At 37.4% G+C, this 144,179-nt stretch overlaps 1 protein-coding gene across 1 annotated transcript; it reads left to right on the top strand.

Moving 5' to 3' along the window:
• Window positions 1-25,801: 25,801 nt before the first annotated feature.
• On the top strand, window positions 25,802-136,920 carry LOC135738491 (MAM domain-containing glycosylphosphatidylinositol anchor protein 2-like). Its single transcript, XM_065256576.1, has 17 exons — window positions 25,802-26,535; window positions 70,346-70,485; window positions 85,729-85,903; window positions 95,601-95,797; window positions 98,466-98,604; window positions 98,865-99,134; window positions 101,277-101,606; window positions 107,602-107,895; window positions 110,615-110,884; window positions 118,928-119,076; window positions 122,760-122,937; window positions 127,436-127,456; window positions 128,032-128,187; window positions 129,826-129,987; window positions 130,518-130,651; window positions 130,918-131,017; window positions 132,591-136,920. The coding sequence occupies exons 1-17, from the start codon at window positions 26,463-26,465 to the stop codon at window positions 132,680-132,682; spliced, it is 2,880 nt and encodes a 959-aa protein (XP_065112648.1). The 5' UTR covers window positions 25,802-26,462; the 3' UTR covers window positions 132,683-136,920.
• The last annotated feature ends 7,259 nt before the right edge of the window (window positions 136,921-144,179 follow it).

Raw genomic sequence — 144,179 nt, 5'->3', positions numbered from 1 at the left:
AATGCAGAAATAAACTGTGTTTCCTTTACTTTACAGTATGTTCCTCAGGAGACAATGGTTTTTTTCCAAGGACAGATTGTTTGACTTTGTCTTTATATTCTGTGCACACATCAGTTTCTAATGTAGCATGAAGGACGAGCAGCTTTATCAATGTCATCTTTTCTCTCGCTAGTTTCTGGTCTGATTGTTGTTAGATTTACAGCTAAAGAGGTCATGCAAAATCTTGCACCTTTTAAAATAATGTAGTCATGAAAGAAATGTTGTTGACACTTATATGAACTTTCATTGTTCATGTTTATTATTCATCATTCATTGACCTCTGGGTTTAGTTGAGTTCCTGACAGTATAATCCTGACAGTAACCTTAATGATTAATGTTGCTTTAAATTCTGACCCTTTTAGTTTTCATGCTTGGAAAACATCTATGTGTGTGTGGGTTGGTCTATGTGGTTTACGAGGACATGAATAGTGTATAATGACATGTTTATTATGCTATTAAGGTGGTTTACGGGGACACAGACAGTGTCCCCATAAACGGAAAAGCTAAAAAAACATACTGAATGGTAGTTTTTCATAGATTAAAGACTGGCAACAGGTTTTTGTGACATTGGGGTTAGGGATTGGGGTAGGTTAGGGGAATAGAATATAACAGTTTGGACAGTATAAAATGCATTGGGTCTATGGAGATGTCCCCGTAAACCGCATACACCAACATGTGTGTGTGTGTGTGTGTGTGTGTGTGTGTGTTGAATGTGTGTCTCAGCTGTGTTGGTTTAATTTAAACAGACTGTGACACGTGAAGGTTAAAGGTGATGTGATGTGATGTGTTGAGATGTGTGTTATCAGTCACACACAGTTTATCATCTGACAGTGTTTGTCTGTAACCGTTAATGATGTTAATGTCTGTTCATTTACAGTATGACAGATTTAGACACGCGTTGATGTTGTAAATCATACGAGCTGCAGAGAAAAACAAATAAAGGCAATAATCATTCAATATTTCATAATACAATAGAATCTGAGGTTTGTTTATGTCACAGCTTTATTTAAAAAAAAATCAAGAGCACTGCTCATTTTTATTTATGTACTTAATATAAATATTTCAACAAAAACTATCATTTTGTAAAATCAACATATTTTATGATAAAAAATTAAATTAATCAACTATTTTTTATAAGTTATGTCAACTATTCGGTCAAAACCTAAAATAGTAAGCTGAATCGAAATTTGCAAAACCAAGTTGTTTAAACTTTATGCTGCATTTTTTCAAAGGCGGACACTACTTAAGTATTTTTACTTTCTACCTAAAAGTACATTTTAAAGTATTCATATTTTATTAGGGTTTTTCTTTGGAAAACATACATTCCAAAGCATTTTATCATAATTTTTACTTCAAGTTTTTTGTTTATATTTAATATTTAAGTACATTAAACATCTATAGATTTTTTTTACTCTTACTTAAGTAAAAAGTACTTTTGTGCTTTTACTCAAGAAAAGTAAAAGTACACATTTTTATGTAATTAGGTATTAAATAAATTTTAATATGTAATATAAAGCAATACACAGTGTGATTCTATGCTTTAAAATGTAGTGAACATTTTAAAGTAAAGTAAAAAAAAAATCCCCAAGACAAACACTGATGCTTGGAAAATGTACTTAAAATACTCAAGTAGTGTCCGCCTCTGCATTTTTTTACAGTGTAGTAAAACCGCATTAGAGAAAAGTTCATAGCATAATGATATTTCTGAAAAAAAAAAACACTTGCTTCAGGAAATATCTTTATTATTTATTACCGTTAAGTTATTAGATATTTTATGCAGATGATTTAATTGTTTGCTTTTAAATTAGCATAATACAAAGATTAGAATGCAAAAAAAATGTAATGACATAAAACAAGACTTTATTTTTCTCAATACAGCCTTTTCATCATTTCGGTAAATCTAATTTTGTCACTCACATGTGAATGAGTTAATAAGATAAGATGAGATGAATGTGAATCTGTATAGTTTATATGCTGTATCATCAAACAAAAAAACATAAATCTCTTCTTTTCTCTCTATGAAATGATCCAGATTTTCATCTAAATGCTTTAATCCTGTTTCACATTTAAGTGTGTTGGCTGATGTTTTAAAGAAAATCTCACACACAAATGAAAGAAATAAACTGAATAAATACTGTAGTGTAAGACATGCAGCTGATATCTCCTAATACTCATTGTTTCAAAGAAAATCTGCCTGTTTCTTTTCTAAAACAAATTACATGGCACTTTAATCTCTATGTTTAATAATCAACCATGATATAACGCAGAAACACACCCACACACACACCCACACACACACCACACACACACACACACACACACACACACACACACACACACACACACACACACACACACACACACACACACACACACACACACACACACACACACACACACACACACACACACACACACACGCAACAGTGGGCAGCTATCACTGCAGCAGCTGAGGAGCAATGGGGGACAAGTGTCTTACCCAAGGGCAACCTAGCAGCTGAGACTCAAACCAGCAAGCAACCTTTGGGTTACAAGCCTGACTTTCTAATAGGCTATGACTGCCCTAAAAGTTCTGTGTTTGTGTGTGTGTGTGTGTGTGTGCGTACATACGTGCTTGTGTGTGTGTGTGTGTGTTCAAGGCCAGTTCCAGACATCTTTAGCATACAGATGTGATTATTGTATTCTGGTTTTGGTAAATGGACTTCAGTTGTCTCCCAGCACACCACAGGAGTCACTTAGAAGTTGCTATCCTTGAAAAATCAAATTATAAAGCCATTAATTTGTCAAGGTAATCCAGGCTGTCAGGCACACTGGAGAATCAATCTCACCGGCTTGCGTTCATCAAGTACGTGACAGCCGCTGAAGTGAAGCATTATCTTATTAACAAGAGAGACGGAGATTTACACAAAACTCTTCATAATCAACAACATTCTGCACTCTCACAGCCTTTATAACAACAACAACCAGATGTAACTGAACTAAGTTCAGGGTCGCTGTAAAATCAAGCAGTAAGGTTTTGTGAGCCGTATGTTAAAGTGATTTGATGATTGTGATGTGTAAGGACCGTTTGTAAGCATCGAGTAAAGTGCACACTTTGCAGAAGTCTTATAGTCCATATGGAGAGAATCCAGTTGAAGCCAAGTGTTTAAGCGGTTTGTTTTAAGATATCACATGTAAGATGTTGCTGTAAGATATCACAGAGGTGGAGATATTTGCATGAATATAGACTAGAATGACAATGAAAGAAGTTGTGTTAAAGTTTGATGAGGTGTTGTGTGATTGTCTCTGATGATCAGTTTCCATCATTGATCTGTTAAACTCTCTCCGGTCTTCATTGACATCTCATCACACGCAGGCCAAATTCAGGACTGCAAGAGATGCAATTAACGAATCCCTGGAGCTCAAGAGACTGACAACCAATTGGCTGCCCGGCCTGCTGTCATTACATTGTGAAGTCATAATACCTCATCCATTCAGCGTCCAATCAGATTCTTCCTGTTTAATTGGCTGTTTGCTCAGGCATGTTAGTGTTGACGTTGATGGAGCGCTCACTGGGGACCACGGGTGATGTGAATTTGTGCACTGAAGCAGAAAGATGCAACTTTTGTTTGGTAAGCACAAAGATTTTAAATACTTTTGCAACAACACACAACACACTTTGTGAGAGGCATTATTTTGACTCATGTGTAACTGCTTGATTTTAAAACTGATCCAGCTGTTTCTACACCAACAAACGTATAATACTGTATGTAAAAATAATATGTAAGAACAGAAGCCACTTTAAAATAATAATGCCTGCAGGCCAAATGCAGCCCTTCAATCACCTTTATCAGGCCTGCCGATCATCTTTGTCTGATTTAAAATCAGTGTGGTTACTTTAAAGCCGCGTGGAGTGCAAACCATATGTGGGTGCATAATTATCTAATCCAATTTGAGTTATGATGCATTAAAAAAATAAACTTGTTCGACTACACCGCATGTGACACACTGACTTGAAGTGATGTATTTCAGTGTGATCCAATCAAAACACTGTGTGCAAAGTGAAAATTATAAATCATTTTTTGTTTAACTTTATCAGTAATAGTTTAAAACGATTGATTACTAATCAGTCAGTTCTTAAGTATAAATATATTTATAGATAAAGACTCTTGTGCTGGAATGAGCTTCTCTCCTTGGCACAAATTTATGACTAAACTGAAATTTCATTACGGCTGCCACTAGGGGGTGAACTCTTGACAGTCGTGTCCGAATGTAGTGTACAATGGATAGGCAGTTTAGCTTATATTTCTTTGAAATATTAAAAAAGAAAACCTGAAGTGCAATTTTAGTCATTTGAAGAAGACTGACTATATGTTGTGAATACTTGAAAGTTAACAAAAGAAGTTTAAGAGCTCTACATGTGTTGATTATTTACACTTGCAATTGTTCATAGTTGAACTTTTAACATTTAGCTCATGCACTGTTAAATTGCAATTGTTTTAAAAAATATTAAAAAAGAAAATACGAGTTTTCAGTAATTAAAAGGCAAAATACTTTATACAAGATGTGTGCATCATTTTTGAAAATGCATGTTTTTTAATATGCATGTTTGGCCGTCATCATATTTACAATTTTAAAATCTGGCCCTAGAAGAAGAGTAGTTGAAGACCCCTGCCGTATAGCCTTACATGACTTTACTGATAGATGTGTTGTTGTGCCGTCCAATCTAAAAGAAACAAACCCTGAGGAAGCAGCAGAAAAAAGTGTTGCTTCTGTCAATATGAGTAAGAGGATTTTGAATGCAAATGTCAGTCATGTGGCTTTGCTTGATTCTCCTTGAAATCCATCCTGAAAGCTTGTTTGGTTATTTTGCAAGTGTAAGTGAATGAAATCAATCCAGCAGACTAAAGGAAAACAAAACTGTCAGGATTTGTCTTTATACTGTATCTTGACACCTGAAAAATGTCTTACTGAGGGAGGATAAGCTGTGTCTCCTTCCTTAAAAGTACAAACATACTGTAGATCTTAAAGGTTGCTCAATGTTTAAATAGTTTTCTTGTTGTTCAGTTGTCAGCTAGAGTAAAGATCACCATATACTGTAGGAGTGAATGTTTTTAATCATCTAGATTGGTTGCATTTTGGTCTACAGTCAAATGTTATTTCACTGCAGCTCATAAATGTACTGATTACAATATTTTAAGTCTCATTAATGTACCAGCCGGCTGACTCAGGAACAGCTGTCTCAATAGCCGTACTGTATTGATGTCCATGCAATATCAAGACCGGGCTCTACTGGTAGCACACAGTAAATCTTTGTTATGTGAAAGGTTTATTATGATATGGCTGAAGTGTTTTTCGAAGAGATTAGCTTTTTTAATATTGTTTATTAAAAGTCTAAATGTAGCCTGTAACTACTGTGACACGTACTGGAGGACAGTTTGGTTTCATAAAGTGACAGAATCGGTCCAGAAAGAAAATAATGACTGGACACAAGCATTTAGAAAAGAGATGAATTTAAAGCACCGCAGTGAGATACAGACAGAGCTGTTAACAGATTGTAAGCAGAGCCGTTCACACAGTTAAATGAAAAAAACATCTTCATGTGTAACTACATCATTACATTTATTCTTCTCTTATCAACACGTGCAGACTTGGCAAACATTTTCTGCATAATTTCGAGGAAGAAATCTGCAGATGACTTTAATGATGAGATAATGTGTTAGACAGAGCTGAGAGTCATGAACACATTTTCATCATGAGTTGGACTTTATGAATGAAGAAGATGCATTTACATTTACATACGATGCTCTTGTTCAGAGTTAAAATAATACTGCAGGTCTCCAACGAGAAAAAATGTCAAATAATCAACGTCAAATCTGGACGCCAGCAGTGGTCTTTACCGTCCTCGTGTATTGAGATGCTGCGCTGCATGAAATCAGACGAAATTCTGCTCGTATACATGCATGCAAAGTTCACACATATACACAAACACTGACTGGCATACGTGCATTATTGATGCCCTCCGCTTAGAAAGAAAGAAATGAATAAATCATCTGAAAACAGCACTGCAAAATCTTGCTCAACTTCCTACTTAGACGGCATTCAGGACATCACAGAGTATCTGACTCCATGCAAACTGTACAGTAAGTAAGCACATTGTTGGATTATTTACTGAGAAAGCAATCCCAGAATGCACTGTAGTGAGTTTAGTGAGAGAGAAGTGTTTAAAAGTATTGAAGTTTATTTGTGAGTATATCGGGATGGAAATCATTTACCTTCGCTCCAGCTCAATCATCCTCTCGTGCAACCTTACAAACTTTTCTCTGAAGGACAAACATGAATTTTAACAAAGGAGCTAAATGATGTTTCTGTATAGATGTGAATGCAAATGATTCGCCGGCGGTGGGAAATGTTTGGCTGTAATGATTCTTTGATTGAGCTCCACCTGATGAATGAGAGAAGTTCCTCATCAGTTTCTCTTATGTTGAAGCAGATGATTTTAGATTTGTATTGTTTTGTGCTTTGATCTCATGATGTTTTTGAATGGAGCTGATGTTTTGCATGTTGGATTACAAACTGTGTTATGTGATCTGATTGTCCAATCAAAACTCTTTTCTGGGCTGATGTCCTTCTCCGTGATTATATTCTGAACTCAGTGTGTGGACATCTGAGCTAAACTTCTTCATGTGTGGATCACTTTTCAGCAGTACCTTGACAGCATCTGTCTTTCATGTGATTCTGAACACAAACACAAGTCTGACATCTTTCTGAAGAACATTTATCCAGAACTAAGTCTAATCAGATCATCTAAGGTTAATAATCACTTGGTCTTTGTCTATTTTTTAGGGCATATATTATGGCATTATTACTATGTAATAAAGTCTCAGATGTACCCAGAATGTGTCTGTAAAGTTTCAGCTCAAAATACCCCACAGATCATTTATTATGTCATGTTCAAAATGTCCCTATTTGGTTGGGAACAAAACCATGCTGTTTTAATGTCTGTACCTTTAAATGCAAATGACCTACAGGTCCTCACTTCGTGTTTCCAGTTCAAATAGATCTGATTAATACAGTCTGACACAATAATATCTTGGGGACAGAGTACAACTCACTGAGGGTGGAAACTATGGTAATGCAGGACTGTAAGTGGGCGGGACTTTATCAATGTGACCAGTGGCGTGTTTACCATTTTGGGGGCCCTATGCAAAGTCCAAGCACCAAGGCCCCCCATGTCCCAGCATTGCCCAAGGTTTTTCAATTGAATTGCACAACAATAATATTCAGTATATAGAATTAAGTGAGATGTATATATATATATATGTGACCCGTCACGGAAACCAGGGACACAAGTCGGCAGCACAAGTTTCGAGAAAATTAGAATCAAAGTTTTTTTTTTCAAAATTTGTGATTTTCGTTTTATTGCAGAATCTGTTAGTTGAGATCACGAAGAAGTCTCTCCATGTTTGAGATAGCAGTTTATGTATATTTAAAAGCGTACATTTTGCGGTTGAAATAGGCTTGTTTTTCCGGAGATTCTAGCGTGCAGCGGGGGGCGTCATTGTCTGTGTGTATATTTACATACTGGATAAGCTTGTGTTTTCGCCTCCGCCCCCACAGGGGAACGGCGTGACTACTGAATAAGGATAGTTCGCCCAAAACTGAAAATAATGTCATTAATGACTTACCCCTATGTTGTTCTAAACTCGGAAGACCTCCGTTCATCTTCGGAACACAGTTTAAGATGTTTTAACTTTAGATTTAGTCCGAGAGCTTTCTGTTTCCTCCATTGAAAATTTATGTACAGTTTCCATGTCCAGAAAGGTAATAAAAACATCATCAAAGTAGTCCATGTGACATCAGTGGGTTAGTAAGAATGTGTTTGGTCCAAAAATAGCAAGAATTACGACTTTATTCAGCATTGTCTTCTCTTCCGGCTCGAGCGTGAAGTCACGTGACTTGTAGTGACGCGCTGCCCTGTTCCTCAGACATGTTTGCTTAGTTTTATTTATTTTTTTCAAACTTATAGCGTGCGTCTCCCCAGACTGTAAATGAAGCTCGGGCGCACAAAACAAAAGAAAGATAAAAGAAGCTGGGGCGGAACAAATAACAGTCAGCCGCATCGTACGTCAGCCGCGTCACTGACTTTATGGGGCGCCGCAGTCGGATGACGTCAAAGTACCGCGAGAGCTCTTCAAAAAATCTTACGAAGTAGTTTAATTTCGACTTGCTCTCGCGGTACTTTGACATCTTGCAGCGCAGCATGAAGTCAAACTCATAAGTTACACAGAGACCCTATTTTAACACTCTGGGGTCGGCTGCGGCGCGGGCGCCACAAACTCTTTATTTTTCGATCACTCCCCAAAGAGACTTAGATAACTCTGCTGATTTTTGACATACAGATATGATTTATACATCATTTAAAACGTTAAATTGTCTAGTTTTTTTCTGTCCACTCCCAATAAAAACAGCATGTTGTGCTTTTCGCAAAATTAAGAAAATAAACATGATGCGCGTTTTGTTCTCTCTCCCTCAGTGAAGTCCTTTCAGAAACACGTCAGAAAAATGAACTGTAACTTAACGAATATTTGTCATATAAACAAAAGATAAATGTCTACATAATGCTTGGAATGCCTGCTTTTGGAAGATGTAAGTGAAATCGAAAACAAATATTGTAATTCGTTGTTAACTGTATTAGAAGAGAGAGATGTACCGTCTTTCTTCTGTTGCTTCATTATCTATAATGAGCCACGCCCCGCTCCATTGAAGAGAAGAGCAGAGATCATCCATATTCATTAGTCAACCCCACAGTCAATGGACATTCCATTCCGTCTCTGCAGCCATTCACTGCTGTGTTTAGTTTTAATCCGAGTGCTAGAAACATGACATCTACTTGTTTACTCGTGACTGTAACTAAAGTTATCTCCAGACGAGAGTGTGACTCGATCGACGTCCAAACGCACACAAAAACACACAATACCTCATATTTGAAGCGCTTTGTGGTATCATTATAAAAGATGCGATTGCACACATCACATACTTGTTTACTCGCGCCTAAATCTCCAGACAGACGCGAGTGTGTGTGCATCGTCAGTGTGACGGGATCGATGTCCGACATATAAATCCTTATTTACTTGCGGATGTGTGTCAGTATCTCCAGACGCGAGCGTTTTCTTTGTCTTCCGTCAAACAGCTGAGGCGACGGGAACGCACATACACAAACACGCGAGTCAGGAAACTCGACGCGCTTTTTGGTATTCTTATAAAATACGCGATTGCAAACAGTACAATCCTTATTTAGTTGCGTCATATCTCTGCACAGCAAGTTTATTAAACACAGGATCACTTGCATGTGCACTCATTCACTGCTTTCATGATCAACACGTGAGGTAATGGCGGCGGCTGTAAACAAACATTGATAAGTTCATCACGCGTGTCCCTGGTTGTGTTTCTACTATAATGATTACAAAAACACAAATAGGAGTCCAGACAACGATAGGCAGTTGTTCTTTTGAGCTTTTTACTGCACAAAAGTAAACCTCTCGCTGGCCAACCAAACACAAACCCTGTGTTCACTTTATGATGGCCAAACAGTACCTTTACCATGATTAGGCTACTATGGTTTTTAAAAGGTAACTTATACTTGTGATATTAATAGAAAATATTTCAATATATATATATAGATATATAGATACACACACACACACACGCACGCACGCACGCACACACACATTATATATATATATATATATATATATATAATGTGTGTGTGTGTGTGTGTGTGTTTACATTATATTGAAAAGTAAACCTTATCATGGTTTTACTACAGAGAAAGTTGCATTCCTGTTGAACATCCCCACAAGGCTTATTGTGTGGCTCATTATTCAACTCTTTTGTCTCTCAGCTGTCAATCACTGATTATTCAGGAGCTTTCCCGCCTCCACGCATACAGCCTTTCCCAAGCAAAAGTGTCTTAGAAATTGTAAATCAATGTATTGCTTTATGTGATTGAGTAGGCCATATGATTTTCACATCATTTTGAAGAAAAAACTCTAGACTACTAGATCCAGTTTGGAAAGTCTTGGGAAAACATGTTTAGAATGAGTTTTGTGGTGTTATATCAGTGACTTAAAAATTTTGCTTTTTCAAAAACCACGCATAAACATTTTTCTCTCAAAAATACAAACATGTACATACATGTTGATTATATGATATTGTAGCCCAGTTTGTGATGAACAGAGTGTTATGAGACTTTTGCCATTAATATGTTTTCAAGCAACTGAAAAAAGCACAAATGTCAGTGCATGTCAAAACTTCCCCAGGGCCCTAAAAACCCCTTAGACCCCAGAGGGTTAAATACAAAATTTGAAGGCGGGTTCATGTGTTTAACGGAACGCAAATACCGGACTGTAATCTGATATACCCTTACATGTTACGATGTAAATAGTCCTCAAATTGTATATTATATTGTATTACCAGAAGTTCATGCGAAATCTGATGTAAACAATAGACTATATATATCTATATTTTACGGATTATACGCATTTGTGGACAAAAATCATTGGATGATTCACACATCTGAAACAGACTGGATTCGACTTGTGATCCCCACAAAGGTAAAAGTCCTGTTTATATTTGCATGTTGTTCATTCGGACTTCTGTAATAAAATACTACATATGATTCTAGAATATCTGTATGTCTTAGCTAAATGAGATGTAAATGAGCCCTATTGTCTCTCCAGCCAGGGAAAAGGGAAAGTGTTAACTTTTTTCTTTCTCAAATTTCTCAGCATTCTCTTTCTTGAATGTGTTACATTCAAATGGCCACAACTTCTCCAAATCTTATCAGATTTCCATGTGTTACACATCGTTAGAAAGCTTAGAAACAGCACTTTCAGAATCTGTGAATAACTCAAAATGCCCAGATCCGACTTGTGTCACTACTTTCCGTGACTGGTCACATATATAAACCGGGTTTATTTTGTTTTACACTGCTTAAAATAACACTTAATTGTTACAGTTTGGTATGACAAAATTATTGGTTTAAAAAAAATGTTTTGCGCCCCTCTCAGATATATATTTTGCTTACAAATGTATTATAGGATGTATTTAAAACAATGTCATTAATACTGCAACTACAGTGTCTTACATCTTACTAAAAAAACTAAATGAGGAAAAAGAGGAAGCATTAGATTATTATTCAGACTGATCTAACAAACTGAACCAACAAACACCAGCAAACAATATTGTAAGTTGGTTATTGCTTGAATTTATGAATGGGAATCACATAACTCTCATGTTCATATTGTAAAAACAAACTTACTGTGAGATACAACAAGCATATAGACTAGAAATACACTAAAGATGTGATTTTAATGACAATGATGAGATACAGAATATGATTTATGCATTTTAGACATGATTTAAACCCCTGCGTGGTGTCTTTATCATGTTTATACCTGTATGAGTGTGGAACAAAAGATGCGTGTCATCAAACCAAACCACCAATCACAAGTGTGAAGCCCAAAGTCTTTAAAGTAAACTTGACCATCGAGTGAATGTTGTGCAGTTACGAGAGCACACAGAGAGTCGAGCGAGCGCTCATTCCAGCACTTGTGTGGCTGCTTTTGTGCGTGCTGTGCAGAGGTCCGTTGTCCCGTGGAGTTCGCTCATCTGCGCGCTCGCAAGGACGCTTGTCCATGCGCGAATAGTGTTTTGCGCACTCGTATCTCTCGCTCGCGCGTGGTTTTTGTGTGCGCGACTTTTGGGTCTGATTAAACGCCATAGCCGCACATATAATTGGTTCGTGCAGCGCAGATCACTTGAGTGGCGCAGTTTCGTCCTTCTTTTGATGAGTTCGGCTTCCCATACTATATGTGCCCTTGCAAGGATGCGCGCATATATTATAATGCGCATATATTATTCTGCGTGTATACTTGCACATCTCTCGCTCGCGCGTGCTTTATTCGTGCCTTAGATTTGGGTCTGAATAAACGTAACATACTTTCGCACACCTTGTGGTCAGTAGGGGGCCCCCAAGCCCGCGAGGCCCTACGCAATTGCATGGTTTGCGTGATGGGTAAACACGCCACTGAATGTGACCTCACATTGATAAGAGAATCAAAACAGCATGTCTAATGACTAATGAGACTGTTTTGATTTAATGGGGATTAAAAAACAAGGAGCGGTGCCAACACACATTCAAAAGTGGATATGGCATAATATGTGCCCTTTAAAGATTCTTTTACTAATCCCCACAGAAGACAAACTTATAAGAATTTACACAGATAATATTGTTTAAAAGTTTGCGTCCACTCAGTTTCCACTTAGTTTAAAAAGTTTGCATCAGTTTTCCAGGGTTTTCTAAACATAAGGGTTTAGATTAAACCAGGACTAGGTCTTCGGTTTATTAAAACGTTTAATTTTTACAAACATACCTTTCAAAACACTGTAAAAAATCCAACTTCAAAATGTTCTTTCAACAAAGATAAATAAGTAACTTGAACAAAGGTGGTCAATTTATTATTTTGTGTTCACTAAATGAAATAAGCATAATCCTCCAGCTAACAAATATTATTTTGTTGACTGGACTTAGATATGTAAGTTTTTGTCCACCTCGTTTACCCAACTTGCCAAATTGAGTAATCTGAAAGCAATTAAAAAACAATGGTCTGAATGGATCCCATCATGACTTGCGACATGTTCACTTTTTTGGTTAATATTTACTTAAAAAGGTGACTGTTTTAATGTTTGCTGGCTTAATTTATGTTGTTAATGTTAGTTATATGCTGTATTTAGAGTTATTTTGAAAGAATGATGTTTGTTCATTGTTACCATGATTGAAAACTACATAATCCAAGAGTTGAGTAAACTCAAAGAAGCTGTGCAGCAAGTTGCCTTGAAAATGTAAGTCAACTTTTTTTTACAGTAAAAAATACCTTACTGGTGTACACCTTAAGACAAAACAATGGCATTGATTTATTTTAAGAGATATAAATGCAAGATGTTTTTAGTAAAAGGTCCGCTAACCTGGGTGTTTTCAACAATATAAAAATAATCTCTGGTATCCCCAGAATGTGTCTGTAAAGTTTCCGCTCAAAATACACCACAGATCTTTTATTATATAATGTTGAAGATGACCATTTGTGGCTGTAATGAAAAACTGTTTTTGTGTGTGTCTCTTTAAATATAAAGAAAGCTTTTGTTTCCCTCCTCATATGTAAAGGAGGAGATGGCGTGCTTACACACCGTGTGCTTTAAACTACATTAAAACATGTGTCTCTGACAGAAGATTGCACTACACCACTGGTCTCAAAAATATAACATAATCTGGCCCGCAGAAAGATTTTTATTCACTTTGTTTTATTTTCGTTTTATTTTCGTTTTATTTTTGATTTAAACATTTAAGGGTTTGTTAACATGTCGCGTCTTACAACGCGTTAAAACGAGTCAAAGCGTAACTTTCCAAAGTGCGCAAAGTTGCGCTCCGTGGCGTGGGTCGCGTCACCCGTTGCTACGCAGCCGTGACTCGTGAGCCACGCGCTCCGTGAATGCGAGGATACCGGAATGCGTGATCGGATTTTAATTCCTCAACTGAACCTCGCGTCAATCATATCATTGTAACCATGCGATCAGTTCTGGTCGGGACTTTGCAGCGTTTTGTCCAGAGAAGATTTGTTACTTCCGGGTGGATATCAGCTGTTACTCAGAGTTGCGGTGGGGTTAGTTCTCCTCAAGTCACAGCATCTTATGGAGACACCGCATAGAGAGGCAGAGGGGTAGATGTAATGCAACACATTTTAAACTACAGATAAGAAAAAGATCCATCAAAGTGCTCAGGTTAAGAAAAGAGAAAAGATGAGGAGAAATGTAGGCTACAGAAGATAAAAGTATGTATATTGCTATATATAATGAAGTATATAGGGCTTGGGCGCCGCGTTGCATTCTGGGACGTCGCGGCCATGTTGGTGGCCTCGCGAATGTAAACATACAGCAAGTTGAACGAGGAGAAGCGGCGGAGTTGGGAGAATTAAAAGAAAGAAAAAAGATGTTAAAATCCGGAAAAGGATGTGGAATTTACTGGGATACGTTAAACAGGGAAGCAGGGACCGGTATGTGGACAAAATCGGAACTATTAACGGTTAGGATCCATATGAAAAAAGAGTTAATAAAGAGCCTTTTAAGATAACAGCGTGGTTGTTGTGAGAGCACGATTTCACGCCAATCTGTAAGCAAAGTCACGTATGACCTAGCTTCACAAGTAGCTTAGTTAATGCAGCAGTTTTTGCTGTCAGCAGAGGTATAGCAACAGAAAGATGAATGTTGAAATTTTCCCGTATTTTGGGCGAGTAAACCGGGACAGTTCCCTTATGTTCAATGTTGACTTAAGCTATATAAATTAATATTCAGATGTTATACTTCACTGTCGTATATATAAATGTCATTTATATGTCATGTATACACATTACTGAGGGGTTGAGGTTAATGTTTGGTTTCCGATATTGAATAAAACATAATGAAGTTTTCTGTAATCTGTCATTTTTAATGTAAATTACTTTTAATGTGTTACTTTATTATTAATACAGCAACGGTTTACCATGGTTGAAAAATAACAACAAATTAATTAAATTAAGACACACATTTGAGAGAAAGTATGTCTATAAACAGAGCGCAGCATGGAGCGCAGCAGTAAAGGAGGCAACCAACATGGCCGCCACGACAAGTAATGACGTCACGACGCCCAAGCCCTATTATGTAGCTTACTTTTCAATTACACATAGAGTAGTATTATTCTTTTTTTCTGTCCAACTAGCTTATGTAACATTGACTAGTCATTCAAAAGTTTTAGGATCACTTTCACTTATTCACATTTTTCCACATATAATAGAAAATTAATTAAAACTGAAATAACAAAGAACATAATGAAGTCAATATTATGACTGAAAACAATCCAAAATAAATCAAAACAGAAACACTTACTGGTGGTAATTTTTTTATAATAGTTTATAAATGTATACAGGAATTAAATTTATTAGTATAGTGCAAGGTTTTAATAGGTCTTTGTTATTTAAGATAAGGTTAAGATAAGATTTACTTACTTTTATAAAATAATGTAAATTAAAAAGATAAAACCACTGCTTATATATTTTCAAGTATTATTATACATTAAATAATAGAAAATAAACATGACATTTACAGAAATATATGACTTTTTTAACATTAAAATAGCTTTGCGGCCCCCCGATGAAATGTCTGTCTTAGAAATGGCCCCAAGCCAGTTTGAGTTTGAGACCCCTGCACTACACGCTCATAAGGCAGAGTCTGTGAGTAGTTATGGGTGGGGCGTAATCATTGTGACATCACATTGATAGGGGATCCCCAACAGCCTGTTTTGTGGTTAAAAGGAGATTACATATAGAAGAATAGATGGATTTGTATAATAACAGGAGGTTTCTGCACACACACGGGGCACTCATTTTCTGATAGAAACACATTTAAAAGTGATTTTTCTAGGTTGGGGGCTTTAAGGCAGCTCAAACAGGCATTTTAGTCTTGGACTAAACTTAAGCCCTTACCATCAGTGAATGTTTGTATCTTTTATCATAGTTGTGTATGAGTTTTTCAGTTGTGCTCTGTATGAAAAGATGAATCTCAGCATCATACAGTCAAAGTTTAACTGCGAGGAATCAAAATGATAAACTTTAATAACAAATAGTAATGAACAGGCACAGAGAAACATTAGCAGACCAAGAGGGGAATATATACACAAGGACTAATGATAACTAAACAAGAAACAGATGAGGATGATTCATTAACACTGATGAATAACAAACCAATGAGGGAGACAAGCAACGGAAACAAACATGAAAGTTAAGACACAAATAAACGACTACTGTGACAGGGATGAATGGATGATTTACAAGATTAAAGTCTTTGAGTCATAAACACTGAGAGAGAAGAGCACACGCTGGAGTTTATGATGGACATCACATCTTTACCTTCACTACACGACACGACACAACACAGATCAATATGAATTATATTTCAGTAAGACTGTCCTTTAAACTTTCATCTCAGTTTTCTTTATTGAACTTCATACGCAGTGTTTTAAAGTATCACCACAAAAACATAAGTCACATGGGTACATACATCAGAAATGTTTTATTTACATATAATTTTTTGTTTATTTATATATTATATAGAATATATAAAATAGAAAGAAATATGTATACAGTTTTTATAAATATGGGCTTTGCAATGGATTTTTGCATACGCACACTTTACAATCAAATCTTTAGAAATGAGACCACATGTTACACACTCTTATTACACGGCTCTCTGGAATGCTTGATTCTGATTGGTCAGTTGAGACATTTGCAGGTTCGTTCTTTTCAAATAATAACCGCTCCAAAATAATAACGCATAGCCGGACTACTTGCACGAGTAAAATCCAGTTTTTTTTCTTATGTGGCAAGTAGCCGTGTAAGTAGCTTCGCGTCGGGTCCTGATCACACTGTCGGGGCTTATTTCCCAATAACTACCGGCTGCCTCTACATTATCCCTTACTTAGAACGAATGTGTTAAAAACAACACATTAGATTTTGTGTTAAAATTACACATACTGTGTTAAAAGCTTAACGCACAAAGATGTGTAAATCTTTTCTAAGAGTGCATGAAGATATTTTGTACATTTTCTTCATATAAAAATCATCAGTGTAAAGTTTATTTATTCAGCTCAGATGATGTATAAATCTTTAAAAAATGACACTTGACTGTTTTTTTCTTTGGTATTTAATATTTTCTGATTCTACTTTATTGTTACAGGAGCTGCAGTACAGTGGAAAATCTCTGTGAATTCATCGATTGACGTGCTGTGTGAATTTCATGCTTCTACATTGAGAGATGGATATCACACACTGCTACTGGATCAGGTAAAACACTTGATAATAGATAATCTTAGATATCTAAGGTAATGTGTACTATAGATGAGTTATAGTAAAGCATGAAGAGAAAGAAGCTCAAATCTATTCCAGCTCCATCCATGATTAGATTGAGTGTAGTCGTCCTGTACTGTTCTGTATGTGTGGCTTTACCACAGAAAATCATTTTGATGCTTTCTCTCTTGGTTTTAAGAAGAACATGATTCAGTAAGACACTTTCACAGATAAATCATTAGACACCATTAAATTAAGATTTGAATGCTATCAGCGTGCGGTGAATGTAAACAGCCAATATTATGAGGGCATCTGTGGGTTTAATTGAAAGATGATTTAAAGAATTTCACAGTGAATTTAACAGAACGTTCAAAACAAACATCTGTAACTAAATGAAGACTTTTAAACAAACATCTGGTGAATCTGTAGTGCATGTAATGCATTCATACACTGTAAAAAGATTCCGTAGAATTTACAGTATTACTGGCAGCTGGATGCCAGTAACTTACTGTAGATTTAAATTTATGTTAATTACCTGCAACAGTTTGTTCAAAGTTAAATGAAAATTAAACATTAGCAAGTCTGTATCTTTACAGAATAAAACTAAAATAACAGCCTCAAGCAAAGCATTCTGGGAAACAAAATCTGAAGGAAAAACCCAGAAAAAGGTTGATAAGGATTTTTGGTTCCCAGAATGCTTTGCATGAGGCTGTTATTTTATATTTTTATTCTGTAAGACAACGACTTGTTAATGTTTAATGTTCATTTTACTTTGAACAAACTGTTGTCAGTAAATAACATAAATTTAAATTTACAGTAAGTTACTGGCATCCAGCTGCCAGTAATACTGTAATTTCTACGGAATCTTTTTACAGTGTATGTTTCAAAAATACCTGTTGATTAAATTTATCGTTTTGCACCTCTAGATTAAATATTGAAAGAATTTTATCAACAGCCGACATATAAAGTTTTTTATTTAGACAAATATCTAAGCGCAACATAAACACAGTTGTTTGTATTTTTCCTCATGCATAAATCCACACATTTCCAAACTTATCTGAATGCCATCTTTACACAAACAATCAAAACTTCAGCTTCTCCATTTTATTTTTTTAAATCTGTTATTTAAAGTCAACACAATTTCTCATTGGTATTTTCATATAAAGAGAAAATATTTCATCAAATGCAAGTTCCTTAGCTTCTGAAACCGGTTTTGAAGGATCATGAAGGAAAAGAACGTGAGATGACATGTGCGTGATAGGAATAACATCTCATTCAGAACATACTGTATAGCTGTTGCTGTGAAGAGTTATTGATATGTGTCACGATTGTTGCCATGGAGACAGCTGCTATACTCACTGTACGTTAGATATGAAGCAGTGCATGTGTGCGTGCATGTGTACATGTGTGTGTGTGTGTGTGTCTGTCATCATGACTGTGTATGACTGCTGTGTATGACATTCATATATTCTAGAGATAACCTGAGGTAAACATATAGAAACAGCAGTGACCATTCACTTTCACTATATCACTGTCAGACTAGCTCATTGTTTGACAATAAGACTTGGATAGATTGCTGTTCTGCACATTATTTTAAACCCAATCTGACTATATTTAGTCTCAGTTGAGATCCAGTGTCCTTCTGCTCTCATTTACTGTTTGTATGTTTGTTCATTTACAGAAAAACACAGATTCTGAGTTTCTTTATGTTTATTAGGTCATCAGAATCGAACAGAAAGAATAAGATGAAGGTTAGCACACCTCTTCCTCCTCCTCGTGTTTTTCTGCTGTTCTTCTGTGAGACTTAAGCAGTGAATTATTGATTATTTATAAACTGAAATTCTTTCTCAAAAATAAAGGAAACTCTTTCAAGTTAAGTTGATATGGAAATGTAAGGAAATGATTACATTTTTGACTTGTAAGGAGAGATTTTCATGGACACATGAAGACCTTGAGTAACCTTGAGTTTTGGTCTTAGTTTAAGGTTGTAACAGAATTTACATCAGGTGCACAACATTCAGTGAATGTAATGATTTTCTTCAAGGATGTTATGATAATTTACTGCTGAAGTTTACATAAATTAACTTTCATTACAAGAAAATAAGCAACAGCCTTTATCAGTCCAGAGTTTTAATATCGTTGCTTTTTCTCCTAAAATGTGTTTGTTGAATAAGTGTAGTCTCATTGTCTAGGAGATATTACAGATCTCTGTTGGGATTTCTTTTAATGAGTTTGTTTTGAGTATGCAAATACAACAACTGCAAAAATGGTTACAGTAGATGCTTTTCGACTGATACTGGAGAAGACCTCCTCTTCAGATATTTCTATAAAACAATGAAATCACTGAAATGAAATTGAGTCTGTAAATCTCCCAGCACTCATAGTTTGTTGTGACTTCCAGAATGTCTTTGTAAAGTAAAACCTCAACAACTGTTAAGCTCTGGATGTGGTGATCTATTTATTACACCCATGTGTGTGTGTGTGTGTGTGTGTGTGTGTGTGCCCGTGTGCGTGCCCGTGTCTGTGCCCGTGTGCCCGTGTGTATAGTGCTGAGAGCAGCAGTGTTGCGTTGTAATTAGGATTCATTCGGTCGAGTGCTTCTCTCATGAGACTCAGTTGTCAGATGTGTTCTGTTATGTTGGATCAGGACAGGAGTCTGTGTGTTTCCTGCTGTGCCAGTAGGATTGGGAAACGCTTTTCCTCTGAGGACACAACACAAACGTCAATGAGTGCTAATGCAACCCAAAACTTTAATTGTGTGTTCCTGTTGCTGAGTGGTGCATGGAGCATTTGAGCGTTAGCAAGCTCAAAAGGTTGTGGGTTTAATCCCATGTAAAAAAAATTTTACACCTTGTACATTTTATAAAACGTTATAAGACATTTTATAAAACATAAGATAAAAGAAAACTTTTGCATGATGTATTATGCAGTTTATCTTGAACTCTCTTTAATAATGTATGTGCACAGTTAAACTTTATGACCGGTCATAAGACGCAGGAGAATTGTCCACATGTCAGATTAAAGATGCAGTGGTGAATAAGTTTTCACCTAAAATTTGAAGTTTATTCAAAATGTAACTTTATTGACTAGTGATGAGTTGCTGTAACTTATAATATTTTACATAACTAATGCCAATTCAACTTCAAAATTCAACTCATCCCTTGTCAGGATAGTTGAAATGACTAAGTTGATTAAACTTAAAAATTTAAGTGCAAAAAGATCTTTTTTCATAGTGTGTGTGAAGACAACTTTATATATTGAACGTGTCCATAGCTTTTGCTTCTCATTGGATTATCTTCTGTCTTGTCTACAGAGCAGGGGTGTCACCTTCACATGCTCCTGTATGTTTATTAACCAGCTGAGTTCTTCTTTATCTGATCCTCAATATATCGGAGATCTGAACAGACGCAGTAAAACCGTACAGCCTGAATAATAGTGAATGTTCTGGATGCTGGAGCTGTAATCTCTAGAGAGTCTGAAGAGAAGCGATATGTAAAGATCAGACCTCTGCTCCGCCGCTATTGGCTCATTTTATACGTTCTCCCTCTTTAAAGTAGCAGCGATTAGATCTTAGAAGATATTAGCACACCGCAAGAGCGCATCATTAATCTTTCACTATAATGAGATGGATGACATGTTTACTGCCAGCCAGCTTATGAAATCAAAGAGGAGTCGCCACGTAAATGCGAAATGAACGCTGACTCCACATTGCAAACAAGGTTTTTATGACGCTCGTAAGATGATGCTCACCTACGGTAGATTCAGGTGGAGAAGCAGTCGCATGTATAATATTCGAGCTTACTGCATTGCTGTACTTCATTTAGTGTTTTTGCTGATGGGAGGTTTATGCTGGCGCTGCTGCTGCTGCTTTAGATGGAAAACACACATACTATTACTCATATTATTAAAGTATATGAATGTAAATGAATCTAGATGGAGTCTCATCTCATCAGAGTCTGGAGTATTACAGAAGGAGATGTGGTTAAAGATGCTGGTGCTGTTTTCTGCGGTCACTTCTCTCTTACAGGTCAAGCTACTGTAACATAAATCTTGCTGGGTTAGTTAAAGTACTTAACAGGCTGTTATTGTGTTTATAGCTTCAGTAGCTGCTTTACTGCCACACATTAAGTATCTTCAATAAAATGTGTGACTAAACACATGTCTCTGAGTTTCCATAATGATTTTTTTGCTTTATTATTTCTTTCTTTACTAATCGCATGAGACAGAGATTGAGCAGCAGCTGCAGCTGTATTTCCAGCCAAAGCTTTCTGTTTTAGTGAGTCAGTAGTTTTGGCCATGTCTGTTTGAAACACAAAACTGCAGTTATTTACACAGTAGTTTTCTGTATGTGTGTTGTGCTTCACTGCGCTGTAGATGAATCTGATGTCTGTGATCACCGCAGAGGAAAAAGCATTCACTGTTAACTCTCATTTTGTTTTAAACCAAATAAATAAGTAGTTGCAGTTGCAGTTGTTTTTGTTATCATTGTTGTTTATTATTTTTTTTTGCAAAGATAAATGACAAATATGTTCGCAGTTACATATTATGACAATGTTTTAGTTCCACCTAGAAAAAAAAATAAATACAATTATAAGAATACATTTTTTGAGAATAAAGTCAAAATTACGAGAATAACGTTGAAACATTTCAAGAATAAAGTCACACTTTTAGTCAATGTTTACGCATTCGGGAAAATGAATAGTGATGCGTTGCCTCTGAAAATGATGACTTATTCCCGAAACATTTTGACTTTATTCTCGTAATTATGACTTTATTCTCAAAATGTTTTGACTTTATTCTCGTAATTATGAATTTAATATTGAAACGTTTATTCTTAAAATTCTATTTATAATTTTTTTCTAGGTGCCACTAAGATGCCATCGTAACATATTAACAAGGTCACAGTCATATATATTTAATAAAAACAAGTGTAACACAAAAATGTATCTTGTTCTGTTGTGTTACTTTTATCCCAGCTGACAGGGTCAAGAGAAACAAAGCTCTTCTTATGTTCACAGTGAAATTATACTGAAGCCATTTCACCTGGTATTGAAAGACCACACTTGTGAGTAATTGACTAATCTCTGTCTAAAACATTATCTTTAAAATGATGTTTTTCTGAAAAAAGAAGAAGCCGGCTCTTCTTTTATCTGTTAAGTAATGTAATCACACAAACATAACTTTTTAAAACTTTTTTCTGCAAAAACAGACTCTGCCTCTCATTATTATAAGCTTACCATTGTGAATCAGGGTAAGGTCAAGAGTTTTGAACACAGATTTTTTTTCTCATCAATACCTGATTTTTTTTATTGAAATATGTTACAGATTGTAGCTTTAAACATGTCTTATTGTAACCCTGCAGACTCACATCAGAGACGCTGTATTGATCATGTTGATGTTTAATGATGATTAATAAGAATCCTGACTGTGATTCTGTTCACTTAATATGTATAAGACAAAGTCTGAGTATATAAGAAAGCATTTCCAGTGCATAAAAGACTATTGGAGACAAATAACGATCAGGAGAAAGTCTGTTTCAATCTGTCTCATTTGCATCAAATGATTTCCTGAGTGCTGTTTGTCGTGCATTTCTGTTGCAAATAGCAGCAAATTTTGGTGCAACATCAAAAAGAGCAAAAGCACTCGAGTAGAGATAAAAAGATGCCGGATCAGACGTATTGAGTGCTGTACGAAACAGAAGAACTGATTCTCTGTGCTCTACAGTATTTACAAGCATTATAAATGGTTTATAGTTTGACAATGATATAGAGCCAGAAGAGAAATAAAATAAAAACACACAATCTTAATAGAGATTCAGCCTCAGGTAAGAAACATCCCATATAGTCCTAATAAATAAAACTCAGTCTGGTCAAATTGATTCCCAAGATGACATCTGAATGTGGATCTGAAATGCTTTTAACAGCAATAGAAACTCAAAGATGAGCTGTCAGTTTAGATGATGGTTGGGAGAAGATGTTTTAATGCATCTACGGTTCTTGTAAATATGTCTGATTCTCATTTCTGTTTCACTCGTATGATGAAATGGCAGTCGTGTGTCAGAAATACATTACGCTCGTCCCTCGTGTCTAATGCAATATGACAGAGGTCTTCTAAATGAAAAATATGCAAAGTGGAAAATTCATTTTATGGTTTTTTAATAAATGGCATTCAAACCAACCTGCTGGCAAATCCATCTTACCAGCTGGTAGATAGATGATAACGGCTTTAAACTGATTTAAATTAACTGATCACGGTTGATAACCCATCACTTAACAAACAGTTTGATGTGATGATTTCAGCTGTGAAAAAAAATAATGAAAATTCTGTCATCATTTAGTCACTAGATTTAGTCTCAAAGCTGTATAAATGTCTTTGTTCTGCTGAAGAAAAGTGAAGATATTTGTAATAATGCAGACAGCAGCGCTAGGGAAGGGAATAAAATAATTTGAATAAAATACTAAAATAACAAACAGTGGTCAAAATATCTTCCTTCAGCAGAACAAAAACATTTAGACAGGTTTGAAAGAACTTGATGGTGACTTAATGATGACAGAATTAAATGTTTTGGGTGAACTATTCCTTTATAACAAACAGTAACATGAAATGCTTGTGTTTGAAGGTTCATAGTCAATGCATTTAAAATATTTCTAAAATCAAATCTAATCAGGATAAAAAACAATCATAATATTCACATTACATTTTTTTTTTTTAAATTTGTGCTCTCTCTGAATGTGTTGGTAAAATATCACTAAGACGACCCTGGACCTAACACATACATCTCATTTCTTCTCCCAGCTCCATTTAAATAAATGACAACACAGCATGTGACAGTCCAAAGTGATTACAATGTAAATGAATTCAGATGATTAAAAATATTTCTCTGAAAGAGACATTGATTAACTCTCTAATACTATGATCAACCTGGTTTATAGTCACTACAATATAATGCAGATTATAGTTATATATTACACTAAATGAATATACATGAACTCTGGATAGTTGTTGTTAATGTGATCTGAATATTTGAAAGCTCTTGTCTGGTTTGTATGTTGTCAGTATATATTCAGTGCTTCACACAAGACCTCTGTGGTCGCTGTCAGTACTCGGGTTCTCTCGGGTGTCTTTAGCTTGATTAAAATCTATCACCTCATTCCCTGGATCAGCGGCTTCATTTACGGCTTCTTCCTGGAACTTTGGCAGGACGTCGTTCCCCAGCCGGTGGCTTTTCTTTAGCCATCAAATGATCAGTTAAAAGCTAAATCCCAATAGTCTGATGAACTGCTGGACCTATTTTCACATTTATAACATGTTTCTCGTAAAGCTCTACGTGTGAATTTCTGATGGCTTTAAGCTCCGTTTGAAGAGATCAAATGAATCTTTAAAGTGAGACAGACAGACTTTAATGCTCGTGATCTGAAGTTTTAAGTTTAAGTGTTTTTATTGTTCTGTGTGATTGTTAAGTTGTTCTGAGCAGTTACTACAGGTTTGTGCTTGTTGTTAACTAGTCCAGGTCAAAAAAGCCTTCATTGGCTAATTCATATGAATTTGGTGACCAGTGACATTAGGTTTAGGGGTTGCTCTTCAAATAGCTTTTTTCTAATAATGATACAATTTTGTATAGTTTGCATCATACAAATTCCAAAAAAATAGCCACCTTGTAAAATAGCTATGGATTCCTGTGATGATAATGATGGGTGAAAAAGCTATAGACCTAGTCTTCAAAACCCACCAAGTCCTGAATTTCTTGTGCAAGCCTGCTAACATGATAGCAAAAATGCTGGGTTATCTTCAAGCAAGCACTAGTTTAGAAACGGACAAGCTCAGCCGTTGGGTTAACTCAACCCAAAAACTGTTTATTTTTGACCAAACAATGGTTTAAAACAACCCAGCATAAGTAAATTACAATCCAAGTGGATGGGCTCATGTGTTTTTTGACCCACGCTGACTTGTAAATAACCCAACATTTTTTCAGTGTAACTCTGTCAGTCGAGTCACTTGTGGATCAGGTGCTTGTACAGATTGTTCCACCATCATCACCTTTGTTGTTTTAGTCAAGTTTTGTCCATCTATATTTATTTTTCACTATTTTTATTAAGATACAAACAGAAAATACAGGAAATATGTACACATACTTCACACTTCAGCTTATACTTTAATAATACTACATACACATTTAATTTCCTGTTTTTTTTTGCTTGTATTCAGAGACTGAGAAAATATGATCACTATACAATTGCAAAAACAATAAATCTAATGGTATGGTGGCCTAAGACTTTTGCACAGTAGGCTACTGTATAATGTGGTTCATGTGTGTGTGTGTGTGTGTGTGTGTGTGTCTATATGACTCCAAAAAACATCAACAAAAGATTGTGAGGTCATCACTAAATTATTAAGACTAGTTAGAGTGAATCCTAACCACAAGCATTGAACATTACTGTTATGTGTTATGGTTTGGGGATGATTTTAGTGTGTGTTTTTTATAGTTTTATTGGGTTTTGGGTATGAACCTGTGCCAGTGTGACTGTCTAATCTATGGGCTACTGTGGGCGTGCGTGCGTGTGCGTGAACAGGCAACATGTTAGGCTGTGATATTTTTGGTGGTGTTCACTATAACAGAAGTATTTATTTTGGCCATTTATAATAAATTTTTTATCTAATGTTGTCAACAGGTTTCTGTAATGGTTTGCTATTAAATATATATTTGGTCTGTATAACGCAGAACGTCTTTATTTATTATAAATACTAAAACAATTACTGCGCGTGCGTGTGCGCGCCCGCACAGTGTGTGTGTGTGTAGTACTTCAGACAGATGAGGGTGGGAGTCACGCTGTCTTTGACGTAGACTCAAACCGGCTCGGTTTCCATTGCGCGCGTTATTGCGCAACGCGACGGATAATTCGCTCTGTTCGGCCTTGGTGCGAACCAACTCGACTCCGTTCGGTTCAGTTCGGCTACGACAAAAGTCTTCGGTACTTCCTCCCACACGCGGGAGAGATCACATGCGGACAGGTGCATGCGCATTCCTTGTTCCCGGGCAGTTCGGGATGCTGCTGGTCCTGATGCTGCGGGCGGACGCGCATCATCAACACCACTAAAAGCGATACGGACTTCGCGAGCTCTCGAACGCGGATCGGATGGACTCCCAGCTTCAGGGAACATCAGATCCCCGATGAATCGATGACAGCCGTCAAAAGAGCATTTTCGTGCCAATGGCGATTAACATGCAGTGAAGATCATGCGTGATTTGTCATCTGTAATGTGTCTGAATCCCAGCAGTCAGTGAATGGACACAGACACGCGCACACACATACAGAGACACAGACAGCTGTTTATCCAGAACACTCCGTCATTAGCCCAATGCTTTGTATGGATGCCGTTTTGACAATTAAGCTGACGTTTTGCTTTAAATTCATCATACAGTCCGCCTAAAATCTGGTGATGCACATCTTTTTCACCATCCTGGAAAGTAGTCCGATTTTTTAATCTGGATATGTTAAAAGGCACGTGAAGATGGACGGGATTATTAATATTCTGGGGCTCCTGGTGCTGATATTTGAAGGCATCTCGTGCCAGGGAGTGTATGGTAAGTGTCTGATAACTCGCACGCATTGATATGCCAGACAACCTTCATGTGTGGATGTGAACAGGTGCCATTTCACAAACCATTTTAACAGCATGATTTTAAACTCACTGGCTTCATAGATAATCTGGTATGTTATATATCATTTCAAATATATTATTAAATAATACACACTTCACCTGTTGGTTTACAGCTTTACTCCCATTTTTGATGATTATTATTTGAAAAAGATATGAATAATTTTTGATTCTAGAAATGCTATTTTCTTATGGTATGCATGCATATGGTTTGGGTTCAATGTGCAAGATGTAGTTAGTCCTTTCAAGACTGCACCAATGTTTAAAGACTTCATACAAACAGTCAGAATGATTATAGATATCACTGCATCAATGCCATTTTCATTCAGGCTTAAAAAAATGTTCACATATCTATTGGCATGCAGATAGTGAAGCCATCAGTTGTTTAGAAAGACATGTGTGCATGCATAATAATTCGCTTTAAAGAGACATGGTCAGTATCAAATGTTAATCGTACAACCATCTCTTATCAGTACTGTATATAATGGCTTTTGCTTACCCCCTCCAATTCTCATTGCGTATTATATGCAACTAGTGTCATTTAGTAATGCTGTGTGTGTTAACTAGAGTCTGCATGGCCATGACTCATAAATGTCATTAGAGAAAACATCGAAGCTTTATTTACGGTGGGCTGCTGTTGCTCTGGGGCGATATATCCCACCGGTGGGTCATGCTTGAGATGGTGGGCGTAATATCAAATAGATGGCTTGTGTTTTTGGAGTCAGTTCACATCGAGAGGAGCAGACTGGTGTGTGTGTGTGTGTGTGTGTGTGTGTGTGTGCGTGCGTGCGCGCGTGCATGTGTGTGTGTATCAGTGTGTGTTTAATTAGATAATAGAACTTCAGCTGAGCTCAATCCATGAGGATGTTTGTCAAAATCAATGAGTTCAGAGATGTCATTTTCATTCAACTCAAATACTTCAAATTATTGAAATGTAATTAATCTACAGTTTCCTATGAATAATAATTATTTAGATTATAGTTTTAATTCACATCGTTTGGTATAGATCAGAGATCTTAAGATTCCTATGTAGTGTTCACTGCTCCCTAAACACTTAGCAAGCTTTAAAGTGCATATTTACAGTTTACTTGACCAAATCATTTCTGTATAACAGCAGACATCAGTCACACAGTGTATGATGAACATGTACTCATGTGAATAAACAACATTATATATTACACACTACACACACACACACACACACACACACACACAGTAACATAATTATATACGGTTTCAGCAGCAACAGCATAAACAAACAGCTTTTGTCGACCGAACTTAACTTCTGCATAAAACCAATAACGACAGAGTCCCTCTAGTAGATTATTTTTGATAAGAAGCAAAATAAATGATCTTAAAGCATAAACTATTACACTCAGTGTTCGAATCATATCAGAGATTATGTGGGTCCCCTAGCTAAACAATACCAGAATCCCCCGGCCAAGACCCCCATCATTATAGGGTTCCTGTGATTTTACGAAGTAAAATGTGATCCTGAAGTCAATACCTAAAGTCAAAACCTTTTTCAATCCTCAAATTAGTGTGAAATATTTTTTTTAAAGAAAAGGCCCTAACCCAAATCCTATTTTCAAAAATCTGTCATTTCTTTCTCAAAACAGCGTGAGGCGCACTTTAGAGCTTACATTTATAAAAAAAATCTTTTGGATTAGTTTATTGGGAAATTGGGACAAATAACGCACAGTAGCGCTTTATGGCAGCATAGCACGAGAATTTTACATTCATTATATTCAATTTGAATTTTAATTAAAAACCAGGGGACCTCCCTAATTTATATTTTTGTGCTTTATAAGGGGGCCCTTAATGCTTATAGGTGGTCTGGGACCACCACAGCCCCCCCTCAATTCAAACACTGTATACACTGAGCTAACATCGCTGTGTAAAATTAATGTGTACAATACAAATCCTTAAATTCATGCGTGGCTGCCAAACCTCTCCGCACATTTGTGATTCATGCTCGTCGTCATCTCCTTTTGTCTTTAGGAAATGTTTTTATTTTCCACAATGTATTTATTCCAGTGGTCAGGTCGATAAACAAGTTAATTTCAGGCCAGTCACGTAATCGCAGCAGCACGCATGCGTAGCTGTAATGCAACAGATTGAAGAGTGAAGCATAGACACAAGTAGGGGTGGGCGATAAAATGGTAGAAATTTGTCAACCGTTAGAGATTTTGGACTATCATCTCTATCGAGGTTACGCGCCCACATCACGTTACTGTGTGCATGGTCACGAAAACATAATGGTGTCTTCAAGAGAGACTGATGGGGAATAGTTTAGTCACTTTAATATCTTCTCACTAATGCTTCAGATGTCACATCCTTGAGTTATTGAAGCATTTTGGGTGGTGTTATGTGTATTCATCTCATTAATGTTTTAAAATAACCTACAGGCAACATTTGACTGTCATGCAAATGAATAATGATTGTAAATAATGACGAGAGTTTTGTGCTCTATAGAAACAGTAAGAATGTAAATCACGCTCCTTATGTAAGATTGTTTTATGTGATGCTTAAGGACTTTAAAGTGCCAAGATCAAAACAAGACTACAATTCTTCATTTCATCCTTTCTTCTGGTTGCTAGTGAAGTCTCTTGAGTCTTGTTTTCACATAAGTCTTCAGTTGTAGCCCATCTAAGCTATGCAAACACAGTTCACCGGTATAACTTAAGCTCTCCGTGTTGCTTCTCCATTATCAATTCACTTGGAGCACACGACTCTTACATCTCTACTGTAATGAGACTTCCTAGTAAAACACTGAAGTGAACGTGCAGGATTATTTGATGTGGTGACGTCCGGTAACCTGTGTCGCCCCCACAACGCCCCCCCCCACCCCTAAAAAGACACTGGCCCCCAACTAGAAAGAGTGATTTTTTTTTAGAATAATAACTTTGGTTTATAAATTAACATGGACATTGACGAAAGTCTATTGTAAAAAAAAAAATGTAATAAATTGCATGATGTGCACTGTAGAATACGCTCTCAATCCATCTTGACCCGCACTGTGGCAATTACACGCCCACAAGCGCATATTCACTTAAGATACAAGCCTGACTAAGATAATCACGGCATTTTGAGTTCATATGCGCTATCTTTACTGTTTCCGTGCATTGTTTCAGGTGCACACACAAACCTTATACCATGGGGTCTGTTGAATGCTTAATTCTGATTGGCTGATAAATGTGCCATGGGTATTGATTATTTTTCTGTAAACTGCACGCCTAACCTGTCAAAAGTTTCAAAAGTAGGCACCAGACAAATTTTTGTGGTAACTGTGGTATAAGTGGAATAATTTTTCTCCGCTTCCTTCATATCATGCCGCATTACCACCTTAGGTTTGCATTATTTTCTTATAATTCAACGGCATATCATCAATTATTCCTTACTTATAAAACGCGTGAGGAAGGTGTCTTCGCTCAAGTCTTTCAGCTGGCCAGAGCATCAGGCTTCGCTTATTGTGGAACCCTGCAAATGAAGTTAGTTTTTGTATGTTATATAAAACATTGTTTATTGTATCACACTCACATAATACACAACTGTTTGGCTTTTAACTTTATGTATATGTGATATACGTCTATACCTAGGGCAATCACAGTTGTGACGATATAGACCTACAGTATATCACACGACTCCGAGAGCGATATTGCTTTTATACAACAGTTCAACGGTTATTGATGCTAAAATTGCGATGTGCGATTGCGATTATACTAAATGGTATCATGAGTCAACTTGATGGGTTTTAAAGAAAATCCACACACAGTTTAGCTAAAATTTGTATTTGTAAAACTAGAAATGTTTTCGTATTGCCACGTGATGTAGCAACTGCTCAGTGTCAGTAATCCTAAATCCAAAATACCGCCATACAACAGACATAGAGGTTTTTTTTAGCTACCAGATCACTGTCAACCTCCTCTGCATCCATCTTCGCTCTGGTATAAGTGACGAAGCACACCACACACGTGCATGCCACACGTGCACTGCCGTTTTTGTTCATTTTTCTTTCTTTTTTTTAAACAGCAAGGAAAATCATCAAACTGTTATCAGAAAGTTTGTGTTAACAAGTCCACACATTTATTTATTTAATATAATTGCAACATTTTGCTGTCATATAATTGCACAGGCTGACATCGCGATTGCGATTACGATGCGATTAATTGTGCAGCACTAATATGTATTATATTCAAATCTGCAGTCGATTAGTAAAGATAGCGCCTGTTTGAATGTTTGCTTAGAAAGATTCGGTACGCGAGAGAACCAGAGCCCTAAGCGGACGTCAGTGTTCACTCGTCTCGCTGACCACCACCCTCTCTGGGCTACATTTCTGACGGGGTTTACCTGGCTCTGATGTTGACCCTGTGGTCAAAAATGAGATCAGATCAGCAGTATTTGGTGTCATGATGAAACTGTTACTTGTTTTTATTCATATTTAGTGTCTTTTGTGTTGTTATTGTTTTGGTGCGGGGTAAAAGTTAATAAAACTAAATTTATATACTGTTTTCCATCTTTCTGTATGAGCACTCACTTTATTACTGGACTTTGTTCTTGTCAGTATAAAACAGTTTTTTATAAGGGTCAGAGAGATGTTTTTTACATGCTGCTTATAAATATATCAGTGGCAAAATCTCACAATGTGTTTTAATAGTCACGCGAAAATAAATGATCAAGTGTCCAGATGTAAAAGCTGCAGCGCTTACAGTACCTGCAGTTCCACAGTGTTTTTGCCTACTATTAATGGGAGGAGAGAGATCGCTCCAGAGAAAATGATTGTTTTCATAGCTTTATTCCAAGAGTATGTTACTCATCCACACATTTTCTGGGGGCGCCACTGCCTGTTACAGGAAGTCAAAATGGATCTCTCCAGAAGACCCTCCCCCTTTTCTTAAATAACCAATAGCGTTTTGTTTATGCCACAGTTGTTTTAAATAAAGTATAATAGGCAAACTGTTATTACAGAATAAAAACATTGATGCACAATATTTAACCTCACTCACACAGCACTTTGGTCACAGAAAATCTCCATAAAATTGTGAACACACACATGTCCAGTAAATGTTCTGGGATCGCTCCTGTAAAGAGTATCTACGGTAGTAACATTGCCGTAACATTCACGTAAAGCATTCTGTGTGAACAAGAGTCAGAACAAGAGTCGTAAGGGGCGTGCCGTAGTGAGGATGCGTGTGTCATTGCAACAAGAAGTTCTGGTTCATCTGTTTGACACAGGGATTTAAACGCAGATCAACATTCATGATGAGAAATGTCATCAAACTGTACTGAAGCAGAGATTATTGAGCTCCTCACTATCAGCACTGAAGCTGAGATCATTCACCAGCATGACAGAACAGAGCATCACACGCTCATTATGATCTTATCATAAACTATAATGCACACGCGTGTGGTTTCTCCAGAGAGAAATCATGGATAATTAGCAAACTTCAGACGCTGTGGAGAAAACGACGAAGTGCAGGACTTTAAATACGTCACTTGTCTTCAATGGTTCTTTATGATATGTGTGTGAATGCAAGCACAGATTTCAGAAAATCATTGGCAGTGTGAAGGAACCAAAAACCAAACAATCCCAGACAAATCCCAGACGCCATGTTTTTTCCATAATCTCTCTGTGTGAAAAGGGCTTATGTTTGTGTATGCACTGGTGTTTGTCTTCTTCTCATCAGTGATGTTTATAATGTTGAGGCTGTCCAATCGTTTGTGATGTTTGACCTCCTGTTTTTGGCACAGATTCACAAATATGATCCTCTCTGAGTCTGTGCTATCATGTTGGACTGGAGCACCCTGTACAGTATGTGTGCGTGTGTGTGTGTGTGTGTGTGTGTGTGCGTGCGTGTGTGTGTGTGTGTGTGTGTGTGTGTGCGCGTGTGTGTGTGTGTGTGCACGTTGTAGCGGCTAGCGTGACCCTGACACAATATCAGACTTCATTCGCCCCAATAGAAAGCATATTTACAGTCTTAATTGTTTATTATCACACTGTGATAATACACACTGTTAATTCGTAGGCTGTGATGGCTGCGACACACGTTAGCCCAACGTCATCAGCATGCAAATACTGGTAAACAAATACTAGTATGCACAGGTCGTAGCAGCAAACATCATGCTGAATTTTTGACACTATCAGAAAACTATCATAGGCTATCTATGGTAGGAAGACCGGGAAAACGAATGTCTTTAAACCTCTTTTCAAAGACGTCCAGTGGCTCAGTGGTTCATGTAGGTTGTCTACAAACCAGAAGGTTGGTGGTTCAATCCCCGGCTTCACCTGACCAAATGTCGATGTGTTCTTGATCAAGAAACATAACCCCAGCTGTGTGATGAGCTGGATGGCGCCTTGCATGGCTGACACCGCTGTCGTGTGAGTGAATGAGTGAATGTAAGGCAACTTGTAAAGCGCTTTGGATGGCCATGGGTCTGTTAAAAGCACTATATAAATGCAGTCCATTTACCATTTTCATTGTATGGGAAAACAAACGTCTTGGAATGTTTCTCATTGTATGACATAGGACCACCAATAAAGAGCCAGGATCACAGAAATCGCTACAATTGTTTCACGATGACAATCTTTCATCTGGGACAGACAAAAATTGTGCAGTGCTTTTACTTATAAAACTTATAAAAACAGTAAGAAAATGCAGCATTTTTGTCAAATCAACATATTTTATGTTGCTTAAACTTAAACAATTAAGTTAAACAACTTAACTTGTAAGTTTTTTAAAGTGCATGTTATATAAGCTCAGAATTAACAGTATCTGTTGTTTCATCAAATCTTTTCAATTTAGCAAATATAATTCATCTCAGTATTGTTAGAAGCTTCAGTCCTGCATGATTCAAAAAGGGTTTTCTTGTTTGAACTTAGCTTTATTAAATTTTTTTCAGAAGAGGCGATGTGAGCACAAGAAGACACAAAAAAACACTAAACTGATTGAGTTTTTTTAACCACGGAACTGATTGAGTTTTCTCTGACTGAGAGTATATCATCATCAAATTGGTGTCACAAAAAAATCTGTGATTATCACAGCAGTCTACTGCTAAAAACAATGATATTTTAAATGTATACTGTAGTTCATTTTGAAGTAGCCTTTCATTCAGATAGAAATAAATCTGTCTCAGTTCAGATCACCATCTTACAGACTTCTGTGCAATCACTTTTATTATTCTATCAGTATAGCATTACAAGGTAAGATATTGTGCTATTTTGAACTATACCCCTCTAATGTGAGAATACATGTGTATTCAGTGTGGTTGTAGCATACGTACATTTGCTTACGTTTAAAACACACTGAAACGTATAATATTGACGTTTTGACAGGATTGATACGTAAATTATTAACGTATTTACAGCTTTACAAACGTCAAATTTGTCATAATATTTAATGACATGTTTTCAGTCATATTTTCTGATTTATTTATTTAAGACAGTTTACCCATTTACCGTATGAAATGATTATGATATTCAGAGAATTTCACAATATTGAACATTTTAAAACTTTAAAATGAATAACATTTTTGTATTTATTTAATTAATTTATTTATTTAATATTTAGTTTGTTTGCCATGACACACAAAAATGCGTTTTCTCCTATGCTGTCTTCTATGCAATACGTTATTATTACTATTAAGCAATAATTTTAACAAAATACAACAAAAGATGTTCCTTTTATTCATTTGCTGTAATCCACATCTTTAAAATGCATACGATTGTGAGGAACAGATCCAAATTCAGCTCTTTATCCAGCGATCTTGATTCAAGTTCTCATCAGCAACTGCAAAAAAAATTTTGTGTGTGTGTGTGTTGTAATTTACTTTTTCTCAGTTCAAAATAAATAAATAAATAAATAAATAAAAAGTCAGATCACGCATTCGTTATAAATTCAAATATTACGCCTCAAGATGCTTTACAAAACATTGCTTTACAGCAGTGATAGCAAAAGCTCATCGGCTCTTTGTGTGCCACGTGACATATTTGCGTCATTTCCGTTGGTGTATGTTTGAAATTTTTAAAAACTGCGGGAAGCGGGATCAACATCCTCTTTGTTTAATAACTTTAATACTTCTCTTTACTTTACTTCATATACTCCAGAGAGGACCGCAGCTGCAGCACATCATCATTTTAACTATTGATTTTAATATTCATAATAAATAAGTTGTTGTGATTACACTTGTCTGTCCGTTATGCTTTTTGTAACAGTAATGTTAAATGATTTTAATAAACTGGTTTGCGTAGGATTGTGGCACCTTAAAATATGTTTTAAATGCTATATTGTTACTAATATGTTCCTAAACATATCTGTCCGTTATGTTGCATAATATACAAAGAATACATTACGTATTTAAACATTTTGTATAAAAAAGGTTTGAGTTTAGGGTAAGGTTTGGGTTTAGGATAAGGTTTAGGGTAGGGTTAAGGTGGTAACATATCACTAAAATGGTTAAAGGGAAATTATACAGCAATCTTTATGGAATGAAAGATACGTAAATGTTTTACGTTTTATAGCTGTAAAAACGTAATAATGCTACGTTTAAATGTTGTAAATACGTCTACATTTTACATTTTAGCATCTATTTAAATGTACAAAAATACTTTTGAAAGTTACGTGTTAATTCTACGTATAAAAAAATAATACTTCGTATTAACAGTGAGACCAGGCTTCAATGTCATATATTCAAAAATGCCATCATTAAAAACTTTACCCACTGTTCAAGCATATCAAGCATGTGTCATAAATACTGAGACTCATTGATCACCATTATCAACCCTGTGCACGAGCGACTAAACGTTTGCTGTCAGACTCGTCATCGGCTTATCTTTCCATGTGTATCTTTACCCAGACACGTCCATTTCAAGTGCTGCTCCTATGTAAAGTGATGTGTGTTGTCATGGTGACAACATCCGCTGAACACTTCTCACATCCTGACTCTGCGTCTTCTGTCCTCTCGTGTGCCAGAGAATCAATCTCTGAAACAAATGTGAAGTGATTGCGACCTGCGAGAGCACTACTGACACACAAAGTGTCTCACAATCCACTGGAAAAGAATCACTATTCTCTCTCTCACAGGCTGTTTATCTGTGTTGTGTGTGTGAGATTTAAGTTACTGTGATGGGTTAGGGAGAGGGTCACAGTAAACATGTTGACACGGTCAGTAGTCGTTCACATCAGAGAGCAGCAGGCTGTAAATGCTCACCGCTCATGAGTCACACAGAAACACTAAAGCAGCTTCATCTGTCAGTATGCTGATCTGAGATCTGTGTTTGTGTGTCTCATGTGTCATACAGTCATAAGCAGATCGCTCATGATAACATCTTGATGTAACATCACAGAGTATTCATGAGAAACATCACTGGGTTCAGCTATGCGTGTGTGCGTTTGCATGTGTATCAGTTCTTAGTTTATGTTTTTCAAAATGCCGGGAATAAAGAGTAATAAGGAGCAGTCCCGGTAGTAGGCTTTGCTGGACTGGGTGGACAGGCAGGAATTGTGAGCGTGCAGCCATAACACTCAATGTAAAATAAATATAAACCAGACCTGAAGGTTTTACTTGATTTGTCTCCCTCAGAATACATCATTCATCTTCTGTGTCTTATCAATGTCAGCATACACAGAGTAGAGGTCTACACGGAAGACCAAAGGACCCGGGACCACAGGTTCGGGTCTATATTTTAAATGATCAGTCGGGTCCAGGTTGGGTTTCAAAAAGAGCAACAAAAACTTAGATGAACTGTCCCATACATGTTTTCAATGACGCTCAAATTGCGTTAAAAAGTTTATTTTTGGTTGCTCCTACCAGACAGCTAAGGCGCATGTGCTCTTGTAATGTTTCTCTGGCTACCAGTCAGGAGCTTCTGCAGTGAGACACAGGGACTTATTTCGCCATACCGCACGTTTTCCACTGACTTCTACAATTTTTATAATAAAATTATAAATTGACCATCTTGCTGTTATATCTAAAGTGCAGACTGCGCTCAAAGAGCACAGATATGATAGCAAAGAAGTAAAGCTAATGAAAGCAGCCATGGCACTTAACCAGCAATTGTTATTAAAATCCAAATGGGCAAACAGTATCAATTATTATGCAAGTTGACCCGATAAACAACAAATGTAAAACTGCGTTATTCATCACCTTGACTGTAAATTGGACTTTTAAAGCTGTAGTAAGCATTAAGCATTTCAATCTTCATTACATGGATGGAACTTTCTTGGCAATGAGGATTGTGCATCACAGTCAGTAGAGGGAGGGGCAAAAACTTTCATTTTCGCTACTTGTTTATTGATCTATTAATAACATTTACCTTAAGAATATTTGCCGGTCGGACACGGGTCTGTGTCTTCCCGGACGGGTCCGGGTCCAGCTTTCAAAATAACAGACGGGTCCGGGTTGGTTTAGTGTAGCACATTTACGGGTCTCTTCGGGTTCAGGTAGGAATTTTTGGACCTGTGTAGACCTCTAACACAGAGGAAATGAAAGGCTACAGGATCATTTTTTTCCTAAAGATATTTTGCAGAGTACCAGCTGACCCGACCGAATTATGCAAATGTTTAATGTCAACATTGTAAAGATAATGAGGTAACAAAAGTTTTTCTAAGCGGATAAAAAATGAGAACTATACTGTATGGCAGCACTTAGTTTCAGTGTTGGGAAAGTTACTTCCAAATTACTGTCATTTGAAAGTAATTAGTTACTTTACAATATTACTGTCTCTGAACTGTGATGAGTTACACTACTGTTGTGTTACTTTTGAGTTACTTCCTCAAAATAACAGAAGTATGACTAGACATTATAAAATGTTAAAATGTAGTTTATTGCTGATTTAAATGTAGTTTATTGGTCTTTTTTTGAAATGTAAAGACTGTAAAATATTACCAAAATGTTGTTAGTAATGCGTTATATTACTGTGTTACAGCAAAAACTAATATACTACTGTAATATATTATATTTTGTAATGTGTTACCCCAACACTGCTTAATTTGCGGCACTTCGACCTGGGGCGCAGTAATATTGACGTAAGTTTGAGCGAGAGGGGGAGGAGTCAGGAGTGATGATGTTACTGTGCGCCGAGGTAGAAGTGCTGCAAACTAAGTGCTATTCTGTCATACAATAGGCCTATAGTTCCTTATTTTTATCCGCTTAGAAAATTGCTACATTTTATTTTGTACCACCATACTTACCGGTGTAACTACTCTCTTTAAAAAGAGAAAACATGGAAGTGTTTGGTGGCTTCTAAATTCTTTCCTGTTTGGATCCTAAGGAATGAATGGGGCTAGGCTAAATGCTAACCCATTCATAACGTGCTGTACAAAGATTAAACGCACGCATTGAAAAAATATAGTTATGTATTAATTTGTCTAAGTTGAGGTAAGAACATGGTAAAATATTGAAAACGGTGGTGTTTTCCTTTAAAACTGCACACGGTGTGCAGCTGTGATAATACTGTATACTTACTGTTTAACCATCTTATATCATTTATATCCACTATATATTATGCTACAACCAAACTATATATTTAATGTTTAATAAACAGAAGTACGTCTAAAATAAACACATTGAAACTTGCCATTGGCTATTGTATTTGATTAAATAATGATGTGAGTCTAGGAAAGGATTAGGGGCTATTTTGGGGATGTTTTACTATAAATATAATAAACGAATATGTGTTGTGTTATTACATTTATGTAATTGTGAATTGCATATATATTTCAAAGATGCATTTTCTTTAAGTTAGCTTCACAGAGAATAGTAATACTTTTCTGCTTTCTGCAGGAAAACCAGACATTGGTAGGCGGGAGCTAATAGCGTTTGCCAACAAGGCTTGCTACTCTACTTGTGTAAAGAGTCACTTTTATAGTTGGCTGGACATTTTTGGGGGGCAGAGGGAAAATCTAGGGGGGGGCAATGCCCCCTAGCCCCCCGTAGACCCGGCCTTGATAAGGAATGTGTGATAGTAAAGATGTAAGCAGTAATGTTTGTGTGTATTTATGTGGTATCAGTTGAGCGACTGATCATGGTCTACTCATGTAAAGCTGCTTTGCTACAATTAACAATTGTGAAAAGCGCTATATAAATAAAATTGAATTGAATTGAATCATGGTGAAACTCATGTCATGTGTTTTCATTATTATTTGATATCAGTGATGTTTAGATGTGTGTATGTGGACAGGAATGAGATTTACCTTCTGGAGCTTCAGCTTGTTTAGGAGTAAAGTCCTGACTGTCAGTGAGGAGATCAAAGCTGAAGCAGTTTGCCCTCAACCAAAACCTTCTTCATATATGGGTGGTCTCTCTCTCTCTCTCTCTCTCTCTCTCTCTCTCTCTCTCTCTCTCTCTCTCTCTCTCTCTCTCTCTCTCTCTCTCTCTCTCTCTCTCTCTCTCTCTCTCTCTCTCTCTCTCTCTCTCTCTCTCTCACCTCATAGCGTGTCTGTGTAGAGTTAGACGTCAGCAGTTGTCAGAATCTCTGTTGTACTCCAGCATCACACAAACAGCAGACCTGACAGTTTGAGAGGAGATGAGATTTTCCTGCTTTTCTTGTCTTCACCGCTGCATTTGTTTTCTCACATGCATGAATGTTCCAGTCAGCTTGCTCTTGTTAGACATACTGATGAAACATTCAACACCTGACGGACCGAGTCAAACTCACGTTTCAAGGTCTTTTGACAGGACTATTTTTGTTGGTCATATGTGAGGTACACAATAATACATATTTAAAGGTGCAGTGTGTAAATTTAGAAGGATATTTTGACAGCAATCCTATATATTATAAATAACTATCTTATCAGTGGTGTATAAAGACCTTTTATAATAAACCGTTATGTTTTTATTACCTTAGAATGAGCCATATTTATCTACATACATGCGGGTCCCCCTACATGTAAGCCGCCATTTTGTGCCGCCATGTTTCCACAGTATAGAGCGAGTTTGTCACTACGTTGTCTCAGATGATGGCATGTCTTTCCTGTAAAGGCTATCGTAGCTTCTCTATGTGCTTCGAAAGGGAAGGGTGCAATTCGCAACCTCACCACTAGATGCCCGCTAAAATCTACACACTGCACCTTTAAGTACTGTATAGTTTCCTATGTTTTAAATCCTAAACGCTGTTTTCTTTCAATATAATATTTTATGTTTTTTAGTACCACCACAACTCCTCTTTCTTTTTGATGCTGTGAGGATTTAAGCCGAGAGTCTCCATACAGGACAGAAGCAAGTCATTATGTCATCAAACTTAAGGGTGAATAAATATGATCAGGGGATATTTCTCTTAAAATTAACACTTATAATAAAATGTTTTCTGTCAGGATTGGAATATAAAATAAGTATCAGGTTATTATTAGGAGAGGACACCTGTTAGGTCATGTAATGAACTGCTCGTCTACAACCTTAACACAAACTAATATCAGCAAATAAATTCAACTGCATAATATATTAAGGCAGGATGTTAGATAACGTATTAAAGTTCATTTTGTCTTGTTCTTTAAAGTGAAATGCTTCAGATTGTGAAAGAGCACAGGATATTAAATGCACAGGTTACAGCTACTTTATCAGCAAACCCAACACCGAAGGGAAAAGTGACGCAATGCAAAGACTTCAGACCAGTGCGGCTCTACATTCTGAAATGATTTTGAAGTTTTGCTTGTCTGTGTTTTGTGTATTTTCTGTCTTCTGCTGCTATACAAATACACTTGAATTGAATTGAAAACAGCCTTTATATCTCAGATGTTTCATCATCTAGTGAATCTTTAAGGTGATGGAAGGCATGATTATCACGCAGCTGCATGCACTGATCTGTTGTAGTTTTGCATGGCATTATTGTCTGCAATTCTGTAGATTCATTCAAGGTCTTATTCATGACTGATATTATTTATGAATGGATGATTTTGGAAGTGTTTTCTGTGGATGACACATCAGATGTGTGTGTGCATGAGTGTTTTATTCTGCTTTGATCAAAATACGGAGTGATTTCTCTCTGCCTGAAATAACTCGATGAGCCTCAGGAGAGACTTTATAACCACACACACACACACACACACACACACACACACACACACACACACACACACACACACACACGCATGCATGTGCTCACGGCCTCTGACATCACATCATGACATCACAACACTTTTTATGTGAAGTAATGAAAAATAGCCCCAGCCATAGGCGTGTGTGTGCGTGTGTGCGTGTGTGTGTGTGTGTGTGTGTGTGTGTGTGTGTGCATGCGCATGTGTGTGTGCGTGTGTGTGTGTGTGTGTGTGTGTGTGTGTGTGTGTGTGTGTGTGTGTGTGTGTGTGTGTGTGTGCATGTTCTGGTATATTTGGTTTATGATGATTTTTTAAATGTAGCCTTTATTCTCTAGAAGTTATCTGGGATCATTTATTATTAAACAGATGCATATCCCTTTAATTATACATCAACTTTGTGCTTTAGATTTTTTCTCTTTTTAAAGTGTTGAACTTTTATCATAAATCATCCATAAACTCTCAGAGGAGAAACCATGTTTTAAGCATATTTGTAAAGTAAACATCGAGCACTTAAATGTTGTTATTTTCTTTCCAAGAAGCGTTTTTTAGTATATAATTACATTAAAACATCAATCATCATTAAGAACTTTAGCTTTAGACGGCACAGTTTGAATACATGATTTTTCTGATGTAATATTAAACATTAAAATGACACAGGTGTTTTGTGTTAGACTTTCTCCATCAGTTGTTGTTTGGTGTTTGTTTGTGGGTCTCTCTGGATGAAGGTGGTTTTTGACAGAAGATGGTAATGATATGTCAGCAGGTTCTTTACTCTTACACAAATATTTGCTTGTGCTGGTTTACATGAACACAACACTGAGATCCTGCAGTCAGTGAGACAGCAGCAGACCTACACGAGTTAACAGACACCTCAGTCAGTTCTTTTATTGTGCCAAGTGTGTGAATCACATCCACATGAAAGCCGCTTATCACGGTGGGTTATGACGGCAGATAATCTCTGGAGGTAGAACATGCGTTTGTGGTAATGATTGTCTGATGTTCTGGCAGATCTATAGCTGAACCTTCAAGATGCACATAAACTAGTTTTATAGTTAGAAGTTTAATAGTATTTTCTGCTCTCTAAAGAGCCGTTTCTCTTCTGAGAGCCAAGTGATGTGTGAAGTACCTTCACATGGTGAAACACATTTATTTGTGATCGTCAGACATGCTGTGGGTCGGTGAGAGACTCTCACATCTCAACTTTCAAATACACCAACATAAACGGATAATGGACTCGTGTGGCTTCGGTAAATATATGATATATGGATGCAATACAAACTTTCCATACTACACATGCTTATAATTACAAGATGAATGCTGGTGCTTCCTGAATTTAACTTTGGCAGAAGCTAGTGTGTAGGGCACTTCAAACCGGATTTCACAGACAGGATCACACACATAAACCCAATTCACACTGAAACCTCCGTAAAATTCTCAGAGATGCTTCTGTGTGAACAAAAAAACAGGTCCTGTAAATGTTCTGGGATCACTCCCATAAAAAGGATGACGGAAAGCATTCTGTGTGAACAAGCGGCAAAAGTTATGGTTAAGCTCTTTGACACAGGGAATAAAACACAGATCAACATTCATGATGAGAAATATCTTCAAGCTAGACTGAAGCAGAGATCAGCGAGCTCCTCACTATCAGTGCTGAAGCTGAGATCATTCACCAGCATGACGGAACAGAGAATCACACGCTCATTATGATCTTATCATAAACTATAATCCTCAAGAGAGAAATAACGGATAATTAGTAAACTTAACACACGCTGTGGAAAAAAACTACCAAGTTTAAGACTTTAAATTTGGCACATGTCTTTATTGGATCTTTACATATGTGTGTGAATGCACAGATTCTGGAAAATCTTTGGCTGTGTGAATGAACCAAAAATCAAACCATCCCGGACAAATGTTCCGTATATTTTCCGTAATATCTGTTTGAAAAGGGTACACATAGCACCCAGCTGTGGGAAAGATGCTTTGCTCAAGGGCACCAGCTCAGTCATTGCTTGCCAGTCATGGGAATCAAACCGGCAACCCACAGTTTACAATCCACACGTTTAAGTTGAGGAAACTTCACCAAGAAACTAATGAATAAGCACTATATCTATTGTAATAAGTAGCCTGAAAAGTTTGTCATGTCATAGCTTTCAGAAAGAGAGTCTCAGTTTAGTATTGGTGGAGTATGAAGAAGATGAAATGATTTTTCTGTGAAGGTCTTCTGTCGTCTTCATTGGACTGAGGCCATTATTAATATTCAGTGACACTTGCATATAACTGAAATGATCCAGGATGTCTCGTCATGGACCATAAAATTCCCCAAGGTGCCTTTTGCCCGTCTGATATTGAGAACTACCTGTACCTGCATTATAAATCACAGCATTTCCATTATTACATAGCTGAAAGCACAACTACTATACATTGAAGTCAAGAAACGTTCCTGTGAGATGTGTGTGTGCGTGCGTGCGTCCGTGCATGTGTGTGTGTGACCGTGCATGCTTGTGCGTGGTCCTGTTTAAAGGTTATGGTAGAAACTGACCTGATTACTATAAATAGATGTGTGAGATGGTGTAGGTTTATACTCATCATACACTTTATATAACTCCAGCAGCAATGTTCATCTGATACACCTCACTAACAAACATCTTCAAGTAACATCATACTGAATATAAAATAGTTCAATTCTTTATTATGCTCAATCTGACACAGTTAGTAACGACTATAGTAACTTATAAGTTCATATTTTATGCGTACTTATACATTACTTTATACATTTAATACAAACTTTTATATTTGGCCAAGAAAAATAATAATTTATCACAGTACACATTTACAGGAGAAATTCATGTGAACAGTGATACTGTGGTGTAAAGGGTTTATGTTTTAGGGATCTGGTGTTATTGATTGATTATTATTTGGGATGTAGTGAGTCTTTGTTTAGTGTTGATATGGACACATTGGTGGAAGGGAAACTTGAGATCTCCAATCACCTTACCTGCATGTTTTTGGACTGTGAGAAGTAAACCCACACTGACATACAGTATTCATACACTCCACCCAGGCCTTCTTGCTGCTGCGAGGCAACAATGCTACCTAATGAGCCACCGTGCCGCAGATCTTTTAATAAAACAAAATATATTTCCTGCAGCGGTCTGATGTTATCTTCATTGACGCAGTGTCCATCTCTGATGCAGATCTCATTAGAAACATGAATGAGGTTAAAGTTGTCCCTGTATGATTACCGCTATTTATTCACTTATTGTTCCCTCTCCTGATCTAACTGAATCATCATCCATAATTGATTTTCACATTTTCAAGGATACACGTTCTTTAATAGTTGTGTGTGTTTTAAGGTCTGTAGTGTAGGTGTGTGTTTAAGATCACATTGTCTCTTTTATCTCATCTGCTGCTGTTAACACTTTATATAACTACAGCAGCAATGTTTATCTGTTACACGTCCCTAACAAACATCTCCAAGAAACATCATACTGAATATAACATTTTAAACAATTCTTAATGATGCTTAATCTGACACAGTTAGTAACAGTTACATCCCAATTCATTTGCCAATTTTTTGGCCCCTAATGTAAACGACGCAGACATGTGTGCAATCTGCAGCCCTGTAGCACACAGGCACATGGAGATCCGCTCGGATCTCGGGTAGGACCTCAGGTTTTCAGATCTAAATGGACCCATAAAGACCTCTAATAAGAAGACAGTTAGTATAAAAAACAAGTCACTGGCCAGACCAAAAGATCAAATTTATTGGCAACTCAAAAGGTTGGAGAAATATAAAAACAAGCAAGGAAAGATGAAAAAACCCTTACGAAAATTCTAAATGTTTTTTTTTTTTTTTGGGGGGGGGGGGTTATTGATTACTATTAGCAAAACCATAGTTTATTTCTTAAGGGGTTGTACAGTTAAAGACATAAAACATGGTTAAGTACTTACATAAGGTCAGGACCGGTGAGCTAACTAGTCTAAACTACAACTCTCCAGAGTAAAAATAAATAAAAGAAAGTTTCCTAAAGAAAATAAATAAACAAGCACAGGTCAGCCCACATTTCCTCTGTGTTAGTTTAACTAGACAAGAATCATCTTACCATCCTGAACAAAAAATCCCAACAAACAAAGGCTAACTCACTGTGAACTGGCATAGACAGCTCAGGTGCCACCCACACGTCAAAATATATATATACTTTCAAGTTATTTAAAAAATATTTAAAAATGTACAAAAAATATATCTACTTAAATATTTTTTTGAAATATTTTACAAACATATTTTATTATTATATTTTAACCAATATTAAACCAATATTTTTGGCGTTTTTTGTATATTTTGAAATATATTTATATATATATATATATATATATATATATATATATATATATATATATATATATATATATATATATATATATATATATATATATATATATCTATCTCGTGATCTCGACATAACAAAAGTTGTTTTCTCGTTATCCTGACCTGATAATCCAAATTTCATACTGTAGTTTTCTGTCCATAATATTTAGTGTATTTTGAAGTGGACTGCTGATGCATATGAGTTAGGGGAATTGGAAAACCAAACAAAGTCGTTTTGCAAGGAAACACAGCGTCTGCTCAACATGGCAGAAACAACAATACTACAGCGTGAGTGAAAGTTACAGCCTCTGTGTTTGCATGAACATTAGGGCGGTGTTATGAAAATGTTCACACCAGTATGACGTCTAACTGCACGGGCGTGTTTGAACGAACCGTTTTAGTTAGGCGTGGATGAAGCTTCATGTTTAAAAAGATCTATTTGGATTTGAAACTTTAACTTTACAGATCGTGTAGCTAAAGTATAGCCAATAGACTTAATAAATAAATAAAGTTGGACGGTTCATGTTTGTGAATTTATGGACCATCTCTAAAATAATACTGTACACGTTTCTATCATCAATAGTATTTAACATTTTATTTAAATAAATATCAACAATCTAAAAAGTGTGCATTATAGCTGACAACCACATAAACACGTTGGTTTTTTGACTGTTTGTTGACTTTCAGTCATTCTGCTGTTAAAAGTAGAAACATATATATATGTTGATATAATATTGAGTAACTTAAAGACGTCCCTAAATTCACCACTGTGAAATTGTAAATATTGACAAATCTATTTCAGCTTGAGCGAATCTCTGATCCAAGTAAAACCTCAGTTGTTCATCCATGCTAATTTAGCAAATTATGCTTTTGCTGTTTACAAACAAAACAACACGTTCTATCGAGTACACGTAAGCTTTAATCACATCTCAAGAATGCAACTTTTGTTATCTTGAGATAACGAGAAATTAAGTCGTGATCACGAGAAAACAAGCAAGCAAAAATAATAATAGTGCATGGCCTCTCTCGACTTCCGTAGATATGACCCGATATCATAATTTCCTTTGTTTTTAAAGTGTTAAATAATGTGTGTGCACATAAAAGATCTGTAAAGTTTAAGGTTCAAATCCAAATAGATCTTTTTAAAAGAGAAGTTTCATCCACACCTAACTAAAACGGCTCGTTCAAACACACCTGTGCAGTTAGACGTCATACTGGTGTGAACATTTTCATAACACCGCCCTAATGTTCATGCAAACACAGAGGCTGTAACTTTCAATCACGCTGTAGTATTGTTGTTTCTGCCATGTTGAGCAGACGCTGTTTTTCCTTGCAAAACGACTTTGTTTGGTTTTCCAATAGAGTAAACATTAAGAAAGCAGGGGTTAGGTTTTATTTACAACACAGTTTCAGAACAGTACAGCCCAAATGTTCAATTGTGTGCTGCATGTTTTACGAAAGGACTACTTTATAGACACAGGGGAGTTACAAGGCTGGATGTACACAAAGACTTCATCTAAAAAGGGGAGAAATTCCAACTTTTCATCTACTCTCTGGTTATGTTGACTGACATTCTGTAAGTAGCCGATGTTTTCATATTTAATACATTTCCTACTGCTGAGTATCACAGAGGTCAATGTTATGCACATGAAATCAAAGGTTACTGGACTGACATCACCTGAGCTCTCGGCAATATTTAAATTCAGTTGATTTTACTGGGACCTCACATTTACATAATGGATTGATATGTAGAGGACGCTACTCATAAAATCCCACATGTGGTTTAATTTTATATTTCCAACATCCCACCACCAAATAACCTTGACAGTAAAGCCCCTGTGATGTCATTAGACTCTTTCTCTATGGCCGTTTGTGGTAAAAATTAATTTCTCTATGGACCGATGGGTTGATATAATTCAATTCTATCTGTCACGACTGGTGTCTGATCTGAGAATGTCTGGTGTCGTTCAGAGAGCTTCTGGAGGTTTAGCGGATTATCGTCCAGTCGTCCAGTGAGAAAGAGCTCATTGATAAACACACCGGCACATTCACAGCATCTGTAAACAAAGAGCTTCTCTGAATCTCTCTCGAGCCGCTGCCGTCGTGTGCTTGCTAAACGCTTGTGGAGATGCAACTTAGTAAAAATACTATTGCCTGTCTTTATGTTTCAAAGGAGAGAGAGAATAGTATGAAGGTAAATGACGGCTAAAAGATTTGCATGTGGAAGATACAATTTGTGAGAGTGTTTGTGACACTGCAAGTGTAAAATGCATTTTCACGGGCAAAAAGGTAAAGGTATAAAAGTTTTGTAAAGGTTTAAATCAAGTTGCAAGCGTAAGAAAACAAGTTTTGCAACAGTGTACTGTTAATCGTAAGTGTAATTCATGCCTTGTAAACATGAAACTTCATATTTATTTTTCTGCGTTACACTTTTGGCACATTTATTGTGCTACGTATACTACCAAAACATTGCAAGTCTGCAAACAGTGGTGTGCAATCAAAAAAACAGTTTTATGAACGGCAAATATGAATTAATCGCACAGAATCTCTCTGTGTGTAAAATAAACCAGTGGTTTATGACTTGTTGCATACGGAGGGGAAAAAATCCTGAAGTAACCCAACATCTACTGATCTCTTTCACTTATTTGACTTTGCAAGCGCGGGTGAGAAGGCGGGGCTATTAAATGAGGCTACTGATGACTCAATGTTTTCTCTTTTCTGATTGGTTCAATAACACCTCTAGTTTTTTATTTTTTATTTTAACACCTGTAGTTGTCTCAGTATCATCCACAAGGCTACAGGAATGCTACTATAATGCATGCACACAGAGCAACGTAGAGACTTATAGACCTGTTTCTTGATGTAAATGTGAGCTTTCCTGTTTATGACTTCCGGTGAGCCACTAAAGCTAATGATAGTCTATTGCAAAGAACGCAAGTGTGCCGTTTTGACTGGCTGTTTATTATGAAATCCAAGAAGACGGACATAACTTGTGCAGTTAGGGGTTGCCATAATAGCAAATATAAACACAGTAAATCTCTACAAAACATTTGTTTTAACCACATTAACAAGAACTAAATGTGTATGTGGCGCACATGCACTCATGATCTGTATTAACAAACCATCAGTAAAAACTTTCATAGAAACTACAAGTAAACAATAAATACAATAATTGTTTAAAAACAACTAATATTATGCTGATAAAAATGCTGATTTATCTGATTTATTTATTCTGCTACTATACTGTATATTATTACAAAAAATGTGATTACAGTACAGAATATATACGACATAAACCGCTTAGTTAATGTTTATAATAGTTTGTAATGTGTTTGTTATGTTTTAAATGAAAAAGCAAATACTTTAAAAAGTAAGCAAATAATTTCATAAGCTCATGTCTCTATCTAGTGCGAAAGAAGTGATGTAATAATATTTTCATAAAACGAAAACAATACTCAATACATGTAGTAGTTTAATATGTTTATTATGGTTTGTTTAAAAAACTTACAATGTGTTTAATGAGAAAGATGATGACTGTGTCAGACCGCGTGAAGCTTGACGTGTTGCCATAAACAAGTCCATTAAAAATTGCCTTTTAACAAATCCTCACACCAGAGGGACAGTTGTGACATAAACCATCCCCTGAAAAGTTAAAAACACGAAGTCTTGGCAAAATCCATGCACAAACACTTGACTGACTTTCCCATTGTGAAGATACTGGTATGTCTCTGTGCTTTTATATTTGCTCAAGACCCGTCACCTCCGATCAACAACACGAAATGATTGAATATATCTTCATATAATATATTAGGCCATTTCTTAATTTCATCCTCACACTGGTTCATACATGGCAGGTGTAGTAAATATTAACTCTTTAAATCATGTTTTATGCGGGCTATTGAAACAGAAGTCATGGACCGGAAAGGAAATACGTCACATCACTTACTTCCGCGTTCGAGAAAGGTAATGGAAAAAGGAAACATAATATACATAATAAAGGTAATGGTAGATACTGTTCACACTGTTGTTTTATATACTGTAAAAGCTTTTATCTTGCGCCTGTTTGGACAGGATAAGTTTTCAAGGGGGAGCTCTGAGAAAATCATGCTTCTCAGAGGTCCTCTGTGTTTTTAATCCCTTCTGAATCGGTCATGTCTGTGTTTTTCTTTAAGGACCAGCAATTTACCTACTGTTTTTCCCTGAACTCAGAGGTCCTCTAAGAGATTTAATCCCGTCTGGATGTGAATGTCTGTGTTTGCCAGTAATATCTTTTGAAAACGCAGTTCTTTTATTGTTTTGGCCAACGGGATCTGCTGTAAGGTCTTACTAACGCACATATATTGTACTTCATGAGTCCCATTTATTCAGATATGGGTGTTTTTTTCCATTTCCATTTTTTAAAAACTAATAAGTCATTCAGAGAACTTCAAATGTTATTATTTATTATGAAAAATTTACCAAGGTCTGGACCTTGGTGACCTCAGCTGGCTACGGCCATGAGTATGAGGTAAGACTTCATTGACTTGTGTAAGTGGTCCTTTTTGGACATAAATGCATCTAAGACCAAGAGATTGTTGTGGATTTTAGGAAAAACCCTACAGCCATCTCTTCGGTGGGCATTCAGGATCAGATTAAATTTGTACACCTTGGCACTTTTATTGATGACAAGTCGACTTCTGAGGCACACGTGGATGTTGTGGTTAAAAACCTGATAGCCTGCGCGAGGACGTGGATGTACTGAAGAGCTATTTATTTACATAATTTAAATTACTGTTAGTTTAAATGTACTTACATTAAACAACTATACATCATTAAAAAGTGTTTTGATATAAGATTTAGTTTTTGACCTTTATTTTAATCTGAGAATCCTAGTAACAGTATATTTCTTCATTTTTGTCAGGCGTTATGAAAATGAAAAACGGTACATACCATTAATTTGAAATATAACCCTCAGCCGCACTTATTGATAAAAATACTCCTCTGTGATCGTCATGAAAGCACTCGATAAAACAACATCCATCGGGGCTTTTAATTCAAAGTATGCATATTTGGAGAAATATTACTTCAATTTTATATGTTTATTTCAAATTTCTGCAGGGGGGGGTAATATTTCACCCATTTTTATTCCAAACATGGCGATATGAGCAAGCTGGAGTCTGCAGTCATTCACACTCAGTTTGTTTCATTCATACGTGAAGCCGGAGGGCGCTAAAGTCTGAAACTCTCAATATGAAAACTTTCATAGAATAAGACGTCAGAGCTCAGCTCAGCTGTCAGACGTGAACTTGAACAGTGACGTGCAACGACCGATCGCTGTTTTTATAATAACATGCAAATAAAGATGTTTTGATGTTTTAAAACCATGGAGACAATAAACACGATTAAGATTATATATGGTTTGTCTGTATTTTTAACGCTATGTCTGTTATTTTCATAACAGTACTGTATATTATAATGCTATGCTAATTGAGCAAAGCTAACAGCATAAATAACATAAAATTGTTTATTTTCGGTCTTATTTTATGATTCAAAGCCTAATCAGATCACGCATGATTGTTTAAGCACTCGACTTTTGATGTTATAATGTGAGTTTTATTATAAATGCTTTTATTTGTAGTGTTTTGATGGTATGCTAAGCTAACGTACTAGCTGTTCTGTAAAAATCTGCTGTCTGGAGATATGAGATATGTGTTTCTAGGAATAATTTTGACTGGTAAAGCTTCTTTAAGGTAAGTTTCTTTTTGTAAGAAAGGACTTTAATAAAAAGAAAGTGAATTGAGACAAAAGGAGGAAATAAAACACTAAATAGAAATTATGAGCAATTATTAATAATAATAATAAAATAAACATCTAGACAGCCATATCCCGGATTAAAAGTTGTTAATGACTCATCCGGATGCTTATTTAATGAGTCTGTTTAAAACCCGGAGCAATAGGACAATAAACTGAAAGGATGTTGTAAGATATAAATAAACAAACATTAGCTTAGCATTTTTGCTGTTTTCTCTAAATAAATTTACATGACATGGGTCTAAAAAACATTTCATAAAATACAGAGTTTTAGAGGTATCATCTTCAGATTTAAAACAGAACATGGTCAGACCTGTGGCTTTATCTGCAGAGCATTTCTAGATTGCTCCAAGGCCAATTTCATTTAGATTTTCATAACAATATTTCATATATGTTTGGTGGAGTTAATAAAAAAGTATAATTTAAGCTCTCTATAACAACTTTTTTCATTTTAACAGTAACTAATGCTCACCTCTTAATAAACTTCCAAGTGTCTGCTTTCAAATGAGACCAAACTTATGCTTTTAGTGCAAAGACTTCATAAACTGTATCTATTTTAGTTTGGCTATGACAGTTTTTGTGGGGGGGTTCGGAAAATGGAAAGAGGGCTAGCATTAAGAAAGTCCACCAGCATTTTTATGGAAACTTTTTATTATTTTATTCTTGTTTTGTTGAGTCAGTTATTACTTTCTCATTTATGTGCTGGTATGGGTCTCTTAAAGGGACTGTAAGTAGGATTTACCCCATCTAGGGGTGAAATTGTATTTTGCATTCAAATGAATAGTGCTCTCTATCGCCTCGCTTTTCAGCTGGTTTATGTGTTCTGAATGAAAACGCGTTGTTGACACGCATTGGTAGGCAAGTGCTTTTTGTCCCTCTCTGCTATTATAGTTTATCAATACGGCGAAACGACATGGAAGCCTCCTTGGACTTACCCGTTCAATGTAAATAAAGAGAAGAAATTTTAAGCTTACACAGAAAATTCAGATCACTGGCAGAGGTCATTTGACACCAATGAGGACATATTTATGAATAAAGACATTGATTTTGATTTATAAAACACTTAAAATCCTACTTACTGTCCCTTTAATGTGAGAGGTAAAAACAGATTGCTGGGTATTTTTAAAATGTGTTGAAGGATTGTTGGTTCTCCTTTGAACAACTTAAATGATTTGATGATGCCACCCTCTGTAGAATGGGTTTAAATTATTACCTTCTGCCATTATGTCGTACAAGTAGATATAAACAGTCTTTAGTACTCACTGTTATTAAGTATCTGAATGCTGAGAGGGTAGTTGGCTGTCTACTTTATATTTTTATTATTTTTTACTGTTTATTCTATTGTGTATATGTTCACGTCTATTTTTTTTTTGTTGTTGTTGTAATATGTTCTGCTAGCTGTGTAATAATTTGCCCCTCAGGGACAATAAAGTACCACCACCTACCTACCTACCTACCTACCTACCTATCTAAACTCAACCTTATTTTGTTCCACTCTGGAATGGTAATGTTAATTAATGAAGATTATAAATTGTTATTTATCGGGTTTATTATAAGCAGACAGTTATATCAAACACATAGGCTACTTTAGTAAGTTATTTTGATTTGTTAAAGTTAAATTTATTAATTAAATGTTCTCTAATCAAATTAAATTTAAAGCAAAATTTCAAACATTACAAATACGCGTATCCAGAGCACGTGATTTTCTGCAACGCCCAAACGCATGAAACGGACACTCCCATCTCTGCAATAGCCTGAGTATTTTAATCCCATCTGAATCAGTACATAAAATCACAGACGTCGTGGGGAACATGTTGAAACTTAAACATCATTTGGAAAACTAATCTCGTCCGAATAATCCTTAAAGGGACACTCTGCTTTTTTTTAAATATGCTCATTTTTCAGCTCTCCTAGAGTTAAACATTTGAGTTTTACCGTTTTGGAATCCATTCAGCTGATCTCCGGGTCTGGCGCTAGCACTTTTAGCATAGCTTAGCACAATCCATTGAATCTGATTAGACCATTAACATTGCGCTAAAAAGAGTTTCAATATTTTTCCTATTTAAAACTTGACTCTTCTGTAGTTACATCGTGTACTATGACAGATGGAAAATTAAAAGTTGTGATTTTCTAGGCTGATATGGCTATGAACTATACTCTCATTCTGGCATAATAATCAAGGACTTTGCTGATGTAACATGACTGCAGGAAGCGTAGTGATATTACGCACTGCCCGAAAATACTCCCCTTGGTATTTTTCAATAGCAGGGGACTATTCACTGGTGCTGCGTAAATGAGCATATTTTCAAAAAAAGTGTAGTGTCCCTTTAAGATGGTCTCCACAGGTAAACAAGGTCATGTTTGTTATAAATATATACTGTAAGTTTAAAGATTCTGTTTTCATGTTAACAGTAAACGTCATGAATAAACATGAGCTGATATGAATCTTACATTGAAGATGTTTTCTCATTAGCATAGTATCGCTCATCTGTAAGTTTTGGGTTTGTGCAGCGTCAGTTAAACTGGAGTCAGATGTTTGTGCTGAGTTGTTGGCCTGAAGATTTATGTGCCAATTAAGCATCGCCTCATTTTTGTGTCCTGCATTGTTAAGATTTTCAGCAGAGACATGAAAGATGTCTTTAATTAGAGTGACCGTGAGGTGTGTGGCCAGCGTTTAACCTTCATTCCCTACACAACATTCCCTCTGTTTGCCATTAGAAAGTGTTGCGCTAACTCCTAGCTTGCATGAATAATTGTTGCTGAACATGTCAAGTCTATAGACTACACGCTTGTGTCCCTCCAGACAAGCGGCACATTGTTAATCATTCTGAAGAGAGCGTTGGGAATTGTTAGCGGATGTTTCGCTTGTGTCAGGTCTGATGAAGCTCACAATTAAAGCCTCTATTAAGTGTCCTGAAGGTATAGCGCTCTTTACCTCAGCATCATGATCATCAACTAAACACAAACAGGGTCAACTCGCAACCTTACTCCGCTATTTACTGCTATCTTAAAGTCAAGTATCAACAGTAATGCTGCTTTAAATAGAACTAATAGTTGGAAAATTGTTTCTTTGAAGAAAAGGTTAGTGGTGTTTGTCTGTGCAAAACTCAGTTATGAACACAACTAACAAGACAATTTTCATAATGAATTATCGTACATTTGATCAAATTAAACTTTAATGTCATATAAAGACATTTCTATCTCAGTAAATTACAAAATGTGGTTTTGTTACCTAGGGATGGGCTGATTTCTGTGCCGATATTCAATTACTTAGAACCATAGCCGATCCCAGACTTCTGGGGGTCCCAAGAAAACAAGTTATTTAGAAAACAATTTAGAAAACAAGCTCTGCTGCCAGATCAATTCTTTAAGAGATCATCAAGGAAGAAAATAGAAAATTATGAATAAAATAAAACAAAATAGCTATCAGAAAAACTATAATTGTTTTGAAATGCTTACAGGAGCCACACAACATCTTTTATGAATGAATGTATTTATTTCTTCAGCTTGTATAAAAATGTTGATTATTGATGCGTACAAGTAGCCTGGTTAGCCAGACCTACATCAAGATGTAAGGTCTGGCAACTCTTCACACAAACGGCTCAATGCAAGGGGCGGGATATAAGGTTGTCCCTCAAAATGCCTCTGCACGCAATAGGATAGCGCTATGACCAATCAGAGCAACGAAGAAGGTGACGTAGTTACCGTAACCAGTCGTCAAAACTCCAAACACATCTTTCTTGCTTAAAAAGGACTTCAGTAGGGTTATTTGCTCTTCTCTCAAAGAAAAACATAAGTCTAAGTCCTCCAGAATCGCGGCCAAAGCCGCTTCAAAAGAAAGCTGTTCGCCAGCAGCAGCAGCCATTCTTTGTTTTCAAGTAGGAATTGTTGCAGCTCTGTCGTCATCATGTTAAGCCCGCCCCACAGACGCTACACACGATGTGATTGGCCTGACCAAATTTTGGTTTTTGGAACTGTTAAGTGTATTGTGAGTGCCTAGACTAAACCCTGGCAGCAAATATATTTTGCGGCCGCTAGGGTGCGTCTAGATTTCTAGGCTAGCGTACAAGCATTTCTAACCAAACACACAGGACTAATATTGAATCTGAACATTTGGACTATAGAGTGTTTGTAATAAATTCATTGCATGATTAGTCAAGACTAAATAGGAATTTAAAACATTAATGTGTTCTTAACCTTTATGGCGCTTTTTGTCTTTTCTGCTCTGGGTGGATAGCTTTAATTCATATCTATATATTGATTGGCACATTGACTGCATGCAGAACTGTACAGACTGTCTGACAACTGGAATTAAAGATCCCATAACACACACTGTTTCTGCTCATCTCATGTTAATCTTAAGTATCTATAGAGTAGAATTACATCCTTCATAGCTCAGAAGAGTCTTTAGTTTCATCAGATTTATAAAAAACAAATCAGCTCCAGCGATTGTTTCTAATAAGATTCGGGTACATTCGGAAGGAAGAGTCACGAGCTGCGGGAGGAGCGAGCAACATGCAACACTGTATACAACACTGAATAACTTATGATTCACTACATGTTTGTGTCATTTACATTATATGCACATACGTGCCGATTTATAACATAACACCCGTTTAAAAAAAAAAATTCTGAAACTTTTACGAACCCTGGCGAAGTGTAGCCTGGCTCCGCCCTCCTACGTGCTTCCGCTTAATTTTCATTTCGCTTCAGCAGTACGTCTTGGATTTCTCTATAGAGTTTCGTTTTCTCCTGCAAAAATCTGCAGGACCAATCAGCGAACAGATGGGGGTGGCTAAGAACGATGACGTTGAGGTTGTGCGTCAGTTTGAGTTGTAGTTCAGTAATGGCAGTGGAGAAAGACGTGAGAAAAGCTATTCGGTCCGTTGTTGCAAAACTGCCGAGTATACAGAAGTTAAAGCCGGAGCAAGAACCAGGTTTGCTAAGTTTTGTTTGTCTGATTATTCTGACTTGTTGTTTCCGTCCGGTTTCGGTGCATGATATACGTCACGACCACATGTTAGCGTTAGGCTTTGGCAGATCCTGAGTGACTCTGGGCAGATCCAATAGTTTTAAACTTCAACAATGGACCCTCCTTAACGGAAGTAACGCTTTGCAATGGAGTGTGGCCAGACTCTCTGTACAAATGAAATGAATGTACGAGAGTCTGGTTGGACCAGGCTAGGCAAAGTGCATTCGACACAGAACTACTCTGTAACACGTCCAACTGCTTTTTTACAACTGCAGAATGCATGTAATACCTTTTAACACACCCTTTAAAGTATCGTGAGATCAGACTGCTTGTAATGCCTTCACATGGCTCTCACGACACAATGATGTCACTCGCTAACTGGTCTGTGCTAGGCAAGTTAAGAGCAAGGGGCCCTATGCAGTTTGCGTACCCTGCGTATAGGGAGGATCGGCTCTGCTTAGAATGACACACCGACAGTGCCATGCACAGATCTCCTCAGGGGCAGGATGGACTGACTAAAAAGGACATAAAAAATATAACATCGAATAACAATAAATTAGATTTTTTACAAAATTTAAATGCAATTATTTACAGTATTAAATAAATCACCCGTATTTAACTCTTTCCCCAATTGATAAATTATCTTTTCAATTAAGAGAAAACGCTTCCCTGCCAATGATGAGTTTTTACGCTAATACATATTTCCACTATTATCCACTAGGTGGTGCTCTTACCCAACTTATAAAACACTGAAGCATTCACTCAACAGTAAAATCTCTGTGTGTTTTGATCAACGCTATGAATCTGATCTCTAACAAAAGTCCTTAACAAAAATTCAATTGTCCTTTAGTCATTTAAGCGTTTCCTGCACATTGCTTTTGGAGAAGAAGTCTGATGCATGAAACACTTTAAGTTCTATGAAGATCTTTCCCCGCCCATGATCTATGATCAGTAAGAGGTTAGCTACATTTACCGTGAACCTAAAAATAAAAAAGCACTTATGAATATTCTCACAGCATATTTTCAAACATTAGGAGCTGTTGTATAATGATGCTGATGATGATTGCTACTCTACTGTACATCTTCTGTGAGTTTGCTTTCCTCTAAAGTTTAATAATAAAATCTTGGTTTAAGTTCGAACGCTTTGATGTGCACAGTGTAGTTTCTTACAGTTCTGATCTATCTTAAAAATAAATGACCCGTGAATCCATATCCTTTCTGTCATATTGAACCGGATGAAAAGGCTTTTTGAAAGATTACCCGGCTACTTTCTTTCATTGGTGTTCCTGAGCTGTGGAGGAACTTCTCAAGGGTCAGATAAGCTTCAGCAGAAAAGCATTAGTGGTTTTATCATACTGACAGGTATCTGTAGATGCTGTTGACTTTCAATTAAAGTGGGATGTATCGTAATCAATCATACATGTGTACGCCGGACCAGAGAGCGAGGCTGTGATACATTGACCTGCTTCTCTCAGCTGTGTGCACAGTCAAAGCTGAAATTAACCAAACATCAAGAAAACTTTACAACAGATAAAAACTCGCTCTTATTCTTCTCAAGACCCCCAAAATATAACGGCAGGCCAGGTCTGGTTTCACAGACAGGGTTTTGATTAAGCCAGGATTAGGTCACAGTTTAATGATGACATTTATAAATGAGCCTTAGTAGAAAACCACACTGGTGTGCAAAACAATAGCAGTTGAGTAGTTTTAAGTAGTTTTTACAAACAAACCTTACAAAAAAAAAAAAACCAATACTGGTGTGCATCTTGAGACAAAACAATGGCAGCTATATATGTTAAGATGCATCAATACAAAAGGTGTTTTTCAATTTGGGCAGCTCAAACAAGCTTTTTAGTCTGGGACTTGGATAAACCCTGTCCCTTAAAGTTGTGTTAGGGAGAGTTGTTTCAGTCAAACGTGTTTTAGTCTGGGACTAAACTTAAGCTTCGCAAAACCAACAGAAAAAATCCCACTGATTGAGGTTTGGAATCTGACAATTGATTCATATACAGCAAAATAAAGATGCACATCTCACCATTTCTCCAGCATCTTTCATCATCGTTTAAGATGATATGTTGTAATTTGACACGTGTAATGGGGCTTTGACCATAACTAGGTAAACTGTTCAGGGCATCGTAAGTAATAAGGAGTGAATTAAAGTGTCTTTGTAACCGGTCCGTCCATCACATCTTCACCCACATCCACCTTTGACCTTGTGTGGGGTTTTGTCATCATCAGTATGAATAAATCATGCAGTATATTTCTGTATCATTGCTGTAGATTTACTATAGTATACAAACAACGTCACAGTTCTGTCCCTGTTCATCTTTAGTTTTCTGCTCTCATGAGAGTAAATCAACACACTTCATGTGGAGTCATTTATACAAACTGATTCAATCACATTTGTAAATCAGGACATTTATCAGTCTCTCATCCAAACATTTCAGAAAGAGATAGAAATTCAATTTCTCTTCCCGACTGCTGTGTTTTACTCTTCTGAATGATTTCTACTTTCAGCTGTTGTGAAGTGAAGCTTTCGGTTGTCAATATCTCTATGTGAAACCTACACTTATAAAATCATGATGCCATAGAAGGTCTAAATGGTTCTTTAACATCTAAAGAACCTTTCTGTTTCAAAAAAGTTCTTTGAGGAACCAAAAATGGTTCTTCTACTGTATGGCATCCCTGTGAGAAACCTTTCAAGCTCCTTTATGTTTAACATGTATATCTACAGAGATAAGAATGTTTTCCTAAAAACGGTAATGCTTTATAAATGAATGTAATATGATGTCATATATATTATGATATATAATATATTATATTAAAGCATTACTGTTGTTTACTTTTGTTATCAGATAATGCGTCACACTGACCTAACATTACATTTATTTTCATTTATATTATATTACATTTATTTTTAGAAATAATGAGTTCTTTAACACCCATGAAGGCATTCTTTAAAAACCATATCATGTATGCTTATATTATGTTTATTTAAAAAATGTAGTTTTAATTAGAAACATATTATAGATGTGGCATTTAGAAAGCAGTCATACACAGAATATATTTTCATTTCTTTTTTATTATAAGTGAATCACAGCGCCCACATACTTAAGTCCATTGTTCAATATTTCCAGTAGTAGGATTATATTCAGGTTTGTACCTGAACACATAAACGCAAAAGTAAGTGTTGGTGTGCTTGTGTGTTTTTTGTGTGTGCACATGTTTGTGTGTGGGGGGTGAGTGTGTGTGCATTAGTGTGTTTTATATCTTTCATTATCTTCAGTCTGAAATGAACACAGATGTTTGCTTTGAAAACTTTGTGAATGAGGAACATGTTGACTCTATCCATCGCTGTCATTTTCTCTGTGTTGCATCTTTCTTGATCTTCATTGACATCATCACTTTCATGATTGTATTTCTCTAAGCTGCTTTTTTGTTCGTCTCATTTTTCAATCCTCATGTGTGTTTGATCAGATGCCTGTGTGACCCTCATAACATCATTCCTGTTTGTTTGTTTGTTTGTTTGTTTGTTTGACTAATGTCTTCTATCACATTGCACTGAAGTGATTTCTCACAGGTGACACATTCACAAAAACTCAAGTTTGATTTATAGTCTTTTAAGAACCGTTTCATTGGCATAGACACATTTGACATGGCACAGATCTTCTTCCAGAAGACATTCATCAATACAGACAGACTGCAGAGACTAAACCGATTATTTCAAGAGAGATTTTACTCCGGTGCAGTAACAATACAGAGCTTTAAAATGAATGTGGATAGCATTACTCAAGACTGGAGATCTTTCTCTTAAGAAGACGGATGATGTCGTGAGATAGTCATGCAGAGTAAACCCAACATTTTCTCAGATGCAAGAATACAACAGGCTGATACAAAGTGGGGTTTTTGCTATATTGCAGTCCAGGGCTTGTTTACCTAAAAACCCGTCTGATGAGACAGATAGGTGTCGTATTGACTGTGTGATTGTGGTGATAACTTTAAGAGCACTGATGGATTCTGTGATGAACGCTTTTAGAAGAGGATCCAGAGCCGAAAAAAGACTGAAATTGAGCCGTCAGTTTCTCTTCTGAGAGCAGGTCGAGCATCTCTCTTATGACAAATGACGGCTGTTGTGTGCTTTTCTTCTGAATGACTTCAGTGCTGAAGAACTGATGAGGGTTTGCCCACTGCGGCGGGCACCATTCTGCCAAATAACAAATATACTTCATTTCACTCGCTGTGAAGGGCATGGAGTAATGGTAGCACTTCAATCACACTCCAAACCTGTGTGCATTTGTTTGAATGTGTCCATTACATCAGCTCTCTTCACGTCCAAAGGGCCCAGGTATCCTTTACTTTTACACGTCCACGAGGAGCAGCTTACCGTGTGGGTAGGTTTGCCAACCGTCCCGTATTAGCCGAGACATCTCGTATTTTGGGCTTAATTGATTTGTCCGGGATGGGACGTCCAATGTGGCAGTTTTTAGCTGATCTACAGGTTTGTTTAACTTCATTGGACCAATTAAAAGCATTTCAGAGAAGCACAGTGTTACCTGCTATAAATTAAACAAACTATTAATAAACCTACCGTATGTTGCAAGGCATAAGAGTTATAAATTAATATTTAATTAGAAGCTATCATTTTGACAAATGGCTCCTATGGACCGTACTGCACCGGCAGGTCATCTTTTGTCTCGTATTTCAGAGTGAAAGTCCACAAGGTGACAGCTGTGCCCTGGCAGGCCTCAATAAAAATGGCATTAAAAAGGACAGGAGCGCATGCAAGCTACTGTACATCATCGTTGGAAGCCATTTATGAGAGATTGTGCATGAAAGAGTACAGAGATGTTTACATGAGTTTTAACTCGTGGTGTCATCCATTTAGACCAGTTTACTGCTCCTTATGGTCCCCTATAGGCCAGCAGTGGTATTGCATGCATCCAAACCCTACGTATACTTTTGATTCAAATGAAGACAGATTCAAAAGATGATGATGATGCAATACACACATAACAAAGACGAGAACCGACCATGAATAAAGATAATGTTTTAAACTAAACTCATGGGGTTTAAATATAGTTTCATGATGACTTTAAAGAGACAATAAGAGCATCTTTAAATCAAGAATTATAAACAGAAATTATAAAAACACAATGCAGAACATCACTGAGCCATAAAAGCAGTTCTGGTGACCCTTAAAGGCCGTAACAGATTAATACTGTATGTGTGTTCTGTGATGATACGGTAATATTACAACTGAAGACCTGAGAAAGGACATCCATCACATAAACGTTACCCCAACTGCATACCAAATATAAAATGTGTTTGAATTGAATTAGCTGAACATCCATTTGTTTTAGCACAAACATATTTCTTCAATCCCATACACTGTCTCTGTGATATATAGCTCTGACTGTAGATAAAACACACGGGCTAACCTCTATAGTTTAATTGATTGTGTTTGAGTTTGCGTAGTGTAACAGCTTCATCAAAATATACATGAAAAAATAATGGATAGTGAGCAATAATGTGATTTTAAAACAGTGAAAGTTAATTTGCATAAACATTAAATATGGTAATTTGTGTGCTCTGTGATGGTAAATGTATACAACATATGCACAGAATTTAATAGGTTATGCTGTCCACCAGTCAAAGAAATAAATTAATTTAAAAATAATTCAATTAGCATTGACCTTTACAGAGGAGAAGAAGCTTTCTTCTGTTTTTCTGTCTAAATGTCAAACACACATAAATGAAAAGCTTTTTAAAAAATTATGTCTGTAATAACTTTAACCCTGTGTTTGTCATTTTAATTCATCTCTATGCCTATAGTTTTTCTGTAAACCAATAATACTGTATTTATTTAAAGCACCTTTTGTTTATTTTCTGACTGCACGTTCATGATGGATATAAACCTTTCTGACAGTTTTCAGGGTAAATGAACACATGCTGGTTTAAATCTAATCTCCTGCTTATCACAGATCCTCAAACCATGAATTGAGCTGATGAGCAAACTAAGATTTAATGGACTTTTCAATGTGACCCAAATAAGAGAAGTTTAAAATAATTGAATGTGTGCATTAAGCCATCACAGCAGGTGAAAGTGAATCTGATGAAAAGCACGGGATCAGATCATTAAAATGTCATTCTTACATTTTCTTTCTGCAAGAGAAACATTTCTGACAGAAGAGATTTTGAAGAACTGCTTATATAAACACGCCGCATTAATAAACATTATATTATGAAGCTGAACCATTTCATGCGTTTATAAGTTTTGGTTACGATAAACAGCATCTGGCCTTGGAAGTACGCATTGCAGAGACAGAATGAATCTTACCTGCATGACCTGAAGGATTCATGGACACATCCTTCATATTTTCTCTTTAATCTTCCTTGTAACCTGCATGTCAAATAAATCATTATCGGTCTTACTGTATTCAAACACACGCTTCCATCAAGCACAAAGGGCTCACCTGACAACAGCTAAAATCTATAGGGCAATACTTTATTATTATACATACATACTGGATACAGGTCACTGATTTTTAATGAAAGATTTGAGATATATCAGTGCAGTGTTTTGTGTGGAATAATGTGCATGAATAAAGGGTTTGATTTATATTAATGCATCTCACTGAGGGCCTCATGTTTGTTAAAATATTCAACATCAAACCATCTTCTTTTCAAGAACCTTTAAACTATTTCAACTGAGATATTATTAAAATAACATATGAATCACTGCCAGATCTTAGATTTTTCAAACATTTATATCATGAATTTTTCAACACTTGTGTTTTCAATTTGACATTCAGTACTCTCAAAACTTTCTCTCCAGTCCTTATTGAGCATTTATTGAAACTGAATTCTTTAAGTCTTTACAATTGCAAACTTATGCAATCACTTACATTTACAACACCTGATCTCATTTACTTTAGTGTTGTTTACTGATACTATAAACATTGTAAATAACATGGTTCCCTTTCAGTCGGTCACTACGACGTCACGTCGTGACCGACGAATTGGGAACTCGCTTAGAGAGACCAATCTGCTTCGTACTCTACTAAAACGCCAATGAACTTGGCATTGAGATATTTGCATAATGCTGGCGCCGCCCCGCCAGGTGCGTATATAAGCCACAGGTGCAAATATGGAAATTAGCTTTTTTCGCTTCGAAAGCCGGCATTATCTGCTACTGAGAAGCTACTCTCTGCTCTTCTGGGAACGGTTGCTGAAGTTGATTGACAAGCAGTACTGACACAGCGGACGCTCGCAGTATTCCACTGCTCTGCATCTTTTTTGTTTTGAGTTTAGTGTGTGCGTTGCCTCTCCCTGTGCGCATCATCAGCTGAGCACCTAAGAGTGATTTCCCTAAAGAGTGATACGTGAGAGCTCTGTGTCTTTTTAAAGACAGCCACTCTCTCGTATATTCGGAGATCAGCGTCCTTTTCAGGATAGCTTTTCCTCCGTGCGATCTTGGGTGCGAGAAGTACAGGGATTCCAGTGACGGTCACGAGCGCTGTCTTCGTGCTATGGCATCGAGCACTCCGAGGCTGCGTTCGTGGAGAGCTTTTGCTCTCTCTGTGAGAGCATAACCCTCTTGGATTGCGGAGACGACTGTCGTTTCTACGGGAACGGCGTCCGCGCCTTTGCAGTGCTGAACGCCGCCATGGTGCGGCTGTCAAGCGCTCGCAGGACGCTCTTCGCATCACTACGCTGAGTAGGACGGAGGATGCGTCCTTCACCTACCGGCCTTCTCATCCTCAGCCGGTTGAGGCTCCGGTGGAGACTGCAGAGTCGTGTTCTGCGATTTCTGCCGAATCCACTGGACCTCCTTCTGGTCCCGTCACTTCTACAGCATCAGAGGGGTGCCCATTTTTTCCCTCCGAGGCGGAGTCCTCCCGGAGATGTCGGCCGTGCCCGCTCGAGCGGCGGAAACGGTAGAGTTGGAGGGGTTAATCCCTCTCCGCCCGAACCGTCCCGCCCACATGATTGGTACTTCGGAGCTGCCCGGGCCTCTACGGTCCTCACCTCCTGTGCCTGCCTTTCCCGACGGCACGAAGAGCTGACGTGATTTGCGGCCGTCTCGGCCGTTCAGCTTCACCCCTCATCTCCCTCACTAACGGAGCCGCTAAGGGGGGATCCCTTCAGTTGAGCGGGGGGTTGCGATGCAGCTGCATTCCTGGAGGGACCTCCCAACCCTCTCCTCCCGGCTTTGTATAGACAGTCGTCCGGTTACGGGCGCTGCCCATCAGGCATGCGGAGACGCGGCTTCAGCCCTGCACGCATTAACGTACTGCAGGTTCACCAAACGAGGCTTTAAAGATATACGAGGGAAGCCGCGACCTTCAGTCGTGCGATGTCCACCACAGTGTTCAAGATCGCCACCCTTGGCTATGTCTGACTTATATGACGGAACAACTTCATGAATGCTCCTGTCTCACAGACCGGCCTCTTCGGCGAGCCCGGGGAGTCGTACAGCTCCGCTGCGCAGACTGAGGCGATCTCCTAGGTCGTGTCCCGGCGGATGAGAGCTGCCCTGGTCCACCAACGCCGGCTCCTCAGTCTGCCTCTCGCCGTCCGCGTCCTGCGGCGGCCACCTCCGTTCCCCTCCTCGGACCCCATCTCGGCAGCGCAGGGGAACCGGTCGTCAGCAGCTCGCCCCGCCCGCTTAGCCGCTTCCCGTGAAAATCGGGAGTTTAAGTGGCCAGAGACGGGCGACCCGGAGTGGCAGAGGATCACTCTTCAGGAGACAGTGATTCGCTCCTTCCCCCGGTAGAGGGTCGAGTGGAAAATCCTTGGTTTGCATATGTTCCACCGGCTGTCCAGCCGGTACCCACTTAACCACACATAAGAGTGCATTCCTCTTTCCTCTCCAGGTCTCCGGAGGATCGAGAGAGCCGTGAGCGTACACCTGCTCACCCTACCTCTCCTCTATCGCCAGCGGGTGTCCTGAGGAGTCCGAGCTCTCCACTGAGCAGACCGGACCACCAGCACCCTCATCGGAGTCTGCGCTCTCCGCAGAGGAGACCAGACGACCGTCACCCTCAGCGGGCTCAGGTCAGTGTCTCACACACACATACTGTAGATGTTTATGCTGTCAGAGCAGACGCACCGGCAGTATCACCTGTCTCGCTTCGCTGCCCCACCGCGGGTACTTCGGTAGTGTCGTTAATTCTCCTCGTACGGTCCCGGGATGCTTCGCTTCAGTTCCCAGCCCGTCTCGTTGGGTTTTACGCACTATCCGCCTCCGTTACGTAATACAATTACCGGCACTCCCCCAAATTCTCGGGCATTCGTTTCACTATAGTGAAGCGTCCGATGCACATGTACTGCGTGCAAAAGTCGATGTCCTGCTGGCGAAGGACGTTTCGAGCCGGTCCCTCTTACCGAGAATGATGATAGGGTTTTTCCAGCCTTTATCTCATAGTACCCAAAAATACGCGGTGGGTTACGACCGATTTATTTACGCACCGGCTCTACAAATCTGATCCTTTAGGATGATACGCAGAGGCTCGTATTTATATATTCAGATCGGTTTGCAGCATAGACCTGTAGACGTGTACTTCATGTGTCCATCTCCCCTCGCCTTAGACCGTTTTTCGCTCTGAGTTCATGGAGTGGACATACTAATACTAAGTACACCATTCGAGCTGTCTCTCTCTCCCCGTGTCTCCATGTGCTAGTCACGGCATTTAAATCTCCGAGAGTGAGAGCGTTGTTCGCATTCTGCTTATATTTACGTCAACTATAATGGCTCGTTCTTGGCAAACGTGCGCGAACACAGAGATTTAATGCTTCAGCATCTCGCTCGTTTAAGTCATCAGGTCAGCTGGGAAAAGAGCAACTTTGCCCCGTGCAGAGGATCCTTTTCTCAGTATGGAAATAGACTCGATCGATTTATTGGCGTGTTTTACAAGAGCGCGCAACCAGTCAGTTCGGACTTGCCTCGGTTTAATTCGAGGGAAGTACGCGGTCCCTCTGAAACAATTTCAGAAGCTCCTGGACATATGGCAGCAGCTGCGGCGTGACATCTGCTCGAGCTGCTTCATATGAGACCGCTTCAGCATTGGTTCTACGATCGAGTCTCGAGGAGAGCGTGGCGCAATGGCATACACCGTGTACCATTACACCTGCGTGTCATTTCTATTTTACCCCGTGGTCAGACCCAGCATTTCTGATAGCAAGATATGCCTCTGAGTCGGGTCTCCTGGCATTCTGTAGCATGCGATGCCCCCAGCACGGGGTGAGCAGCCACGTATGACGGGCTTGCAGTCTCAGGGGTGTGCATAGCACCCCAACTGCCGCGAGCGGTGCGCTGTATATCTGGGACTTGTACGCTCCGCTATGGAGATGCGAGGGAAGGATGTATTAGCCGACACCGACAACATTGCGACTGTTGCGTTATTTACCGTTAAGGCAGTTTTTGCGCTCTCGTCACCTGTCGCATCTCGCTCGTCATCTCCTCCTTTGGAGTCAGAAGCATCTGAGGTCCCTTCGTGCCATTCACTTTCCGGGGACGCTCAAATACAGCGGCGGACGCGCTTTCCCGAGCTGCGCGCCCCGGAGAATGGCGACTCCACCCCCAGATGGTCCAGCTAATTTGGAATAAGTTCGGTCGTGCGCAGATAGATCTATTTGCGTCACCGGACGATACCCACTGTCGCCTGTTTTATTAACTAACCGAGGACAGCCTCGGCGTGGATGTGCTGACACACTGCTGGCCGCGGGGGATGCGCAAATACGCATTCACTCCAGTGAGCTTAATCGCACAGACACTGTGCAAAGTCAGGCAGGACGAGGAGAGCCTTTTATTAGTCGCCCCGTACTGGACGACCAGGAATTGGTTTTCAGAGTTAATGCTCCTCGCGACAGCCCCTCCCTGGCGAATTCCCCTGAGGAAGGACTTTCTTTCTCAAGGAAGGGGCACATTTTGGCACCCGCGCCCCGACCTGTGCGATTTCCATGTATGGTCGTTGAGCGCGCGCAAGGTTTAGGTGATTTATCGCAAGCGGTATCTAACACCATCGACGCGGTACGAGCACCGTCCACAAGACGGGCTTACGCGCTTAAATGAAACCCTTTTCGTCACCTGGTGCTCTTCGCAACGCGAGGACCCCAGAGAATGCTTAACATTGTGCTTTTATATATCTTCAACACAGGTTAGATGGTAGGCTGTCACCCTCCACCATTAAAGTTGATATCGCCGCTATTTCTGCTCATCACTCGCTTATTAACGGCAGATCAGTTGGCAGCATGATTTGGTTATTAGATTTTAAGAGGCGCTCGCAGGCTAAACCCCTCGCGCCCTCCCTCTATTCCTCCTGAGACCTGTCCATGGTGCTGAAGCCCTACTACAGGTTCCGCGTTCGAGCCTTTGCAGTCTGCGAGTCTGAAGTTTTTGTCAATGAAAACTCTGACCCTGCTAGCATTGGTCTCCGTAAGAGAGTAAGGAATTTACATGCATTCTCTGTTGACGATTCGTGCCTTCAGTTTGGTCCTGCTGTCTCACTGAGACCCAGACCAGGCTACGTGCCCAAAGTTCCCACCACTCCCTTCAGAGATAAGGTGGTGAGCTTGCAAGCGCTGCTCCCCGGAGGAGGGCAGACCCAACCATGGCTTTATTATGCCCCGTACGAGCGTTACGCATCTACGTGGATCGCACACAAAGCCTCAGGACCTCAGACCAGCTCTTGTTTGTTATGGTGGCCAGCAGAGAGGGAAAGCTGTCACTAAGCAGAGGATGTCTCATTGGATAGTTGATACTATCGCCCTTGCTTATAATCTGCAGGGCATTCCTTGTCCATTTAATTTGAGAGCTCACTCTACTAGAAGTGTAGCCTCATTTTGGGCATTCGCTCGTGGTTCCTCGCTAACAGACATCTGCAGAGCTGCTGGTTGGGCGACACCTAATACGTTCATTAAATTTTACAGTGTTCGTGTCGAGCCTGTCTCCTCTCGTGTTCTTTCCTCGTTAGGGGAAGCACAGAGAACAGGCTCGCAGGTCGGCTTGCAGCCTCCGACTGCTGCTCCAAACTGAGCTCAGTATGGAAGACCTTCGAGGCAAAAACGCGTAATAAATTGTTTTGCCTTCCTCCGCTGCCTTGGCAGCCTGATGTTGCGGAGCATCCGCTGCCAGCCTCTCACTAGCTGCATCCTCGCGAACCTGTGTTTGGCTCGGGCATCCACATTGCGTCCCACCGGGTTCCTTTGTGAGTATTTTTCCGTGGGGTTAATCCTACTAGCCCACGTTTCCCTCAGCAGAGCACTGCTTTGCTTACACAGCCACGGCTGTCATTTATACCTCAACTACGGTTGACTTTCGCCCACCAATAGCCCTTAACGGGGCGGTGGCTTCCGCAGCGTCCCTATACCGCTCAGATAGGGCGCTTCCCAGTCGCTGGCACTACTGTGGGGTTAAAGGAACATCTAGTGCCCGGCCTTCTGCCTTAAAACCTAATTCTCCTTATCCTTAAGTGGAACCGGAGGGCTTTACGCAGACACTGGAAGAGGTCAGCCCTCAGTGGCGTTTTGGTAGGGATTCCCAATTCGTCGGTCACGACGTGACGTCGTAGTGACCGACTGAAAGGGAACGTCTCGGTTACGTATGTAACCCTCGTTCCCTGAAGGAAGGGAACGGAGACGTCACGTCCCGTCGCCACAGGGCTGCTCCCTGCTGTTTATCGGCCGGTCACACTTTCCGGCTTTCTCAGCGAAATGAAGCTAATTTCCATATTTGCACCTGTGGCTTATATACGCACCTGGCGGGGCGGCGCCAGCATTATGCAAATATCTCAATGCCAAGTTCATTGGCGTTTTAGTAGAGTACGAAGCAGATTGGTCTCTCTAAGCGAGTTCCCAATTCGTCGGTCACGACGTGACGTCTCCGTTCCCTTCCTTCAGGGAACGAGGGTTACATACGTAACCGAGACGTTTTTAATGATAAAATTGCCGATGTTTGAGTTCCTATAAGGTGTGGGTGGTGCTATAAAAGCGCTGATGAACGCAGGATATATTTGGTGACCAATGTGATTGTTTTGTTGTTATTTACAGTAATGACACAGCATCGTTTGTTGTAATGGCTGTAATTGTGACCCATCATGCTGTGAGTGGATGTGACATGACTTTCCTCCTGTTGGTTGCTATGATACATCATACAGTATAATGAGTGTCTCTTCACTCTCAATGTAAATGCTCAGAATAACACCTGCAGTTTGTGTTTGTGAATACATGTATGGATAAATAATCCTCACCTTTAGGGCTTAAAATGTAAATGAGCTCGTGGAAACATCATACATCAATAAGCCTGTCAATGACATGAATGACTTTCTGTGCACTTTAAAGGAAAGGGATCAAATGCCAAACACTCAAAAATGGGTTCAAAAGAGGATGAGATTAAATCTGCTCCTCCCTAGCAAATAATAATTACTAACAAAAACATTCAGGAAATATGCTTGAAACATTTGATATTGCTTTATTTTTCATGAAGAAGTAATTATATCAATATGTATTGGTTGTTTGTTAACTGTGTAGGGTAAATATTTGTATGCCTTTTACCAGGAAAGTAAAGAAGAGAACCAGAGCTGTTGAATTTTGTACAGCTCTCATTTAAATATTTTAATGTAATATCACACCTGGCCTTGAGACTGAGAATACATTACTCTTTTCCCCATGAGGTTCACAGCATGATATTCAAGATACTCTGTAGCCCGTGAGGATTTGACATTTTGGGAACCAACATAGTTTCCCTCAGAATAAATGATCATAGGTGTGTGTGTGTGTGCGTGTGTGTGTGTGGGTGCGTGCATGCGTGTGTGTGCATGTGCACATGTGTGTGTGCATGTGAGTGTGTGTGTATGGGTGTGCACGCGTGTGTGTGTGTGTGCATGCATGTGAGTGTGTGTGCATGTTAGTGTGTGTGTGCGTGCATGCGTATGCATCTGCCTGTGTTTCTAGAAAATTAGGCCACTGAGTGAACAGAAATGAGCTGTGCGTCAAAGATTAAGGGTATAGAGTGAAGATGAACTCTGTTAGAGAAACTAAAAATATGTTTATCAAGAGTGAATATTAAAACCAGAGCTCATATATGATCAGATGCATTGTAATAAAGATCATGAATCATGTTCTGTATTAAGATGAGATGTTCTTCTTGTGTTAAATAAAAACACACACACACACACACGCACGCACGCACGCACACACACGCACACACACAGGTTTACTTTCTTCTATTGATGTCTTCTGTTCTTTATGGATCTCAGACATAAACCTGGTTATGTGAGTCAGACTTTACAAGCAGATTAATACTTATATGTCAATATGGTTAACACACAAATAACGATGAATGGGATCTCAGTGAACTTTAGTGCTGATGAGTGAGATGTGACTCTTTATCATCGCTAGACTTTGTTATTTTTTTTGCTCCTAGATTAAATAGTCACTGAAGTTTATTGTGGTTGGCAAGATTGTTTGATTTTTTAAATCTATCCAGGAGACTTGTAGTCAAAAACACAAATGTAGCTGATTCTGGAAGCTGATTTTGGAGATGTTTACCGTCCTCTCTTCACATCTCTCTTCACAGCGCCCCCTACTGTTCGTATCGTGCACTCAGGTCACACGTGTAACGTAGAGGAGGAACGTTACTCAGAGAGAGTCTACACCATCCGTGAGGGGGAGACCCTTGAACTCACCTGCCTGGTCACCGGACATCCACGGCCACAGGTGAGTGATGTCATCCTGGACTGACCAATCACAGCCCGCATGTGCATATTACATCTTAGCATCTTTAATTAAACATCTGAGATGACTGGGGGGTTTGAAGCATGTGCTACCTTGACTGATGTCTTATGACTTTCTTTTAAGGGGTCATAGGGTAAAAATCTGACTTTTTCCATGTTTAAGTGCTATGATTGGGTCCCCAAGTGCTTCTATCAACCTAGAAAACGTGATAAGAATCAACCCAGTTACTTAGTTTTGGTAAACTATTCTCTGCAAGCATGTGAAAAAATAGGTTGTTTAGATTTTGACTGTTTTGTTAGGTAGGCAGCAATGCCAATTCCAACAACACCACCCCTTAATCTGCAACTATCCAACACATATGCACTTTCAAAACACCAAAGATTAATTTTACATCTTTAAAAAATCTCATAATATGACCCCTTTAAATGTTGTTGATAATATTTTATTAGTAACTACAAACCAGCATTCACTCCCAGACTAGCCAGATGTGACTGATTTCAATTTAGGCTACACCTGCAACCCTGTTACCCATTCTGGCCATTTTCTGTGTAGTTTTATGCATGTGGTAAAAAATTCTCATAAAAATGGCTCATATAAAATTCCGAGCATATAAACCAGCTCATTGAGATTATTTAGTTTGACCTTTTGAGGATAGACATGAAGGTTAAGCACATACTGTACTTTCACTGTCAACTGTAGATGTTTCTTTAATGTTGGTGGACAGTGTCCTATGATGTTTTTAGGGGTTAAAATGGATGACCGAACATCACAGATCACATCGCTTCAACTCTAAATGTGAATAAAATCCGGTGAACTTTACTGTACCTTCGTTCGTAATCCACCTCCCTTACTAAATCTCTTCAGTTAAGACATTAGGGAAAATGACGGTGTCAGACTTATTTATTAATGTCTTAATTTAGTCCACGGCACTTATAGCGCTCAGTCTGTCTCACTTTCCCCAGGAGACGCCAGCGAGCCACCGAAGAGAAATGATTGTGTGCTCTAATCCATTTTTGTGCGGTGGGTTTACTCCTCACATATTTCCCAGCTGGATGTGGCCGAACAGCCGAGCGGATAAACAGCGCTAACCCAGAATAAATCCATTTGCAGAGGCCTAAATCAAGCTGAAGATGTGGGGGGGGGGGGGGGGTTTGCCTCGTTGATAAATATGCTGCTCAGACACTGGAGAATGGATGCTCTTGTTTGCAGCAAAGGACGTAATAAAAACAAGATTCTCCTAAAAGTTCCTCTAATGTAGTTAATTTATCAGTCCCACTGGGATCCCACAGTAACTTTATAGACCAGTCAACGTTTTCTAATGGTAGAGATCATAAACCAGGGGTCTCCATCCGTTTTGTGAAAAAGGGCTACCACAATGGATAAAACCATCTGGAGGACTACTTTGGACTCATTGTTTCAAACCTGTTATAAATAAATATAAAACTTGACGCATTAGTAGATTGTGATTTGGCGGCAAACTCACAGACTCAGTCCGGGGATCATGTTGGAAGACAGACTCTCAGATTTATCTCTCTCACTTTGGCAACACCTAAAATCTCTTTCACCAACATGACCATGAAGAGACAAAGCAGAAGAAATGGGTTCTGGTCTTGACAGTGAACTTGTTTTGCATCGAGCTCATTTTGCTGAATTGGATAAATGAAATAAGATTTGATGGTGTCATGGGGATTAACTCGGCCCATTTAGCCTAATTAATATTTAATTCCCCTTTAATCAATATACAGCCCATTAATTTGTGCACTCCTGCCCGGTATGTTCACACATAGCAGCTATTGATTCCTATATTTCAGTTGAAAAGGTGAAACCTCTTGAATTAGTGAGACCTTCTGACTGCCATGTATCTTGTATGGGTGACACGTCGCTTCTCTGCGCTTAATTAACATTTTAAAACGAGAGCGCCAGAAAGATCAAAGATTCCCTGTGTGTCCTTTGAAATGATATCTGCTCAGGTTTAACCACAGGGAAGCTTCTGGTCTGTCGCTTTGGATCTGGGAACATCATTCCAAACTGCAAGAGATTCATTAGAGTCCAGACATTAATGAGATGCTAAGACTCGTGCTCCATATTAGGCACTTTATCCTGAGCACTTCATCTTGTTTGATGTAAAGTTTCTCCTGGCAGTACAAAGGAAAATGGCCTTCCAATTCCACTGTCATTTAACATACTGTACTGTAGACTTTTTGCCATTTTTCCACAGTATGGTACAACGCGATACGGCTCATTTGTGGATCATTATGTAGTACCTGATACTTTTTTGGTACCACTTCAGTTGGGGTCCAGGTACTGATACTAAAACATGACGTGTAAGACTGCAGATCACTGATTGGTCAGAAAGAATCTTCACTACCAGCGTCATCACTAAATGCACGATTAGCTTAGCCTTGTGTGCCGCCGAGCAAACCAAGTGATGTCATCATCTGTGCTTTGTTGTACAAGTTCCCAAAACTCCCTTTATAGCCGTAAAAAGATCCACATGCTGAGAATTGAGAAGATCATTTTATTGTTATGCTCCATTTGCTCTTTTGTTGTGTGTTTGTTTGTGTTGCATTTGCGATGATGTCATTGCAGTAGAGGCGGTGCATATGTAAGTCTATAATCTCACTCACTTTAAAGCAACACTAAACTGCAGTGGAAAAGCAAACCAAGACATGTCGTGATGAGCCAAGGCGTACAACCCAAAGCCCCATTATACAGTAAAGCCAAATGTCTGATTAAGAAACACATGACAGCTCATTATAGCCAAGAATAACAGACCTGATTGTTGTCTAACTTTAAAGTGACATCATGTAAAGTTCAACTGTTAAAGGTCAATAAGACTGCAAAAGTTATTTTCTTATTATACCATAGGGCTGTTTAATGCTTTATTCTGATTGGTTGAGAAATTTAGCTTTGCCCAGAGTTAGATAAGTCCATACATACCTTTCTCATCTCCGTGCGTGCTGTAACTCTGTCTGACGCAGCCCCCGCTAGCTTAGCTTAGCACAGAGACTGGAAGTGAATGGCTCCAGCTAGCAAACTGCTCCCAATAAGTGACAAAATAACGCAAACATTATGTGTATTTATATGTTGTGATTTGTATAGTCACACCTTGTACAAATAACAAGGTGATATGAGACACAGCCATCCTTTAACCGTTTTCATACAGGGAACTATATTCTCAGAAGGTGAAGCACTGCTACTTGAGTGGATTGATGTATGGACTTATCCAACTCTGGGGATACGGTGAATAAGCTAAATTCCCAAAATGTGGTCATGTTCTTTTAAATTTGGCCGGGGCCATCACATGGGTTGGAAGTCTCGCTCTGCTGCTGGTGCGTGTCCACTGACACAAAGCCAATAACGTCTTTTCATTCATTCCTTAGGAAGGTAGGCTTCATGCTCATAAGTGCGGGGCACCGGCGACAAAAACAAATTGCGTGACCGAGTTTTAACCAATCATGTGCACGATGTGTTGTGCTCAGTTAATCTACATCGGAACCCAGCCTCACATCAAGTCAAATACAACTTAGCACATATCAATCAGAACCTCAAGAACACACACTCACACAGGATCATTAGATAATGTAGAGATGAAAGATAGAGAGAGGTAAGAATAACGGTAGACATGAGATGCCTAGGTCGGGAAAACTGAATAGAAGACTAGAAATGTGTTAAGGATTAAAGTATGTATAGCCATGTCACTCATCTCATTACAATGTGCAAACTTATTGTATAGTTTAATAAAATAATATATTTTGATTTTACAAATCAATTACAACCTAACAATAGTGATTGTTTTACTAGCTGCTGACCAGCATAGTGAATAGGGCTGTGACGCTTATCATAACGGTTATCAGCGTGGTGGTGAAGTGCGGCCTGCGGTGTTGTGCACGTCACAAACTATGCAAAATATAAAGTACAATTTCACCCAGCGAGATGTCTTCATGTTCGTGTGAATGCAAACAGCCAGCAGTCTCAGAGTAAGCAGACAGATAATGCACTATTTACAAGGGAAGGCAACTGATATCAGTGATGACGTGCTGGCTTGGGGGCAGAACAAATAGGCAAGATTTTCTCTCTTGGTCACTCAAAGTATCAATCTGTGCCACCAGTACACCATCAGAATGTGATTTTGGCACGGCTTGAACATTATAATCCCAAAAAGGTTCCTTACTTGTTGTTTTATGGATGGAAGTGCTACAATAAACACCCACATAGGTGGCGATCTCGTGGGTGCTTCAGGGCTCGGCTCAAGCACCCACTGAAATGGCCAAGCACATACAGTATGCTCAATTTCTTCACATTTACTTCACATTTCGCATCTAAAACCACACGGAAAACGTGACTGTGCTGCTTTCCGCCTCTTCAAAGCATTAAAGCGCTCCAGAGCGTATGGCGTTGCTAAGTGACATAAGCATTGCTTGTGTCATTGCATTGCTTTTCTTCTTAATTGAATCTTTGGGGGTTTCTTAGTCAAGAAGGTTGAATCTTTTTTTAAAGGTTGATCAACTGTGCATAATGACATGTGCAACAAATGCATATAGGACATCAGACTCATAGATTTACATTATTTAAGGTTCAGACCATAGATATGTATATAAAGGCTAGATAGCTCAAGGCGGAGTCAGCTGTGTCGTCACTTGGCGGCCATCTTAGGTCAGTGCTGCCATAGTGCTGCTCCCTGCTGCTGTGGACGGAAGGTGAGTGACATACGCCAACTAAAATGCTCGTAACTTGCTGAATTCTTGACGGATTTACAAACGGTTTGGTTTTTTACAAACGTTATTAACGTGGCTATAATTATGGATGCTTTAACATGTTTCATAAATTTTTTATTTATTTTTAGTATACGTATTCAGTGTCATAGGTACATCTTTGACGTTTATAACAAACCAATCCGTTTGAAAATCGGTAAAAAATTAAGCAAGTTATGGTCATTTAAAAGTACCTGCATCATTAAAACTCAATGCTACGAGTGAGCGAGCGCCCTGTCCTAAGATGGCCGCCAAAATGCGGACGTTCAACTCAATTGGCCATCAGCGCGGACGAGCCATCTAGCCTTTATACATATCTATGGTTCAGACACTCTTTTTAAAATATTTTGGGTCAACCTCTGGCAGAGCTTCAAAGTTGAGACTTATGAAATCCTATCACAGGTCCAGCATGTCATTGAAACACACAATTGACTTTGCTGTCATCAGTATTAAACATGTTACCCCTTAACCCCCCCCCCCCCCCCCCCCCGACTCTACGGAGCCCCCAACATAAGAAATCCCAATTTAACCTCTGCCCTGTGCACACCTAACCTGTCAAATGTCTTAAAATAACCACCAGAGCAATGTCTGTGATAATCGTGGTATAAGTGCAAGAATTGACTTCAGTCCTTTGAATTATTTGAAGATTACCAGATTGGGTGTGCATTATTTTCGAATAATAATTTAACAGCTCATCGTCAATTATTTCTTATATAAATACTTATGTCTTCTGTTCCTGTGAAGACATTCTTACAACAAAATAAAACAAGTTTTTTTACAGCAATGTCATAGAAGAACCAGTTTTGGTTCCCCAAAGAACCATCCAGTCAAAAGTCATTTGTTCTTACCCTTTTAAAGTCTAAAGAACCTCTTCAACAACAACAAAAAACTTTTGTGAAACAGAAAGCTTCTGTGGATTTTAAAGGTTTTTATAGACCCATAAAGCCATAATGGTTCTTCTGTGGCATTGTGTACAGTAACATCTTCACTTTTAGAAGTCTAGCACAAGCGTGTAAAATATGAGAATATATTTTGAATGTTTGATCGAGTATATGACTCTATTTTACAGTGATGTGGTATTAATGACATGTAAAAATTCATTATGATTATGACAAAATCTGTCTGATGACATCACAGACTGATGTGACTTGACCCGGGACTATCAGTTTCTACAGTGTTCATATGTATCATTGTTTTACCCAGAATCCCTCAGATGGTGCTTATGGAGCTTGTCCAAAGCACTCAGGCTTTTTACAGCAGTCTGAAGTTTAAACACATCTGATACTAAAAGAGCAACTGCAGACTGCGTGTCCAGCTATATTTTATGACACAGATTTATAACAGTACACTACATTAGTCTTCATTTGACAGAACCTTTCGTTTTAAAGTTCAGTTTAAATTTGGGTTCAGTCCATGTGCAGGAGCTCAGGGATTTCATGGTTCATTCACAGATGGCCTTTTCTTTAATATAAGGGGAGAACCGGGGCGAAAGTAACAAAGTGATTTTCTCAGAGTCCTGACTACATTTGCATTCCAAACTATGACAGCATCTTTAGCACACAACCCTTGACAGAGCTGACAAATATCACGTTATTTCATCATCGTTTTGTGCATGTAGATCCAAAATGATGTTTTCGACCATGATCAGTACATTTCTAAAGCGTCATTTTTTTTTATAACGCGTTGTGTTTCTGGTTTTATGTGTTAGAGTACTGGGCCCGGTTCCCCAAAACGTTCTTATCGCTAAGAAGTTCTTAACCTATTCCTTAACCTCTCTCTTAACTCTATGGCACGATTCCCAAAACGTTCGTACGCTAAGTATATCTTCTGTAAGTCACACTTTCGTAAGGTTGGTCTGGACCATTCGTAAGCTCTCTCTTAGCGTTGTTTGAGCGCAAAACGCTATCGCCGCAGTCTTTAGAAATCAGCGCAGCACAGTACAAGTCAAACTATGGTATGCTGACAATGATTTTATGTTATGGACATTTTTAAGACTTATAATAAAATATGTTTGCAATGGATACGGGACTATTTATGCAGTTGACTTTATTTGGTATCAGAACTAATGAATCAAAGACGGCGCCGGTGTTTGTTCCTCATTGAAGTCTGTTCCCTCTATGTTTATAGCGTTTTCATCACGTTACATTTATAATTTATTTAGAAAGATTAAAGATTTCAATTGGTTATACTAAAAAGCAATAATATCATGTATTCTATTATACAATTTATTAAATATTTCATATGTGACAGTTTTATGTCTTTTAACATAGCCTGTCTTTTTCTTTTCTTTTCTTTTTTTCCCTACTGTTTGTTTTAAAACTGTTATGTTTCCAAACATAATAAATATACTGTAAAAATAAATGACTTACAATCAAGAACAGTCAAGATACATTACATAAATGCACACATATACATCTCAGTAGCCATTAAAACTTTCAATGTATATACAGAATAAACGTATAATGTGATAAAAATGCTATAAAAACAATACACTAAAGGGAAACATAGGGGGAACAGACTTCCACACAACACCGGCCACGTAACTGTTAAGTCCATGCCAATTTATTCGTCAACCCTTAAACCTTTTGACATTTTGCCTGACGAGGCTAAATAAAAAATCGCCTTCCAAGACAACTCATTATGGAGCTGCTAGATCTTCTCAGACCATATTCTCTACCTAGGTTGCTTTTTATTGAAAACATTAATGGTAAGCAATAGCCTACCGCATTAAACAGAAATACTGCAATCAATTCTGATTGTTAAGTACCTTAACAGTCGTATAAAAGTGTATTACATATTTTTTTAAAGTCAAAACCCATGTCAAGAAGCGGCACAAGTGGCACAACGGGATAAGGAGGGTGGATAAAGAGCGAGGGATACCCGGTTCGTCTACCCGTATTACTGACAATTTGATCATTTAATTAATAGTCTATATTTTACGGATAACTTAAACTATGTTAAAATAAATGTGACTGGAATAATTTGAGTAATGTTCCATTTGTATATAACGTGTTGTCTTTCTTAACGCCGTAATGCACTTTCGCGTGAAGTGGAAAATCGATCCCTGAGTGATCGATCACAAATAATTCAGCACCTTCACTTGGGACAGCGCCATTGTACGTCGTTCTTAGAGGCAGCGTGTTAAGAAGCTTCTTAAGAGACACTTCGGGGAACACACTTAGGAACATCAACAACTTTGGTAAGATATATCTTTTTGAGTCTTCTTAGCACGCTAAGAGTGAACGTTATCGGGGAACCGGGCCCTGATCATTCTACAGGTTATTTAGTGACCTAACACATCCTGAAGTTTGACTTCTCAGAGTTTTTCAAAATAAAAGTAAATTGGGTTTAAATGTTATTCTATATTATTCTAATTTGATTTAATTTGCATAGTGTTCTTACCGTTGAAATTTTTTTATTCTCAACAATTCAAGTTTATTTTGTCGGGTTTGCAAAGATAAACAACAAAATGTGTTTGCAGTTACATATTAACCAGGTCATAGTCATCCATATTTTATAAAAACAAGTGAAACACAATAATCTGTCTTTTTCTGTCGTGTTACATATGTTCATCCCTGCTGACAGGGTCAATTTCGCTACTTATGTTCAAAGGGAAATTATACTGAAGTCGTTTTAAATTTTTTAAATTCCAGCTGGTATTGATAGACCAAACTTGTGAGTTAATGACCACAGCAAAAATATATCTTTGTCTGAAACATTAGCTTTTAAAATGGAGTTTTTCTGAAAAATGGTACTTGCTCTCCCCATCATACGTGGGCTATGTTGAAAAACTATAGTTATCTGTCTGTAGGTAAACATGTTTCCAATGCAAGGAGTTTTATAGTTGCTTGTGTGCTTTACATGAAGACTGATCTGTTCAGTATGTGTATTTATGTTCAAATCAGTTTTTATGTGATATGGCATTGGACATTAGACTAAGGGATGTTGCTGTTGAAGTGTGCTTTAGTGTTTAAGAGCTTACAGCCGAGTTTATCTGTCTGTCTTGAAGGACAGAGCGGCATTCTGGGTAAACATGTTTGTTTGAGTTATTGGGTCTAGTTTGAGTGCTTTGTCTGCTGTGATCAGAAACAATAATATATCTAAACTCACCTGTGACCATCAGCAGATCAGATCAAATGTTTTATAATAATTAGACATGTTGGGTAAAACTTTAAACCTTCTTGTCCGATGAGACGAGTTATGATGTTTGACCAAATAAACAAATGTACCATATTTATTAGTATTAATAGTTATTAATACCACTTGGGATGTTTTTAAAGGTGGTTTGTGGTTTATATAGCAGATGGGAGTCACTGCAAACTGTCTGTGTCATGAATTTAATGTTATTATTTATGATATACTCAGAGCATCAGATGTCTGTAATACACTGTAAAAAGTAATACCTAGATCTAACTTATAAAAAGTGAGGCAAGTGACTCCATGGGAAGTTTTAGGTTGAGTCAACTTGCAACCTTTTTTAAGTATATTGAACACACTAACATTACTTAATATGAATGCAATAAAATTGAGTTGAGTTAACTAATTGTACTAGTATTACTCAGTTAGATAAACCTACTTTTCTTGGTACAGGTAACATATTTATGGTTAGTTGTTGTTTTTATGCCGTGAGATGAGGGCTAGAAACGTTTATTCAAACAACGCACCCACTCAGTTTCGTTTTGGGCAGCTGTGAAGCGCGACATACTTCAGTATGCAGTCTATGCAATGGTAACTACAAAACTCAAAGAAGAAACAGAAACTATTTCAAATATCGAAGATAAATGAACATTAAACACTAACAAGTCTTTCTTTTTATTTAAAAACAAAACAAAAAAAGTTTCAATTCAAATTTCACTCTCCAAATGCAGTCCCATGCAAAGCATGCTGGGAACTGCAAGTCCACTGCCTAGTTAGTTGTGTTTACTAAAATAGTTCATGTAGTTTTAACACAAAATTATTAAGTTAATTTCTTTCTCACAAATTTAAATCGATTATACAAAATAAAATTAAGTTGAATTTACTCAATAATGTGTTCATTTAGAATTAATCAATTTATTCCAATTTTTATTTTATTTTAACTCATATTTTGATTAGAAAAACAAGAATCAAATTTTTTTAATACAGTTTACTCAATTTATTTTTGTTAAATCTACTAAGGCACAGAAACACTTTTTACAGTGTAGTTGTTTTTATGAGCTGTTGGATGTTGAATCAACAGTGGTTGTTAAAGAGAAACACACATTGACTAAAAAATTCAAATGATCAATTAGATGGCAAAGTGTGAGATTTGAGTGATTTGAGCCGGTCATTCACCACATGTCTGTGCTTTTGCATAACAGCAGCTGTGTACACTTACTGAATCAGTATGAATCTTTATAAATCTGTCTGAATCTGTATGTATCTTTATGAATAATCTGAATGAATCTGTATGAATAATCTGTATAATCTGTGTGAATTTATCTTGTTTTGGAGATGGTTGAAAAATACTGAATCTGAAAATAAAGAACCTACTGTATGTATTTAGATCAACCCCCATTGAAATGTTTGGCAATACTTTATGAAAGTGGGCGATTACTGCGGTGCTCCTTTAGCATGATTTATGTTTCCATGGTAACAACAATGTACGTGGATCTGTCTTCAGGATTATGGATAGTGTGGGATTATGGGTAGTGTTTCTTTGGGAATGATTTGGGGATGTTGCAACAGGGCTGTGTGTGTGTTTACTAGAGAACAGCTTGAGACGTCTTCTCCACATCTGGGAATGAGTTGTCATATTGGGTTTTATTTATATGTGTTGATGCTTTACTAGCTGCTGTTTTTAAGAATGAAAGAGTCCACCCACCGGCTTTAAATCACATGAGGTTTACTTGTGAGTTGGTGTAAATTTCAGTGAATCACTTGACTCCACAGTGCTTTGATGATGGTTTCTCTACTGTAGGAAATGATCATTCATAATTGATCCGTATAACTCTCTGCTGTTGACAGTTCTCACCTGAACAAAGAAAAAAAAACTGGGCCAGTATGAACACAACAGCTATGCATTGCTGTTTCTGTCTGAAATAAATCTGTTTTCAACAACAATGTAATGTATTGATACAGTAAATGGGGAATATAGAACGCAGTCTCACGGAGTTGCATATAAATAGCACAAAGTGTGAAAATTGTGCAATACATACGCCAAATTCCAATTTGGGGTGCATATGATACGCAAGTCCTTCCCATTCACACAAAAAAAATTTTTTTGTCGTTTTATGTTTTTGCTTTTTTGGGTTTAGGCTTAGAACAACTTTTTGTTATATAAAAATGACATCCTAACCCAAACCCCAATTCTAACCCCAACTCCAAGCGACAATGGCTTAAATATAGACAAAAACATTCAGAAACCTGTATATTAAATAACTCCTTAAGTAAATCTGAAATCTAACCCTAAGCACAAGCGATAATGGTTTAAAAAACAGAAAAAAATGAGAAACCAATAAATAAAACGAAAAAAAAAAACATGCGCCGTTTAAGTGAGTGGAAGGACTGGCGTATCATATGCATGCCAAATTGGAATTTGGTGTATGTATTGCATGATTTTCACAGTTCGTGCTGTTTATATGCATCTACATACTGTAAGACTGGGTAGAAATATACTAAATACAGCTGAGCGAGTATGCACAAAAAAAAATTGACGTTCTTATTTGGTATTTTTGTCTTGATTTAAGTACAAATACCTAAAACTTCTTAAATCCAGATCTTGATGAGCAAAATTACCTAAGAAAATAATCTAAAAGTAAACTTTAAAAAATTGTGGTAAGAAAATGTTTCTTGATTCTTTTTTTAAAAAGAAAACAGTAAAAATAACTTATTTCAAGATTTTTTTTCTTACCCCCATTGTTTGCTTTAAGCACAAATTTACTTAAAAATTATACGGTATATCTTTTTAAAGGGTTTTTAGGTAATTTTGCTCATGAAGAAAATGCATTTTGATTTAAAGATGCAGTGTGTAAATTTTAAAAGGATCTTTCGACAGAAATGCAATATAATATACATAACAATATTATCAGTGATGTATAAAGACATAACTGTATTGTTTTTATTACCTTAGAATGAGATGTTTTTTTATCTACATACATCTACGTCCCCTTACATGGAAGTCGCCATTTTGCGCCGTCATGTTTCTACGGTTGCCCTTAACTGTCAAACTACTCTACAGAACGCATTTATAACTACGTTGTCTCAGACGCTGACATGTTTGTCTTGTGATGGCTACCATAGCTTTGCTATGCATTTTGAAAGGGAGGGATGCAATATGCAACCTCACCACTAGATGCCACTAAAATCTACACACTGCACCTTTAAGAAGTTTTAGATATTTGACCTTAAAACAATACAAAAATACTAAGAAAGAAAGTAATTTTTGCAGTGTAGGAATTCTTCTTACAGTGTAGGAAGGAAAACTTATTACATGAGCTTCTTACGACTCATGCATGTTAGCAAGACACAAGTTAAATACACTTGTCTTGTGGTTAATTAGGTGTAAAGTTGAGTATTTTGTTCATCACACACCTAAACAACAAGCCAAGAAAAATACAACTATTAAGAGCTGTGAACGAGTACTGCCTACCTGTGTGACGTGATGTGCCAGTGTCAGAGATTTGAGCTTTACAGACACACGGACTCACGGACACGCGCACGGGCAGTGGGAACAAGATCAATCTCCTGAAATAATTTTTATTAAAAAATACAGATTAAAACTAAAGTAACGAGTCTGATTTGAAGTAAAAAGTACATATATTTTGTAAGGTGTAAAAGTTGCCAGAAAAATAAATGGCAAAGTAAAGTACAGATACAGTAATGAAGTATTTGTACATCATTACGTCCCACCGCCGGTTATTCTAGTGTAGCTATAAGTGCTTGTTTACATATTTTAGAAGGACTCGCTGGTGTTCTTGTACCTTTATTTATATCCTAAACCTTCAAGAATGCTGTATTTGTGAAGTCTTTTAATCTTTAGAGCCCCAATAGACAAAGACCTATGGCACAGCAGAGCTGGATGTTACTGATGAGGTTAAATGTATTGAAGTGATGGGTTGGGTGGACTGACAAAAGCAGATCCTCCTTCCCTGTGTTTGGGCATCCCAGAGCCCCATTAGTGAGACCTCAGATCCACCCCTCGGTTCTTCTGGAACACAACAGTTAATCTCTGTCTTCAGTGTTTATGTAGGAAACAGCACGAGGTGACAGCATGTGTGTTTTAACATATTGACATTGGTGTAAGAGAGACAGAACGACAGGAGATCCCAGGGGACACACGGTGACATTTGTTTAACAAATGAGGAGTGCTGGTGAAGTGTTTATCATACTGTATACAGTACTGACAAACAAACAACATCATCTCATATAAGCCTACACTGACTCAAACTGAAATCTCACTTGACTATATACTGTATGTTTATATGTATTAGCAGTGTGATCTCATACCTGTGTTTTTTTTTGTGTACTGCACGTACATTTACTCACACACACTGAAACGTTTATTATCAACATGTTGACAGTACTAATATGTTTATTATTTACATATTAACAGCTTAATTCCTCTTCATAAATATTAAAATAGCGTTACATTAGCGTTTCTTACTCATATTAATGACATGTTTTCCGTCATATTTTCTGACTTATTTATTTAAGACAGTTTACTCATTTACTTAATGAAATGTTGATGACTTTCAGAGAATTACACAATATTAAACAAGACTACATTTTAAAACCATAAATAAAAAATATTTCCTTAATCATTTAAACATTTTGTAATATTTAGTTTGTTTGCCATGACACACAAAAGGCATTTTCTTCTATGCAACAATAATTACACCAAAATACAACATAAATTTACAAAAGATGTTCCTTTTATTCATTTGCTGTAATCCACATCTTTCAAATGCATACGATTGTGAGGAACAGATCCAAATTCATCCCTTTATCCAGAGATCTTGATCCCAGTTCTCATCAGTGTCCGTAAACTCAAATCTTGTGTTCGTAGTGAATTTTAATTCAAATATTGCACCTTAAGAAGATTTATGACACATTGCTTGACGCCACTATTAAACACTGATGGCTCTTGCATGCAACATCAAAGATTTGCTACATTGCCGTCTTTCAGTCAATGTACTTTTGAAATTTGAAATGCTCGCCTTGACAGAAAGAAGCTGGACGTTCTCATGGATTTATAACTTTAATAATTCTCTGTACTTCATAAACAGAGAGGACCGTGACTGCAGCACATCATCATTTTAAATACGTTTGGTTCTGCTTTTGAAATTTCACAATAAATAAATCATTTGTGTTTACACTTGTCTGCCTGTTATGCTTTTTTCTATCAGTTCATGATTTTAACAAACTGTTATTAGTGGCTTAAAATATCTTTTAAATGCTATACTGTGTTTACTATTCTAAAATTCCTACAGATTTCTGTCCATTATGTTGAATAATATAGGAAAAATACATTACGTATTTTAAACATTTTGTACAAAAAAGGTTTGGGTTTTGGGATAGGTTTGGGGTAGGGTTAGTTTGTTAATATTATCGATTAAATGGTTAAAAGGGAAATTATACAGTAATCTTTATGTTATGAAAGATTTGTAAATGTTTAAAATTTTGTAGCTGTAAAAACTTAATAATGCTATGATTAAATATTGCAAATACGTCTATATTGTACACTTCAGCATCTATTTAAATGCACAAAATATACACTGAAGAAGGCTGTTTGTGCCGCTATGCGTGGGTTGCCTTCTTTTCCCCATGTATTTTTAATTTTCTAATATGAAGTAGCCAGTTCAATAAAGACTTTTTAAAATTTCATTGAAGAAGAGTGCCTTGGATTTATCTTTTTGGCACAAAATAATGTGTTTTGTGTTTTTGAAAGTTACATATTAATACTAAGACCAGGCTGGTGTTAGTTAATAACAAGCTTGGACAGAATTGTAATATAAATGTGACAGGAACCTATGTGTGTTATTTATACAGTGTTTTACTGTAGGTTTACTCTATATTACTGTAACTTGATGTGAATACTACTGTATATGCACAAAAAAGTCCTTATTTCTCCTGTATTTACAGTCTTTAAAAGTTTAAGAAGATTATTTTGCTGTAATGTTTGGCTCAAGCATCACTGTCAAAGTAGTTTAAACCAGATCTCTGGTACTGTACATATAAAGATCCTTAATGTTATGAAGATATGAAAAATGCAATAATGTTTGTCTAATTTATAAAGCAGTGAGTTTTCTGTCATGTGAATGAATAGCATTGGTATATTAATGGGATGAGTGTTACAATGAAATTCTTATTTTATACAAAAAATATACACTAAAAGGGTAACTAAAACATGCTGAATATAAACAAAAGGTCAAATTACAGTATAAAGAGTTGAAAGGCTACAGTCAGAAGGCTTTAACGTGTCGTGTCGTATCATATCTTATCTTCTGTGCAGATTCGATGGACCAAGACTGCAGGCAGCATTTCAGATCGCTTCCAGGACAACAGTGTATTCAATGAAACTCTTCACATAGCTAAAATCCAGAGACATCAGGGTGGACGATATTACTGTAAGGCTGAGAATGGACTGGGTTCACCGGCCATTAAATCCATTCGAGTGGACGTCTACTGTAAGTTACTCTGAAAATAGTTTTGGTTTGAATCAAATTTCCATTATAAGCTTTCACATCAGAATAATAAATACTTGAATGACGCAGATGAAAATGTTATTTCTCAAAGGTTTCTCTCTCAGGTTAATCTTTCAGTACATTCAGTACATATAATGTCATATAGAGCAAATGTTTTCATGTTCTGCACAAGAGTCTGGGGTTCACAGGGGCAGTCGTGGCCTAATGGTAAGAGAGTCAGGCTGGTATCCCCAAACCCAAACGACAATGGTTTAAAAATAGAAATAATACATTTAGAAAGGACTGATCATAATGTATCAAAATAGGAGTTTGGTGTATGACTTTTCACACAACATATTTATACACGCATCATGAGAACATCAGGACACATTAAATTATCTCAAAATACCACAGTCTTGGTATTGTAGTGATACACCGAAATTAAAATTCTGGTCTGAAACCGAAAACTTAAATTGCTTGAATTAAATTAATCTAAATTCTGAAACACAGAATGACAGTGCATGGGGCTTTATTCTGCTGTTGCATGTTAATTATTTTTTACTTGCATTTTAAATTGCTATGCAAAACAGCAGTGCAAAAACAGAACTTGATCCAAATTCAAATTGTAAACACATAGCCTATTTAGCTTTAGCAAAACACAGTTGTGCAGTGCTATGCAACATTTTATTGTAACTGCTGTATAGGCTACACACAGAAAATTTGACTGTTGTTTATTTAAGCAAACGTGGCAGGTTTCTTTTTAAGGATGAAAGTTGTTTAGTTTTTTGGCTGGAAAGACGTTTGATCGTCTCACTAAGAACATGAGAAGCTCCACTGATTCGTCTCTCACTGTATGTGCTGGTGCTTAGGGCAGATGCGTGCAAGCATGGTCTGAGCTGCACACGCAACAGATCAACTAAGCAATATGATGGCATGTGATAGGGCTGTGTGTCATCATGCACCTATCAACTCACGAATAAAAAAACACAGACGTAACATTACAATGGGCTTCAGTGTTAAGAGAGAGCTTTACTTCCTGCTTTGTTCGAAACAATCGCATCCTAATGATGAAAGCATTGTGCATGCATGTGTGTGGGGGGAACATTTATTTTTTGACTTGCATGTTCAGCAGTTTTTTATTAAAGGGGACAGAGAATGAAAAACCATTTTTACCTCGTCTTTGTTGAATAATGGTAGTCTACCCACATTCACGAACATACAAAAAGTGCTAGACATGCTAAACATCTCAGTCTCATAGAAATTCCTCTTTTAGAAATGTCAGCCAGAAAACGGCCCAATCTGAAAAACTGATGCTTATGACATCACAGGCATCCCACTGCCCCTCCACTTTAAAATAATTGGCTACATTTTTTGAGTGGCAGCAAAGTCAGCCAATCAGTAATGAGATTGCAAGTTAAGCCAGTAGGGGGAGCCAAATAGGTGCAAAACCACTTGTTTAAAATCCCCCACCCTAATAGAGCTATCTGAGAGAGGTTTTTAGGAAGCTTCTAAGGCATTACAGACCCAAACAAAAACATTTTTGTCTAGATGGAAAATACCCCGTTCAATCATTCTATGTCACCTTTAACATTTTCAGCGGAGGAAAATTTCAGTGCACCCCTATTGGCAAGTCTTCTCATAAAAACACTCAGATATGTCTTAAAGATGCAAACAGTTCAATCTGGTCCTAAAGTTGTAGTACCCTCAAAAAATCTGTCCCAAATGGAGCACTTCATGTAGACTTTCGGTCTCGTGGCCTTAAATTGCGTGCGCTCGCTTAGTCTACAAGTCTGTAGGGTGTTCCATCTGTTATTTTTACGATCAGAAGTGTGCTCATCAGCGCCCCCTTTGCCCCCTTGATGCAGTCTTTGGCGAAGCCCGCACCTAGAAGTCCTTGCGAAAGAGCAATCAGAGCTATCAGATCAATCCGACGACGGAACGGAGGAGTTCACACTGACAGGCAACTTCTCTTCCTTTTATCAGCCTAACGCTCGAGTCTGTCCCAAAATACGACTCCGATGCACCCTCTTGGACTCGCGTCAAGAGTCTCTAAAGTCTGCACTACATGATGTCATCAAAGTGTGGACTTTGAGGAGAACCACAAGTCCGGAGTGTGCCATTTGGGACAGGGCCATAGCAACCCATGATTTCAAAATTAAAGACATGAACATGACAAAACCTTTACAGCAGTGTTATCCGATTACCCACTGTATTGTAAAATGATGTAATTTAAGAGTAGGCATTGAGGTCCACCCTATTTTACAGAGCTCCACTCAATTTAAACCTCGTCTGACCTCGCCACTGCCATATAGTATACAGTATGTGTTATAGCAGAATCTGTGGCACTGATCACACTTCTGGCATGGCATCTTCATGACAAATACCTTCTTCAGACTGTCTATGAGATGAAACCGTTTCTTCACTATAGTATATCACTGTGGGCATACAGATGAGTTGTTCTGGTTTTCTGTCAGACCAAGAGGAATCATAGAGTCTGATATCTCTCATATAGGTCAATGAAAGGTTCAGTTTTTCTAAGCATTGTTTTATGTTACAGTATGAGAGTAATGTGCAGTTGCTTGAGAAGGGATCACAGCAGCAGCTGTTGTTTTAAACATTCACCTGGCCTTGCTGGATCTGCACTTGCTGTGTTTTTCATTAACTGCGTGTCTGTGAGAAATGTTAAAGGCGTCCCCGCGGGCTGAACTGGATTGATAGCCGGCTGCCAGCGTCAGTATTTTTAGCGCTCTGTAGCCTTGTTTGTTACTTAGCATTGAAATTGCTGCTCTGGACTTTGATGCTCTAAACACCTTCAGTGTGGCAACATGAAAAATGGCCTCGCAGCACTTTCTCCTTTGTTGTCGTGACTCCGTGTTTGTGTGCTGTCAACGGCTCCTGGGATAGACGGATCTATATGACCGGATGAGGGATAACATCTGTCAGTGAGAAGATTCTTTCAGAACTTCAAAGAAGTTTTTAATTCATCAAAATATTGAAATATTTAGGGGTATAGAATGGGCTAGATGTAAAGAAAATAATGCACACTCAAGGTAGTTATGCAGCACGATGCGAAGCGGAGTTACATTGCGGGTGTGCATTATTTATAAGTAAATTATTCTGCTTATACCACGGTTAACACAGAAATTGCTCTGGTGCCTATTTTTAAGACATTTTAAATAAGAATAAAGCATTCAACAGACCCGTTGTATAAGAAAGGAATCATCCATGATGACTCACGATTTTTGGAGTAAAATCATTGGTGAATGCCAGTTCACTACTTAGCAACCAACAAGAATACCCTAGCAACCGTTTTGCAAGAGATATCTCTGCATCTGAACATCGTAGAGACATGGGGTTGGGTTCTTTTGACTCATTAACACTATTTTAACATTTTGTGACTTAGTTGTTAAAGCAACACTATGTAGTTTCCATTTAAAAATGATTTACAGCTCCCCATGTGGTTGAAAAGCGCAACAGTGCCTGGTATCAGATACTCTTCTGCAGGCATGGGGAGGGGCGGGGCTGGGTTTCCTACCCTCCACCGCCACTTTCAGAGTGTGCTTGTAGCAGCTAGGAGGCTGCTCAGGTTGCAGCAACAGTACAATTTGTCCAGTTAAAAGTTGTTCTATCACTGAAATAATTTTAGAGACATTATTTAAAGGTTAAAAAAAACTACATAGTGTTGCTTTAATGCCTCTCAAGAAGAGAGGGAGGGATTTCACAGCTTTATTGCTGATTACGTTTGTATTATTTTGTCTGAAGTCATCAGGTTTTCCTATGTTCTTTAAACTGCTCATCCAAACACAACTTTATTTCATTTGCCCTTGCTCGGCTTAACCTTGGTATTGCTGCTTGCAGCTAGATTTAAATATTAAAGCTGCTGTCTGTAAAGGCAAAAGTATTGATGTTTGGTTGATTGTTTTCATTATCAGAATCTCTTTCATGAATTTAGTGTTGCATTATGGGAGTGTTTATAAACTACAGTTGTGTTTGAGTACAGTTACACGGTAAATGTGGGTACATCATTTGAATAATCTCTTCTGAGAACATAGTGATGGTAAAATCTTAACCGGGGTAATTGCGGTACAATGTGATTTACTGCTTTTTTCTAAAATCTGATATTTGTGTCAGGTTTGGTGATGGTGATGTGTGTGATCATCAGTCGACTGTAATGTGATGAAAAATGTTTTTTTCTCTTGTTTTCTTTCCTCTGTGTGTTGTTCAGGGTTTTTTATCTGTAGCTGTTTAATGAGAAATATGTTGACCAGCAGGGTTTAGTAACAGACAGACACAGTATTTATCTTTCCCACAACACTCTGGTCTATGATTTTATCATAAAGCTACTTTTTTAACTTCTATTTGGTGCTGTTTTCTGAAAGTCATTCATTTCTTCCTGAAGAGAGATGTGTTGTTACTCAGTCTGACATACTGATCTTAAAAACAGATGAAAAATCCCACAAACCCACAGGGAGACCTGAGAGAAGTTTTGTGTCAGAATAACACTTAATAGACAAACACAACTGATAACCACATGATGTTTTATAGAAGTATCACAACACGTTCATCTTACATAGGGTGTAGTTTATTTTTATTTTATTGCTCTTTTAAGCTCAACACAATCAGAAATCTCTGCTGGAAGCAATCAATAAGTCAACAGGATTAATGTGTTAAGATCTGATGATGTCACATCTACAATCTTCAACCCATCTTACAGTGATGTGCAGTTACTGTAGGGCAGTGCAGGAGATTCACATTCAAAGACTACAAATGAACACACAACCAACATTAAAATTACCACAGAGCTTCTTACTTAACTTTACCAACCGCTCACAGATCTCAATTTTATTTTTATTTTCAATGTAAGTGTGCTTTATTAGCATGACAAATACTGTGCATTTGTGTTGCCAAAGCATTTGCAGCTGCATACAAATAGTGCACATAAAAATATGTATCTGTATCTGTCTCTCTCTCTCTCTCTCTCTCTCTCTCTCTCTCTCTCTCTCTCTCTCTCTCTCTCTCTCTCTCTCTCTCTCTCTCTCTCTCTCTCTCTCTCTCTCTCTCTCTTTTATATCAGAACAGTAATGAAGCAGTTAAATGAAACCCACGGTGGTCTTCTGCTGTAATCTATAGTGTTTATGATGAAAAGCACCCATTAGTTCCTTTAGTCTGTCAGCTGTGGGTGTTACAGGGCCAGAATTAAATTCATCCTGACTGGGTGGCATTAAAAAACGTTCTGACTGGATTATAGGCGACCCGGGTGACATTTCTGTGGACATTTTCTTTTTTTACTAGTCACATTGTGTGAAAAGATCAGACACATGTACTTCTGTTAGAGAAACATGACAAATAGAGACATTCAGCCAGATGTGTAACAAACAAGACTTTCACATTTTCTGAAGAAAAACTAGCTTGAATCGCAGTATATTGCTCATATTATCAAGCATACCACTTGCTTCTCAAAATTGCCCATAAATTCTCTGTACATTTGATTGCGTATTGTGTATGCATTAATAGTGTTCATTTTTAATAGTTTAGCCGATCGTGTCATGTCTGTGTTGCAGGGACGCCTTAAATTGTGCAAATTACAGTAGCGAATTGAAAGTGATCATTCTTTAGAATGACAGAAAGATGTGTTCGACTTCATGTCTGGTGTCACCAGAACATGTGACATTAATGTATCGTAAAAGCGATTTGAGTCAATTGCTCTGCATGCTTTCCAGTCGCTCTTGTAGTATTTTAATGTAATCTGCATGTCGTTCTGTATGGCGGCATTTGAAGTCAAACACACACGTTCTCATGGTTTTTTTTGCGAGACAGCAAAATGAAATTTTAGTTGCATGAAATCAGTGACTAGAACGTCATCACGTAATGATGTGATTCATATCTAATTCTATCATCCAGGAGGATAAAACATTCAAACAAGTTCATGTTCAAGTAAAGTCATGTATGGTTGATTTATGCTATTCTATTAAATCATCTTTATCATCATCATACATTTTCCTAGGTTGACATTGTGCAACCAAAGATCAAGCTCATAACAACTTAAAATATAATTTGCACACACCTAACATTAAACATAAAACATTTTTGTCAAAACTAGTGTTGTAGTTTTCAAGACCGGTCTCAAGACCACTTTTTTAAAGGTCTTGGTCTCGTCTTGGAATCGACCACATTTTTACTCGTGATGCACAAACGATCTCTCAACGAGCAGAACACATATTTTGAAAAAAATGATGGGCTACATACTGTACATGTTGTGACAAACTTGTCCTTTGATAAATAAATCACCGGCCCATTCTGTCCAGTACTAATATGACCTTAATAGGATTGGCAACTATTTAAGGCCTGTTCTGCTACAGTCAGTTTATTTTGATTGCATTTTTATTTTCAGTTATTTTTACGACACTTTACTGTGTTTATTTCTAATGAAGAATTTTTAGTTTTTGAAATATATATTCATTAAATAATTACTTTTAAATATTTTAAATATGTGTTATTAGCATCAATACTTACTGCCGGGTAAACATTGCAAAATATTTAATTTAAATAATCACAACAATGTGTGACAAATTATTTCATAAACAAAATTTATGAGAATTATGAGATTCTCAATTATGACAAACAAAAATGATGAGAATTAAATGTTAAAACAGAAAATTTATCATCATAATCGCCACAATTTATTAGACAATTAACCATCAGCCACATTTCCTAATCATGATAGCCCAACCATGTATATTTCCAATGCGATTTATGGTAATATTCAGTCTGACTTGGTGTACTGAATCAACTGAAAAGAACCGGTTCAAAAGAATGATTCATTCACAAACCGAACATCACTAATGTGAACCACGAGAACCTCTAGGAGTTCAGATCAAATCCATCACAACAGAGCAGATTGAGTAAAGATCACAGTGAGGTTTGAATAGACATGACTGTAATGAATCAGTGTATTTATTTCGATCATGGTGCTCTGTTGTATCAGTCCGACCCGACTCAATCTCTGGGTTCTGTGTCTGTAATGTCTCAGTAAAGGTAATTGCTGTTACCTGTGGAGCTCTAATGGATCCTGGATGAAGTATTGACTGCCTCTAGATTTTGATTAAGGACCTGTGGGGCAGAACATGAAGTCTTAATGAAAGTGAAGAATCAGTATTCAATGTGGCCGCTTGCACTCGCTGATTACCTTTGGATCTGGGAAGGTGGAGGGAGACGTTAAATTAAAGCACTTTGACCGATAAACATTTTCAATGTGTTCTGTATTTCCTCTTGGATCTTAATGGTATAAATGGAGGATGTTATTGGTGTTGTTATGGGCCGTGTAGCGAGGAGAAAGTTACCGCTGTAATCGCGGTTTCATTTCTGTCTGGAATATCAAGCATTCCGGTCATGGGACTCTTTAAAGAAGCATTAGAGTTCATGATGAATTCATCACATATCACACCGCAGATGTCACACACTAATGCACAGCGGGCCAATGGATTTATTTTCAAAGTATTATTAGTGTAAAATAAATATTAGCAAGTGAAATGACATGACATTTATCACGAGCACCATTTGGAAAAGCTTAAGGCGTCACGCTTGAAAATGATACCCTGGTAATCCAGTAAATCTGTCCAATCCAACGCTTTGTCAGACCAGAGCCGTCACGCATCAGACCTGCTGTAGTATTCACAAATCACGTGACTTTATGTCTTAATCTATTCTCTTAAACAGCTGTGAGATTGATGATGAAGACTTTTACAATTTATAAGCACGACTCTCCATTAAATCTTCTAAACTATGAAGAGTAGCGATGAGGTAAATACTATAGCTAAATATAATTTTACCTGCTGATGATGGGAGGAGGAAAATGAGTTTTGGTTGAGGATATTACCTGTCTGATGATCAGGTCAAGGTTTCTTGCATGAGGCATCGTCTTAGATCATTGATCCACCATGTGTCATCAGTAGAGGAACCTTTCTGAATTTATGAATCCTTGTGGAAGTGCTGATGAAAGTGTTGAGGATTTTGCTCTGTCTAAATATTTCATTTTGTGTTTCACACATGACATTTACACTACTACTCTATCCACCTTATTTTCGAATAGTGATTCCTTTTTTGTAAGAGATAACCATTTCAATAGCCAGCTGGTAGAAAACAGTGTTGTGTGAGCACACACAAAACATGATTTAAACAGTTATGCTTAAGATTTACTACACCTGTCATAGGCTATATGAACCAGTGTGAGGATGAAAAGTGGCCCGATATATCTGATGAAGATATATTCAATCATTTCATGTTGTTGCTTGGGGTTGATGGGTCTTCAATGCCCAATTATTACAGCACAGAGACATATCAGTATCTGTCAGTCGAGTGTTTGTACATGGAATAGACCAAGACTTCATGTTTTTACCTTTTCAGTTGAATGTTTAAAATGTCACAACTGTCCTCATGGTTAAAGGTTTAAAAAACTGCAGTTTTTTATTGACTTGTTTGAGTTTTTATAGCGACACATGAAGCTTATCACGTGGTCCGACAGCAGCAGTATCTTTATTATTCAACACATTTTAAGTTATTTGAACAAACCATAATAAACAAATTAAACTACTACATTTATTCAGTATTGTTTTCGTTTTATGAAAAAAAATATTATTACATTGTTTCTAACACACTATGGAGACATAAGCTTAGGAAATTATTAGATTTTTTTATTTAAAACAAAAGTATGTGCAAACAGATTACGAACTATTATAAACATTAATTATAAGCAGTTTATGTCGTATATATTCTGTACTGTTTTTTAAAATAATATATAGTAGCAGAATAAATAAAACAGCTAAGCCAGCATATTTTTGTCTTTCGCAATACTACTACCATTAGCTTTAGCGGTTCACCGGAAGTTAGGGTTAACCCTAACCCTAACCTTACACAAAAGAGCTCAGAGATGGCGGCGCCCACATTTATGTCTTAAATAAGAAGGAGCTTAGTTAATCTGAATCTCTTCCTCATTGAGAAATCTACAGATCTAGCACATGTGCTTCTGTTTGGGTTCATCATTGAAATACACGTCTTAAATTATTCTCATCTCTGAAAGTGACTGATTTCAAAGTTGTGCAACATTCTCACCAAGATGTGTACAAATGACACGCAGTGTGATTATCGTGCAATAGATACCCCAAATTCTGCTTTTGTGTGCATATGATACGCCAGTCCTTCCCATTCACTTATATGGCGAATCGTTTCGTGTCGTTTTATTTATTGGTTTCTCATTTGTTTTCAGTTTTTTTTACCATTGTCGCTTGGGTTTGGGTTAGAACAACTTTTTGTAACATAAAATGACATCCAAACCCCAACTCTAACCCCAACTCCAAGCGAGAAATGATTTAAAAATAGAAAAACATGGAGAAACCTATATATTAAATTACATCCTAAAGCAAAACCTAAATCTAACCCTAAACCCAAGCGAAAATGGTTTAAAAAACAGAAAACAAATGAGAAACCAATAAGTAAAACGACATGAAACGATTCGGCATATAAGTGAATGGGAAGGACTGGCGTATCATAAACACGCAAAAGCAGAATTTGGCGTATCTATTGCACGATAATCACACTGCGTGTCATTTGTACACATCTTGGTGAGAATGGGTAGGTTATGTCATAATTTGCAGTAAATGTACACATGTTAAATGTCTCTGTTGTTTTCTCTATGTGATCTCAGATCTTGATGATCCAGTGGTGACAGTTCATCAGAGTATCGGTGAAGCTAAAGAGCAGTTTTATTATGAGAGAACCGTGTTTCTGCGATGTGTGGCAAACTCCAATCCTCCGGTCCGATACAGTTGGCACAGAGGACGAGATGTTCTGTCTCAAGGGTCTGATAAAGGGGTTGAGATCTATGAACCCTTCTTTACCCAGGTAAGAATGCAACCCGTACACTAAAACATGCTCTTCTACCAGATATTCTACCATGGTAATACTGTGTTTTTACAAATAATAGCATTACTTTTTTGATTCATTCTGGTAAAACTTTACAATAAGAGTGGTATTTGTTATGTAAAGTATAATGTACAGACAACAGGCTGTTATTGCAGAAATAAGCATAGACAGTGAGATCAGGACCGACAAGATGTTCAAATGTCACAAACGCACTATTTGGTTTAATCATGTGTAAATATAATGTCAAATATGTTATTAAAAGACATATTTATATTTAATTTTGGGTAATATTAAACTGTACCTGTCAAAATGATTTGCAGCCGTGTGTTAATAGTTTCAGCCGCTTGTTATCTGAAAAGAACGAACAGCCACTTGGAATATTGTGGCTGGCCAATCAGAATCAAGCATTTTAGAGAGCTGTGTAATAACCTTCCCAGTCTCACAAGGTTTCGTGATATAGTCACGTAATTTTTTGATTCTTTTTTATGATATTATCACAAATGTTTGTGTTTTGACTTGATCATATAACGAATTCCTGTTTTCGTGTGATAATCATGTATTGGTTACTCAACTGCTTTTTCCTATTTTCAAACCATTGTCGCTTCAGTTTAGGGTTACCCTTACGAAAATTAACCATGGTTTACTACAGTTAAAACCAAAAAACCATGGTTACTGTAGTAAAACCATGGTAACCACAATAAAACCATGGTTAAATTTTCATAAGGGTAGGTTTGGTGCTTGCTTTAGAATGTCACTTAATATATTGGTATATACTATTTTTTCTGATTTATTTTTTTATATGTGGCTGGCGTAAGGGTAAGGGTTGAGTTTGGGTATGGATGATATTTTATGTAAATCTAACCCTAAACCGAAGCAACAATGGTAAGAAAAAAGGACAAAACACTTGAGTAACCAATAGGTGATGATCACACGAAAACAGGAATTCGTTATACCATCACAAAAAAACGCCGAAATTCATGATAATATCACAAAAAAGGAAAAAAAATTACTTGACTATATAGCGAAATTTTGTGAGACTGTGCTGTAATAACATGAGATAATGCATTAGCTAACATGAACTAACAATGTGCAAAACATCTACAGCATTTATTCATCTAAGTTCGTCAATTTTGAAGAAACTATGACAGAAAATGAACACATACTAGATTATTAAATAATTAAATGTTTTATCAACAGGCTAGTTATCCTTCAGACAGTGACGGACCATGTCTTTCTCTCATTTTCGGCCATGTGGCGTTTGGTGGAATTTTTTTTTTTTGGACGACCTAGTTAAGGTGATGGGGTATCCCAGCTTAGGTGGACCACCTGAACTGAAAAGTGATGTGGGAAACCCTGATAAAGTGTTATTTATTATAATATAAAATACTGTAGAGAGCAATGTAATTATAACTCTCTTGTGTTCTGGGCCTGAACTGAAATAAATCTGTGGCTTAATGTGTTAACGTTTATTAAAGCAGGAGTCATACTGAATGTCTTTCAAACACTTCACAAGAGAACAGTTCATGTCATCACATTTCTATCTGTCTCTATTTATCTCTCTGATCTCTATTTCTCTCATACAGTATCATTATAAGAAAACAGAAGTGTACATGAACATGTAAAACTCATCTTCATCATCTTGAGATGTTGTACTGGCTCTTTAGATTTCACCACACGCAGTCACGTGTCTTTCTTTTCTTGTAAGAAATGGATTTCTGTTGAAATTGGTTTCCCATCAGGGGCTTGACAGCCGATATCAGGCAGACTGCTAATAAAATAACCTTTGAATGATCATTGAAATATAAAAGTGGGGTTGATGTGAATCCATCTGATATTTTAATCTGTCGTAATGAGTGAGACTGTAAGCTCACCGGCTGTTCGTCTGATGTATTCAAAGCCAACAGCCTACAGACCTCCTGTTTCTCTTTATTGTAATGTGATGGTGAAACACAATGCCAACATTCTCCAGACAGCAGTTATAGCACTCACATAAATAAAAAACACAAAGGTCGCCTTTAATCGAGAAACACAGATCGGTCAGTTCATAGGAAATGGATTTTTAGTGACACACTAATAAGATGATTAAGATAAGAAATAAAGGAATAAAGATAAGAAATCATGAAAATATTTCAAATGACCCATTATCACAACACCAATAAAATATCATTTTACGATGGTGTTTCATCTGGGTCATGTTGAATAATCATGTGCATTTACAGGTGTTACAAACTCACATATACACCGTCAACTAATCTTCATCCAAACACATGAGTTTTATCACTGAGGAGTTATGCAAATGTGTTTCCACAGACGTGAGAAATAATTACCATCCGAGTAAAGCTATGGAGAAATCCAGACTTTATTTCTCAGATTAGATGTGAATCGGTGATCCAGGTCTTTCCATCACAATACAGCTGTGAAACTCAGCTGCTTGAAAAACGGCACTTGACTTCTGAAGAGATGAAATAACCGCGTTCCTCTTGAGAAATTGGGTTATTCTCAATCAATGACACTTTTGAGCAGGTCGACCTGCATCCATGTTAAACTTTCTACACAGACACACAGATCACTGCTGGGATATCAGACATGACAGAAGTTCAGTGTTGTTGCACACATTTTCATGCCACTTTCTGCCTTTTGCTCTGAGCTGCAGGGGGAAACAAAAATCCTGAAGTTGAAGAACCTGAGACCCAAAGACTACGCCAACTACAGCTGTATCGCCTCCGTCAGGAACGTCTGTGGACTCGCTGACCGCAGGGTCATCTTCAGACTCACCAATAAAACAGGTCTGACTCTTAACTGACCAGAACTAGTATCAACATCATTCGCAAACTATCAGTACAGTTTCTTTCAATAAAAGACAAACAAAATGTGTATATTCTCCCAGACTCTTAAGGTGCATGCGACTCATTTTGGTTTGCGTAGAGCACCAGGATTGCATGCTGTATTGTGCATTATAAAGTCATGAGACATTATGTATCCCATAATGCAATGCGCTCCACTTCATCTTCCACGTTCATCATAAGCTTCTGTTTCCTCTCGACAGCGTCTCCATCCATTAAACTGTTGGTGGAGGATCCAATCGTGGTGAATCCCGGTCAGACGGTATCACTGGTGTGTATCACCACCGCTGGAGAACCAACACCAGATCTGGTCTGGACCAGCAGCTCGGGCTCTCTGCCTGAAAAGAGTCTGGTAAAAGACGGCACCCTCACTTTACCGGCAATCTCATCGGATGACGCCGGCGTCTACGGCTGTGTGGCCAGCAATAATGTGGGCAACCCAGCCAAAAAATCTACAACTATCATCGTTCGAGGTAAACAAATGATGTTCTGTTCAGGGGAACATTCAGACAACATTGTCTTGCATTGATGTTGATCATTTACTCAGAATCATTTGTTTCTGAATGAATGATTTTAGTCAAAATAAATAAGAGAGATGTGTCATGCTATAATGAATAACATCACATAACAATTCATTTATTACTTCTGTAATGCAGCTATTTATTGACATTTTCATGCATATGATTAACTTGGATTATATTATAATTATTTATTTTAGTATTATACTATAAAGGATTATATGCTTTTATTAATTTTTATATGTTTTATTATTATTTAGTATTATTTGTTTTATTTATATTTATTTAATTTTATATCAATATTATTATTTTTTATGATTTATTCAATTATCAAAATATTTTAATACAGTAGAGTGATGGTGAATGTGCTTAGTAGTCATATGAATATTGTCACTGTGATGTGAAATCATATCCCAAAATATGTGCAGAAAACACGATCATATTTTTATTCGGATGCCAAATGATTTGGAGTTTCATGAGACGAATGCAAGTCATGGATGTGTCTTTAACCTGCTTAACATCTGTTAGTTTGATGTGTAGATGAGTGTTTCTGTGCTGTGATGAGTGTCCACAGGTGTGTGTCTGTGTTTTTATCACACAAGTCCTTGAAAAGCCCTGGTATGGCAGCGCTGCCAGCAGGTTCGATCTCGCCTCAGCAGATGGTGGATTTTCTCTGCACACTTCCCAATAGTCTGGGATGATTTTCAGTTTGGCTTGTTCCTCCAATATCCCAGCATGCCAACAGCCCTTCATCATGAGGGCTTCTTCTTTTGGATTAAAGGATCATGTCTCTTCTCCAAATGCACGGCCATTTTCAACACACTGTTTGTTCAGCTGCATCCACACAGGTTTTTTTATGTCTCCCGAAGGTTTGTAGCGAAAGCTTTTATTTTCTGCTCAGTTTGTCTCAAACAGACGCCACATCCCTCAGGTGTCCATCACATCTTATTTAACGATGGGGGATTTCTTCACAGCTCAGTTGGAATCAAAGATTTTTCATCTGATCGCTGTTGTTTCCAACACAGATATGAGCGATGCTGCTAAAGTTAACGTGCCTTAATTCATAGATTTTTACTGAGAAAGAAATGGAATTGAAATATTTTCTACATTTATTGTAGGGTTTATTATAAAGTTTTAGTCATTTATTCTGTTGCTGACATGATGTTTCACAGCTGATCGATCTGTAGTGAGTAAAACCTGAATTCACTGAACACTGTTGTGATGATTTAAGATGACAGTAAATTCGCTGTGTGATGTACAGTATACCATCTTTAAAAAAAATCATTGTACTTTTATTGAACAGAAACCCGACTCATAAAGTTTATTTTAAAATCTTATTTACTCAGTAAATGTTGAGTTGGATTTAGATGAGGCATTTGTGCACATTTGATGTTTATTGTGGCATCAGTAGTTGATGAAAACTACTGTAAAAGATTTTTAAGCATCTGAAAGATTCATCTGAATTGACAGTGTGACTCTGATTCTGTCAAAGCAGGCATTTTAAAGCAAGTTTGTGTCATTTACTTCAGTTTAATGGGTGATAGGGAGGTGGTGCAAATAAACACAGCTATCAAATGAGTATTTGATGTGTATTTGTTATTTTTAGGGGTGTGACACTTATCCCAAGAGTGTGTTGCGCTAGCGCGTCCGTATGCGTGTGTTTGTTTTTGGTGTTCGAAAATAATTTGTTATTATTTTTCCACATATCTACATTGTCAGAAATGTTTTAATAGTAAAAAAATTGTAAAGTCATGATAAATTTGAGTAAAAGCCCAAACATTTAGTCAGCAGTTTTGCAGTAAATTCAAATGAAATAGAAACATAATCTATTTTTAATAGTTTTCTGTTAGATTGTGATATTTGATTAAAGTTCATCAATTTTATGTTTGATATTTTTTTTAAATATCAAGGCAAATGAATACATGAAGCAGTGATTTAGAGCTACATCATCCACATACTGTATATATACTGTAAAATAACAATTTTGTTGGTGGTTAGCTTAGTGATGTTGTCATAGGTCAAACATGGTCCTGGTGGTGCAACAGACAATCTAAAGATGTTTGATTTTGCCACGCGTTTGTGATCTTGTTGTTTTAGCCCTGAAGAAAGGCCGTTTCTGGATCACTCCAGACCCGTACCACAACGACGACAACATCCAGATCGGTCGAGAGGTGAAGATCTCCTGTCAGGTGGAAGCCACGCCGCCCGAGGAGCTCTTGTTCAGCTGGCTGAAGAACGGCCGGGCCCTACGCAGCTCGGAGCGTATGGTCATCACCCAGACCGATCCTGACATCTCCCCTGGAACAACCAACCTGGACATCATTGACCTCAAGTTCACAGACTTTGGCACATACACCTGTGTAGCGTCACTGAGGGGCGGCGGGATTCCTGAAATCAGCATCGATGTAAACATCTCATCCACTACTGGTGAGTCTCACACACATCCTACATCCACACCACGACTATACATTTCACACAAATCAATGAGAACAGAAATTTCCATAATTCTGTCTGTTTTAAAAGACTTTACAGTGTTCATATTTGGCAGCTTTTTGACCACAACATGGAGGCCAAGGTCAAGTTCACAACATAACATCTCCATGTGCATGCCAGTAATAATAACCAATGAGTGCGTTTACATGCACAGTCTTACGCCAATGATGCTTAATGAACTGATAACGTGTGGGGTCATGTAAATGCATAAAAAATATCAGGGAAAGCCCATTGTAAGCAAAAACTGATCGGCATAGGTCGTTTTTTGCTCATTCGTCTTTCTCGCAGTTTTCTCATGTGTGTATGTCTCCGCGTGTGAAAGATAAGCGTTTGCAGAAGTAAAGTCATTCTTTCTGAACGACTATTATGTACTATAGGCGATGATGTCATTACCTGCGAGAAACCTGACAAATCTCCAAATCCCATGTAAACGCAGTTCTCTGCATAGCCAGTTTATTGATTTGCACGTAAATGCATGAAAACAGGTTTCTATAAAAAGCAGATTTTTGATAGTTATCCGCTTATTCTGTGCATGTAAACGCACTCAATAACCTGTTGTTATACTTGCCCAGTTTTTGAAACCCTAAATCAAAATACATTAAAGCTGTTTAGTCTTCAGAATGAGTATTGCTTTTAATTAAATCCAAAAGTTATGACAAACCCAGGTCACCTTTAACTGTGGGCTGTTATGATGAGGACAGTGTGTGTTCTTACAGGAGTCTGATCTTATACAGATCAATACACATCCATCCCGACTGTCTTGTCTCATTTTTCATAAACATTGCATCATCGGACGAGCAGGACCGTGAGTGGATCGATACACGGGTGGAGGGAGCTTCAGCGGATCAGATCATCTTTACACACCGGGACATCTGAGTGTGGTATCACATCTGAAAACATCAGAATACAGTGTACAAGTCAGATATGTGTTTGGTTTGAAGGTTTACTCTCTTCTCTACACAAGCAGGTGTGTTTATAAACCGAAGGTCAAGAACATTCTGGAAGAAAATGAGGGCTTTACTGCTAAAAATATTTTCACATTTGAGTCCAACAGATGCATTGACTATTTACTACATCATTTAGAACCACCGTGGGCCGTATTTTATGATTAAAGTCAATATTATTGTAATGCACTTCCTCTGATTGCTTATTGCATTGAGGGATTTGAACAAAACCTAACAAGAACATTAAATAACAAAATCGAAATCATAACAATTTCTAAAGAAAATGAAGTCACTTTAAAACTCAAATACCAGTCATTTTATAATGAATAAGTATTTAAACATGTCTGGCTTTAGTGCTTTGTTATCTTTATGGAGTTTGGTATTGATTGGATGAATGTGTTGAAGAGCGAGTGTCGTGTCGTGTGTGTCCAGAGTCGTGAGGATTTGTTGTGTTTCTGAAGGATCAGTTAAAGCTCTTAATAAAAGCATTTAGAGAAGATTATGCTGCACATTTGCCAGGACATCACGCTGTGGAAGTGTTTGGATTGAGATTTAGTGTGGATGCGGTGAACACATGATCAGCTTTACACCAGTGAGTTAGTTTTACTGTAGTAAACTAGAGTTTCATCTCTCACTCATTAGTGCTTTGATTTTGCTCTTCATTTGAAATTGCACTGCTAATGATTTATTCATGAAATGTGCTGGCGAGTGCAGAGATTTTTCCCACTGATAGCAGACGGATTAGGGAATGAGGAAGCGTGTGGAATGATGAGTGGCCTCCATTCTCATTTAAAGAGGTAAAAACACAATCAATCTTTATTCTCTTGACTGGTTTTAATGAAGCTGTATGTGAGCCGGACGCTTCTGTCTGCCGCTGAGCCGTTCATCTTTGCATTAGTCCTGCATTTAAATGTGCTGTGATAATGAGAGCGCCGCTTTATCACCCTTACGTTCCCTTCGTCCTTTCAATGACTCCTGAACTTGTCACCTATCCAAGATCCAAACCAGTTATCTGTGAAAGGGCGGTCAGGTGATCCAACACAATCTCATGGCAATATTTCATATTAAGTCATACGACCAAATTCTTATGTTTTCGTTTGATTGGCATTCGCTTCTTTGACGTTGGGGTTTCATTATTGTTTTTTTATGATAATCATACGTTTACGATTCAGTTCATATGAATTAGCCAACTTGTAAAATACTTACGAGATCAGGCTGGTTTTGTAGTATTGCGTAAGCAGATACAATAATAAGATTTAAGTTCTGGTTAAATGCAAAACAGGCCATGAATGAAGTAGTTGTGTTGAAGATTATATAAAGGTTTGTGTCACTTGAAGAGAAACATATATGAAGACCTGTTTATGCTAATAAAACTTACTATGGTTTTACTACAGATAAAACAAAAAAGCATGGTTGCTCTAGTAAAAACACGGGAACCTCAAAATTATCATGGTTTTGACAATCAATGGTTAGTGTAGTAATGCCATGGTTTTCAATGCAAATAGTAATTAATACACCAAAACCATATATAATTTTTGTAAGGGAAAATCTATGCAAGACAAAAACAGAGACTGAGAGCAGATGACTGACATATGAAGATCATTCATGTTGTTTATGGTTATTTTTTTTTTTTCATTTGAAACGTATAATTATCTAATACGTATAAACTCTTATATATTTCATTTTGATGTGACTCAGTATAGGCACAGATGTATGTTTGTACATTTCTCTCTTTGACTTCAGCTCTTTTATCTTCACACGCTTTTAAAAATCATGAAAGATGAATTCTTAGTTGAAGGCATTGAACTGATGGTATGAAAGACAGTACGTAGGTTATTTATTGTAAAACCTTCAAACAGTTTGCAAAAGCAGAGACCTTCGGGTTAGTTTCAGCTTCAGTATGTTTGCAGACTTGTTTGACTGTGGCTGCGCAGGTTTCTATCGCAGGTTTTGTTGCGTCTGTTTGTCCTACAGTGAAACTGATCATCAGTGAATGAATGAAGTCTGACATCAAATAAAATCATTAAGTTCAAGACACTGTTCGATTAGGGGTGAACATTTATACCAAGGTATTTTCCACTCTCCGGGCGGAATATTGATTTGTATTGCCATATGAGAAAAAAAACTTTTGGAATCACATATTGTAGTAAACCTTAAATTACTGATAAAGGTGAATTTTTCACCTCATAGGGTTGGTCATAGACATTTATTATTATTATTTTTTTCTCAAAAAATGTCAGTGTGTGGAAGGGCGGCCTCATCTTGTTATGAATATTATGTATATTGTCGCTGTCTTTAAAACTTTTTCATAAGATGGAACAAACACTGTATTTATTTAATAATTCAACACATAAACACACGTACGGGTTATAAAGATGCCTTTTAATTTATTTTGACAACAACTTCAAACAAAGTCAAAAGTGTGCATGTGGATCTTCCACTTTAACATCATATTTTAACATGTAATATTTTCTAACATGGGCAGCTAACTTGCCATTATTCTGGGGTCAGCACAGGCGCCCGTGAAAAAGAAACTAAATACAGCTGTGCCCGGGTTTTACATCTCATTTGCACGACACATTTGTTGGTAGCACTTTATTTGACAGTACGTGTACTTACCTTGTGCATATGTGGTAAATATGTTGTACTTACAGACAAATGTGTGGTACTTACTTTTGAGTATCTAAGTGGTAATTAAAATGGTATCATTACTGTACTTACCAGTGGTATATACTTGGTAGTTATTATGTACAGGTAACTCTAGGGATAGGTGACTCTAGGGTAATACCAGATACATACTTATAGTGTAGGAATACTGTAACTAACAAGAAACACTACTCTACTTACAAATAAATGTACAATATAAGTATTTAGTACTTACAGCAACTGTGAGTTAATGACAGGTACTTTTAGTGTACGTATATGATAACTAATAACAAACACTACTGTACTTACAAATTGTTTGTACATGGTAAGGGTATAGTACCTACAGGCTAGTGTAAGTACCAAGTATGTACCACTGATAAGTACAGTAATGATAGCCTTTAATTACCATGCAGATACTCAAAAGTAAGTACCACACATTTGTCTGTAAGTGCAACATATTTACCATATATGTACAAGGTAAGTACACGTACTGTAAAATAAAGTGCTACCCATTTGTTTCATGTGCACTCAGTTAATCTCATGCACTCTCCACACGGTGACAGAGGAGATGGATGGCAGTGGTTTGTTAATGTATGAACCCTGTTAGTGTTAGAAGTTGCAATGAGGACCAAATTGAACAGACGATATAAATGCAAAAATAGAATTCATGAATATATAACGGCATCAACTGTATTGTAAAATTCTGATTATGGAGCAACACGATGCCTGTAATCACTTTAAAAACCGGTATATCACTCACCACAACTCTACCTTAAACTTTAGTTTGTTTGTGATGATGATGATGATGATGAAGTGTAAGTCTTATCTTAGGGTCAGGTTATGGTGTACTTCATATGACCAGCGGTGTTATAAAGCTGAATTTCATTACAGTAATAACATCACTAACTGCTGCTCAGAGATTCATTTTCAAGCGGTTTATATCAGAGACAGCTGGTGTCTAATGTGTTGCTGTTATTATGTGCAGGTTTCACGCATCTCTATTACTTTAACAGCTTTTCATTAGTGCTTGTTTCTCTTTCTGATAGTCACACAGAATAACATCTATTATTAATACACAGACCAATATTAAAGTGATTCTGTGTGAAGATGTTTCTGCTGCTTTGGTGTTTGAATGAAACACTGTGATCTGAATGAATGTGTGTGAGATGACATTTACTATAGTACTGTAACTCTGCTTTGGATCGTTTGTGAATAAATGAACTCAATGAAATATAAATGTTATTGCTATGGAAACTGAAGTTTTTCTTTTTCTGTATCTCAGACACTGTATTTAAATACTGTAACATGTCATTCATGCGCCGTCAGATATTTTATTTTAAATGATTCTCTTGTTTTGTGTTCTGCATTTTCCTATCATTTTTTAAAACAGTTGAGATGTCCAGGTACTTTGATACGACCACACACACACACCTGACACTATTCACTGCTAAAAATGACTTTCTTACTTAGGATTTTCAGTACAAATATCTACAAATTTTTAAACAAGATGTATTTTCTTGATGAGCAAAATGACCTAAGAAAATAAGTCTATAGTTTTTAGACAAAAGAGATCAAATTTAAGTGGATTTGTGCTTAAAACAAGCAAAAAATTCTAACAATTTTCTTGAATAAAGTGTTTTTCTTACCCCATTGACAGATGTTTTGCTTGTTTTAATCACAAATTCCCTTAAATTGTATACATTTGTCTAAAAACTAGACTTATTTTCTTAGGTCATTTTTCTCATCAAGAAAAACATATTGATTTAAGAATTTGTAGATATTTGTACTTAAGGGGACATATCATGAAAATGTGACTTTTTCATGTTTAAGTGCTATAACTGGGTCAACCTAGAACATTTCATAAAGATCAACCCAGTAACTTAGTTTTGGTAAACCATTCTCTGCAAGCATGTGAAAAAATAGGTCATTGAAATCTGGCTCCCCTTGTGATGTCAGAAGGGGATCTAATAATTATAATAGTAATAATAATTCTGCCCCTTTATCTGCACCAATCAACCACGGCACTGCCGTTTAGTGCAGAGATCAGCTTATTTGCATTTTAAAGGACACCCAAAACCTGAACATTTTTTGCTCACACTCACAAATTGGTAATTTTAACACGTTATAATAAATTGTCTGTGCTAAAACTTCACATACGTACTCTGGGGACACCAAAGATTTATTTGACCTCTTTGAAAAGTCTTGTGAAATGTCCACTTTAAAACAAGACAAAAATACTAAGAAAGTCATTTTTTGCAGTGTTGACCATCACGAGTGACCCGGTCTGCTGTCTTTCTAGAGCCCCATATCAGTCCCTCCTCTGTTTTTCTCTTTCTTAGTTCCTCCGAGCCTGAGCGTGCCGCAGGGAAAATCCCCACTGGTGGTACGGGAGGGTGCCACAGTGGAGTTGGAGTGCCTTGTTTCAGGGAAACCCAAGCCCATCATCCTGTGGTCCAGGGCCGATAAGGAGGCGCCGATGCCGGATGGCAGCGTGCAGATGGAGAGCTACGACGGTGTGCTGCGGGTGGTGAACGTATCGCGTGAGATGAGCGGATCTTACCGCTGTCAGACCAGCCAATATAACGGCTTTAACGTGAAGCCACGCGAGGCTGTGGTTGAGCTGATAGTCCAGTGTAAGTTTACATCAGAGCTGTTGGGGTTTTATTAATGTCAGTATTACAGAATAAAGGAGTTTAACGCTGAGATCATTGAGAGCTGGTTAGTGTTTTTGATTTGTAAGTTATTGATTGTTATACCACCGGCCTGTTGAGTGCTTTATTTTGATTGGTTGACAGGTATGCAGTATTTTTCAATCAATGCAATGTCTGTGGTAACCAAGAGGAATAATTCACTCTTGTCCTTTGAATTGTTTAAAAAATAGCTGGTGCAAATACCAACTCGGGTGTCCGTTATTTTCAAACACTGGTTCAATTAATTCTTTTTTTATAACTAGCTCCACAGAAATGTTATGCTTACTCAATTTCTGTCTCCAAAGTGTTACCTGCATTGTTGTTTTTTAGTTGGCTGGATATCTGTTTGGTAAAGTGGCTTGATTGAAGACCATGTATCTTCTGAAGTAGTGTAGTTCAACTCAAGAGTTCATGTAAGTGACGGACAGACAGAGTTTCCCTTCAGATGTCATTCTTTCATTCTGTTCTTCATTGAGATGTTTCCTCAGATCTTCATTCATTCAGGTATCAAGATTCATTGGGACTCTTCTGATTTAGGATGGATCGAGTGAAATGTGTTAAGTATGTGAAATATCCCGCTGATATGTAAAGAGTCTCGCTGTGAATCAGTGTGATGATGGTGTGAACACAAACACAAGACTTCAGTGATGTCATCGTGTCTATAGTGCTAATGATATTCATCATCTCATCCGTTCAGCCTCATGGGAATTGAAGATTTTCCAGTCTGTATTATATGCATGAGCTGACAAAGATGTTCCTGTGTGGTTGCCGGGGAGTTTTAGATGGTTTTGCCATGTGGTTGCTAGGATATTTTGGGTGTTCACATTCACAGGTTCACAGAAAAGAGTTCAGTACAATGTTTTATGTTCCACAAGTCTTATTGAATTTAAAATATATTGGTGAATAAAAACGACAGAATAATGTTTCTGTTCCTGTCATAAAGATTTCACTGCACATAAACAGTGTAAGCAGATATCTTAGGACGTTTTTACACTGGACTCGTTTTTGCGGTCTGAACTCAAGTGCTAATGTTTCTGGCACCCCCCACAGTGTTGGTCAGGTTTCACATTCACTCGATTCTATCAAACCCAAGTAGACATTTTGGTTATCTATACAGTGGGGCTCGAAAGTTTGGGCACCCTTGGTAAATATGAGCAAAGAAAGCTATAAAAAAGAATCTAAAAGAATTCTTCTTTTTAAGCTTTAATAAAAAAATAAAAATTTTCATTGCAGTAAAACAATTGAAAGTGAAGGGGAAATTACATTACGAAATAAATCATTTTCTCTAATACTCACTGGGCATGAATATAGGCACCCCTTTATTTAATCCTCTTTGCTACCTCCATTTGCAAGGATACAGCTCAGAGTTTTCTTTTATAATGTCTGATGAAGTTGAAGAATTCATGGCAGAAGATCTTAGATTATTCCTCCATACAGAATTTTTCCAGACCCTTCATTTGTTGTGTGCCCTACTCTCCAGTCATTTTCTGTATGGTTCAGGTCAGGGAAATGGGATGGATATGGCAGGACCTTGATTTTGTGTCAGGGACACATCTTTTTATTTACTTTCTTTGTTTTGAACCAATGTCTTGATTAAAGATTTTACCATGACCCATTATGAGATTTCTAGCAGAGCCATGTGTCTGAATAAGATGTCCAGGACCTCTAGTATAAAAGTAGGTTCAAAACAATGAAGATCCAGCAGTACATTTAACTGTAGACATGGAGCACTTTTTAATCCATGTGTGCACCAAAACCAACCCAGTCTCACCCCATGTCGTCAATATTTGACGACACTTGACCATTCGTCATATGTTGACGCGAAGGGTATACCTTTCGCGACATTTTTTGACGAACTGGGGACTTCAATACTATTACGTCCGTTGCATTCTCTTTCCTATTTTCTTACCATTTTCGCGTCGGTTTAGGGTTAGATTTACATAATGACATCCCTACCCAAACCTAACTCTAACCCCAACGCCAGGTGACAACTGTTTAATTTCGCGTACACTGTTTAATTTTGCGTAATCTAACCCTAATTCGACGCGAAAATGGTAAGAAAATAGGAAAGAGAATGCAACGGACGTAATAGTATTGAAGTCCCCAGTTCGTCTAAAAATTACGCGAAAGGTATACCCTTCGCGTCAACATATGACGAATGGTCAAGTGTCGTCAAATATTGACGACATGGGGTGAGACTGTGTTACAAAAACCGTGTTCCTACTGCCAAAAATACTCTTCTTCGTTTCATATGTCGGCAAAACCAAGTCCTATTTAAAGTTCCTGTATGGCAAATTAAATAGGACTTTGTCTTGTTTATGTGTGGGGTTGGTTATTTTATGCGCTATGGTTTCTTCGGTCAAAATGAATTCTGTGATTAGGTTAGTCCAATGGTTGAAATGGCAAGATGATATCGATTTCCAGTTTTGAAAGATTATTTTCTTAGCGACAGCTAGAACGACAAGGACTGGGGTTTTGTATTTGGGGGGATGTGGTGTCTGAAGTAACTCCTAGAAGACAGTGTAGGAGACAGTGGGACTCTGCAGTCCAGGATCGAAGACAATGTGTTGGTTACTGTGGTCCAGAGAGAGTGAACAGGCTGGCAGAGCCAGGTAGCATGGAAAGAGTTTCTATATCTAATGTCTCTCTCTTTCTCTTATAGACCCACCCACAGTGGAGCCGGTTTGGCAGGAGGTCCGTCAGGGTTTGGGTCGGCCAGTAGTGATGAACTGTCGTGTTTTACGGGCACATCCATCACGTGTGCTGCGTTACGAGTGGAGGCTGGGATCTCGACTTCTGCATGCCGGACATTTTGACTCACGAGACGATACTGAATACACATTACGCAGCCTCACGCGAGAGGGCTACGGCGAATACACCTGTGAAATCTTCAATGAGGCGGGGTCAGGACGCTGTACTTTCCTGGTCACTGGTAAGACTTCTGTTATTAGGCATTCCTTATTCATCACTGTACATCTGATTATATTTTGGAATACATTTCCTGAATTGTTTATTTTAAGGATCTCACTGCAGTGAATTTTGTCTTTACAAAAGCACATGTGATATGATAATGCTATGATGAGGTATCAGCTGCTTTTAAAGACATCATTATGTTGTATAGTAGATTATTGACTAATTATTGAAACACACCCTTGTCATCATCTTCCTGATTTTTTAAAAGAAGCTGAACTTTTTATTATTATATCAGTATATCATAATGTCTAGACTTTGATGAACAGTAATGTCCTTGTCATGACGTCAAACTGATCCAATAGGGTCTAGTTTGGGTAACCTTCCAAAGGATCACAGATCAATATGGGTATGGGGGCCGACTTTGTGTAACTATTGAAGTCAACCTGATCTCACAAAGTTCAGTGAGATAGACACGGAATTTTTTGCTCATTTTTCCGTGGCATTCTCACGGATATCCGCATTTTTCCGTGGCCCTGCTACGGACTGTCTTTTTCCGTGGCTTTCTCACGTATTGGTTACTTAACTGCTTTTTCCTATTTCAAACCATTTTCGCTTCGGTTTAGGGTTAGATTTGGTGTTTGCGTTAGTTTGTCACTCTAACTATTGGTTTATACAATTTTTTCTGATTTATTCTTTAATATTTTCTAAACTTTAAACAATTGTCGCCTTGCGTTGGAGTTAGAGTTGGGTTTGGGTAGGGATGTCATTTCATGTAAATCTAACCATAAACCGAAGTGAAAATGGTAAGAAAATAGGACCAAACAGTTGAGTAACCAATCCGTGAGAATGCCACGGAAAAAGACAGTCCGTAGCAGGGCCACGGAAAAATACGGAGATCCGTGAGAATGCCACGGAAAAATTAGCAAAAAATTCTGTGACTATCCCATGGAAATTCGTGAGATCAGGCTGATTGAAGTACCTGGGCAGCAGCAGTGTTACTTTAACCCCACTGTGGCAAATACAGAGTTCTACTCTGTAAAGGCTGGTGGGGATAAGAGCATTTGTGACCCGTCACGGAAACCAGGGACGCAAGTCGGCAGCACAAGTTTCGAGAAAATGAGAAACAAAGTTTTTTTTTTTCAAAATTTGTGATTTTCGTTTTATTGCAGAATCTGTTAGTTGAGATCACGAAGAAGCCTCTCCATGTTTGAGATAGTAGTTTTTGTATATTTAAAAGCGTACATTTTGCGTTTAAAATAGGCTTGTTTTTCCGGAGATTCAAGCGTGCAGCGGGGGGGCGTCATTGTCTGTGTGTATATTTACATACTGTATAAGCTTTTGTTTTCGCCTCCGCCCCCAAAGGGAACAGCGTGACTACTAAATAAGGATAGTTCGCCCAAAAATGAAAATGGCCACAACTTCTCCAAATCTTATCAAATTTCCATGTGTCACACATCGTTGGAAAGCTTAGAAACTGCACTTTCAGAATATGTGAATAACTCAAAATGCCAAGATCCGACTTGTGTCCCTACTTTCCGTGACTGGTCACATTTGTGGAGTAACGTAGCAAAGAATACAATATGGAACCACAACACAATTCAAAGGCTGCTGGCACAGTCATCGCCCAGTCAAAAAAGTACCGCGGTGGTAGGTTGGCCACTTTGCCCGCCACTGGTTACATCAAATCAGTGAAGAGTGGCAACATCAAGCAGTTCAGTGTTGCTACCTACAACATTAGAAACCTAACCAACGCCATCTGTAGCAAAAGAGATGAGATCATAAAGCGAACAGTTAATTAAACTTCAAGAGCACCAACTTCAAACACCTGACTCTGTGGGCTATAAGAAATACAGCAGCTGGACGATGGCACATACAGATTCACTGGAAAGCCACGGATCATCCTTGCTATATAACACCAGAATCGCTCAGTCGATCATCTTTGTCACCACTAAATCAGAGCCTATAATTGCCATGCATTTAGAATGCAATCCTAAAATATGCTTTGTGTTTCAAATGCCCTGTTGGACACATCAGGTTCTTCAGCAAAGGACACTTTCTATGACGATCTTGACGAGCTGATAAAGTTCTTGCCGGTGACGTGAATGCAAGAATTGGTAAGGACAGTCACGACACCAATCCTAGAGTGGTAGGCAACTTCAGCTACCACATAATCTCGAACGACAAAGGTCAAGGACTAATCAGCATGTGCAAGATTTCAACTTTTTGCACAGCAAACTCTTGGTTCCGAAATCGACCGATGAGACTGCGTGCATATAAGAGCCCAAAAGGTGACTTCGCTCAACTACACCACATTTTCTTCAACACCAAGTGGTGGAAGTCAGTCAAAAGCTGTCGCGCTTACAACACCTGCCCAATTGGATCAAACCACAAGATTCAAACTGGTGCTGAGAACAGCAAGAAGCTCATCCATCGCATAGTGCACCTTTCAGAATGACAAGCTGAAAGACGCAAACATCTAAGCGAATTTCGACCTGGAACTTCGCAATCAATTCGCTGCTCTTCTTGAGGAGACGAGTCAAACCTAAAACACCCAGAAAAGGTCCTGGGCAAAAGGCCGAAGTCAAATCAGCCGAGCTGGGTCAGTAGTTCAACTTTGCTGCTCATTAAAGAAGAAGAAGTGGCGAAGGACATTTTCAAACACATTCAAACAAGAGAATAGAGAGATCAGTGGAGAAACAAGCAGTCAGGGGTCAAGATAGGTTTGGAAACTGACAAAGAGGCATATTTCAACACTCAACTAGAAACTCTTGAACTGGCAAATCAAAAACACGAGCATTGCACAATGTGGACACTGTAAATCTACAAAATCTCAGAGAAGCAGCAAAATGCTGCAGCAAGCAAAGTCTGAATGCTTGATGGCTCTCAATCAAACTCAAAGGCTGAGCTCATCAGCGATTGGGGCAAGTATTTCTTCAAACTCTTCTACAACAAGAGAGCGAAGGTGGAAACAGCCAACTTTCCTGAACCAAGCCCAGACATCGCTATTTCAACAACGAGTCCAACACTATAGGAAGTGGTGAGAGCATTTCAACAGCTTAAGTGGAACTAGTCTCCAGGACCCAATTATGCAATGACTGCAGAAGTCCTCAAAGACAATGGAGAATTCATAGTAAATGAATTGCATAAACTATAAACTCATTTTTGAGCATGGTTGCGCAACGAAACAATGGACGTCGAGCTTGATCGTCCAACTGCCTAAGAAGGGTAACCTACAGCTTCAGAGGAATCAACTTCAGAGGAATCAGCTTGACATCCATTTGACGAAGCTTAAAGGTTTAGCAGTTCCCGACGATATTACACTCTTGGAAAATGATCTCACTAGGGCACAACAACCGCTCCCCCAACTACAACAAACATCTGGCACAGTCGGACTAGAATTTAATGAAGAGAAGTGCAAATAAATGCTTCTAGTGACAATGAACAAAATCTTCTAATAAATGGAAAGAATGTTGAAATCAAAGACAAATTCAAGTATCCTGGATCCTACATCATATAGACGGAGAAAGATGTCAAAAATTGCATCTCTCTTGCATGGGTGGCCTTTAGCAAGTTAAAGAAGCTGCTCACCGCTCCACCACCCAAGCCAACAATGAAATTCAGGACTCAGCTCTTTAATGCAACTTGTCTGTGTGTGTTGCTTTATGGCTGTGAGACATGGTTTGTAACAAAAGCTCTAAAGGGAGAACTGGATGTGTTTGGAAGAAAGTGCTATTAAACCATGCTGGGATTTAGACAAGCAGATGCCCATATTACAAACAATGAATTCTTCAGACTAACCAAACAATGTCCAGTCAGCGTGACCATCCACAAGGGGCAATGCTTGGTGGCTCCAGTGCATCATCAAGTCACCATTTTAGCCACGCCCAAATAATCCTGAACAAAGAAATGGTGAGAAACTGCTAAATGATCTAACTCTGCAATCCAGTACTACATAGTTTACAGTCTTTGTAACGTGTTTCAGCAATACATTTCTAACATTTGTGGTCATTTTGCAGATTTTTTTTAATTTCACATTGTTTATTCAAATAGCCATTGACTGAGTAACACTGAAGAATTCACTGTTTAACTACACAAACAAAAACACTTTGAGACATTAACTTAGTCATGTTGGTTTGTATTTAAAATCACGGGTTTACTGTAGACTGAAAGCACAGAGCTGAAAATCACTAATGTTTGTGTGTTTGGGATGAATGAAAAACTCATTAAACTGTAAAAAGTCACTGAAGTGAGGTTTAACTTTATTTTGTTATTGTCTTCATCATATTAATATTTCTTGGAAACAGGAGACTGAACGTCATTCTTGAAACTGAGAATATAACAGCACTGCAGATTACAGAGAAGCAATTTAAGTTTTTAATTATTCATATAGATCAACACTATTATTATTACATGATCATGAGCTAAATATCAATACAATGTTATATCTCCCTCCTGACCGATGAGGCCAAGTAAAGAAGTTCTCAAGTGAATGACAGAGTGACATACTGTCAGGAACATATGATTGGATAAACTGTGGACCCTAGTCTCTCTCTCTCTCTCTCTCTCTCTCTCTCTCTCTCTCTCTCTCTCCCTCTCCAGTCTTTTAAGACGTTCTGAATGAGACTGTGGTCAGATTTTGGGTCGATTGGCTTTGTCTTTGAAACCCAACATGTCAGGGTTTTTTCCAGTGGATTTTGGCGGTGGTGTTTTTAATTTCTGGATCTTCTCCCAGTGATTGTTATAAAGCGGTCTGGGCATCAGAATCATGTTGAATTGAGCTCTTTGGCCTCTAGCTATGTGTTTGTGTGGACAGTCTGATGGTTAATGTGCCAATGGTTCAGAAATCATCTCTTCCCCAGAGCTCTGCTCTTTCTGCCATCTGCTCATGAGGTTTGTTGCCAGATTCACCGGCTCTCTGTTCTCCAGAGACGTTCAGTCGTCCAGTATCTGATGAACCCTGAAATCTTGCCCTTGTTCTGCAGATTTGCTGAAGGTTTAATGAGTCTCTTAAACATACAGATGCTGCTTTCTGTAGATCATAAAACTGTTGTTTTACATCCAAACCTAACGTGAAGCTAAAACATATAGTTGATATTGGTGGTGTGGTGGAATGATCCATGTTTTTTGTAGAAACAATGTATTACCATTGGCAAAACCATGGTTTTACTACAGTAACCATGGTTTAACTATAGTCACCACCATACATTTTTAGTAGTAGCTTGTTGTGTGAGATTTGAAAAGACCAACAGTGATGAAGGTAAATAGACAGTGACTTTGGTTGCCTATGAAGAAATGCGACACAGATTTTTTTTGACCTGACAAAAGGAGCTCTAACAGGCCAATCACAGCGGTCTGTGTGTTAAAATTCTGAAGAGGTGCACATCAGGCTATATGCAAAGCTACGCACAGCCTACACATAGCTATGCTGTAGGATCTACACAAAACTATAAAGGCATCTTAACTGAGAAATCCTTAAATAATTTAGCTCTGTATTCTATTGTAAGTGATTTGAAAACAATATGACCAAATCTGTTTTAAAAGCCAGATAGACGGTTTGGTAAATAAATGTTTGTCTGATATGCTTTGTTAGCGTTTGTCTTATTAAAGTAAGTTTAATTTAACGCTAGATTGGTTTTCATTTAAAGTTGAATTGTTGATAATGATATGCGCTATTGAATCTTCATTCTGAGATTACATGATAATATGTCAGTAAACATGTGATGATGACAACACAATTAATCACTTTCTCTACATTGTTCGACTAAAAAACACATTTACACAATATGGCTGAAGTATAGGTGGATTATGGGTGGAATATACATCTATAAGCATACTCATACTCCACTCATATTCTACCTATATTTAAATAATACTCCACCTATATTCCACTCATTTTCCACCTATATTCCGCTCATACTCCAACTATACTGCCACCTATATTCCACTCATACTCCACTTATATTCCACCTATATTTAAATAATACTCCACCTATATTCCACTCATATTCCACCTATATTCTGATCATACTCCAACTTTACTCCGCCTATATTCCACTCATATTCCACCTATATACCACTCATACTCCAACTATATTCTGATCATACTCCAACTATACTCCACCTATATTCCATTCATACTCCACTCATATTCCACCTATATTTCACTCATACTCTACTTATATTCCACCTATATTTAAATAATACTCCACCTATATTCTACCCATATTCTACCCATACTCCACTTATATTCCACCTATATTTAAATAATACTCCACCTATATTCCACCTATATTCCACTCATATTCTACCCATACTCCACTTATATTCCACCTATATTTAAATAATACTCCACCTATATTCCACTCATATTCCACCTTTATTCCACTCATACTCTACTTATATTCCACCTATATTTAAATAATACTCCACCTATATTCTACCCATATTCTACCCATACTCCACTTATATTCCACCTATATTTAAATAATACTCCACCTATATTCCACCTATATTCCACTCATATTCTACCCATACTCCACTTATATTCCACCTATATTTAAATAATACTCCACCTATATTCCACCTATATTCCACTCATATTCTACCCATACTCCACTTATATTCCACCTATATTTAAATAATACTCCACCTATATTCCACTCATATTCCACCTTTATTCCACTCATACTCTACTTATATTCCACCTATATTTAAATAATACTCCACCTATATTCCACTCATATTCTACCTATATTCCGCTCATACTCCACCTATATTCACCTCATGCTTCAGACATACTCCAGTGGTGTTAAGGAGCTGTAGAACAGAGTTAGTTATTTTATTTAGTGCAGTTCATTGGCCTCATGCTGTTCAACAAGGTTTACTATTGCAATTTTCTCTCTAAGCTTTTTCCAGAATTGAGCATTGAGTCAGTAAATCTGCTGAAACAATAACATGTTATTTGCTGCAGAACACTTGAGCTGTTTACAAGTGCTTTTAATGGTTTTAAGGATAAAACAGTTTGCTTGAGATGTTTATGAACTTCTTTATTTTGTTATTAAATAGTTCTGGGTCGTGGATGTACATCATGTGTAGTTGACTTATTTGAATGTGTAATGTTAACAGATAATAAACGGTTCAGTATGTGAGTTATATGTACACACAGCAGTGATTTTTCTCACGGAATGTTGTCGTATGCTAACTGTTGCTGTTTAGGAATGATATTAATGTTTTTTTTGTGTTTTTTAAGATTGAATTAGGGCCAGATTTACTAAACAGGGCAAATTAGCGCATGAGCGCAATTCCAAAAATGCGCTGATGGGAGTGGTGATATCTGCGGGTTATTTACTAAAAAAGCGCTAATTAAATAACACAGGCGCAACAGCTGATTTCCATAATGACCAACCAATCTACTAAGAGCAGCGCAAATTAGCGCATGGTTGCAAATAAGCAGAGATGATGCTCCTGCAGGTGCATGTGATATACAGGCCGATAAATAAAGGCAGAGAGACGCGTGAACTTATCTGGTAAAATGATCCTGGAAATCCTCTCCCTTCTACCATGCAGTCTCTGATTTCTGCGATGTCTCCTCCTAGCAACAACAATTGCAGCCATTTCGAGCGCAAAATGATTTAAGACATGCTTTTTTTCGGCGTTAAATAGTCGCGCAAATGCCATACATAACACATGCGCAAACATTAGTAAATCGCGTTGCGTGAATCATTTAAATAGTCTCCTCCCAAAATGTTTGCGTCTGAAAGGGAAACTCCTAGAAATGCATATGCAATCAGGTCAGTCGCAAAAAGAACTAGACCACACCTTTTCAGCGCTAATGATCCACTGCGCGTCTTTAGTAAATTCCGACATCGCTATTTACCGCCAAAATGATGGTTTACGCTGGCTCAAGCGCTTAGTAAATCTGGCCCTTAGTGTTGATGAATGTCTAATGTGTTTCTTTTGTGTTTTGTAAGTATTCACTGTAAAGCTGCTTTGCATCAATGCACAGTACTATAGGGCGTTATAGAAATAAACCTGAATTTAATCTTTTTTCTATTTTTTACAGGTAAAGCTTACGCTCCGGAGTTTTACTATGACACGTACAGTCCTCTATGGCAGAACAGACCGCGTGTTTACGGCTATAAGCTGCAGTGGACACAGATGAATCCTAATGCTGTAGACCGAGTCATGGCGTATCGCTTGGGAATACGACAGGTACAGTTATCTTCTTTTCTGTGCAGGAGAAGGACAGGAATAGATAAAAGCAACTTTACTTTACTCTTTGTTTTATTGATTTTCTATTGTTTATTCATTAAATCATACAGACGCATGACTCTTCAGAGGATTAATTTATTGATATTTAAAATAGAAACAGTGTTTATTAAATTACAGCCTTATTACATTTGTTTAATGATAAGAATAAAACATTTATTTGTGTAACATGAGAGCTGGTGTAGACAGATGAGGACGACGAGGATTATAAAACATATAACTTTAATGGAACAATGATGAGCAATATACATACATCCAATTTAACAGACACGAGATCTGACAATACTGTATTGAACACAGGTGAAGACAATATATGATAATGATGATTACAGACAACAGATGCAAACAATAAAACAAGAAGCCAAACAAACTTAACCAAGGCTATACCATGACAGTTTGATCGACAGATTTTCTTTAGATTAACTAATGGTGGATTACTGCTTACAGCTGCCGTTTACAAACAGATTCATCAGACAATCCAGAACAAAGCATTTTACCCATAATGCTTCATTCCAATGGAGCTAAAAATCACATGAAAGTGACACTAAAATATTGTGTTTCTCAGTTAATCTACTGCTTTCTATCAGGGTTGCTGGATTAAGACAAATTGAGGATTTGACACAGATTATAATAAATGACAGATCTCAGGATCCTGATGGCATCTGTCTTCTGTCAGTAGATTTATTCATTCAGTACTGTACTGTATTTCATTTCTCAAAGCTCTAAAGCTGTATTCAACTGAGGTGTCAATTATAAAATCATGGTAACACTTTACAATAAGATTGTTTTTGTTAACATGAGTTATTGCATTAGCTAACATAAACTAACAATAAACAATATTTCTTCTACATTTATTTTTCTTATGTTAATTTTCATTTAATAATACATTTTTTAAATCAAAATTTGTAACTGTTAACATTAGTTAATGCACCATGAACAAATATGAACTGTACTAACGGTATTAACATTAATTAACATTAATAATGCTAATAAATAATGCATGTAAGAATAATAAATGTTATAATAGCTAATGCATTTACTAATGTTAATAAATACATCTAGTAAAGTGTTTCCAAAAGCATGTATGATCAGTGTGTACTGAAGAGATTACACTCATGCTTTACTCAGCTAATAGATATGATTGCTTTCATACTGTGTGTCCTATCTCTCAGCTATCTACCTATTTGAAAGTGCTTTTTGTGATGTGTGTAAATCTGTTGAGATCCAGAACTTCATTGATGCAATCATTCGTTGGTAGGGTTGCCAAGGGCTGGAACATTTTCTGTAAATTTCCAGAAACTTTTTATGGAAACTTATTCTGGGGAATTTTGGAAATATTCCAAATTGGAAACTTAACAGAAATTTATAGGAATTTATGGAATTTATGGGAATTATTTGGAAATTTGGGGAAATTTTTGTATAAAGTATATCATATACAACATAAATAAACATTTTGTTGGGTCATAAGCAGATGTAGTACCGAGCCCCTAAGGTGACATTGTAGTAAAAAAATCTAAAGTTTAGTTTCATGTGCTCACGTGAAACCTTCATGTGCAGAATTTTTTTTAAAGTTTAGTTTCACGTGCGCAAAAGAAAGTTTCACATGCGCACGCGAAACTAAGCTTTATTTAATTTTTCTCCAAGTCCCCTTAAGGGCTCCATAGACATGCAAGGTAATACAAGTTTTAAAAATGAGTTCTTGACTTATTTAATTGTAAGTAACTTTAATTGATTCTTTCATTGAGTAACACAAAAGCATAAAACATTATTATAGTTATTATAATAGTGCTAGCTTACATTAGATATCTGATTTACTGGCTAGCTAGCTTGCTACTGTATAAACACATTTAGGTATTTGCTAGTTAAACTGTTAAAATGTAGTAAGTGTGGCTTTTGTGGTAGTCAAGACCTGGAAAATGGAGGGGAATATACAGTTATACGGTTTTGCAGTTAAACGGGCTGTTTAAGTATTGTTTACAATGTTTGCATAATGGCTTAAATAAAAAAGCGAAAAAAATAAACAAACGTTTGCAACTACATCATCAGGTGACGTCAGTAGCATACACTTTAGTCTGCTCACAAACGTGCACTGAACAACCAATGAGAACAAATAGTTAAATAAAAACGTTTGTTTGGTTTCTTTCACACAAAAGTGTTCTCGTCGCTTCATAATATTATTATTGAACTACTGGCGGACTGGCACATGGACCTTTTTGGCAATGTCTTTAATTCTTTTCTGGGCTTGATTGTGAAACAAACTGAAGTCAATGGGACAGACAAAGCCTTGAGGTTTTCATCAAAAATATCTAAAAATGAGTTTCGAAGACAATTGAAGGTCTTGGTGGTTTAGAACGACACAGAGGTAATGATAAAATTATAATTTTTGGGTGAAGTGACCCTTTAAGAAACATTTACATTTCATGCACATAGCTCATCATTATAAATGAAATGTTATGATGTTGTTATGAATTTTAATGATGTTGGCCAGCTTCAGGTAAATAATGTCAATGTGTTGCCATTCCCAGAGAGAGAGAGAGAGAGACTGAGGGAGAGACAGACAGACAGACTGACTGAGACTGAGATTGTTCATAAATAAATAAACAGGCGTCAGCAGAGCTCTGGATGTTGAGGATGATGCTTTAACACGTTCAGCAGAAGTCAATGTGTGAAGAGATGTGAGGTTATTTTTACTTTCTCTCTGTTCCTCTGAATCATTATTATTCCCCCTCAGCTCTGCTGTTGAATTAATACCGACGTCTCAACACAGCAATGATTTTCTTTGGTTGCTGCTAAAAATGAAGCTTCAGTTCAAACCCCTTGACAAAGGTTACAGAAGATTCATTTGAGTTCATTTGCCTCGACTGCAAACAATTCAAGGGATTTGTGAGGTTTAGATCTGTGTTACCCACATGATAGTAATGTTTGTTTAAACAGGCGTCCTTGTGTTTTGTGAAGGTTTGGCATTTAACTAAACCATCTGGTCCTGACTAAAGACACTTAATGAGACTCTGAGCTGATTCAGTCCAATAGCTGTCAGGTAAACAGGATTTGGCATGATGGTAAATGACACAGAGCAGCGCAGTTACTGAATAATGCAGCTGTTCCCAAAAACCAAACGGCACTTTTCCAAATGACTCTTGGACTTCAGCGAACTGAAGCGCTTATCTGCCAATAACTGTGCAACTTTCGACTTCAATTAAAACTCTTAATGTGATCTCTTCTCACAGATCACATCACAAACTCCCACAGATAGAGACGCACTTGTGTGTGAGCAAATAAAGTTTTATTACACTTCAACTGTGCTGCATTTAGCTGAGTTGTGCTGTTTGGGATGAACGAGAAGCTGGTTTACTCTCTTAACATTGGTAGTTGACTTACAAACGTCTGTCTGCGTGCTCAGCATGATTTCTCAACGCGCTGTTTATTTCACCGCTGTACGCCAGAGGGTCCACGCCATCGACTTTCTTGTCTGTATTGTCAGTAGAAATGTCAGGGAGCTGGAGGTCGATGTCCTGTCACTGATTTCAGCGCTCGGTCTCATTAAATGAGGCGGTTTGAATCCACGGTGACAGGTGTGTGGCGATCCTAACAGATGCTGTGACCCGCTGATGGTTTCTCTCCTTCAGACCGGACAGCAGAGATGGTGGGAGCAGGAGATTCCTGTGGATGGAAACATTCAGAAAGGAGAACTGATCACACACAATCTAACAGAGCTCATCAGACCCGAGGCGTACGTGGTCCGATTGACGCCCATCACACGGTTCGGAGAGGGCGACTCGACTATCAGGATCGTCACTTATAGTGGTAAGTGTGAAAGTTTAGAAACACAAAGTCTTACGATGAGGAAATCTATGTAAGAGATATCTGCCATCTGATCTCACCATCTGTGTTTTTAAGAGTCTCCTCTTAAAGATAATGATTTGATTCACACTGCACTAGTTATATTACATAAACTCTTAACTTATAACACTTAAGGGGGTTGAAATCCATAAACTGGTTGTTAAGTTCAGGGTTTTCGAATGTTTGTTGGACAAAATAAGTGGGATTGTTTTCAGAGAGCTTCATATAATCATTAATAATTTAACCCATGAGGATCAAACAGAACGAATGAAAGAGTTTATATGATGCAACTAAAAATCATTTCTGTATTGTGTGAAGCAGATGAATAAACAGCGTGAACATTGATGTAATATTGATGTAATCTATACATATATATTCACTGACAATATTGTTTTATGTAGGAACCTGCAGTGAATATTGAGATCTGAAGGTTTGCATGGTTTACAGGGCCAGATTTACTTACAGCTTGCCCTAGGCAAACCGTTAAATAACAACTGTCTGGATTTACTAAAGATGCGCAGTGGATAATTAGCGCTGTTAAAGGTGTGGTGTAGTGATTTTTGAGACTGAAAATAGGAGTTTCCCTTTCAGATGCAAAATTAATTGGAGGAGATTATTTAAATGATTTCACGCAATGTGATTTACTAATGTTTGGCGCTGCGTGTGATATTACTGCTATTTGTGCCATCATTTAAAGCCAAAACAAAGCATCTCTTAAATCATTTTGCTGCAATTGTAGCTGATATGAGAGAAATCACAGAGATCAGAGAGCGTGTGGAGGATTCTTAACATGCAACCGTTTATTTGGAATGCCATAGGAACATATTATTAAAAAATATTGCTTTTGCTTGCCAAGATATTTTTTATTTGCTGGAGGAAATTAAAGAGGAGTCACACAATACCAGACTTTTTAAAACATAATTTTTTGTCCTCCAGTTTCTTTCAGTGTATTATGGCTTTGTTAGCTGTGTGGTGCTGAACTCAAGCTCATCAGGTATTAGTAGATCACCAGCACCTCATCAGCTCTGATTAGTTGTGACCCTGAACTCATTTATGCTGCTCTTAGTAGATTGTTATGGTCATTATGGAAATCAGCTGTTGTGTCTGTGTTGTTTGTGTTTTTACTACTCCTATTGCTGCTTTTTTGGAATTGCGCTCTCGTGCTAATTTGCCCATTTAGTAAATCTGGCCCAAAGTTTTTAAGCTGATGAAATAGAGTTCAGAGATGATAACTTGAAGTACATTTGGTTCAGAATGTATTTGATTTAGTACAAATAATTTAGTTTTTGTTTGTCTGAATATATGAAGTGACCAACCTGATCTCACAAATTTCCGTGGCATAGTCACAGAATTTTTTGCTCATTTTTTTGTGGCATTCTCACAGATCTCCATATTTTTTCGTGGCCCTGCCATGGACTTTTTTTTCCGTGGCATTCTCACGGATTGGTTACTCAACTGTTTTGTCCTATTTTCTTACCATTGTCGCTTCGGTTTAGGGTTAGATTTACATAAAATGACATCCCTACCCAACTCTAACCCCAACACCAGGTGACAATTGTTTAAAGTTTAGAAAATATAAAAGAATACATCAGAAAAAATAGTATAAACCAATAGTTAAAGTGACGTATTAACGCAAACACCAAATCTAACCCTAAACTGAAGCGACAATGGTTTGAAAATAGGAAAAACAATTTGAGTAGCCAATCCATGAGAATGCCACGGAAAAATGAGGAAAAGATTTGTGAGATCATGTTGGAAGTCACTGTGTCATCTTGTTTGTTTAAGATTATTATTTTGTAATATTAATGTCAGCAAACCGTAAAGCTTGTACACAGCATGAAAGAAGAACTCAATCGAGCTTTACATCAAGTCTGCAGCGTCTGGTGTTTATTCTTCATCTGAAAGCTTATAGCTTTAGATCTGAAATCATCTGATTGTTATCCGTCCTTTGTTGTGTCGGACATCAGCTCTTATTGTGATATCACACCACTCATTCAAGTCTACACAAAGCTGGGCTGAATCTAATTTAAAAATGTGTTTTTAAATATCACATGTCATGAGGGTTACTATGAGATGCTCTGAGCTGATTTGTGATTTTCCTTCAGCAGGAACCCAGTTAGCATCTATTCAATGTGATCGACATCAATGATAGAAACATCACTGATGGTTAAAGGGGACAGAGAATGAAAAACCATTTTTACCTTGTCTTTGTTGAATAATGGTAGTCTACCTGCATTCACAAACATACAAAAAGTGCTAGACATGCTAAACATCTCAGTCTCATAGAAATTCCTCTTTTAGAAATGTCAGCCAGAAAACGGCCCAATCTGAAAAACTGATGCTTATGACATCACAGGCATCTAACTGCCCCTCCACTTTAAAATAATTGGCTACATTTTTTGAGTGGCAGCAAAGTCAGCCAATCAGTAATGAGATTGCAAGTTAAGCCTGTAGGGGGAGCCAAATAGGTGCAAAACCACTTGTTTAAAATCCACCACCCTAATAGAGCTATCTGAGAGAGGTTTTTAGGAAGCTTCTAAGGCATTACAGACCCAAACAAAAAAAAATTTGTCTACATGTCACATCACAGAACAAGGATAAATACTCCGTTCAATCATTCTATGTCACCTTTAAGACCCAACAACAACAAAAAACACAACAGATATTAACACTCTGATTATATTTTACACTTCTGTATTTCAAATCCATCAAATGTCAGTATTGTTTACTGTAAATGTAGTCATTGATCAGTATATTGTTAGTCATTGATTAAATGTTTTTGTATTAATCATCTGTTATTAATATCATGTCAGCTGTGCTGTAGCTTCTCTGAATTAAAGATGAGTTTTGAAGCAGTTTTTATTTTCAGATGTTTTATATGAAGCTGAGGCGTCTGCTGTCACTGTGGGTTTAATGCTTTGTGTTTTTGTTGAATCTTTACATCATACATGATAATGTGGAAGACAATATTTCATAAAGTTACATCAGACCCTAATGGTAATGAATTCATGTTTCTTTTAAAGATTCGGTCACTTATGTGTCATCACACCGTCAAGGAGTTTATGAATGGACTCATGTAAGATGAACTGCTGTGATTGGATAGGAAGATTCATTTTTGTTTTAATGAATTGTAATGTTTAGAGTTAACAGATAAAATGATTATGAAATGATCATCTTGGGATATACTAAAGCTCTTTTCTCACAGACATTATGGAAAATGCATCTGGGATTTGTCTGAAGTCATCAAATTTATGGATCATTCCCTTCCAGTGATTTGCTGGAATCTGTGCGTGCGTTCACACACATACCGTAAAGACCCCAGAAAGACACTAAAGTCCTGCACTTGATAGGTTTTTTTTCTCCACAGCAGCTGAAGTTTGCTTATCCATTATTTTTCTTTCCAGAAACCACATTTTGTTTATGATAAGACTATAAAAGAGCACGTGACGCACCGTTCTAGTATGCTGCTGAATGATTTGGATATTTGACGAGTTCCCTTCAGTCCAGTTTTTAGACATTTCCCATTGTGATTGTTAATGTGCATTTAAAACCCCCGTTTTGAAGAGCTGAATGATATATCTTCTTGTGATGATGCGCTGGCATTATTTTAAGCTATATGAGCGTGTGACGCTTTATTCTTTAATGTTGCTGAATGATCTTCAGCTCTGATAGTGACGAGCTCCCTGATCTCTGCTTCAGTCCATTTCTCATCATGAATGTTAATCTGCATGTAAACCCCTCGTTTTATAGAGCTGAACTATAACTTTATGTTGCCATGACACGCGCGTCCTCACTATGGCACGCCCCTTACGGCATTGTTTCTGCGTCTCATTCACATTGAGGGCTTTCCGGGTATCTTTCAGCAATGTAACTAGATCCTCTTTCCGGGAGCGATCCCAGAAGATTTACGGGTACGTGTTTGCGTTCACACAGAAGCTTGTCTGCCAATTTTAGGGGTATTTTCTGGGACCAAAGGTCTGTGTGAATGAGGTTTAAGTGATATACTGTAACTGCTGACACACTGTATTCAACTGTATTTGAGTCTGTACCACGTGTTAATAGTGATCATTACTAATAACTGTTATTGACCTGATTATTATCTTTTGATGGAAACTGTAGCGCCCCCTTGAGTTCTGAAGTTTGTTGTCCTGAAACATGTACAGTTTGTTTAAGGGCATCTATTATGTTTGTTCATAAATGTACTGATCACAATCCATCAATGACAAACATAAACCCTCTCCTTATTGTTTAATCCCCATTAAACCAAAGCAGTCTCAATAAATATACTTTATTGATTCTCTTGTTAATGTGATGTCACACTGATAAAGACCCACCCACATTGTTTTAAAGAAATTCTCATGATTTAATTCATCTGAGAGAGTAACATTAGATGATGATGTTGTATGATGAAATGCTGGATTGATAAAGTGTTTTTAATAAATGTTTTTACTTCTCATTACAGCTCCTATTAATCCACATCTAAGTAAGTATTTATATAATATGTTTACCTGTCTGTCTGTCTGTCTTGTCTGCCTGTCTGTCTGTCTGTTTGTTGGTTAGTTAGTGTTATTCTGCTGAGATCTCTCTTAATATTTAAAGACATGTCGTGCAGCACAGATGTTTTGTTTGTCTCCGTCTGGTCTTGTGCTCATGAGAATCTCCTCCATTTAAATTGTAATGTGTGAAGTCAAGAGCCAGCGGTCCTCTGACGGCCGTAAATCCCAAACACTTCACTGGAAACACTTCAGAGGCTTCGGATCCGAAGGTCGCTGCTCTCCGCTCATCCAGATTTTAATAAAGTCAATAAATATTTATCACCAAACAACACCTGCTGAATCTCAATGACTTCACACTAAATCACATGAGCTGCTAAAGTGTTGTTTAAGAAATCAGACTGAAGAAGCTTTTATTTCTCATCATTCAGTCTGAGCTGCTGACATAATGTTGATCACATGATTGAAAAGTTTCATCTTTGTGTGGTTAAGTCTCTTAAAGAAAGTCAAGACATGTGGACTGAATGTTGTAACACATATTGTATTATTTCTTTATTTCTCTCAGGAGAGTTTCATTGTAGCTTTGAAGAGGAGCCCATGTGTATGTTTACTCAGGACAAGAGCGATGATTTTGATTGGACGAGACACAGCGCAGCCACCCGTGACACTAAATACACTCCAAACACGGGTCCCAGCGGTGACCGGAGCGGATCTAAACAGGGTACGTCTCTCATCCCCCCGTCACCTTTTACAAACCAACCTCCATTACAAAATCATCTCATTCCCTCATAAGAGGTTTATCTTCACACACTTCTGAGTCTCATCGGATCAAAACTTTGGAAATTTTGCAGCCGAGCAACTTCTAATCCTCGTGTTGATTTCAAAACTTATTTTAAATTACGTTCGTATCCAACCGAGTTCCAATTACCGCTCTGAGCAATTTCATTCAGATTAAATTTGCCTTTTCAAATGAGGTTGTCTGTTCCCAAACGGAGACAATACTTCACCCAGCGGGCCGTGGTGTTTGTAAAGAAGAGTCAGACCTGCTGTACTGACGCAGACAGACGATTGGTTATCCTCAATGTCCTCTGCTTGTGTAATTCTGTACATGGACTTTAATGCCGTCTGACTGCCGTACGTTTCATTACCGTCCAGAGTTTAATGATCTACGATGAGTTTTATTCAAACTTTAATTCACAAACATCATTTCAACAATGTCACGCTCCATAGACCATCCATCATCTGTGTGTCTCAGTTTTGCCCAACATCAGAAGACAAAAAATATATAAAGTAGGATATGTGTTAAATAATAACCGTTCAGTAATATTTCTGTAATTACACCAGTCTGATGGTACTATGAAAGAGAAAAATCTTGGTTACTTTTAAATGTTATAGCATAAAAACACAGGGAAGGTTTCCTGTATCTGCTTGTTTGTTAGTTTGTTGTTTTTTTATTAAAGTAACCAAGTCATTGTAGTAGTTAGATGGTAAAATGTACAATGTAATCTGTTACGAAATAATTTCATAGAAACTACACCGTAAAATACAGAATCACCTTCAGAGTTATTACCATCTGCTATGTGAAATAGACTATATGATAAAACTGTTAAAGGAGACATTTCACAAGACTTTTTTAAGAAGTCAAATAAATCTTTGGTGTCCCCAGGGTACACATGTGAAGTTTAAGCTCAAAATATCATATAGATCATTTATAATAACATGTTTAATGTAGGTGTGAGCAAAAATTTGTCATTTTTGGATGTGTCCTTTAAATGCAAATAAGCTGCTGTGATTGGAAAGTACAGATTAAGAGGCGGGATTATTATAATAAGATCCCCTTCTGACATCACAAGGGGAGCCACATTTCCATGAGCATTTTTTTCACATGCTTGCAGAGAATGGTTTACCAAACCTAAGTTACTGGGTTGATCTTTTATTTTTAGTAAAAGAGTATGAAAAATAAGGAAAGACATCAAAGAAATACTGGAGAAAATGGATATCATGGCCATATACAATGTTCACATCCATTACAGCATAGATAAACAGAGACAAACAGACAGACAGACCGACATCTCCCCAAATCACACAACCATTTTATTATACCTTTAAATCAACACAATTTACATTATTATTGTCTGAATATTGCACAGCAATTATACTTGTAATATTTGATATAAAAATAATATTGTCATGTAATTACATTTATATATAACCCAGTTATTACCCATGTGTAAAGTGAAGTGTTACTGAGTTATTAGTATTATTAATAGATTGTGTGTGTGTGTTGTGATAGTTGTGTATTGTGTGTGTGATCTCTCACAGCATGTCTCGTGTTTTTTTCTCTTTGTATTATTGTCAGGTTTTTATATGTACATTGAGACGTCCAGACCACGAAAAGATGGCGACACTGCGCGTCTCATGAGCCCTGTGTTCAACATCGCCCCTAAAAATCCTCACGGGATCACCAATCCTCCAGAATACTGCTTGACTTTCTATTACCACATGTATGGTAAACACATTGGTAAGTTGTATACTGTACTTCAATACACATTTAAATATATGAATATGAGCATAGTCAGAAAAAAGACAGTCAGTATATAAATATATTTCACCAGTAAGACCATGCTAACAGTATCCATTAAGATTTCTATTCTTATGGTAAAATTGTGTTAACTTGCTGTTTGCCTCCAGCAACATCAGAATCTGAAAATAAAATGACAGGAAGATTCTGAAAAGTTTCTTTTAAAAAACTACAGACACATGATGTGGTCAAATTGATCTCTATAGATGCCTTTATTTGTGTTCTGTCATGAATATTAAAACTCTTCTGCCTCCTGATCTCATATTGCATACATTTGTATTTAGCAGAGGCTTTTATTTAAAGCAACTAAAGTGCAGAAAACAATGAAATGATTCATCCTGGTGTTATAGATAATCTCCCATAATGCACTGCACACTCACTTTAGTCTGACAGATGACACACCCACACTTCATTATCCAATCAGAGCCCACTTTTGTTGGATTAAAGCGATTAATGAATTTTTCCCACAGGTACATTGAATGCTTTTGTGAAGCAGAAAGGTCAGTCGAGCTCAGACACCGGACCGGTTTGGTCCCTCAGTGGGAGTCAAGGGGATCGCTGGAGACAAGCCAAAATTACCATTCATCCACTTTCCTCTTTCCAGGTCGGTTGTTTTATACACTACAGAGATTCTCATGTACTGTAGGCTGTAAAATAAAAAGAGTTGCCCGTCTAGATACTGATTGTTCTGTAACATTTATTCTTAAACACATAAAGTCTCATAGATTCACCTCTGTGAGGAATCTGATGCGTGACGCTTTAAAACTAAAGCACATGATTTATTTGTAGTGATGTAATAATGAGACAGAATGAGTGATGTATGATGACATACAGTATTGACTGTGACGAATGATTCGATTCAACACACAGGTCATATTTGAAGGCATTCGTGGTCCAGGTATTGAAGGGGACATAGCCATCGATGATGTCACTCTCGAGGAGGGGCAGTGTCCTGACCCACCATCCAATCGTATGTATTAAATCTCTATCTCCATGGTAACCAGCCCATAATTGCATGCACATGGCAACCACATTTTGTCCAGGAGAGCTTTGTAATTACTCGAACAAACAGTGAGAAAAAATAAAAAATGATGGCGGATTACAGAAATACAGAGTTTGTGTGTTCAGTATCTGCCACTGGAGATCTCTCTCTCTCTCTCTCTCTCTCTCTCTCTCTCTCTCTCTCTCTCTCTCTCTCTCTCTCTCTCTCTCTCTCTCTCTTTTTTATAATTTATTTTTCTTGATGTTCAGTGTTGTTCAGTTAACTCACAGTATTCCAACAGATCTCCCCACATATCTATAATACTGAATAGAAATCTCTTCATACATTTATATATGGGGTGGGCGGGGCACAAACTAACAAAGGGTTAATTTCTACAAATATCTACACGGCCAAGCAATCTGTGCTTTGCTCTTTTTCTCTTACTGTCAGAAGATGTGTTTTGGTTAAGATAATGAACAAAGAGTGTTTTGAAAGTAAATTTCTTCATCTTATGTTTTTTTAATCTCTGTCTTGTTACCTAAAACATAACAGCATTTTGAAACATGTCATCAACTCCTAGTAACTGATAGCTGGGATTGAAAACATTTTAACACAGCGGGGTTAGTTGTCACACAGTCTCAAGTATACAATGATAATGAAATAAAAACAATGTAAATACTATTCATCAAAATGATAACTGTTAATACAATATCAGGGGAAATAACTCACTATTAGGATTATTAAATCTATTTCTATGCATTGATGTATAACACAAGGATGGTTAGATGAAGGATGATGGATGGATGAATGTGTGGATATCTATCTATTATAGACAGATCTATCAACAATATCCACCTTTAGTATGGAGACTGTGATGGTGGTGCATGGTGGTTTAAAGCAGGCAGAGGCAGCGGATTCAAGTGCAGGGTGGTTTATTGTATATAATTAATACAGTATTAAACAGACATAATCCAAAAGGTAATCCCAAACATAAAAGGCACAGACATCTACTCATAATAACACTCAACGACTCAACAAACACTGAGGCGTAATACACAGAGTAATTAAGGATAACAAGACACACCTATAGGGAAACAATCAGCACACAGACCAATGAACTTAAGACTACAACTACTCAAGACTACAAATATGAACTTCAAAATAAAAGCACTAGACAGGGAGACACAGAACAGACGCATGACATAGACACAGATTGATTGAATTACTTGTGTTTTCTAGCAAAAATGTTTTCAATTTTTTTACAATGAACCCCATCTATGGGGTAATGTTTGCACTCCTGTCACTTTTGGAGTAATTGTATGATTACAGTCGATACCACAAGCAAACTTTAAGTGTTCATTTGTAGCAGGGATGTGTGTGTTGATTGTGTAAAAAAGGATTCACTTAACTTAAATATTTTTTAATGATAGAGCCAAAGTCAAAAAGGTTGTACCCTGCTCCTCCCTACAGTATAGATATATTTTAATGACAGCGTATATCTGAAAGAGGAATCTGGTGTTATTCACTTAAATCTCATATCTGTCTCTTTTATCTTCTGCAGCTATCAGAGGAAAAGCTTCACACAAAGTCTTCAGTATATGGCCATTGTGCGGCACACTGTTTTTTACTAGTATTATCTTTCATCAGAGGTGACGTACCACATGAGAAAAGCCTGGAAATGCATCTTTTAATATTTAATCACCAAAGATTCACGCTTTCAGACTGCTGAACGCCGCGGCTCCACGTGGAATAAATCCATGACACAAATACAAACCTACACAGAAAAGTAATAAAGATTCGCTGACGTCTCTCTCTCTGATGAAACCGTTCGGTAAGATGATCTCAGGAGAACAATTTACTGAGAGCGAGGCTTTAAACACTGACCTGAGAACAGTCAGAAAAGCACAATGACAAATTCACCATCTGACTGTAAAGATTCAAGAAAGACAGCAATGATTCCTTCCTCCCTGTGCTTCATCATCAAATCTCTTATTTGTTTTCGATTGAATCCTCTTGATGCTTTTGGTACACAAGAGCTTCTCCTCGTCCTCACATCATCATCATCATCATCTACTTTTGGTTTTTACTGTTGTTTTACTTTGGCTTCAACTCTGGTAAGACTTTGCTTTATATCCCAACATCAGTAGCAGCCTGACACTGTGCACACATCAGCAGAAGATCCATGACTCCATCACTTCTGTCTTCAGAATCTCTGCCATTATAAAAGAAGTGCCTTCAGGTTAAAACCCCATCTGTGAGCCTGATCATTCATGTTTCTACCATCATCTATGGGCTATTTTATACACATTTATATATAAGTGCTGGGACACAGAAGGCACAACAAACAGCGAGCGCTGAATTGAGGATGTTTGACGATGTCTGATTTCTGCTCCATCCGACCTGAAATCCAGAGATGAGATCAACACAGAACTGCAGTTATAAACTCAATCCTGCTGTCGCCATCTTCACCCTTCATACAATACTGAACAATGAGAGAAAACAAACAACTAATATTCATAATTATAAAACTATTTTATTACTCTATCCTCCTGAATGTGTTTCAGCTTTTACACACAAACTTTGCAGTGTCGTCTACCTGAACGCTCCGACAGACGGTTTTTAAAAACGATGTTGTAAATGAAACAAAAAATAATGAAGAAAAGATTTACGTACGTTGTGTTATGAAAACGTTTTGACAAACTGTGTCGCGTTACTTCTTATTTCTGTTGAAATGTTTGACTGATTTTCTTGTCGTTTCCCTTGCATTGTTAAAATATCAAAACCGGACGGCAGTAATCGTACAGCTGTATATGTAAAGCAGATCTGTTCATTCAGGTTTCTATGTAGAAATCAATGAAGCACAACATTTAAATGCAGTTTTTTTCTTTTAAATCATATATGTGACCGTTTCCATGTAAAGCTGAAGAAATGAAGTTCATCTTTAGTTTACATCACACGCTGGACTGGGTTTCATCCAAACATCATTTAGTTAAAAAATCTCTCGCCGCTTATATTTGCATTGCTTTATCACTTTTTATGTAATCTTCAGATATGTAATGAATATCATTTGTTACACAAAAATCCACACTTATGTATGAAATAAGTAATAAATAAATTATTTATACCAGACACACTCTTAAAAATAAATGTGCTTCATTATCAGTGTTGGGTAAGTTACTACTGTAGTTACTAATGACATCTTCAATCATGTAATTAGATTACTCTCAAAAAAGTATTTTATGACTATCTACTAATAAATAAATCATATTTAGTAAATGATACAAAAATTGGCTTGAAACAGCTTAAATAAATCATGTAAAGTACATCAATTATTTTGGTGATACTTTTTTGGGTCCAATTCTCACTATTAACTAATATGAACTACTTTTTAGGATTGATGATGTATAATAAGGTTTTGCAGAATCAGGCATTAATGTGTGCTTATTAAGTATTAATAAACAGCCAATATCTCAGTAATATTATTGCAAATAACCAAGTGAGTGTTACCATTATTCATTTTAACTCCCCAGAGTATTTAAAGTGAGAAGGAAGGATTCATAAAAACCTGCATTTTAACCTTAGACGTTAAGGGGTGGTTTACCAGACAGGGATTAGCTTAAGCCAGGACTAGGCCTTAGATTAATTAGGAAATATAAATAGTTTTAACAAACATGTCTTAATAAAAACATTACTTGTGTGCATTTTGAGGCATAACAAAGGGCACTGAAGTATTTTAAGATATGTTTAAGATGAGTTATTTTAGTCTAGGACTAGTCTGGTCCGGGAAACAACCCCTAAATGTTGATGTTAAATCCACTATTGTATTATATATCATTGATCTACAGTCCATACACAGGATTTAGTTAAATTAAATCAGAAGTTACTGTCATTAAATTACTGAGTAATCCCTTACTTTACTTTATCAAGAAAAACTGATTAAATTACAGTAACTAATTACTTAGTAACTAGTTACACCCAACACTGATCATGATGCCATAAAGGACCATTTTTGGCTCAATAATGTTCCATATAAAAAAGTTTAAACATATTAAGATTATAAAAAACTATGACATAAATATTTCTTCTAAGAATCTTTGACTGAATGATTCTTTGAGCAACCAAACATGGTGAAGCACATTTATTTTTAGGAGTGCAGATGTGCAGACGACTCAGCAGCTCCGGAGCGGATACGGCCCAGGGTCTAGAAAGAGTCCAGAGATCTCTTATCTTCTTCTTCTATGGATTAACACAAAAACAGTGAATGGTTTGTACCTCAGTGGTGCTTTATTAATGGGAACATGCATTACACGGTCATCTCGATCATAATGTAGTATTTCATTTCAAAAGGCTAAAATAAAAGTCTCTTACTGAAACAACAGAGGTTTAAAGCTGCAGTCAGCTCTTCATTATTATAGTTATAAGCTGATCTTCAGTACTTTACCTGGAGCGGGTCACATGTATGAACTGTATTGTGTACTGTGTGTCAGTAAATCAGAGTAGAATGACTGATACAAGACTTCTTATTCTCATCTTAATTCATTCTCTTGATTTACACTTATGTCCCCATTCACTTCTTAATCCAGCATCAGTCAGTATGTGTTGTGTTCTTTACTCATGAGTCACACACAGCACATTTAAATCTATTCAATCAGAACTTCATGGGTTTAAGAGACTCAAATTCCAGTGATCTTCCCAACACAATATGCTGAAGTTTACTGTTACTGTGATTTATATTATTGATATAATGCAGACAGACGTATGGAGACCGACTGGAGTCGATGTGGTCGTGGTGGAGTAACAGTAGCTGCGTTTCCATTACCCTTTCGATTCCACACATTGACGACCAATGGAAACACTTCAATATCACAAAAACTCATATGTATCACAAAACTCGCATGAGGTGATTTTTTAAGGGCAATTCAGAAAATGTATTTCACAAAACTACAATGGAAACAGTTTATTCGCATTTTCAGGTCACCTGATGAAAGTTAGTCACACAATGATTATTTGAAGATGACGCGGTATGAACCTCTCAGAAACACCTCAATACAGGTCTGCTCTTAACTTTAAGAGGCTTTCCTCGCCAATAATGTTTGGATAACACTCCTACATCTCTTTTGATTTAAAATAATCTACTATTACCTCCAAGAAACATCTTTATGCGTTGCCGCTTGTAAAGGGTTTTTCTTGGTATTAATGTTTGAATAATACTCTTATGTCTCCTTTGGTTATTAATAATTGTGGTGGATGAGATATTAATAACACTTATCTCTAGATACATAATAGTAAGTTGAAATGACTTGTAAATCTGAGTTGATTCAACAAAAAATTGAAGGCAGCAAATTTTTTTTACAGTGAACTTTTTCCTCACGAGAGGAAAAACTGTTTCAGTCATGGGCAAATCTGCAATGGAAACGCAGCTACATGAAGTGTTGACCAAACATACTGAACCTGTACACCCATCTGTGTTTCTATCATTCATTCAGTCATTCTAGTGTTTATAGTTGAGAGTTTTTCTTGAGTTTTACAGGAGTCACTGGATTATTTACAGCGTTTCTCAGCCCTGTTCCTGGAGGGGTTTACATCCGACCCCATTATTTCCCATCTTGGAGTCTCTACTAATGAGCTGATGAATGTTTGAATATAAAGTGAATGTGTTGGTGTTCCTCCAGGATGGTTGAGAAATACAAAACTCAATGGTCTGTCACTCAAATCAATCTCATTGAAAATGAATGAGGTTTTCTTCTCTGGTGAAATCGTCTGTATTTATTCTACTGTACAATCCTTCTGCTCTGATTAATAGCCAATCATTTCACTGGTATTTCTTTGGACTATCATCCATTTTGTGTCATTCTTGCAACTAAGGATGAAAAATAAAGAAAGCTATTTTACATTTGTGTCCCAAAAGTGTCTTTAAATCTTTCTGCTTGTATTTCTAGATTACTAGAATTTCTAGAGAACCCAAGCGCAGACAGCTCGTAACTTAAAGACGTTTATTAAAACATGAATACCCTTGAGGGGGCAAACAATGACATGAGGGCAAACAATGGAGACGACACGACAGACAGATTGCGACGCGACAGTCTCAAATGATACACAATGAACCAGCACAAGACATCAGACACAATGGCATTAAACAGGGGAAACTAAACTAGGGAACAATAACTGACAGCTGAGGGGAATTAACCAATCATGAATAATTAACAAGGAAACAAGAGGGTGGGGTCAAGACCGATGACAGGAGAGCACGAGGCACGCGACTCTCCACACAGACACAAGACAAGTATATGGGGATGTCAGGACCATATGTCAAAATGAACTAGACATTCAAACAAGATAAGTTTCTGACACATACTGGCTCAAACATAGTGTTTGGACACTTAAATCAGACTTTAAAATATAAGTTTTATTCAATGAATAACAAAATAACGAAGCAAAAGCAAGTGTATCTGCTTTTAGTGGATAGGGTGACCATACGTGCCATTCTTCCCAGACGCGTCCTGGTCAGGATTTCCTGTGCGTCTTCCGGAAGTCGTATTTGTCGACCGCATATGTCATAGAGGATTATTGAAAAGCAACCGTTACATTTCACAGAATATCACAGAAAAGCAACCGTTACATTTTAAGGTAAGAATTAAACAATGATTGTATGTCTTATGTTCCTAACCCTAACCGGAAGACGTACCGAAATCCTGGCCAGGACACGTCAGGGAAGAATGGCACGTATGGTCACCCTATTAGTGGATATATGAAGTCTGTTCAGCGCTTAGATAAATCTGTTTATTGTTTATTTGTTTATTTATTTACCAGGACAGTGCATATTAACAACAGTACACCTGTAACATGCCAGATTTAGCCAATGGCTAATTTTCATCTGTAGTCCTGTTGTACATTGGCACCCTAGGAAAAAGTACATATTTAAAAATATTTGCACTGTTAATGTTACAAAGTTAAAATAAGAAGATAAAAACATTAAAGGTTAAATTAGTCTAAAAATAAGTTGTAGTACTTTAAGCAAAATGTAACACACTTTACCATATTTAAAAGATCAGCTCTTAAAGCACAGCGTCTCCACGACATGGCGGCAGCAGCACGAATTAAAGTGTCATGATCCTGTCGTAGTAATTCATAGTTTGTGTGGCAGGATCGTGGGGTACTAATGTTTTGTGTGGCAGCACATGGCCTTTTGTTTGTGCTGCCGTGTCTTGTCTCTGGCCCCGCCCCCTTTTCTCCTTGTTAATTATTCATTATTGGTTAACTCCCCTCACCTTTCCTCGTTATCTTGTTTAGCTTTCCTATTTAAGGTCCCAGTGTGTTCTGTCCTGTGCTGAATCCTTTTTTATGTTTTGGTTTGTTTGCTCTGTTGTAGTCATAGTCATAGTTTAGTCTTTTCTAGTGTCTTGTCTTAGTCTTGGTAGTCATTTTTAATCTTTGTCTTTTGCAAACCCTTTTGAGTTCACCTTTACTTTGCATTTGGGTTCCTCCTCTTTTCGTTGTGTATTCATGTGGGCGGTGTTATGCAAATCTTCCCATTCACTGTCTTCTAGTTCTACTGCTACGTGTGCGACTCATTTACATGAACATTTTATTGGTTGTATTTATTGCAGAAGTTTAATTCTCTCAGACTCATTTAGATAAATACTGATCTATATTTAAAGCGAATCTGCACCAATAAAAATCTTTAATGCACTTCATTACATTCTGTTAGGAGATTATAATGTGACTCTTTCTGTAGTTTTAAATACTAATCACATGTTAATCACAATAGATCACCACAGCCTGCTGAAAATGGTAACACTTTATTTCGATAATCCACTTTAGACATTTTACTAACTATAAGTAACTTTGCAACTACTTATCAACTACCAATCTTTAGAGAATTAGTAAATTGTCTGCTTAATATTTACTAACACTTTATTGTGATGATATCTCAACAGACATTCAACTGTCTATAAGTTTTTTTGCAGGTGCATGTCAACTTATTCCACTAACCCAAACCTCTTCCCTTACCCCAACCCTTACAGTCTACTAATACTCTAATGACAGTTAGTTGACATGTAGTTGCAAATTATTGAAAGTTAGTTGACATGTAGTAGCAAAGTTATTTATAGTTAGTAGAATGTCTAAAGTGGACTATCAAAATAAAGTGTAACCCTGAAAATAACCTAACACCTGTTAATGTTAATAAATCATTACAGTGAAACATTGACACACAGAAATAAGAGAAGGCTGACTTTCAATCAATTAACTTGAATGTTAATCAGAATATTTGTCCTCCAGTCCTAATACAGAGCAGCACATCATTATCATCATCATCATCATCATTGTGTTTGAAGAGACGAAGAGCTCAACTACATCTTCAGTTGTTGAGGGTAACATCTGGAGGTGAGCTGTGTCTCATACTGGATTTAGTATTCACATATTTAATATTACTTTTCTAACCATTCCTGAAAAAAACTAAACACAAACCTCACAGGTGTGCATATGAAACCTTAACTTAGAGGAAAATAAATACATTTCTTTGTTTTTTACAGTAGAGCTGGATGATATAACCAAAATCTGACATCACAACATGAGCATTTTTATATCACAGTAACTATAAACAGTATATATGAGACATTGTAGTTACTTTAGGATTTGTTTGTGTTGTTTTGCAGTGTAATGTGATGATGTTTTAGCAGTATGTGTCTCATGGCAATTTGTATTTCACAATGTGGCCACATTCCTGAATTTTTGTATGATTTGCTTCTTCAGCCCTTGTGGCGTTGGGGTTAGGGGTGAGGTTTTGTTCATAGTCGTATGGTTTTGTTCAATTCGCTTCATAGGAAAAATCATAGAGGTATAAGCCAACTGGTAAAATTCTGATGAGATCATGATGGGTGTTTTACAGTCTGATATTATTCAGTATTGTACAGATGGGATTAGATGAGGTTTCTCAGGTCACTAAAACTGTAATATAACCAGGAGGTTGAGTTTTCTGATGTGCACCTGACAGTGATATGAAATGGTTTAAGTGTTGAGTAATACTGGATCAGTTTTATTCCTCTGTGTAGCTCGTGGCTTAGTAATTCACGGTTCATCAAACCTCAGACTCTTTGATTCGTGTTGAGTTGTTTGTTTATGTTTGTGCTGCTATATAATTGTGATGGCACCTGTAGGTATAATGCATAAGATCAATAGATGAACTCCCGTTTGACCCAACCGTCCATAACAAGAGTTTATTTTAAAGTTAAAGCTTTCTTCTTCTTCTCAATATTGATCTGCATGTACGGTGGAGTGTAAATTTTTAATTGTGTGTGTTGAGCTTCAGTCTGCACAGGATTGCAAATATAGATCAGGTTTAACAAGAGCCATCGATTTAAAAACTAAAGTGATTACATCAACAGATGAAGACATTTATTCTACTAACACTGCACACAAGAAGGTTTAATACAGATGATTCATATGTCATTCAAAACAAACAAATCATCTAAATATCTCATCATGTTTTGCTTACAAAATACATTCAGTTTAACATGGGTACAACGTCACAACAAAGTTTCTCAGTAAGTTACATGGACAGCCTGTGAAGATGTTGATGGCAGAAACACAGCAGAAACTGTACATTAATCATGAAACGGGTGAGATACCTCACAAAAATGTCTTATTGTGCTGTTGGATGTCGGAATAGGAATATAATAAAGATGGCCTTCATTTTTATGTGCTTGCTATGTCTGTCTTTCTCATCGTGACACAAAGCTCAACCTTAAAAAGGAGTTCGGCTGCAGCACGACCTGATGATTATAAGCTACTTTACAGAATTAGATGTAAACAATAAATCTACAAAATACCTTCAAACTTGAATTAATATTCAATGTCCTGGACATCACTGCAAAATACCTCTTTATGTCTGGAGTTTTTCTTTATTTATAGACACTGGGCATAGGTAAAGATGTCCGACAACTCAATTTAGTTTGATCCCAACAGTGAGTAGGGTTCAAGCCAAGGTTTAACTTATTAATGTAAGACAACCAGTCTTCTGCTGTAAACTATTAAAATGATTGAAGAAGAATTCTGGACAATATATATTGGCCATCTGTTTTAGTCCTGACTCTTGATACTCTCTGCCCACCAACTCACATCATCACTGTTGTGCAAACACAAAACAGGTCTATACTGTACAGCATATATGAAACAAACACACATCTCATTGTGTTGCATGAATCATTTGATGCTGGATACCATGTGTTAAACATAAACAAAGTCAATGTTTCCAGAAAAAAAACGTGACAGCTTATATAACATTTTTATTTGTGTTAACACACTAAAAACATGATGTTGGTCATGCATGTTTTTCATACACACAGAAAATCTGCTCATCCGTTTCTGCTCAGTGGCGGCCGATGACTTCTTTCTCGAGGGCGCACGATGCAAAGCTCATCACAAGCCTGTCAAGTGTGTGGCTCGTCATGTCAAAATACATGTCTTCTGCACACGCATCGAAAGGGTTTATGATAAAAGAGATGCTCTCGTTTGCCAGATAACCGCTTAATCTCATTTGTAATCAGTGTTTAGTGTTAGGCAAGTGAGAGTATTTTGTGAACGTGAGCGTCTCTTTTATCATAAACGGTTTCGATGCGTGTGCAGCAGGCACTTATTTTGACAAAACATGTGATGCACATGACACTTCTAACACATATTTTGAATTTGCAGGACTCTTTGATGGGACTGATATGTTCACTGAAGGTAACATTTACTTTGAAAGATGAACTAAGGATTTTGAACATGTTACAGACTTTTGCAGGACATCCATGATGTTGTGCAGTTTGTAGAAATTGTTCTGAGAAATGCAGACATTATTTTGCACATTTCAAGAATGATTGAAGAAATGCTCCAAAGCAACTTTGAAAAACTTTCAAACCTGCAGCTATAATTGAATAAATGACTCTTGGTGATGTTTTTGTTGTTGTTGTTGTTGTTCTGGCACTGCATGTGTTTCTGTTGTCACCTGCTTTACTCTGATGCTTTTAAAAGACTGATGAAGTGTTTTGTTTATTGGCAGACCTTCTGATGCTCATAAGGACTTCTGGATGACTTTAAAACACGTTGTGTTCTTTGAAAAGAAAACACACAAGGCCTCCTAAGTGTTCAGTGCTGATCTAATGATACACAACAGAGACACAAAATCACTTTATTCATGAAGAATTGTTCTTCTTTCTCATCCTTTTACACAACGTCACAAAATATTTCATAGAAAGTGATTGACTTTCATGTAGTTGGCTTGCTGCTCAGTGTAACAGTGGAACAGAGATCCTCACATGTTTTACAGCTCACCCGACTCATAACTCTTACATCATTCATTCAACCTCATCATTTTCATTTACACATTTAGCAGACAAAACAACCAGGGGCACAGGAAGATGTTTTAGTTTGGTGGTTGTCGCCGATGACACATTCTGTGGTCGTTTCCAATGGTTTTAGGAATGGACCGTGCTGTGGTTGTCGCTGATAGTTCAGGTCAGACTGTGCCTTTGCCGATGGTTCCAGTTGGACCATGGTGCGATCATCGCCGATGGTTTTAGAAATGGGCCGTCCACGCGATCGTCGTCGATGGTCGAATTTAGCAGCATCTTGTTGCTTTTGCACAGGCGAGCACAACAGACGTATTTCTTTTAAAAAAATAAATCTAGTTACAGATATTCATTTACAAGCCTCTCAGTATGAGATTGTATTAATGTCCCTTCTGTAATAAAGCTAAATTGAATATAAATGAAAAGCTTTGATGCTTATGCAGCAAAATCAGTGTTGTTGATCATCATTTGCTTTATTTAATGTCTGACTGAATTTATTAGGCAGAATGAAATTACAAAAGTGACTCGCTCATATTTCAGTGTCTCCCGCTGGCAGTCATCTGGACTATAAACATCTTTTGATTCATCTTGTGTTGAGTAGGAGCAGAGTTTCTGGAAGTATTGACACCTAAACAACACATTTTCATGGATTTATAGTCATTTCTGTGTGAGGACACACAGTTCAAAACTATAAAGGTCTGGATAGGGTTACAGATCTTTTGATGGATGGATGGATGGATGGATGGATGAATGGATAGATGGATGGATAGACAGACAGACAGACAGGCAGATAGATTTCCTGAATCTCACAGGACGCTGCGATCGGTGGAAGTAGTCGAGCATCCTCAGATTTCACTGTAAATATGTCATGCACCGATGTACAACGCGTCCATTTTATCTTTTCTTTCCTGTAATTTTGTTTCAGTGTTGCAATGTTAGCTTGTTTTTATGTTGATTTATTTTTAATCCTTTCACAATCAAACATGACCTCTTCTAGCTCGGTTGTATGTTCTTGTGAATCATCAGTCTTTAGTGAAACATTTCTTTCTTAATTTCAGTGAGTTTAAGGTTTGAGATGAAATGTTCTCTGTGTGTCTGCAGTGAATTTTCATTTAAAGTCTTTTGTCTGTGAAATAAAGCCTTCATTACTTTTGTGACTGATTACAATGAGGTGCTATTGTGATTGAAGAAAGACTCATTTAAGATCTATTGCTCTGTAAGTTCATACAGCTGTAAATGACAGAAGGATTGAATGAATGTCATGATGAATTGAGGTTTGGATCTATAGAGATGTGTTCATGTGTTCATATTGCATTGAGATGTCAGAGTCCAGATGTCATCAGTCCATCCGTCCTCTCATGAGATGAATGCTGAGTCCAGATGTGTCTTTTATATAAAACGTCATTCAAAGCATTCATCTATCCCAGACTGAAAAACCTCTTCTATAAACCAATGTCAATAATAAACCCAGTCAATCTTTAAAATATATTTTAGTTTATCATCAGGTGAAATACATCATGTTCACATTCCGACACTAAAACATGATGAGAAAGCAACTCCTGATGAGAGAGATGAGAAATGAGAGAGATGAGATCTGATGAGATGAGATCTGATGAGATGAGAAGAGATCTGATGAGATGAGATCTGATGAGATGAGTGAGATGAGATGAGATCTGATGAGATGAGATGAGATGAGATCTGATGAGATCTGATGAGATGAGATGAGTGAGATGAGATGAGATCTGATGAGATGAGATCCGATGAGATGAGATGAGTGAGATGAGATGAGATCTGATGAGATAAGTTCTGATGAGATGTGA

This window comes from Paramisgurnus dabryanus, chromosome 12 (assembly GCF_030506205.2).
Source record: "Paramisgurnus dabryanus chromosome 12, PD_genome_1.1, whole genome shotgun sequence".
Classification (NCBI taxonomy): Eukaryota; Metazoa; Chordata; class Actinopteri; order Cypriniformes; family Cobitidae; genus Paramisgurnus; species Paramisgurnus dabryanus.
This window is presented reverse-complemented; position numbering and strand designations above follow the sequence as displayed.

Excerpts from the sequence above, each read along its gene's own strand:
- LOC135738491 (XM_065256576.1), top strand. The coding sequence starts at position 26,463 with ATGGACGGGATTATTAATATTCTGGGGCTCCTGGTGCTGATATTTGAA. Across the intron at positions 127,457-128,031 it reads TCCTATTAATCCACATCTAA|GAGAGTTTCATTGTAGCTTT; the intron begins GTAAGTATTTAT and ends TATTTCTCTCAG. Across the intron at positions 129,988-130,517 it reads CATGTATGGTAAACACATTG|GTACATTGAATGCTTTTGTG; the intron begins GTAAGTTGTATA and ends TTTTTCCCACAG.